This window comes from Arachis ipaensis, chromosome B8 (assembly GCF_059453495.1).
Source record: "Arachis ipaensis isolate K30076 ecotype BB chromosome B8, ASM5945349v1, whole genome shotgun sequence".
In the NCBI taxonomy this organism is placed as follows: domain Eukaryota; kingdom Viridiplantae; phylum Streptophyta; class Magnoliopsida; order Fabales; family Fabaceae; genus Arachis; species Arachis ipaensis.
Window position 1 is genome coordinate 75,022,212 of NC_142443.1, and position 142,866 is coordinate 75,165,077.

The following is a 142,866-nucleotide window of genomic DNA, read 5'->3' on the forward strand; positions in this document are numbered from 1 at the left end:
AAACCGGAAAAAAAACCGTAGGAGCCTGCCGAAGATGAGCCCATTACGGCTCGCCTTTAGGTGTCCACCTCGGGATAGCGTCACTTAAAGAACGAGAGTCAGCACAACGTTAAAAGCAAACCTGAAAAAAAACTAGAGGAGCCTGCCGAAGATGAGGCCATTACGGCTCGCCTATAGGTGTCCTCCTCGGGATAGTATCATTTAAAGAACGAGAGTCAGCACAACGTTAAAAAAAACGAAAAAAATACCGGAGGAGCCTGCTGAAGATGAGGCCATTACGGCTCGCCTTTGGTGTCCTCCTCGGGATAGCGTCATTTAAAGAACGAGAGTCTGCACAATGATAAATAAAAAAAACCGGAAAAAAAACCATAGGAGCCTGCCGAAGATGAGCCCATTACGGCTCGCCTTTAGGTGTCCACCTCGGGATAGCGTCACTTAAAGAACGAGAGTCAGCACAACGTTAAAAGCAAACCTGAAAAAAAACTAGAGGAGCCTGCCGAAGATGAGGCCATTACGGCTCGCCTATAGGTGTCCTCCTCGGGATAGTATCATTTAAAGAACGAGAGTCAGCACAACGTTAAAAAAAACGAAAAAAATACCGGAGGAGCCTGCTGAAGATGAGGCCATTACGGCTCGCCTTTAGGTGTCCTCCTCGGGATAGCGTCATTTAAAGAACGAGGGTCTGCGCAATGTAAAAAAAACTAGAAAAAAATCGGAAAAAAAACCGGAGTACCCTGGCGAAGATGAGGCCGTTATGGCTCGCCTTTAGGTGTCCTCCTCGAGATAGCGTCATTTAAAGAACGAGGGTCAGCACAACGTAAAAAAAAAACTGGAAAAAAAACCGGAGGAGCCTGCCAAAGATGAGGCCATTACGGCTCGACTTTAGGTGCCCTCCTCGGGATAGCGTTATTTAAAGAACGAGAGTCAGCACAACGTTAAAAAAATCGGAAAAAGCAAAAACCGGAGGTGCCTGCTAAAGATGAGGCCATTACGGCTCGCCTTTAGGTGTCCTCCTTGGGATAGCGTCATTTAAAGAACGAGGGCTAGCACAACGTTAAAAAAAACGAAAAAAAACTGGAGGAGCCTGCCGAAGATGAGGCCATTACGGCTCGCCTTTAGGTGTCTTCCTCGGGATAGCGTCATTTAAAGAACGAGGGCCAGCACAACGTAAAAAAAAACTGGAAAAAAAAATCGGAAAAAAACCGGAGTACCCTGGCGAGGATGAGGATGTTACGGCTCGCCTTTAGGTGTCCTTCTCGGGATAGAGTCATTTAAAGAAATAGGGTCAGCACAACATAAAAAAAAAACGAAAAAAACCGGAGGAGCCTGCCCAAGATGAGGCCATTACGGCTCGCCTTTTGGGGTCCTCCTCGGGATAGCGTCATTTAAAGAACGAGAGTCAGCACAACGTTAAAAAAAACCGGAAAAAAAAACTGGAGGAGCCTGCCGAAGATGAGGCCATTACGGCTCGCCTTTAGGTTTCCTCCTCGGGATAGCGTCATTTAAAAAACGAAGGTTAGCACAACATAAAAAAAACTGGAAAAAAAAAACCGGAAAAAAACCGGAGTACCCTGGCGAGGATGAGGCTGTTACGGCTCGCCTTTAGGTGTCCTACTCGGGATAGCGTCATTTAAAGAAATAGGGTCAGTACAACGTAAAAAAAAATCGGAAAAAACCGGAAGAGCCTGCCGAAGTTGAGGCCATTACGGCTCGCCTTTAGGTGTCCTCCTCGGGATAGCGTCATTTAAAGAACAAGGGTCAGCACAATGTTAAAAAAAACGAAAAAAAAAATCGGAGGAACCTGCCGAAGATGAGGCCATTACGGCACGCCTATAGGTGTCCTCCTCGGGATAGCGTGATTTAAAGAACGAGGGTCAGCACAACGTAAAAAAAATAAAAGGAAAAAGAAAACCGGAGGAGCCTGCCGAAGATGAGGCCATTACGGCTCGCCTTTAGGTGTCCTCCTCGGGATAGCGTCATTTAAAAAACGAGGGTCAGCACAACGTAAAAAAAAAACCAGAGGAGCCTGCCGAGGATGAGGCCATTACGGCTCACCTTTAGGTGTCCTCCTCGGGATAGCGTCATTTAAAGAACGAGTGTCAGCACAACATAAAAAAAAATCGTAGTAGCTTGCCGAAGATAAGGCCATTACGGCTCGCCTTTAGTGGACCTCCTCGGGATAGCGTCATTTAAAGAACAAGAGTCAGCACAACGTAAAAAAAAAACTAAAAAAAAATTTGGAGGAGCCTGCCGAAGATGAGGCCATTACGACTCGCCTTTAGGTGTCCACCTCGGGATAGCGTCATTTAAAGAACGAGGGTCAGCACAACGTAAAAAAAAACCGAAAAAAAACCGGAGGAGCCTGCCGAAGATGAGGCCATTACGGCTCGCCTTTAGGTGTCCTCCTTGGGATAGCGTCATTTAAAGAACGAGAGTAAGCACAACGATAAATAAAAAAAACCGGAAAAAAAACCGTAGGAGCCTGCCGAAGATGAGCCCATTACGGCTCGCCTTTAGGTGTCCTCCTCGGTATACGTCATTTAAAGAACGAGTGTCAGCACAACGTAAAAAAAAACCGGAAAAAAAAAATAGGAGGAGCCTGCCGAAGATGAGGCCATTACGGCTCACCTTTAGGTGTCCTCCTCGGGATAGCGTCATTTAAAGAACGAGAGTCAGCACAACGTTAAAAGAAAATCGGAAAAAAACTGGAGGAGCCTGCCGAAGATGAGGCCATTATGGCTCGCCTTTAGGTGTCCTCCTCGGGATAGTGTCGTTTAAAGAACGAGGGTCAGCCCAACGTTAAAAAAAAATGAAAAAAGAAACCGGAGGAGCCTGCCGAAGATGAGGCCATTACGGCTCGCCTTTAGGTGTCCTCTTCGGGATAGCGTGATTTAAAGAACGAGGGTCAACACAACGTAAAAAAAAGGAAAAAGAAAACCGGAGGAGCCTGCCAAAGATGAGGCCATTACGGCTCGCCTTTAGGTGTCCTGCTCGGGATAGCGTCATTTAAAAAACGAGGGTCAGCACAACGTAAAAAAAAAACCAGAGGATCCTGCCGAGGATGTGGCCATTACGGCTCACCTTTAGGTGTCCTCCTCGGGATAGCGTCATTTAAAGAACGAGTGTCAGCACAACATAAAAAAATATCGTAGTAGCCTGCCGAAGATGAGGCCATTACGGCTCGCCTTTAGGGGACCTCCTCGGGATAGCGTCATTTAAAGAACAAGAGTCAGCACAACGTAAAAAAAAAACTAAAAAAAAATTTGGAGGAGCCTGCCGAAGATGAGGCCATTACGACTCGCCTTTAGGTGTCCACCTCGGGATAGCGTCATTTAAAGAACGAGGGTCAGCACAACGTAAAAAAAAACCGAAAAAAAACCGGAGGAGCCTGCCGAAGATGATGCCATTACGGCTCGCCTTTAGGTGTCCTCCTTGGGATAGCGTCATTTAAAGAACGAGAGTAAGCACAACGATAAATAAAAAAAACCGGAAAAAAACCGTAGGAGCCTGCCGAAGATGAGCCCATTACGGCTCGCCTTTAGGTGTCCTCCTCGGTATACGTCATTTAAAGAACGAGTGTCAGCACAACGTAAAAAAAAACCGGAAAAAAAAATAGGAGGAGCCTGCCGAAGATGAGGCCATTACGGCTCACCTTTAGGTGTCCTCCTCGGGATAGCGTCATTTAAAGAACGAGAGTCAGCACAACGTTAAAAGAAAACCGGAAAAAAACTGGAGGAGCCTGCCGAAGATGAGGCCATTATGGCTCGCCTTTAGGTGTCCTCCTCGGGATAGTGTCGTTTAAAGAACGAGGGTCAGCCCAACGTTAAAAAAAAACGAAAAAAGAAACCGGAGGAGCCTGCCGAAGATGAGGCCATTACGGCTCGCCTTTAGGTGTCCTCTTCGGGATAGCGTGATTTAAAGAACGAGGGTCAACACAACGTAAAAAAAAGGAAAAAGAAAACCGGAGGAGCCTGCCAAAGATGAGGCCATTACGGCTCGCCTTTAGGTGTCCTGCTCGGGATAGCGTCATTTAAAAAACGAGGGTCAGCACAACGTAAAAAAAAAACCAGAGGATCCTGCCGAGGATGTGGCCATTACGGCTCACCTTTAGGTGTCCTCCTCGGGATAGCGTCATTTAAAGAACGAGTGTCAGCACAACATAAAAAAATATCGTAGTAGCCTGCCGAAGATGAGGCCATTACGGCTCGCCTTTAGGGGACCTCCTCGGGATAGCGTCATTTAAAGAACAAGAGTCAGCACAACGTAAAAAAAAAACTAAAAAAAAATTCGGAGGAGCCTGCCGAAGATGAGGCCATTACGGCTCGCCTTTAGGTGTCCACCTCGGGATAGCGTCATTTAAAGAACGAGGGTCAGCACAACGTAAAAAAAAACAGAAAAAAAACCGGAGGAGCCTGCCGAAGATGAGGCCATTACGGCTCGCCTTTAGGTGTCCTCCTCGGGATAGCGTCATTTAAAGAATGAGAGTCAGCACAACATTAAAAAAAATCGGAAAAGGCAAAAACCGTAGTAGCCTGCCGAAGATGAGGCCATTACAGCTTGCCTTTAGGTGTCCTCCTCGGTATACGTCATTTAAAGAACGAGTGTCAGCACAACGTAAAAAAGAAAACCGGAGGAGCCTGCCGAAGATGAGGCCATTACGGCTCGCCTTTAGGTGTCCACCTCGGGATAGCGTCATTTAAAGAACGAGAGTCAGCACAACGTAAAAAAAAACTGAAAAAAAATCGGAGGAGCCTGCCGAAGATGAGGCCATTACGGCTCGCCTTTAGGTGTCCTCCTCGGGATAGCGTCATTCAAAGAACGAGAGTCAGCACAACGTTAAAAAAAATTGGAAAAAGCAAAAACCGGAAGAGCCTGCGGAAGATGAGGCCATTAATGCTCGCCTTTAGGTGTCCTCCTCAGGATAGCGTCATTTAAAGAACGAGGGTCAGCACAATGTTAAAAAAAACGAAAAAAAAATCGGAGGAACCTGCCGAAGATGAGGCCATTGCGGCACGCCTATAGGTGTCCTCCTCGGGATAGCATGATTTAAAGAACGAGGGTCAGCACAACGTAAAAAAAATAAAAGGAAAAAGAAAACCGGAGGAGCCTGCTGAAGATGAGGCCATTACGGCTCGCCTTTAGGTGTCCTCCTAGGGATAGCGTCATTTAAAAAACGAGGGTCAGCACAACGTAAAAAAAAAACCAGAGGAGCCTGCCGAGGATGAGGCCATTACGGCTCACCTTTAGGTGTCCTCCTCGTGGTAGTGTCATTTAAAGAACGAGGGTCAGCACAACATAAAAAAAATCGTAGTAGCCTGCCTAAGATGAGGCCATTACGTCTCGCCTTTAGGGGACCTCCTCGGGATAACGTCATTTAAAGAACGAGGGTCAGCACAACGTAAAAAAAAAACTGGAAAAAAAACGGAAAAAAAACCGGAGTACCCTACCGAAGATGAGGCCGTTACGAGTCGCCTTTAGGTGTCCTCCTCGGGATAGCGTCATTTAAAGAACGAGGATCAGCACAACGTAAAAAAAAATACTGAAAAAAAAATCGGAGGAGCCTGCCGAAGATGAGGCCATTACGGCTCGCCTTTAGGTGTCCACCTCGGGATAGCGTCATTTAAAGAACGAGGGTCAGCACAATGTAAAAAAAAAAACCGAAAAAAAAACCGGTGGAGCCTGCCGAAGATGAGGCCATTACGGCTCACCTTTAGGTGTCCTCCTCAGGATGGCGTCATTTAAAGAACGAGAGTCAGCACAACGATAAATAAAAAAACCGGAAAAAAACCGTAGGAGCCTGCCGAAGATGAGCCCATTACGGCTCGCCTTTAGGTGTCCTCCTCGGGATACGTCATTTAAAGAACGAGGGTCAGCACAACGTAAAAAAAAACCGGAAAAAAAATACGAGGAGCCTGCCGAAGATGAGGCAATTACAGCTCGCCTTTAGGTGTCCTCCTCGGGATAGCGTCATTTAAAGAACGAGAGTCAGCACAACGTTAAAAGAAAACCAGAAAAAAACAGGAGGAGCCTGCCGAAGATGAGTCCATTACGGCTCGCCTTTAGGTGTCCTTCTCGGGATAGTGTCATTTAAAAAACGAGGGTCAGCTCAACGTTAAAAAAAATGAAAAAAAAACGGAGGAGCCTGCCGAAGATGAGGCCATTACGGCTCGCCTTTAGGTGTCCTCCTCGGGATAGCTTCATTTAAAAAACGAGGGTATGCACAACGTAAAAAAAAACTAGAAAAAAATCGAAAAAAAAACCGGAGTACCCTGGCAAAGATGAGGCCATTATGGCTCGCCTTTAGGTGTCCTCCTCGGGATAGTGTCATTTAAAGAACGAGGTCAGCACAACGTTGAAAAAAAACGAAAAAAAAAAAAACCGGAGGAGCCTGCCGAAGATGAGGCCATTACGGCTCGCCTTTAGGTGTCCTCCTCGGGATAGCGTCATTTAAAGAACGAGGGTCTGCACAACGTAAAAAAAACTAGAAAAAATCGAAAAAAAAAACCGGAGTACCCTGGCGAAAATGAGGCCGTTATGGCTCGCCTTTAGGTGTCCTCCTCGGGATAGCGTCAGTTAAAGAACGAGGGTTAGCACAAAGTTAAAAAAAAACGAAAAAAAAAACTGGAGGAGCCTGCCGAAGATGAGGCCATTACAGCTCGCCTTTAGGTGTCCTCCTCGGGATAGCGTCATTTAAAGAACGAGGGTCTGCACAACGTAAAAATAACTAGAAAAAAATCGAAAAAAAAAAACCGGAGTACCTTGGCGAAGATGAGGCCGTTATGGCTAGCCTTTAGGTGTCCTCCTCGGGATAGCGTCATTTAAAAAACGAGGGTCAGCACAACGTAAAAAAAAAACCAGAGGAGCCTGCCGAGGATGAGGCCATTACGGCTCACCTTTAGGTGTCCTCCTCGGGATGGCGTCATTTAAAGAACGAGAGTCAGCACAACGATAAATAAAAAAACCGGAAAAAAACCGTAGGAGCCTGCCGAAGATGAGCCCATTACGGCTCGCCTTTAGGTGTCCTCCTCGGGATACGTCATTTAAAGAACGAGGGTCAGCACAACGTAAAAAAAAACCGGAAAAAAAATAGGAGGAGCCTGCCGAAGATGAGGCAATTACAGCCCGCCTTTAGGTGTCCTCCTCGGGATAGCGTCATTAAAAGAACGAGAGTCAGCACAACGTTAAAAGAAAACCGGAAAAAAACAGGAGGAGCCTGCCGAAGATGAGTCCATTACGGCTCGCCTTTAGGTGTCCTAATCGGGATAGTGTCATTTAAAAAACGAGGGTCAGCTCAACGTTAAAAAAAATGAAAAAAAAAACCGGAGGAGCCTGCCGAAGATGAGGCCATTACGGCTCGCCTTTAGGTGTCCTCCTCGGGATAGCTTCATTTAAAAAACGAGGGTATGCACAACGTAAAAAAAAACTAGAAAAAAATCGAAAAAAAACCGGAGTACCCTGGCAAAGATGAGGCCGTTATGGCTCGCCTTTAGGTGTCCTCCTCGGGATAGTGTCATTTAAAGAACGAGGTCAGCACAACGTTGAAAAAAAACGAAAAAAAAAACCGGAGGAGCTTGCCGAAGATGAGTCCATTACGGCTCGCCTTTAGGTGTCCTCCTCGGGATAGCATCATTTAAAGAACGAGGGTCTGCATAACGTAAAAATAACTAGAAAAAAATCGAAAAAAAAACCGGAGTACCCTGGCGAAGATGAGGCCGTTATGGCTAGCCTTTAGGTGTCCTCCTCGGGATAGCGTCATTTAAAAAATGAGGGTCAGCACAACGTAAAAAAAAAACCAGAGGAGCCTGCCGAGGATGAGGCCATTACGGCTCACCTTTAGGTGTCCTCCTCGTGGTAGTGTCATTTAAAGAACGAGGGTCAGCACAACATAAAAAAAATCGTACTAGCCTGCCGAAGATGAGGCCATTACGGCTCGCCTTTAGGGGACCTCCTCGGGATAACGTCATTTAAAGAACGAGGGTCAGCACAACGTAAAAAAAAACTGAAAAAAAAAAAAACGGAAAAAAAACCGGAGTACCCTGCCGAAGATGAGGCCGTTACGGGTCGCCTTTAGGTGTCCTCCTCGGGATAGCGTCATTTAAAGAACGAGGATCAGCACAACGTAAAAAAAAATACTGAAAAAAAAATCGGAGGAGCCTGCCGAAGATGAGGCCATTACGGCTCGCCTTTAGGTGTCCACCTCGGGATAATGTCATTTAAAGAATGAGGGTCAACATAATGTAAAAAAAAAACCGAAAAAAAAACCGGTGGAGCCTGCCGAAGATGAGGCCATTACGGCTCGCCTTTAGGTGTCCTCCTCGGGATTGCGTCATTTAAAGAACGAGAGTCAGCACAACTATAAATAAAAAAACTGGAAGAAAACCGTAGGAGCCTGCCGAAGATGAGCCCATTACGGCTCGCCTTTAGGTGTCCTCCTCGTGATACGTCATTTAAAGAACGAGGGTCAGCACAACGTTAAAAGAAAACCGGAAAAAAAACAGGAGGAGCCCGCCGAAGATGAGGCCATTACGGCTCGCCTTTAGATGTCCTCCTCGAGATAGTATCATTTAAAAAACGAGGGTCAGCTCAACGTTAAAAAAAATGAAAAAAAAAAAACCGGAGGAGCCTGCCGAAGATGAGGCCATTACGGCTCGCCTTTAGGTGTCCTCCTCGGGATAGCTTCATTTAAAGAACGAGGGTATGCACAACGTAAAAAAAAACCAGAAAAAAATCGAAAAAAAACCGGAGTACCCAGGCAAAGATGAGGCCGTTATGGCTCGCCTTTAGGTGTCCTCCTCGAGATAGTGTCATTTAAAGAACGAGGGTCAGCACAACGTTAAAAAAACGAAAAAAAAAAAACCGGAGGAGCCTTCCGAAGATGAGGCCATTACGGGTCGCCTTTAGGTGTCCTCCTCGGGATAGCGTCATTTAAAGAACAAGGGTCTGCACAATGTAAAAAAAAACTAGAAAAAAATCGAAAAAAAAACCGGAGTACCCTGGCGAAGATGAGGCCGATATGGCTCGCCTTTAGGTGTCCTCCTCGGGATAGCGTCATTTAAAGAACGAGGGTCAGCACAACGTTAAAAAAAAAACGAAAAAAAAAACCGGAAGAGCCTGCCGAAGATGAGGCCATTACGGCTCGCCTTTAGGCCCCTCCTCGGGATAGCGTCATTTAAAGAACGAGGGTCTGCACAACGTAAAAAAAACTAGAAAAAAATCGAAAAAAAAAACCGGAGTACCCTGGCGAAGATGAGGCCGTTATGGCTCGCCTTTAGGTGTCCTCCTCGGGATAGCGTCATTTCAAGAACGAGGGTCTGCACAACGTAAAAAAAACTAGAAAGAAATCGAAAAAAAAAAACCGGAGTACCCTGGCGAAGATGAGGCCATTACGGCTCGCCTTTAGGTGTCCTCCTCGGGATAGCGTCAGTTAAAGAACGAGGGTCTGCACAATGTAAAAAAAAAATAGAAATAAATCGAAAAAAAACCGGAGTACCCTGTTGAAGATGAGGCCGTTATGGCTCACCTTTAGGTGTCCTCCTCGGGATAGCGTCATTTAAAGAACAAGAGTCAGCACAACGTTAAAAAAAAACCGGAAAAAGCAAAAACCGGAGGAGCCTGCCGAAGATGAGGCCATTACGGCTCGCCTTTAGGTGTCCTCCTCGGGATAGCGTCATATAAAGAACGAGGGTCAGGACAACGTTAAAAAAAAACGAAAAAAAACTGGAGGAGCCTGCCGAAGATGAGGCCATTACGGCTCGCCTTTAGGTGTCTTCCTCGGGATAGCGTCATTTAAAGAACGAGGGTCAGCACAACGTAAAAAAAAACTTGAAAAAAATATCGGAAAAAAACCGGAGTTCCTTGGCGAAAATGAGGCCGTTACGGCTCGTCTTTAGGTGTCCTCCTCGGGATAGCGTCATTTAATGAACGAGGGTCAACACAACGTAAAAAAAAAGCCGGAAAAAAACCGGAGGAACCTGCCGAAGATGAGGCCATTACGGCTCGCCTTTAGGTGTCCTCCTCGGGATAGCGTCATTTAAAGAACGAGAGTCAGCACAACGTTAAAAAAAACCGGAAAAAGCAAAATTCGGAGGAGCCTGCTAGGGGTGTGCAAAAAAACAGGTTTGACTGAACTGAATTGAAACTGAATTGAAACTGTTTTAAATAAACCAGTTTTTTTAAATAAAAAACTAAACTGAAACGATAGTTTTTTATAAAAACCAGTTTATTAAAAACCAGTTTTTATGGTTCAGTTTAGTTTTAAACCAAATAAAAACTGGTTTATTCACATCACTAACTTCAATTCAATCTTCCAAACTCAAAAATTGAAAATGTGAAAACTGAAAACGCAAAAACCCTAATCGCGTTTCAACATCCTCTCGTCTCTCCTCTTCTGCCGCCGCAACCAACCCACCTTCCCCACCAACCATCCACCCCAGCGCCGCCGGCGACAACCACACTGCCGTCGCTCGCTCCTCCATTTCTCTCTTTATTTTTCGCTCTTCTCTCTGTTCTACATTTCCTTCTTCTTCTCTTCCCAGTCACCGAGCCAGCCCTAGCCGCATCTCCTTCCGTTCCGGCGAGCAGCACCCTGCAGTGATGGACCCCTGTGCCGTTGCGGCCCTCCCCACGTCGCCCTCACTTCTTTTCGTCTTCTCCTCTCTTCAACAACGCAGGTTTCCCTTTCATCCCTGTCCCTGCCCTGCTTCCTTTACTTTATGTTTCATTTTTACTACTGCTTTTTAATTCTACCTTTTGATTTTGCTTTACTAACTAGGTGGTTATAGGCTAGATGACTTTTGTTTTGAGGATTGAATGCTGATTAATGATGGCTGATTGTTTAGATTTTTCTGAAACTGGGAATGTTGCTGTGTATAACCTGTACCTACTGTGTCTGTTAATACTGCCATGAATACTGAACTATATTCTGCACATAATCTGCATATCTCATGCTTGTTAAAATGCTTGAATGACGTTTTTTATCTAATTTCTTTGTTTGATCAGCATAAGAGCTTGGATTTTGCCTTCATTTGGCATTCTATTTTCATATGGTGCAATTTTATGTTCATTCTAAATGCTGCCTGAAATGAGCTAGCCTATGGATTTGGTATTTAGACCTGGACACCACTTTGAACCTGCAATTTAATCTTGTTTTTAATTAATCAGGCCAACAGTTCTGAACCATTAAGAGTGAATCTGGCGGTTTTAGACCAAAAATTGGTTGATCCAGCAAAGAGATTAAAGGGTCTTCTCCCGGACTGGGTGGACGCTGTTGCTTATTCTAGTTTTATGTCCAGTTATACCTTTTAACTTTTTGTTAGCATCCTCTGTAGGGTATTCTTGTTCTGTGATTAATTTTGTACAGGATAGCCTTAGGAATTGAGACAATAATTCTAACTAATACCCAATTAATGTGTTGGTATGCAATTTGTAGAAAAACTTTCTGTCAGATCTTATAAACTTTATTTTATAATTCTGGTCTATAGTTTCTTCTGTTTGTTTTCCAGTACTCTTACGTTTGCTTATTGTTGATGTTGTTGTAGACTAGACGAGGTGAAAGCTTAGAGAGCTCTAGAATGCCCTTGCATTGTTGACTTGCAAACTGGTTCCTGCGGCTTTCATTTTTTGGAGGCGTTTCTCAGATTTCTAAAGAGAGCATTGCTGAAGAAAAAGTAAGTTCCAAACTTGGTCTAAGTAACCCTGTTAGTGTTAGCATGTAATGATGTATTTATTACTTCATAGTTTGTGTCATTTTATTTATTTATTTTCCTTTTTAAAGTGTTGTTTAGTTGTTTGCATTGGTCACATGTGTCATTTTTGGATGCTGTTTGGTTCTGACGGGGCAACAAAATCTTGCTCTCCTATGAAATATGATGTTGGCAATCGATCTAAGAGTATATTTTAACTGATTTACGTGAAATTGACAAAAAGGGTCTTCAAATAATTGATGATGAAGAATCACATATTGAGTCTTTGATTAATAGCATCATAAAATTATTATTTTGTGTTCTGTACTTATCTCCCATTTATTAGAAGCATGAATATAACTCAATGAGTCTTGAAGAAGTGAAGAATAAAATAGAAAGAAAAAATATAGCAGACTTGTGTTACAAGAAAACAGAATGGTAGTATGAATTGTGATTGAATTTACTGTATATTGATTACACTGAGTTGGTCGTATATATAAGAGATGTCAACTGAGATTAGCTTAAACATACACTAATCACAGCTGGTAAAACTAATTCTAACTAACTCAAGTTAATGCTAACAGCTTTGGTACTGCTCCTGCTCACTTTATCTTGTTTGTTACTTTTTCAAGACACTAAATTACTCTCCAAATTACTGAGGTGGACGCGTTCACTGAGTCAGCATTCAAAGGAAACCCTGCTGCAGTTTGTTTGTTAGATGAAGAAAGAGATCGCCAATGGAAGCAAGCTGTGGCTGCTGAGTTCAACATCTCCGAGACTTGTTTCTTAAATAAGATCTCTGACTCCCGTTTCACTATCAGATTCTTCACTCCTCTTACTAAGGTCATTCATCTCACAAACTCACTTTCACATTCCAATTTCCTAATTTCTGTGGCTCTTCGATAGTCAACGATACTCTTTCTGGTCAATCTTGTCTAAATGTAATTTTATATTTTGTATCTTAGGTTATTTCAACTTCTCTATCGCTTTCGTAATTTTAGCATCATTTCCCTGAACCAAGTAATGAAGACTGCGTGGCAAGTTCTTGATTAAGGGTTTATTTTATGCAGGTTGATCATTATATTTTAATGTATATTGTACATTGGTAATTAATTTGGTATATATTTTATATTTTACAATTAGGTTTGCTGCTCATATTAAAAATGTCTGAGAGAGAGGAGCATTCAAATCCTGCTGTTCTTCCTACTCATCCCTCATTACCTCCTCAACCTAGTGGATCTTCTGGGCGTAAGAATCGATCAGAGATATGGGAACATTTCATTCCAATCGAAGAGATAGAGAAATATGCGAGATGTAAAAACTGCAATGGTCAAATAAAATATGCGGGGGGAACAAGTGCTATGCGGCAACATTGGAAGCGATGTTTTGACTCGAACAATGAACAGAACAAGATACAAAGGATAGAAGGGGGAACAAGTGGTCCTATATCCTCACCAAGTGTTACAAAGTTTGACCAAGCAGTATCTCGAAGTATCCTCACTGAGATGTTTGTGACTGAAGAGCTAGCTTTCCGATTTGTAGAAAGAAATGTTTCGAAGGCTATTGCATAGCTTGCAACCTAAGTTTAAAATCCCTTCGCGTACTACATTGACCCATGATATACTTTCTTTTTATGAAACAGAGAAAATAAAGTTACAAAGTTATCTCTCTCATCATTGTCAAAAAGTGTGCCTTACAACTGACACTTGGACGACATCGAGTCAAAATTTGACTTATATGTCTCTAACGGCACACTTTATTGACAATGATTGTAAGTTGCAAAAGAGGATATTGAATTTTTGCCGGGTTGAGGGTCATTCAGGAGAAGTACTTGGTAGAGCTATTGAAGGTTGTTTGGATGCTTGGAAATTGCATCAAGTTTTTACTGTAACGGTTGATAACGCAACTTCTAATGATAGTGCAATTTTATACTTGAAAAAGAGATTAAATGCATGGAATAGTCTTGTTTTAAAGGGGGACTATCTTCATATGCGTTGTTGTGTTCATATCCTATATTTGATAGTGAAAGATGGCTTGAAAGAGATTGATGATTCAATTACAAGAATTCGCAATGCAGTAAAATATGTCAAATCATCTCCTATGAGATGTGAAAGCTTCAAAGCGTGCATTGAGCGGGAGAGCATCAATTATAAAGGGCTTGTTTCTTTGGATGTCGAAACTCGGTGGAATTCGACATATTTAATGTTGGAGGCAGCATTGAAGCTTCGAGCAGCGTTTGATTTGCTTGAGTTGCAAAATGATAAATATATTAATGAGCTGAGCAAATCTTATGATGTGCCTACAGATGATGATTGGACTTATGCGGAGTCAATTTTACCATTCTTGAAAATATTCTATGATGCTACATTGCGCATTTCTGGGAGTCTGTATGTCACTAGTAATAAATACATGAAAGAAGTCTTTAGCATCGGAAGAAAAATCAAGTTGCATTGTGAAAATACTGATTTGAGCATAAGGTTAATGGCGTCCAAGATGCAAAGGAAATATGACAAGTATTGGGGAACTCCAAATGTCATTAACATGTTGTTGTTGATTGCAATTGTGCTTGATCCATGTCACAAGTTGGATTTTGTAAATTGGATTTTGGATGAGTCATTTGGTGTTGAAAAGGGAGGAGAACTCAAGTCAAAATTGTCTACTTGCTTGAATTCCCTTTATAATCACTACCAAGGCAAAGAAGATGAATCTCAAAGCAATCAAGATGCAATGATCAATGAAGAGGATGAAGATGATATCCTGAATATTTATTTGCAATCAACTGGATGTGATTCAGATGCTAAATCTGAACTTGACAGATATTTGAAAGAAGATTGTGAGCCTAGAAACAAGTCGGCAGAGTTGGATATTTTGGGTTGGTGGAAGGGAAATTCAACCCGATTTCCTATTCTTGCACGTATGGCTCGAGAAGTTTTAGCCATACCGGTTTCTACAGTTGCTTCTGAGAGTGCGTTTAGTACAGGAGGAAGGATTATTGACCCTTATCGGAGCTCCTTGACACCATATATGGTGGAAGCTCTTGTATGCACTCAAGATTGGGTAATAGATGACCCATTTGGACTAATTGAAAATTTTGAAGAGATTAAAAAAGCTGAACAAGGTAATATATATATTTTTTTATTGTTTGTTTGTTACTAATTGTTAGTTTTCTATAATTAATGAGATATTTTTTTTATGTAGGGAGAAATTCTTCAACAAATGTTGGCACACTTGTTTCTCTTGAAGATGATTAGAATATTGTAATGGGCCAATATTGTGTTAGTCTGTTAGATTTGAATTAGTTTATTTTAACTTCATTTAGGTTAGTATCATATTATATCATATTTTAAATGTTGTCATTGAACAAAAAGTAAGACCATGCTTTAGTTTATTAGTATGTGAATATTTTATGATTCTTTCAACTTTTAATTTAGAGAGAGAGGGGAGAGAGAAAGTAGAAGGGAAAGAGAAAGAAAGAGAAAGGGAGGAGAGAAAAAGCGGAAGAGAGAGAGAAAGGGGGAGAGAGAGAGAGGGAGAGAGAGGGATAGAGAGAGGAAGGGGGAGAGAGAGAGAGAGAGAAAGGAAGGGGGAGAGAGAGTGGGAGAGAGAGAGAGAGGGAGAGAGAGAGTGGGTAGAGAGAGAGAGGGGAGAGAGAAAGTAGAAGGGAAAGAGAGAGAGAAAGAGAAAGGGAGGAGAGAGAAAGCAGAAGAGAGAGAGAAAGGGGGAGAGAGAGAGGGAGAGAGAGGGATAGAGAGAGGAAGGGGGAGAGAGAGAGAAAGGAAGGGGGAGAGAGAGAGGAGAAGGGAGAGAGAGTGGGAAAGGGGGGAGAGAGAGAGAGAGGGAGAGAGAGAGGGGGTAGGAGAGAGAGGAGAGAGAGAGGGGAGAAGGGAGAGAGAGTGGGTAGAGAGAGAGAGGGGGGAAGGGGTAGAGAGAGAGAGGGGAAGGGGGAGAGAGAGAGAGAGAGAGAGAGAGAGAGAGGGTAGGAGAGAGAGAGGGGAAAGAAGAGAAAAGGAGAGAGAGAGAGAGAGAGAGAGAGAGAGGAAGGGAAGAGAGGGAGAGAGAGTGGGAAAAGGGGAAGAGAGAGAAAGAGAGGAAGGGGGAGAAAGAGGTGGAGAGAGAGAGGGGAAGGGGAGAGAAAGAGGAGGGAGAGAGAGGGGGTAGGAGAGAGAGAGAGAGAGGAGGGTAGGAGAGAGAGAGGGGAAGGGAGAGAAAAGGGGAGAGAGAGAGAGAGAGAGAAAGATAGAGGAAGGGAAGAGAGGGAGAGAGAGGGTGTGAAAACTAGTTTTAGGCATAAACCAGTTTAAACTGGTTTTTTTAATTAAAACCAGTTTTATTTTTATGAACAGGTTTAAACTGGTGCACTGTATTATAAACTGGTTTAAAACCAGTTTCTTATATGACAAAGCAGTTTGGTTCAGTTTCTAAACCATTTAAAATGGTTTAGTGCAGTTTCAGTTCAGTTTATGGAAAAACTGAACCATACACACCCCTAGAGCCTGCCGAAGATGAGGCCATTACGGCTCGCCTTTAGGTGTCCTCCTCGGGATAACGTCATTTAAAGAACGAGGGTCAGCACAATGCTAAAAAAAACGAAAAAGAAAATCGGAGGAGCCTGCCGAAGAAGAGGCCATGACGGCTCGCCTATAGGTGTCCTCCTCGGGATAGCGTCATTTAAAGAACGAGGGTCAGCACAATGTAAAAAAAAATAACCGGAAAAAAAAAACCGGAGGAGCCTGCCGAAGATGAGGCCATTACGACTCGCCTTTAGGTGTCCTCCTCGGGATAGCGTCATTTAAAGAACGAGAGTTAGCACAATGTTAAAAAAAATCAGAAAAAGCAAAAACCGGAGGAGCCTGCCAAAGATGAGGCCATTACTGCTCGCCTTTAGGTGTCCTCCTCGGGATAGTGTCATTTAAAGAATGAGGGTCAGCACAATGTTAAAGAAACGAAAAAAAAAATTTGGAAGAGCCTGCCGAAGATTAGGCCATTACGGCTCGCCTTTACGTGTCCTCCTCGGGATAGCGTCATTTAAAAAACGAGGGTCAGCACAACGTAAAAAAAAAAAACCAGAGGAGCCTGCCGAGGATGAGGCCATTATGGCTCACCTTTAGGTGTCCTCCTCGGGATAGCGTCATTTAAAGAACGAGGGTCAGCACAACATAAAAAAAATCGTAGTAGCCTGCCGAAGATGAGGCCATTACGGCTCGCCTTTAGGGGACCTCCTCGGGATAGCGTCATTTAAAGAACGAGGGTCTGCACAACGTAAAAAAAAACTAGAAAAAAATCGAAAAGAAAACCGGAGTACCCTTGCGAAGATGAGGCCATTACGGCTCGCCTTTAGGTGTCCTCCTCGGGATAGCGTCATTTAAAGAACGAGGGTCTGCACAACGTAAAAAAAAACTAGAAAAAAATCGAAAAAAAACTGGAGTACCCTGGCGAAGATGATGCCGTTATGGCTCGCCTTTAGGTGTCCTCCTCGGGATAGCGTCATTTAAAGAACCAGGGTCAGCACAACGTAAAAAGAAAACCGGAAAAAAAACCGGAGGAGCCTGCCAAAGTTGAGGCCATTACGGCTCGCCTTTAGGTGTCCTTCTCGGGATAGCGTCATTTAAAGAACGAGAGTCAGCACAACGTTAAAAAAAACCGGAAAAAGCAAAAATCGGAGGAGCCTGCCGAAGATGAGGCCATTACGGCTCGCCTTTAGGTGTCCTCCTCGGGATAGCGTCATTTAAAGAACGAGGATCAGCACAACGTTAAAAAAAACGAAAAAAACTGGAGGAGCCTGCCGAAAATGAGGCCATTATGGCTCGCCTTTAGGTGTCTTCCTCAGGAAAGCGTCATTTAAAGAACGAGGGTCAGCACAACGTAAAAAAAAAAAAACTGGAAAAAAAATCGGAAAAAAACCGGAGTTCCCTGGCGAAAATGAGGCCGTTACGGCTCGTCTTTAGGTGTCCTCCTCGGGATAGCGTCATTTAATGAACGAGGGTCAGCACAACGTAAAAAAAAAACCTGAAAAAACCGGAGGAGCCTGCCGAATATGAGGCCATTACGGCTCGCCTATAGGTGTCCTCCTCGGGATAGCGTCATTTAAAGAAAGAGAGTCAGCACAACGTTAAAAAAAACCAGAAAAAGCAAAATTTGGAGGAGCCTGCCGAAGATGAGGCCATTACGGCTCGCCTTTAGGTGTCCTCCTCGGGATAGCGTCATTTAAAGAACGAGGATCAGCACAATGCTAAAAAAAACGAAAAAGAAAATCGTAGGAGCCTGCCGAAGATGAGGCCATTAAGGCTAGCCTATAGGTGTCCTCCTCGGGATAGCGTCATTTAAAGAACAAGGGTCAGCACAATGTAAAAAAAAATAACCGGAAAAAAAACCGGAGGAGCCTGCCGAAGATAAGGCGATTACGACTCGCCTTTAGGTGTCCTCCTCGGGATAGCGTCATTTAAAGAACGAGAGTTAGCTCAACGATAAAAAAAATCAGAAAAAGCAAAAACCGGAGGAGCCTGCCGAAGATGAGGCCATTACTGCTCGCCTTTAGGTGTCCTCCTCGGGATAGTGTCATTTAAAGAACGAGGGTCAGCACAATGTTAAAAAAAATGAAAAAAAATGGGAGGAGCCTGCCGAAGATGAGGCCATTACAGCTCGCCTTCAGGTGTCCTCCTCGGGATAGCATCATTTAAAGAACGAGGGTCAGCACAACGTAAAAAAAAAAACCAGAGGAGCCTGCCGAGGATGAGGCCGTTACGGCTCACCTTTAGGTGTCCTCCTCGGGATAGCGTCATTTAAATAACGAGGGTCAGCACAACATTAAGAAAAATCGTAGTAGCCTGCCGAAGATGAGGCCATTACGGTTCGCCTTTAGGGGACCTCCTCGGAATAACGTCATTTAAAGAACGAGGGTCAGCACAACGTAAAAAAAAATCGAAAAAAAAATCGGAGGAGCCTGCCGAAGATGAGGCCATTACGGCTCGCCTTTAGGTGTCCTCCTCGGGATAGCCGTCATTTAAAGAACGAGAGTCAGCACAACATTAAAAAAATCAGATAAAGCAAAAACCGGAGGAGCCTGCCAAAGATGAGGCCATTACGGCTCGACTTTAGGTGTCCACCTCGGGATAGCGTCATTTAAAGAACGAGGGTCAGCACAACGTTAAAAAAAAATGAAAAAAAACTGGAAGAGCCTGCCGAAGATGAGGCCATTACGGCTCGCCTTTAGGTGTCTTCCTCGGAATAGCGTCATTTATAGAACGAGGGTCAGCACAACGTAAAAAAATACTTGAAAAAAACATCGGAAAAAAACCGGAGTTCCCTGGCGAAAAAGAGGCCGTTACGGCTCGCCTTTAGGTGTCCTCGTCGTGATAGCGTCATTTAAAGAACGAGGGTCAGCACAATGCTAAAAAAAACTTAAAAGAAAATCGGAGGAGCCTGCCGAAGATGAGGCCATTACGGCTCGCCTATAGGTGTCTTCCTCGGGATAGCGTCATTTAAAGAACGAGGGTCAGCACAATGTAAAAAAAAAAACCGGAAAAAAAAAACCGGAGGAGCCTGCCGAAGATGAGGCCATTACGACTCGCCTTTAGGTGTCCTCCTCGGGATAGCGTCATTTAAATAACGAGAGTCAGCACAACGTTAAAAAAACCGGAAAAAGCAAAATTCGGAGGAGCTTGCCGAAGATAAGGCCATTACGGCTCGACTTTAGGTGTTCTCCTCGTGATAGCGTCATTTAAAGAACGAGGGTCAGCACAATGCTAAAAAAAATGAAAAAGAAAATCGGAGGAGCCTGCCGAAGATGAGGCCATTACGGCTCGCCTATAGGTGTCTTCCTCGGGATATCGTCATTTAAAGAACGAGGGTCAACACAATGTAAAAAAAATAACCGGAAAAAAAAACCGGAGGAGCCTGCCGAAGATGAGGCCATTACGACTCGCCTTTAGGTGTCTTCCTCGGGATAGCGTCATTTAAAGAACGAGAGTTAGCACAACGTTAAAAAAATCAGAAAAAGCAAAAACCGGAGGAGCCTGCGGAAGATGAGGCCATTACTGCTCGCCTTTAGGTGTCCTCCTCGGGATAGTGTCATTTAAAGAACGAGGGTCAACACAACGTTAAAAAAAACGAAACAAAAACCGGAGGAGCCTGCCGAAGATGAGGCCATTACGGCTCGCCTTTAGGTGTCTACCTCGGGATAGCGTCATTTAAAGAACGAGAGTCAGCACAACGATAAATAAAAAAAAACCAGAAAAAAACTGTAGGAGCCTGCCGAAGATGAGCCCATTACGTCTCGCCTTTAGGTGTCCTCCTCGGGATACGTCATTTAAAGAACGAGGGTCAGCACAACGTAAAAAAAACCGAAAAAAAATAGGAGGAGCCTGCCGAAGATGAGGCCATTATTGCTCGCCTTTAGGTGTCCTCCTCGGGATAGTGTCATTTAAGGAACGAGAGTCAGCACAACATTAAAAGAAAACCGGAAAAAAAACTGGAGGAGCCTGCCGAAGATGAGGCCATTCCGGCTCGCCTTTAGGTGTCCTCCTCGGGATAGTGTCATTTAAAGAACGAGGGTCAGCACAACATTAAAAAAAAAACGAAAAAAAAAACCGGAGGAGCCTGCCGAAGATGAGGCCATTACGGCTCGCCTTTAGGTGTCCTCCTCGGGATAGCGTCATTTAAAAAATGAGGGTCAGCACAACGTAAAAAAAAAAAACCAGAGGAGCCTGCCGAGGATGAGGCCATTATGGCTCTCCTTTAGGTGTCCTCCTCGGGATAGCCGTCATTTAAAGAACGAGAGTCAGCACAACATTAAAAAAATCAGATAAAGCAAAAACCGGAGGAGCCTGCCAAAGATGAGGCCATTACGGCTCGACTTTAGGTGTCCACCTCGGGATAGCGTCATTTAAAGAACGAGGGTCAGCACAACGTTAAAAAAAAATGAAAAAAAACTGGAAGAGCCTGCCGAAGATGAGGCCATTAAGGCTCGCCTTTAGGTGTCTTCCTCGGAATAGCGTCATTTATAGAACGAGGGTCAGCACAACGTAAAAAAATACTTGAAAAAAACATCGGAAAAAAACCGGAGTTCCCTGGCGAAAAAGAGGCCGTTACGGCTCGCCTTTAGGTGTCCTCGTCGTGATAGCGTCATTTAAAGAACGAGGGTCAGCACAATGCTAAAAAAAACTAAAAAGAAAATCGGAGGAGCCTGCCGAAGATGAGGCCATTACGGCTCGCCTATAGGTGTCTTCCTCGGGATAGCGTCATTTAAAGAACGAGGGTAAGCACAATGTAAAAGAAAAAACCGGAAAAAAAAAACCGGAGGAGCCTGCCGAAGATGAGGCCATTACGACCCGCCTTTAGGTGTCCTCCTCGGGATAGCGTCATTTAAATAACGAGAGTCAGCACAACGTTAAAAAAACCGGAAAAAGCAAAATTCGGAGGAGCTTGCCGAAGATAAGGCCATTACGGCTCGACTTTAGGTGTCCTCCTCGTGATAGCGTCATTTAAAGAACGAGGGTCAGCACAATGCTAAAAAAAATGAAAAAGAAAATCGGAGGAGCCTGCCGAAGATGAGGCCATTACGGCTCGCCTATAGGTGTCTTCCTCGGGATATCGTCATTTAAAGAACGAGGGTCAGCACAATGTAAAAAAAATAACCGGAAAAAAAAACCGGAGGAGCCTGCCGAAGATGAGGCCATTACGACTCGCCTTTAGGTGTCTTCCTCGGGATAGCGTCATTTAAAGAACGAGAGTTAGCACAACGTTAAAAAAATCAGAAAAAGCAAAAACCGGAGGAGCCTGCGGAAGATGAGGCCATTACTGCTCGCCTTTAGGTGTCCTCCTCGGGATAGTGTCATTTAAAGAACGAGGGTCAGCACAACGTTAAAAAAAACGAAACAAAAACCGGAGGAGCCTGCCGAAGATGAGGCCATTACGGCTCGCCTTTAGGTGTCTACCTCGGGATAGCGTCATTTAAAGAACGAGAGTCAGCACAACGATAAATAAAAAAAAACCAGAAAAAAACTGTAGGAGCCTGCCGAAGATGAGCCCATTACGTCTCGCCTTTAGGTGTCCTCCTCGGGATACGTCATTTAAAGAACGAGGGTCAGCACAACGTAAAAAAAACCGAAAAAAAAATAGGAGGAGCCTGCCGAAGATGAGGCCATTATTGCTCGCCTTTAGGTGTCCTCCTCGGAATAGTGTCATTTAAAGAACGAGGGTCTGCACAACGTAAAAAAAACTAGAAAAAAAATCGAAAAAAAAACCGGAGTACCATTGCGAAGATGAGGCCGTTACGGCTCGCCTTTAGGTGTCCTCCTCGGGATAGCGTCATTTAAAGAACGAGGGTCAGCACAACGTAAAAAAAAAACCGGAAAAAAAAACCGGAGGAGCCTGCCGATGATGAGGCCATTACGGCTCGCCTTTAGGAGTCCTCCTCGGGATAGCGTCATTTAAAGAACGAGAGTCAGCACAATGTTAAAAAAAGTCAGAAAAAGCAAAAACCGGAGTAGCCTGCCGAAGATGTGGCAATTACGGCTCCCCTTTAGGTGTCCTCCTCGGGATAGCGTCATTTAAAGAACGAGGGTCTGCACAACGTTAAAAAAAACGAAAAAAAAAAACGGAGGAGCCTGCCGAAGATGAGGCCATTACGGCTCGCCTTTAGGTGTCCTCCTCGGGATAGCGTCATTTAAAAAATGAGGGTCAGCACAACGTAAAAAAAAAAAACCAGAGGAGCCTGCCGAGGATGAGGCCATTATGGCTCTCCTTTAGGTGTCCTCCTCGGGATAGCCGTCATTTAAAGAACGAGAGTCAGCACAACATTAAAAAAATCAGATAAAGCAAAAACCGGAGGAGCCTGCCAAAGATGAGGCCATTACGGCTCGACTTTAGGTGTCCACCTCGGGATAGCGTCATTTAAAGAACGAGGGTCAGCACAACGTTAAAAAAAAATGAAAAAAAACTGGAAGAGCCTGCCGAAGATGAGGCCATTAAGGCTCGCCTTTAGGTGTCTTCCTCGGAATAGCGTCATTTATAGAACGAGGGTCAGCACAACGTAAAAAAATACTTGAAAAAAACATCGGAAAAAAACCGGAGTTCCCTGGCGAAAAAGAGGCCGTTACGGCTCGCCTTTAGGTGTCCTCGTCGTGATAGCGTCATTTAAAGAACGAGGGTCAGCACAATGCTAAAAAAAACTAAAAAGAAAATCGGAGGAGCCTGCCGAAGATGAGGCCATTACGGCTCGCCTATAGGTGTCTTCCTCGGGATAGCGTCATTTAAAGAACGAGGGTAAGCACAATGTAAAAGAAAAAACCGGAAAAAAAAAACCGGAGGAGCCTGCCGAAGATGAGGCCATTACGACCCGCCTTTAGGTGTCCTCCTCGGGATAGCGTCATTTAAATAACGAGAGTCAGCACAACGTTAAAAAAACCGGAAAAAGCAAAATTCGGAGGAGCTTGCCGAAGATAAGGCCATTACGGCTCGACTTTAGGTGTCCTCCTCGTGATAGCGTCATTTAAAGAACGAGGGTCAGCACAATGCTAAAAAAAATGAAAAAGAAAATCGGAGGAGCCTGCCGAAGATGAGGCCATTACGGCTCGCCTATAGGTGTCTTCCTCGGGATATCGTCATTTAAAGAACGAGGGTCAGCACAATGTAAAAAAAATAACCGGAAAAAAAAACCGGAGGAGCCTGCCGAAGATGAGGCCATTACGACTCGCCTTTAGGTGTCTTCCTCGGGATAGCGTCATTTAAAGAACGAGAGTTAGCACAACGTTAAAAAAATCAGAAAAAGCAAAAACCGGAGGAGCCTGCGGAAGATGAGGCCATTACTGCTCGCCTTTAGGTGTCCTCCTCGGGATAGTGTCATTTAAAGAACGAGGGTCAGCACAACGTTAAAAAAAACGAAACAAAAACCGGAGGAGCCTGCCGAAGATGAGGCCATTACGGCTCGCCTTTAGGTGTCTACCTCGGGATAGCGTCATTTAAAGAACGAGAGTCAGCACAACGATAAATAAAAAAAAACCAGAAAAAAACTGTAGGAGCCTGCCGAAGATGAGCCCATTACGTCTCGCCTTTAGGTGTCCTCCTCGGGATACGTCATTTAAAGAACGAGGGTCAGCACAACGTAAAAAAAACCGAAAAAAAAATAGGAGGAGCCTGCCGAAGATGAGGCCATTATTGCTCGCCTTTAGGTGTCCTCCTCGGAATAGTGTCATTTAAAGAACGAGGGTCTGCACAACGTAAAAAAAACTAGAAAAAAAATCGAAAAAAAACCGGAGTACCATTGCGAAGATGAGGCCGTTACGGCTCGCCTTTAGGTGTCCTCCTCGGGATAGCGTCATTTAAAGAACGAGGGTCAGCACAACGTAAAAAAAAAACCGGAAAAAAAAACCGGAGGAGCCTGCCGATGATGAGGCCATTACGGCTCGCCTTTAGGAGTCCTCCTCGGGATAGCGTCATTTAAAGAACGAGAGTCAGCACAATGTTAAAAAAAGTCAGAAAAAGCAAAAACCGGAGGAGCCTGCCGAAGATGAGGCCATTACGGCTCGCCTTTAGGTGTCCTCCTCGAGATAGCGTCATTTAAAGAACGAGAGTCAGCACAACGTTAAAAAAAAACAGAAAAAGAAAAAATCGGAGGAGCCTGCCGAAGATAAGGCCATTACGGCTCGCCTTTAGGAGTCCTCCTCGGGATAGTGTCATTTAAAGAACGAGAGTTAGCACAACGTTAAAAAAAATTGGAAAAAGCAAAAACCGTAGGAGCCTGCCGAAGATGAGGCCATTACGGCTCGCCTTTAGTTGTCCTCCTCGGGATAGCGTCATTTAAAGAACGAGGGTCAGCACAATGCTAAAAAAAACGAAAAAGAAAATCGGAGGAGCCTGCCGAAGATGAGGCCATTACGGCTCGCCTATAGGTGTCCTCCTCGGGAGAGCGTCATTTAAAGAACGAGGGTCAGCACAATGTTAAAAAAAAAAATAACTGGAAAAAAAAACTGTAGGAGCCTGCCGAAGATTAGGCCATTACGGCTCGCCTTTAGGTGTCCTCCTCGGGATAGCGTCATTTAAAGAACGAGAGTCAGCACAACGTTAAAAAAAAACAGAAAAAGAAAAAACCGGAGGAGCCTGCCGAAGATAAGGCCATTACGGCTCGCCTATAGGTGTCCTCCTCGGGATAGCATCATTTAAAGAACGAGGGTCAGCACAATGTAAAAAAAATACCCGGAAAGAAAAAACCGGAGGAGCCTGCCGAAGATGAGGCCATTGCGGCTCGCCTTTAGGTGTCCTCCACGGGATAGCATCATTTAAAGAACGAGGGTCAGCACAACGTTAAAAAAAATCAGAAAAAGCAAAAACCGGAGGAGCCTGCCGAAGATGAGGCCATTACGGCTCGCCTTTAGTTGTCCTCCTCGGGATAGCGTCATTTAAAGAACGAGGGTCAGCACAATGCTAAAAAAAACGAAAAAGAAAATCGGAGGAGCCTGCCGAAGATGAGGCCATTACGGCTCGCCTATAGGTGTCCTCCTCGGGATAGCGTCATTTAAAGAACGAGAGTCAGCACAACGTTAAAAAAAATCGGAAAAAGCAAAAACCGGAGGAGCCTGCCGAAGATGAGGCCATTACGGCTCGTGTTTAGGTGTCCTCCTCGGGATACCGTCATTTAAAGAACGAGGGTCAGCACAATGCTAAAAAAAACGAAAAAGAAAATCGGAGGAGCCTGCCGAAGATGAGGCCATTACGGCTCGCCTATAGGTGTCCTCCTCGGGATAGCATCATTTAAAGAACGAGGGTCAGCACAATGTAATAAAAAAAATAACCGGAAAAAAAAACCGGAGGAGCCTGCCGAAGATGAGGCCATTACGGCTCGCCTTTAGGTGTCCTCCTCGGGATAGCGTCATTTAAAGAACGAGAGTCAGCACAACGTTAAAAAAACAGAAAAAGAAAAATCCGAAGGAGCCTGCCGAAGATGAGGCCATTACGGCTCGCCTTTAGGTGTCCTCCTCGGGATAGCGTCATTTAAAGAACGAGAGTTAGCACAACGTTAAAAAAAATCGAAAAAAGCAAAAAACGGAGGAGCCTACCGAAGATGAGGCCATTACAGCTCGCCTATAGGTGTCCTCCTCGGGATAGCGTCATTTAAAGAACGAGGGTCAGCACAATGTAAAAAAAAAATAACCGGAAAAAAAACAACCGGAGGAGCCTGCCGAAGATGAGGCCATTACGGCTCGCCGTTAGGTGTCCTCCTCGGGATAGCGTCATTTAAAGAACGAGAGTCAGCACAACGTTAAAAAAAACAGAAAAAGAAAAATCCGGAGGAGCCTGCCGAAGATGAGGCCATTACGGCTCGCCTTTAGGTGTCCTCCTCGGGATAGCGTCATTTAAAGAACGAGAGTTAGCACAACGTTAAAAAAAATCGAAAAAAGCAAAAAACGGAGGAGCCTACCGAAGATGAGGCCATTACGGCTCGCCTATAGGTGTCCTCCTCGGGATAGCGTCATTTAAAGAACGAGGGTCAGCACAATGTAAAAAAAAAAATAACCGGAAAAAAAAAACCGGAGGAGCCTGCCGAAGATGAGGCCATTACGGCTCGCCTTTAGGTGTCCTCCTCGGGATAGCGTCATTTAAAGAACGAGAGTCAGCACAACGTTAAAAAAAAAACAGAAAAAGAAAAAACCGGAGGAGCCTGCTGAAGATGAGGCCATTACGGCTCGCCTTTAGGTGTCCTCCTCGGGATAGCGTCATTTAAAGAACGAGAGTTAGCACAATGTTAAAAAAAATCGGAAAAAGCAAAAACCAGAGGAGCCTGCCGAAGATGAGGCCATTACGGCTCGCCTTTAGTTGTCCTCCTCGGGATAGCGTCATTTAAAGAACGAGGGTCAGCACAATGCTAAAAAAACGAAAAAGAAAATCGGAGGAGCCTGCCGAAGATGAGGCCATTACGGCTCGCCTATAGGTGTCCTCCTCGGGATAGCGTCATTTAAAGAACGAGGGTCCGCACAATGTAAAAAAAATACCCGGAAAGAAAAAATCGGAGGAGCCTGCCGAAGATGAGGCCATTACGGCTCGCCTTTAGGTGTCCTCCTCCGGATAGCATCATTTAAAGAACGAGGGTCAGCACAATATTAAACAAAATCAGAAAAAGCAAAAACCGGAGGAGCCTGCCGAAGATGAGGCCATTACTACTCGCCTTTAGGTGTCTTCCTCGGGATAGCGTCATTTAAAGAACGAGGGTCAGCACAATGTTAAAAAAAACGAAAAAAAAATCAGAGGAGCCTGCCGAAGATGAGGCCATTACGGCTCACCTTTAGGTGTCCTCCTCGGGATAGTGTCATTTAAAGAACGAGAGTCAGCACAACGTTAAAAAAAATCGGAAAAAGCAAAAACCGGAGGAGCCTGCCGAAGATGAGGCCATTACGGCTCGCCTTTAGGTGTCCTCCTCGGGATAGCGTCATTTAAAGAACGAGAGTTAGCACAACGTTAAAAAAAATCGAAAAAAGCAAAAACCGGAGGAGCCTGCCGAAGATGAGGCCATTACGGCTCGCCTATACGTGTCCTCCTCGGGATAGCGTCATTTAAAGAACGAGGGTCAGCACAATGTAAAAAAAAAAAATAACCGGAGAAAAAAACCGAAGGAGCCTGCCGAAGATGAGGCCATTACGGCTCGCCTTTAGGTGTCCTCCTCGGGAAAGCGTCATTTAAAGAACGAGAGTCTGCACAACGTTAAAAAAAAACAGAAAAAGAAAAAACCGGAGGAGCCTGCCGAAGATGAGGCCATTACGGCTCGCCTTTAGGTGTCCTCCTCGGGATAGCGTCATTTAAAGAACGAGAGTTAGCACAACGTTAAAAAAATCGGAAAAAGCAAAAACCGGAGGAGCCTGCCGAAGATGAGGCCATTACGGCTCGCCTTTAGTTGTCCTCCTCGGGATAGCGTCATTTAAAGAATGAGGGTCAGCACAATGCTAAAAAAAACCAAAAAGAAAATCGGAGGAGCCTGCCGAAGATGAGGCCATTACGGCTCGCCTATAGGTGTCCTCCTCGGGATAGCGTCATTTAAAGAACGAGGGTCAGCACAATGTAAAAAAAATACCCGGAAAGAAAAAACCGGAGGAGCCGGCCGAAGTTGAGGCCATTACGGCTCGCCTTTAGGTGTCCTCCTATGGATAGCATCATTTAAAGAACGAGGGTCAGCACAATGTTAAAAGAAAATAAGAAAAAGCAAAAACCGGAGGAGCCTGCCGAAGATGAGGCCATTACGGCTCGCCTTTAGGTGTCCTCCTCGGGATAGTGTCATTTAAAGAACGAGGGTCAGCACAACGTTAAAAAAAATGAAAAAAAAAAAACCGGAGGAACCTGCCGAAGATGAGGACATTACGGCTCGCCTTTAGGTGTCCTCCTCGGGATAGCGTCATTTAAAGAACGAGGGTCTGCACAACGTAAAAAAAACTAGAAAAAAAATCGAAAAAAAAAACCGGTGTACCCTGGCGAAGATGAGGCCGTTACGGCTCGCCTTTAGGTGTCCTCCTCGGGATAGCGTCATTTAAAGAACGAGGGTCAGCACAACGTAAAAAAAAAAGCCAGAAAAAAAACCGGAGGAGCCTGCCGAAGATGAGGCCATTACGGCTCGCCTTTAGGAGTCCTCCTCGGGATAGCGTCATTTAAAGAACGAGAGTCAGCACAACGTTAAAAAAAGTCGGAAAAAGCAAAAACCGGAGGAGCCTGCCGAAGATGAGGCCATTACGGCTCGCCTTTAGGTGTCCTCCTCGGGATAGCGTCATTTAAAGAACGAGGGTCAGCACAACGTTAAAAAAAACGAAAAAAAACCGGAGGAGCCTGCCGAAGATGAGGCCATTACGGCTCGCCTTTAGGTGTCTTTCTCGAGATAGCGTCATTTAAAGAACGAGGGTCAGTAACTCGTAAAAAAAACTGGAAAAAAAAATCGAAAAAAAAACCAGAGGAGCATACCGAAGATGAGGCCATTATGGCTCGCCTTTAGGTGTCCTCCTCGGGATAGCGTCATTTAAAGAACGAGAGTTAGCACAACGTTAAAAAAAATCGAAAAAAGCAAAAACCGGAGGAGCCTGCCGAAGATGAGGCCATTACGGCTCGCCTATACGTGTCCTCCTCGGGATAGCGTCATTTAAAGAACGAGGGTCAGCACAATGTAAAAAAAAAAAAATAACCGGAGAAAAAAACCGAAGGAGCCTGCCGAAGATGAGGCCATTACGGCTCGCCTTTAGGTGTCCTCCTCGGGATAGCGTCATTTAAAGAACGAGAGTCTGCACAACGTTAAAAAAAAAAACAGAAAAAGAAAAAACCGGAGGAGCCTGCCGAAGATGAGGCCATTACGGCTCGCCTTTAGGTGTCCTCCTCGGGATAGCGTCATTTAAAGAACGAGAGTTAGCACAACGTTAAAAAAAATCGGAAAAAGCAAAAACCGGAGGAGCCTACCGAAGATGAGGCCATTACGGCTCGCCTTTAGTTATCCTCCTCGGGATAGCGTCATTTAAAGAATGAGGGTCAGCACAATGCTAAAAAAAACCAAAAAGAAAATCGGAGGAGCCTGCCGAAGATGAGGCCATTACGGCTCGCCTATAGGTGTCCTCCTCGGGAGAGCGTCATTTAAAGAACGAGGGTCAGCACAATGTAAAAAAAATACCCGGAAAGAAAAAACTGGAGGAGCCGGCCGAAGTTGAGGCCATTACGGCTCGCCTTTAGGTGTCCTCCTCTGGATAGCATCATTTAAAGAACGAGGGTCAGCACAATGTTAAAAGAAAATCAGAAAAAGCAAAAACCGGAGGAGCCTGCCGAAGATGAGGCCATTACGGCTCGCCTTTAGGTGTCCTCCTCGGGATAGTGTCATTTAAAGAACGAGGGTCAGCACAACGTTAAAAAAAATGAAAAAAAAAACCGGAGGAGCCTGCCGAAGATGAGGACATTACGGCTCGCCTTTAGGTGTCCTCCTCGGGATAGCGTCATTTAAAGAACGAGGGTCTGCACAACGTAAAAAAAACTAGAAAAAAAATCGAAAAAAAAAACCGGAGTACCCTGGCGAAGATGAGGCCGTTACGGCTCGCCTTTAGGTGTCCTCCTCGGGATAGCGTCATTTAAAGAACGAGGGTCAGCACAACGTAAAAAAAAAAGCCTGAAAAAAACCGGAGGAGCCTGCCGAAGATGAGGCCATTACGGCTCGCCTTTAGGAGTCCTCCTCGGGATAGCGTCATTTAAAGAACGAGAGTCAGCACAACGTTAAAAAAAGTCGGAAAAAGCAAAAACCGGAGGAGCCTGCCGAAGATGAGGCCATTACGGCTCGCCTTTAGGTGTCCTCCTCGGGATAGCGTCATTTAAAGAACGAGAGTTAGCACAACGTTAAAAAAAATCGAAAAAAGCAAAAACCGGAGGAGCCTGCCGAAGATGAGGCCATTACGGCTCGCCTATACGTGTCCTTCTCGGGATAGCGTCATTTAAAGAACGAGGGTCAGCACAATGTAAAAAAAAAAAATAACCGGAGAAAAAAACCGAAGGAGCCTGCCGAAGATGAGGCCATTACGGCTCGCCTTTAGGTGTCCTCCTCGGGATAGCGTCATTTAAAGAACGAGAGTCTGCACAACGTTAAAAAAAAACAGAAAAAGAAAAAACCGGAGGAGCCTGCCGAAGATGAGGCCATTACGGCTCGCCTTTAGGTGTCCTCCTCGGGATAGCGTCATTTAAAGAACGAGAGTTAGCACAACGTTAAAAAAAATCGGAAAAAGCAAAAACCGGAGGAGCCTGCCGAAGATGAGGCCATTACGGCTCGCCTTTAGTTGTCCTCCTCGGGATAGCGTCATTTAAAGAATGAGGGTCAGCACAATGCTAAAAAAAACCAAAAAGAAAATCGGAGGAGCCTGCCGAAGATGAGGCCATTACGGCTCGCCTATAGGTGTCCTCCTCGGGATAGCGTCATTTAAAGAACGAGGGTCAGCACAATGTAAAAAAAATACCCGGAAAGAAAAAACCGGAGGAGCCGGCCGAAGTTGAGGCCATTACGGCTCGCCTTTAGGTGTCCTCCTCTGGATAGCATCATTTAAAGAACGAGGGTCAGCACAATGTTAAAAGAAAATAAGAAAAAGCAAAAACCGGAGGAGCCTGCCGAAGATGAGACCATTACGGCTCGCCTTTAGGTGTCCTCCTCGGGATAGTGTCATTTAAAGAACGAGGGTCAGCACAACGTTAAAAAAAAATGAAAAAAAAAAACCGGAGGAACCTGCCGAAGATGAGGACATTACGGCTCGCCTTTAGGTGTCCTCCTCGGGATAGCGTCATTTAAAGAACGAGGGTCTGCACAACGTAAAAAAAACTAGAAAAAAAATCGAAAAAAAAAACCGGAGTACCCTGGCGAAGATGAGGCCGTTACGGCTCGCCTTTAGGTGTCCTCCTCGGGATAGCGTCATTTAAAGAACGAGGGTCAGCACAACGTAAAAAAAAAAGCCTGAAAAAAAACCGGAGGAGCCTGCCGAAGATGAGGCCATTACGGCTCGCCTTTAGGAGTCCTCCTCGGGATAGCGTCATTTAAAGAACGAGAGTCAGCACAACGTTAAAAAAAGTCGGAAAAAGCAAAAACCGGAGGAGCCTGCCGAAGATGAGACCATTACGGCTCGCCTTTAGGTGTCCTCCTCGGGATAGCGTCATTTAAAGAACGAGGGTCAGCACAACGTTAAAAAAAACGAAAAAAAACCGGAGGAGCCTGCCGAAGATGAGGCCATTACGGCTCGCCTTTAGGTGTCTTTCTCGAGATAGCGTCATTTAAAGAACGAGGGTCAGTAACTCGTAAAAAAAACTGGAAAAAAAATCGAAAAAAAAACCGGAGTACCCTGGCGAAAATGAGGCCGTTACGGCTCGTCTTTAGGTGTCCTCCTCGTGATAGCGTCATTTAATGAACGAGGGTCAGGACAACGTAAAAAAAAACCGGAAAAAAATCGGAGGAGCATACCGAAGATGAGGCCATTATGGCTCGCCTTTAGGTGTCCTCCTCGGGATAGCGTCATTTAAAGAACGAGAGTTTGCACAACGTTAAAAAAATCGAAAAAAGCAAAAACCGGAGGAGCCTGCCGAAGATGAGGCCATTACGGCTCGCCTATACGTGTCCTCCTCGGGATAGCGTCATTTAAAGAACGAGGGTCAGCACAATGTAAAAAAAAAAAATAACCGGAGAAAAAAACCGAAGGAGCCTGCCGAAGATGAGGCCATTACGGCTCGCCTTTAGGTGTCCTCCTCGGGATAGCGTCATTTAAAGAACGAGAGTCTGCACAACGTTAAAAAAAAAAACAGAAAAAGAAAAAACCGGAGGAGCCTGCCGAAGATGAGGCCATTACGGCTCGCCTTTAGGTGTCCTCCTCGGGATAGCGTCATTTAAAGAACGAGAGTTAGCACAACGTTAAAAAAAATCGGAAAAAGCAAAAACCGGAGGAGCCTACCGAAGATGAGGCCATTACGGCTCGCCTTTAGTTGTCCTCCTCGGGATAGCGTCATTTAAAGAATGAGGGTTAGCACAATGCTAAAAAAAACCAAAAAGAAAATCGGAGGAGCCTGCCGAAGATGAGGCCATTACGGCTCGCCTATAGGTGTCCTCCTCGGGATAGCGTCATTTAAAGAACGAGGGTCAGCACAATGTAAAAAAAATACCCGGAAAGAAAAAACTGGAGGAGCCGGCCGAAGTTGAGGCCATTACGGCTCGCCTTTAGGTGTCCTCCTCTGGATAACATCATTTAAAGAACGAGGGTCAGCACAATGTTAAAAGAAAATCAGAAAAAGCAAAAACCGGAGGAGCCTGCCGAAGATGAGGCCATTACGGCTCGCCTTTAGGTGTCCTCCTCGGGATAGTGTCATTTAAAGAATGAGGGTCAGCACAACGTTAAAAAAAAATGAAAAAAAACCGGAGGAGCCTGCCGAAGATGAGGACATTACGGCTCGCCTTTAGGTGTCCTCCTCGGGATAGCGTCATTTAAAGAACGAGGGTCTGCACAACGTAAAAAAAACTAGAAAAAAAATCGAAAAAAAAAACCGGAGTACCCTGGCGAAGATGAGGCCGTTACGGCTCGCCTTTAGGTGTCCTCCTCGGGATAGCGTCATTTAAAGAACGAGGGTCAGCACAACGTAAAAAAAAAAGCCTGAAAAAAACCGGAGGAGCCTGCCGAAGATGAGGCCATTACGGCTCGCCTTTAGGAGTCCTCCTCGGGATAGCGTCATTTAAAGAACGAGAGTCAGCACAACGTTAAAAAAAGTCGGAAAAAGCAAAAACCGGAGGAGCCTGCCGAAGATGAGGCCATTACGGCTCGCCTTTAGGTGTCCTCCTCGGGATAGCGTCATTTAAAGAACGAGGGTCAGCACAACGTTAAAAAAAACGAAAAAAAACCGGAGGAGCCTGCCGAAGATGAGGCCATTACGACTCGCCTTTAGGTGTCTTTCTCGAGATAGCGTCATTTAAAGAACGAGGGTCAGTAACTCGTAAAAAAAACTGGAAAAAAAAATCGAAAAAAAAACCGGAGTACCCTGGCGAAAATGAGGCCGTTACGGCTCGTCTTTAGGTGTCCTCCTCGTGATAGCGTCATTTAATGAACGAGGGTCAGGACAACGTAAAAAAAAACCGGAAAAAAACCGGAGGAGCATACCGAAGATGAGGCCATTATGGCTCGCCTTTAGGTGTCCTCCTCTGGATAGTGTCATTTAAAAAACGAGAATCAGCACAACGTTAAAAAAAATCGAAAAAAGCAAAAACCGGATGAGCCTGCCGAAGATGAGGCCATTACGGCTCGCCTTCAGGTGTCCTCCTTGGGATAGCGTCATTTAAAGAACGATGGGCAGCACAATGCTAAAAAAACAAAAAAGAAAATTGGAGGAGCCTGCAGAAGATGAGGCCATTACTGCTCGCCTATAGGTGTCCTCCTCGGGATAGCGTCATTTAAAGAACGAGGGTCAGCACAACGTAAAAAAAAATCGGAAAAAAAAATAGGGGAGGAGCCTGCCAAAGATGAGGCCATTACGGCTCGCCTTTAGGTGTCCTCCTCGGGATAACGTCATTTAAAGAACGAGAGTCAGCACAACATTAAAAGAAAACCGGAAAAAAAACTGGAGGAGCCTGCCGAAGATGAGGCCATTACGGCTCGCCTTTAGGTGTCCTCCTCAGGATAGTGTCATTTAAAGAACGAGGGTCAGCACAACGTTAAAAAAAAACGAAAAAAAAAAACGGAGGAGCCTGCCGAAGATGAGGCCATTACGGCTCGCCTTTAGGTGTCCTCCTCGGGATAGCGTCATTTAAAGAACGAGGGTCTGCACAACGTAAAAAAAACTAGAAAAAAAATCGAAAAAAAACCGGAGTACCCTGGCGAAGATGAGGCCATTACGGCTCGCCTTTAGGTGTCCTCCTCGGGATAGCGTCATTTAAAGAACGAGGGTCAGCACAACGTAAAAAAAAAAAAAAACCAGAAAAAAACCGGAGGAGCCTGCCGAAGATGAGGCCATTACGGCTCGCCTTTAGGAGTCCTCCTCAGGATAGCGTCATTTAAAGAACGAGAGTCAGCACAACGTTAAAAAAAGTCGGAAAAAGCAAAAACCGGAGGAGCGTGCCGAAGATGAGGCCATTACGGCTCGCCTTTAGGTGTCCTCCTCGGGATAGCGTCATTTAAAGAACGAGGGTCAGCACAACGTTAAAAAAAATGAAAAAAAAAAACCGGAGGAGCCTGCCGAAGATGAGGCCATTACGGCTCGCCTTTAGGTTTCTTTCTCGGGATAGCGTCATTTAAAGAACGAGGGTCAGTAACTCGTAAAAAAAACTGGAAAAAAAATCGAAAAAAAAACCGGAGTACCCTGGCGATAATGAGGCCGTTACGGCTCGTCTTTAGGTGTCCTCCTCGGGATAGCGTCATTTAATGAACGAGGGTCAGGACAACGTAAAAAAAAACCAGAAAAAAACCGGAGGAGCATACTGAAGATGAGGCCATTACGGCTCGCCTTTAAGTGTCCTCCTTGGGATAGTGTCATTTAAAAAACGAGAGTCAGCACAACGTTAAAAAAAATCGGAAAAAGCAAAATCCGGAGGAGCCTGCCGAAGATGAGGCCATTACGGCTCGCCTTCAGGTGTCCTCCTTGGGATAGCATCATTTAAAGAACGATGGGCAGCACAATGCTAAAAAAACAAAAAAGAAAATTGGAGGAGCCTGCAGAAGATGAGGCCATTACGGCTCGCCTATAGGTGTCCTCCTCGGAATAGCGTCATTTAAAGAACGAGGGTCAGCACAATGTAAAAAAAAATACCCGGAAAGAAAAAACTGGAGGAGCCTGCCGAAGATGAGGCCATTACGGCTCGCCTTTAGGTGTCCTCCTCGGGATAGCGTCATTTAAAGAACGAGGGTCAGCACAATGTTAAAAAAAATCAGAAAAAGCAAAAACCGGAGGAGCCTGCCGAAGATGAGGCCATTACTGCTCGCCTTTAGGTGTCTTCCTCGGGATAGCGTCATTTAAAGAACGAGGGTCAGCACAATGTTAAAAAAAATGAAAAAAAAATCAGAGAAGCCTGTCGAAGATGAGGCCATTACGGCTCGCCTTTAGGTGTCCTCCTCGGGATAGCGTCATTTAAAAAACGAGGGTCAGCACAACGTAAAAAAAAAACCAGAGGAGCCTGCCGAGGATGAGGCCATTACGACTCACCTTTAGGTGTGCTCCTCGGGATAGTGTCATTTAAAGAACGAGGGTCAGCACAACATAAAAAAAATCGTAGTAGCCTGCCGAAGATGAGGCCATTACGGCTCGCCTTTAGGGGACCTCCTCGGGATAATGTCATTTAAAGAACGAGGGTCAGCACAACGTAAAAAAATCGGAGGAGCCTGCCGAAGATGAGGCCATTACGGCTCGCCTTTAGGTGTCCACCTCGGGATAGCGTCATTTAAAGAACGAGAGTCAGCACAACGTAAAAAAAAACTGAAAAAAAATCGGAGGAGCCTGCCGAAGATGAGGCCATTACGGCTCGCCTTTAGGTGTCCTCCTCGGGATAGCGTCATTTAAAGAACGAGAGTCAGCACAACGTTAAAAAAAATCGGAAAAAGCAAAAACCGGAGGAGCCTGCCGAAGATGAGGCCGTTACGGCTCGCCTTTAGGTGTCCTCCTCGGGATAGCGTCATTTAAAAAACGAGGGTCAGCACAACGTAAAAAAAAACCAGAGGGGCCTGCCGAGGATGAGGCCATTACGGCTCACCTTTAGGTGTCCTCCTCGGGATAGCGTCTGATGACAAGTCATCTTAGCCTAGTTTCACTAGCCTTTTTCTTTAATTTTAGTAGGTTTTATGCACTTTCTTGTATTCTAAGTAAGTAATTTGGAGTGGAAATGCATGACTTCTTTGAATCAAACAACCACTAATTATTTGATGCTAAATCATGAGGTTGAAGCCAAATTTAATGGAATTTTAATGATTTATAAACCTTGTGAATTTAGTGATACTTTGATTGGTTGATTTGGTTAATTGTAGGTGAAGAAAGAAGAGAAGAAGAAAAGCGTGGCACAAGAAGTGTGCCCAAAGGGAAGAAAACGTGCCCAAGGAAGCAAGAAGCGTGCCAAAAGGAAAGAAAAAGCATGATCACATTGAGGAAGAATGGGAAGCTAAGTTGAAAAAGCTAACTGAGCTTCATAAGGAATGGAAGGAGAAGGAAGCTACAAAGCTAAGTTAAAATAGTTAACTTAGCACTAAAGAAAGCAAGGAATGGGTGCAAAGCTAAGTTAACTAAGTTAACTTTATCGGGGACCTCTTCAAATTAATTCAAGATGTAATTCCATGAGTGAAGCCACCAAGATTCGAACCAAGGACCAAGGAGAAGGCAAGGAACGCTCCTCACAAAAGAATTCAAGAAGAAATAGCCAAAATGCATCCTCCATGGTTCGAACTTGGAACCACACGCTACTCCTTGCAAGGGAATTTGAGAATAAATAGCTAGAATGCTTCCTCCAGGACTTGAACTTGGGTATTCTTTAAAACATAAGGAAGGAGTGCCACCAAGCTTGCAAGGAAATACAAGGAAAATAGCTTTATTGCTTCCTCCAAGTTTCGAACTTGGGTATTCTTGGAAACATAAGGAGGAGTGCCCACTCATCCAAGGAAATTAGCTCCAAAGATTTCCTCCACTTCCTCCACCAAGTGTTGAACCTGGGACCTTGAAGTCTCAAGCAAAGGCGCTACAAGGAAAGCTAAGTTGGAAATTCCAACTGAGCATTGCCTCTCCCCCAAGCCTCCACACTTTGGCGCACAATCCTAGCACACCAAGGCATCATGACACGGCCCAGCAACAATTGAAGCGCACCAAGCTTGCCATGCACACCACACTTGACACGGATGGAGCATGCTTGAAAGCTAAGTTGGATTTTCCAACTGAGCTTTCCCCTGGAGGTGCAAATTGGGCTAGGAATTGGATTAAAAATCCAATTTAATTCATTTCTTCACCAAATCAAAAGCCCACCCAAATTCCAAAATCCAAGAATAGAAAGTGTATAAATAGGAGTTAGTTTGATGTAATTACGGAGCTACTTTTTACTTTGAATTTTCCTTTTAATTGTCATTTTTCATTTTTGAGCTTTTTAACTTTTGAATTTAGATTTCTGAGAACTTGGAAGGAGAATTGCTCTCTCTTCTTCTTGGTTCTTGTTTGAGCACTCTTTTATTTTCTTGCTTTGGATCTTGGGTGAAGAATTGAAGAACTTCTGTTTCAATCTCACCTTGAGATCTCTTGTTTACTTTCTCTGCATAATTGAATTTCACTTTCTGTTTACTACTTCATCTTTAATTTACTTCTGCAATTTACTTTTCTTTATTTCTTTTGCAATTGTTCTTGTTAGATCAAGGAAGGATTTGAGATCTAGACTTGTTATCTAGTCTCTTCCACCCTGAGATCTTCAACCTCTTTTACATTGCTGCAATTTAAGCACTGCCTTTCTGTCTCTACAATTCTCAAAGCATTTTTACGTTTCTGTTTGAGATCCATTCTAATTCAATTCATCTTCTGCTTTGCTGTTTGATGCAATTTACTTTTGCTTGTTTAATTTCTGCAATTCCAACTCCCAATCCCTTTTACAATTCAAGCAATTTACATTTCTTGCACTTTAAGATTCAGTCATTTACATTTCTTGCAATCTAAGTTTCTGCAATTTACTTTACTTGTTCTTTAAGATTCAGCACATTTACTTTCCTGCTCTTTCATTTACTGCAATTCACCCTTCCCCTTTTACAATTCATGCAATTTAGTTTCTGCAAAGCACAAACCACTCAACCAATACTTGATTCGCTTGACTAAATCAACCACTAAACTAAAATTGCTCAATCCTTCAATCCCAGTGGGATCGACCTCACTCATGTGAGTTATTATCACTTGATGCGACCCGGTACACTTGCCGGTGAGTTTTGTGTTGGATTGTTTTCCACACATCAGCGTCATTTAAAGAACGAGGGTCAGCACAACATAAAAAAAATCGTAGTAGCCTGCCGAAGATGAGGCCATTACGGCTCGCCTATAGGTGTCCTCCTCGGGATAGCGTCATTTAAAGAACGAGGGTCAGCACAATGTAAAAAAAAAATAACCGGAGGAGCCTGCCAAAGATGAGGCCATTACGGCTCGCCTTTAGGTGTCCTCCTCGGGATAGCGTCATTTAAAGAACGAGAGTCAGCACAACGTTAAAAAAAAATAGAAAAAGAAAAAACCGGAGGAGCCTGCCGAAGATGAGGCCATTACGGCTCGCCTTTAGGTGTCCTCCTCGGGATAGCGTCATTTAAAGAACGAGGGTCAGCACAATTTCAAAAAAAAATCAGAAAAAGCAAAAACCGGAGGAGCCTGCCGAAGATGACGCCATTACTGCTCGCCTTTAGGTGTCTTCCTCGGGATAGCGTCATTTAAAGAACGAGGATCAGCACAATGTTAAAAAAACGAAAAAAAAATCAGAGGAGCCTGCCGAAGATGAGGCCATTATGGCTCGCCTTTAGGTGTCTTCCTCGGGATAGCGTCATTTAAAAAACGAGGGTCAGCAAAACGTAAAAAAAAAAACCAGAGGAGCCTGCCGAGGATGAGGCCATTACGGTTCACCTTTAGGAGTCCTCCTCGGGATAGCGTCATTTAAAGAACGAGGGTCAGCACAACGTAAAAAAGATGAGGCCATTACGGCTCGCCTTTAGGGGACCTCCTCGGGATAATGTCATTTAAAGAATGAGGGTAAGCACAACTTAAAAAAATCGGAGGAGCCTGCCGAAGATGAGGCCATTACGGCTCGCCTTTAGGTGTCCACCTCGGGATAGCGTCATTTAAAGAACGAGAGTCAGCACAACGTTAAAAAAAATCGGAAAAAGCAAAAACCGTAGGAACCTGCCGAAGATGAGGCCATTACAGCTCGCCTTTAGGTGTCCTCCTCGGGATAGCGTCATTTAAAGAACGAGGGTCAGCACAATGTTAAAAAAAAATCAGAAAAAGCAAAAACCGGAGGAGCCTGCCGAAGATGAGGCCATTACTGCTCGCCTTTAGCTGTCTTCCTCGGGATAGCGTCATTTAAAGAACGAGGGTCAGCACATTGTTAAAAAAAACGAAAAAAAAATCAGAGGAGCCTGCCGAAGATGAGGCCATTACGGCTCGCCTTTAGGTGTCCTCCTCGGGATAGCGTCATTTAAAATCCGAGGTTCAGCACAACTTAAAAAAAAAACAGAGGAGACTGCCGAGGATGAGGCCATTACGGCTCACCTTTAGGTGTCCTCCTCGGGATAGCGTCATTTAAAGAACGAGGGTCAGCACAACATAAAAAAAAATCATTGTAGCCGACCGAAGATGAGGCCATTACGGCTCGCCTTTAGGGGACATCCTCGGGATAATATCATTTAAAGAACGAGGGTCAGCACAACGTAAAAAAATTGGAGGAGCCTGCCGAAGATGAGGCCATTACGGCTCGCCTTTAGGTGTCCACCTCGGGATAGCGTCATTTAAAGAACGAGGGTCAGCACAACGTAAAAAAAACCGAAAAAAAACCGGAGGAGCCTGCCGAAGATGAGGCCATTACGGCTCGCCTTTAGGTGTCCCCCTCGGGATAGCGTCATTTAAAGAACGAGAGTCAGCACAACGTTAAAAAAAAAATAGAAAAATAAAAAACCGGAGTAGCCTGCCGAAGATGAGGCCATTACGGCTCGCCTTTAGGTGTCCTCCTCGGTATATCGTCATTTAAAGAACCAGGGTCAGCACAATGTTAAAAAAAAAATCAGAAAAAGCAAAAACCGGAGGAGCCTGCCGAAGATGAGGCCATTACTGCTCGCCTTTAGGTGTCTTCCTCGGGATAGCGTCATTTAAAGAACGAGGGTCAGCACAATGTAAAAAAAAAACGAAAAAAAAATCAGAGGAGCTTGCCGAAGATGAGGCCATTACGGCTCGCCTTTAGGTGTCCTCCTCGGGATAGTGTCATTTAAAAAACGAGGGTCAGCACAACGTAAAAAAAAAAAAAACCAGAGGAGCCTGCCGAGGATGAGGCCATTACAGCCCACCTTTAGGTGTCCTCCTCGGGATAGCGTCATTTAAAGAACGAGGGTCAGCACAACATAAAAAAAATCGTAGTAGCCTGCCGAAGATGAGGCCATTACGGCTCGCCTTTAGGTGTCCACCTCGGGATAGCGTCATTTAAAGAACGAGGGTCAGCACAAAGTAAAAAAGAACCGAAAAAAACCGGAGGAGCCTGCCGAAGATGAGGCCAATACGGCTCGCCTTTAGGTGTCCTCCTCGGGATAGCGTCATTTAAAGAACGAGAGTCAGCACAACGTTAAAAAAAATCGGAAAAAGCAAAAACCGTAGGAACCTGCCGAAGATGAGGCCATTACAGCTCGCCTTTAGGTGTCCTCCTCGGGATAGCGTCATTTAAAGAACGAGGGTCAGCACAATGTTAAAAAAAAATCAGAAAAAGCAAAAACCGGAGGAGCCTGCCGAAGATGAGGCCATTACTGCTCGCCTTTAGCTGTCTTCCTCGGGATAGCGTCATTTAAAGAACGAGGGTCAGCACATTGTTAAAAAAAACGAAAAAAAAATCAGAGGAACCTGCCGAAGATGAGGCCATTACGGCTCGCCTTTAGGTGTCCTCCTCGGGATAGCGTCATTTAAAATCCGAGGGTCAGCACAACTTAAAAAAAAAACCAGAGGAGACTGCCGAGGATGAGGCCATTACGGCTCACCTTTAGGTGTCCTCCTCGGGATAGCGTCATTTAAAGAACGAGGGTCAGCACAACATAAAAAAAAAATCATTGTAGCCGGCCGAAGATGAGGCCATTACGGCTCGCCTTTAGGGGACATCCTCGGGATAATATCATTTAAAGAACGAGGGTCAGCACAACGTAAAAAAATTGGAGGAGCCTGCCGAAGATGAGGCCATTACGGCTCGCCTTTAGGTGTCCACCTCGGGATAGCGTCATTTAAAGAACGAGGGTCAGCACAACGTAAAAAAAAGCCAAAAAAAAAACCGGAGGAGCCTGCCGAAGATGAGGCCATTACGGCTCGCCTTTAGGTGTCCCCCTCGGGATAGCGTCATTTAAAGAACGAGAGTCAGCACAACGTTAAAAAAAAATAGAAAAATAAAAAACCGGAGTAGCCTGCCGAAGATGAGGCCATTACGGCTCGCCTTTAGGTGTCCTCCTCGGGATATCGTCATTTAAAGAACCAGGGTCAGCACAATGTTAAAAAAAAATCAGAAAAAGCAAAAACCGGAGGAGCCTGCCGAAGATGAGGCCATTACTGCTCGCCTTTAGGTGTCTTCCTCGGGATAGCGTCATTTAAAGAACGAGGGTCAGCACAATGTAAAAAAAAAACGAAAAAAAAATCAGAGGAGCTTGCCGAAGATGAGGCCATTACGGCTCGCCTTTAGGTGTCCTCCTCGGGATAGTGTCATTTAAAAAACGAGGGTCAGCACAACGTAAAAAAAAAAAACCAGAGGAGCCTGCCGAGGATGAGGCCATTACAGCCCACCTTTAGGTGTCCTCCTCGGGATAGCGTCATTTAAAGAACGAGGGTCAGCACAACATAAAAAAAATCGTAGTAGCCTGCCGAAGATGAGGCCATTACGGCTCGCCTTTAGGGGACCTCCTCGGAATAATGTCATTTAAAGAATGAGGGTCAGCACAACGTAAAAAAATCGGAGGAGCCTGTCAAAGATGAGGCCATTACGGGTCGCCTTTAGGTGTCCACCTCGGGATAGCGTCATTTAAAGAACGAGGGTCAGCACAACGTAAAAAAAAAACCGAAAAAAAACCGGAGGAGCCTGCCGAAGTTGAGGCCATTACGGCTCGCCTTTAGGTGTCCTCCTCGGGATAGCGTCATTTAAAGAACCAGGGTCAGCACAATGTTAAAAAAAAATCAGAAAAAGCAAAAACCGGAGGAGCCTGGCGAGGATGAGGCCATTACTGCTTGCCTTTAGGTGTCTTCCTCGGGAAAGCGTCATTTAAAGAACGAGGGTCAGCACAATGTTAAAAAAAATCAGAAAAAGCAAAAACCGGAGGAGCCTGCCGAAGATGAGGCCATTACTGCTCGCCTTTAGGTGTCTTCCTCGGGATAACGTCATTTAAAGAACGAGGGTCAGCACATTGTTAAAAAAAACGAAAAAAAAATCAGAGGAGCCTGCCGAAGATGAGGCCATTACGGCTCGCCTTTAGGTGTCCTCCTCGGGATAGCGTCATTTAAAATCCGAGGGTCAGCACAACTTAAAAAAAAAACCAGAGGAGACTGCCGAGGAGGAGGCCACTACGGCTCACCTTTAGGTGTCCTCCTCGGGATAGCGTCATTTAAAGAACGAGGGTCAGCACAACATAAAAAAAAATCGTTGTAGCCTGCCGAAGATGAGGCCATTACGGCTCGCCTTTAGGGGACATCCTCGGGATAATATCATTTAAAGAACGAGGGTCAGCACAACGTAAAAAAATTGGAGGAGCCTGCCGAAGATGAGGCCATTACGGCTCGCCTTTAGGTGTCCACCTTGGGATAGCGTCATTTAAAAAACAAGGGTCAGCACAACGTAAAAAAAACCGAAAAAAAACCGGAGGAGCCTGCCGAATATGAGGCCATTACGGCTCGCCTTTAGGTGGCCCCCTCGGGATAGCGTCATTTAAAGAACGAGAGTCAGCACAACGTTAAAAAAAAAACAGAAAAATAAAAAACCGGAGGAGCCTGCCGAAGATGAGGCCATTACGGCTCGCCTTTAGGTGCCCTCCTCGGGATATCGTCATTTAAAGAACCAGGGTCAGCACAATGTTAAAAAAAAATCAGAAAAAGCAAAAACCGGAGGAGCCTGCCGAAGATGAGGCCATTACTGCTCGCCTTTAGGTGTCTTCCTCGGGATAGCGTCATTTAAAGAACGAGGGTCAGCACATTGTTAAAAAAAACGAAAAAAAAATCAGAGGAGCCTGCCGAAGATGAGGCCATTACGGCTCGCCTTTAGGTGTCCTCCTCGGGATAGCGTCATTTAAAATCCGAGGGTCAGCACAACTTAAAAAAAAAACCAGAGGAGACTGCCGAGGATGAGGCCATTACGGCTCACCTTTAGGTGTCCTCCTCGGGATAGCGTCATTTAAAAAACGAGGGTCAGCACAACATAAAAAAAAAACCAGAGGAGCCTGCCGAGGATGAGGCCATTACGGCCCACCTTTAGGTGTCCTCCTCGGGATAGCGTCATTTAAAGAACGAGGGTCAGCACAACATAAAAAAAATCGTAGTAGCCTGCCGAAGATAAGGCCATTACGGCTCGCCTTTAGGGGACATCCTTGGGATAATATCATTTAAAGAACGAGGGTCAGCACAACGTAAAAAAATCGGAGGAGCCTGCCGAAGATGAGGCCATTACGGCTCGCCTTTAGGGGTCGACCTCGGGATAGCGTCATTTAAAGAACGAGGGTCAGCACAAAGTAAAAAAGAACCGAAAAAAACCGGAGGAGCCTGCCGAAGATGAGGCCATTACGGCTCGCCTTTAGGTGTCCTCCTCGGGATAGCGTCATTTAAAGAACGAGAGTCAGCACAACGTTAAAAAAAAATCGGAAAAAGCAAAAACCGTAGGAGCCTGCCGAAGATGAGGCCATTAAAGCTCGCCTTTAGGTGTCCTCCTCGGGATAGCGTCATTTAAAGAACGAGGGTCAGCACAATGTTAAAAAAAAATCAGAAAAAGCAAAAACCGGAGGAGCCTGCCGAAGATGAGGCCATTACTGCTCGCCTTTAGGTGTCTTCCTCGGGATAGCGTCATTTAAAGAACGAGGGTCAGCACATTGTTAAAAAAAACGAAAAAAAAATCAGAGGAGCCTGCCGAAGATGAGGCCATTACGGCTCGCCTTTAGGTGTCCTCCTCGGGATAGCGTCATTTAAAATCCGAGGGTCAGCACAACTTAAAAAAAAAACCAGAGGAGACTGCCGAGGATGAGGCCATTACGGCTCACCTTTAGGTGTCCTCCTCGGGATAGCGTCATTTAAAGAACGAGGGTCAGCACAACATAAAAAAAAATCATTGTAGCCTGCCGAAGATGAGGCCATTACGGCTCGCCTTTAGGGGACATCCTCGGGATAATATCATTTAAAGAACGAGGGTCAGCACAACGTAAAAAAATCGGAGGAGCCTGCCGAAGATGAGGCCATTACGGCTCGCCTTTAGGTGTCCACCTCGGGATAGCGTCATTTAAAGAACGAGGGTCAGCACAACGTAAAAAAAACCGAAAAAAAACCGGAGGAGCCTGCCGAAGATGAGGCCATTACGGCTCGCCTTTAGGTGTCCCCCTCGGGATAGCGTCATTTAAAGAACGAGAGTCAGCACAACGTTAAAAAAAAACAGAAAAATAAAAAACCGGAGTAGCCTGCCGAAGATGAGGCCATTACGGCTCGCCTTTAGGTGTCCTCCTCGGTATATCGTCATTTAAAGAACCAGGGTCAGCACAATGTTAAAAAAAAATCAGAAAAAGCAAAAACCGGAGGAGCCTGCCGAAGATGAGGCCATTACTGCTCGCCTTTAGGTGTCTTCCTCGGGATAGCGTCATTTAAAGAACGAGGGTCAGCACAATGTAAAAAAAAACGAAAAAAAAATCAGAGGAGCTTGCCGAAGATGAGGCCATTACGGCTCGCCTTTAGGTGTCCTCCTCGGGATAGTGTCATTTAAAAAACGAGGGTCAGCACAACGTAAAAAAAAAAAACCAGAGGAGCCTGCCGAGGATGAGGCCATTACGGCCCACCTTTAGGTGTCCTCCTCGGGATAGCGTCATTAAAAGAACGAGGGTCAGCACAACATAAAAAAAATCGTAGTAGCCTGCCGAAGATGAGGCCATTACGGCTCGCCTTTAGGGGACCTCCTCGGAATAATGTCATTTAAAGAATGAGGGTCAGCACAACGTAAAAAAATCGGAGGAGCCTGTCAAAGATGAGGCCATTACGGGTCGCCTTTAGGTGTCCACCTCGGGATAGCGTCATTTAAAGAACGAGGGTCAGCACAACGTAAAAAAAAAACCGAAAAAAAACCGGAGGAGCCTGCCGAAGATGAGGCCATTACTGCTTGCCTTTAGGTGTCTTCCTCGGGAAAGCGTCATTTAAAGAACGAGGGTCAGCACAATGTTAAAAAAAAATCAGAAAAAGCAAAAACCGGAGGAGCCTGCCGAAGATTAGGCCATTACTGCTCGCCTTTAGGTGTCTTCCTCGGGATAGCGTCATTTAAAGAACGAGGGTCAGCACAATGTTAAAAAAAACGAAAAAAAAATCAGAGGAGCCTGCCGAAGATGAGGCCATTACGGCTCGCCTTTAGGTGTCCTCCTCGGGATAGCGTCATTTAAAAAACGAGGGTCATCACAACGTAAAAAAAAAAACCTGAGGAGCCTGCCGAGGATGAGGCCATTACGGCTCACCTTTAGGTGTCCTCCTCGGGATAGCGTCATTTAAAGAATGAGAGTCAGCACAACATTAAAAAAATCAGAAAAAGCAAAAACCATAGTAGCCTGCCGAAGATGAGGCCATTACAGCTCGCCTTTAGGTGTCCTCCTCGGGATAGCGTCATTTAAAGAACGAGGGTCAGCACAATGTTAAAAAAAATCAGAAAAAGCAAAAACCGGAGGAGCCTGCCGAAGATGAGGCCATTACTGCTCGCCTTTAAGTGTCTTCCTCGGGATAGCGTCATTTAAAGAACGAGGGTCAGCACAATGTTAAAAAAAACGAAAAAAAAATCAGAGGAGCCTGCCGAAGATGAGGCCGTTACGGCTCGCCTTTAGGTGTCCTCCTCGGGATAGCGTCATTTAAAATCCGAGGGTCAGCACAACGTAAAAAAAAAAACCAGAGGAGACTGCCGAGGATGAGGCCATTACGGCTCACCTTTAGGTGTCCTCCTCGGGATAGCGTCATTTAAAATTACGAGGGTCAGCACAACGTAAAAAAAAATCGTTGTAGCCTGCCGAAGATGAGGCCATTACGGCTCGCCTTTAGGGGACCTCCTCGGGATAATGTCATTTAAAGAACGAGGGTCAGCACAACGTAAAAAAATCGGAGGAGCCTGCCGAAGATGAGGCCATTACGGCTCGCCTTTAGGTGTCCACCTCGGGATAGCGTCATTTAAAGAACGAGGGTCAGCACAACGTAAAAAAAACTGAAAAAAAAACCGGAGGAGCCTGCCGAAGATGAGGCCATTACGGCTCGCCTTTAGGTGTCCTCTTCGGGATAGCGTCATTTAAAGAATGAGAGTCAGCACAACGTTAAAAAAACAACAGAAAAAGAAAAAACCGGAGGAGCCTGCCGAAGATGAGGCCATTACGGCTCGCCTTTAGGTGTCCACCTCGGGATAGCGTCATTTAAAGAACGAGGGTCAGCACAATGTTAAAAAAAACGAAAAAAAAATCAGAGGAGCCTGCCGAAGATGAGGCCATTACGGCTCGCCTTTAGGTGTCCTCCTCGGGATAGCGTCATTTAAATAACGACTCAGCACAACGTTAAAAAAAAACAGAAAAAGAAAAAACCGGAGGAGCCTGCCGAAGATGAGGCCATTACGGCTCGCCTTTAGGTGTCCTCCTCGGGATAGCGTCATTTAAAAAACCAGGGTCAGCACAATGTTAAAAAAAATCAGAAAAAGCAAAAACCAGAGGAGCCTGCCGAAGATGAGGCCATTACTGCTCGCCATTAGGTGTCTTCCTCGGGATAGCATCATTTAAAGAACGAGGGTCAGTACAATGTTAAAAAAACGAAAAAAAAATCAGAGGAGCCTGCCGAAGATGAGGCCATTACGGCTCGCCTTTAGGTGTCCTCCTCGGGATAGCGTCATTTAAAAAACGAGGGTCAGCACAACGTAAAAAAAAAAAACCAGACGAGCCTGCCGAGGATGAGGCCATTACGGCACACCTTTAGGTGTCCTCCTCGGGATAGCGTCATTTAAAGAACGAGGGTCAGCACAACATAAAAAAAAATCGTAGTAGCCTGCCAAAGATGAGGCCATTACGGCTCGCCTTTAGGGGACCTCCTCGGGATAATGTCATTTAAAGGATGAGGGTCAGCACAACGTAAAAAAATTGATGGAGCCTGCCGAAGATGAGGCCATTACGGCTCGCCTTTAGGTGTCCACCTCGGGATAGCGTCATTTAAAGAACGAGGGTCAGCACAACATAAAAAAAAACCGAAAAAAAACCGGAGGAGCCTGCCGAAGATGAGGCCATTACGGCTCGCCTTTAGGTGTCCTCTTCGGGATAGCGTCATTTAAAGAATGAGAGTCAGCACAACGTTAAAAAAACAACAGAAAAAGAAAAAACCGGAGGAGCCTGCCGAAGATGAGGCCATTACGGCTCGCCTTTAGGTGTCCACCTCGGGATAGCGTCATTTAAAGAACGAGGGTCAGCACAACGTAAAAAAAACCGAAAAAAAACCGGAGGAGCCTGCCGAAGATGAGGCCATTACGGCTCGCCTTTAGGTGTCCTCCTCGGGATAGCGTCATTTAAAGAACGAGAGTCAGCACAACGTTAAAAAAAAAACAGAAAAAGAAAAAACCGGAGGAGCCTGCCGAAGATGAGGCCATTACGGCTCGCCTTTAGGTGTCCTCCTCGGGATAGCGTCATTTAAAAAACCAGGGTCAGCACAATGTTAAAAAAAATCAGAAAAAGCAAAAACCGGAGGAGCCTGCTGAAGATGAGGCCATTACTGCTCGCCTTTAGGTGTCTTCCTCGAGATAGCGTCATTTAAAGAACGAGGGTCAGCACAATGTTAAAAAAAACGAAAAAAAAATCAGAGGAGCCTGCCGAAGATGAGGCCATTACGGCTCGCCTTTAGGTGTCCTCCTCGGGATAGCGTCATTTAAAAAAGGAAGGTCAGCACAACGTAAAAAAAAAAACCAGAGGAGCCTGCCGAGGATGAGGCCATTACGGCTCACCTTTAGGTGTTCTCCTCGGGATAGCGTCAATTAAAGAACGAGGGTCAGCACAACATAAAAAAAATCGGAAAAAGCAAAAACCGTAGTAGCCTGCCGAAGATGAGGCCATTACAGCTCGCCTTTAGGTGTCCTCCTCGGGATAGCGTCATTTAAAGAACGAGGGTCAGCACAATGTTAAAAAAAATCAGAAAAAGCAAAAACCGGAGGAGCCTGCCGAAGATGAGGCCATTACTGCTCGCCTTTAGGTGTCTTCCTCGGGATAGCGTCATTTAAAGAACGAGGGTCAGCACAATGTTAAAAAAAATGAAAAAAAAATCAGAGGAGCCTGCCGAAGATGAGGCCATTACGGCTCGCCTTTAGGTGTCCTCCTCGGGATAGCGTCATTTAAAATCCGAGGGTCAGCACAACGTTAAAAAAAAAACCAGAGGAGACTGCCGAGGATGAGGCCATTACGGCTCACCTTTAGGTGTCCTCCTCGGGATAGCGTCATTTAAAATTACGAGGGTCAGCACAACGTAAAAAAAAAATCGTTGTAGCCTGCCGAAGATGAGGCCATTACGGCTCGCCTTTAGGGGTCCTCCTCGGGATAATGTCATTTAAAGAACGAGGGTCAGCACAACGTAAAAAAATCGGAGGAGCCTGCCGAAGATGAGGCCATTACGGCTCGCCTTTAGGTGTCCACCTCGGGATAGCGTCATTTAAAGAACGAGGGTCAGCACAACGTAAAAAAAACCGAAAAAAAACCGGAGGAGCCTGCCGAAGATGAGGCCATTACGGCTCGCCTTTAGGTGTCCTCCTCGGGATAGCGTCATTTAAATAACGAGTCAGCACAACGTTAAAAAAAAACAGAAAAAGAAAAAACCGGAGGAGCCTGCCGAAGATGAGGCCATTACGGCTCGCCTTTAGGTGTCCTCCTCGGGATAGCGTCATTTAAAAAACCAGGGTCAGCACAATGTTAAAAAAAATCAGAAAAAGCAAAAACCGGAGGAGCCTGCCGAAGATGAGGCCATTACTGCTCGCCATTAGGTGTCTTCCTCGGGATAGCGTCATTTAAAGAACGAGGGTCAGCACAATGTTAAAAAAAACGAAAAAAAAATCAGAGGAGCCTGCCGAAGATGAGGCCATTACGGCTCGCCTTTAGGTGTCCTCCTCGGGATAGCGTCATTTAAAAAACGAAGGTCAGCACAATGTAAAAAAAAAAACCAGAGGAGCCTGCCGAGGATGAGGCCATTACGGCTCACCTTTAGGTGTCCTCCTCGGGATAGCGTCATTTAAAGAACGAGGGTCAGCACAACATAAAAAAAATCAGAAAAAGCAAAAACCGTAGTAGCCTGATGAAAATGAGGCCATTACAGCTCGCCTTTAGGTGTCCTCCTCGCGATAGCGTCATTTAAAGAACGAGGGTCAGCACAATGTTGAAAAAAATCAGAAAAAGCAAAAACCGGAGGAGCCTGCCGAAGATGAGGCCATTACTGCTCGCCTTTAGGTGTCTTCCTCGGGATAGCGTCATTTAAAGAACGAGGGTCAGCCCAATGTTAAAAAAAACGAAAAAAAAATCAGAGGAGCCTGCCGAAGATGAGGCCATTACGGCTCGCCTTTAGGTGTCCTCCTCGGGATAGCGTCATTTAAAATCCGAGGGTCAGCACAAGGTTAAAAAAAAACCAGAGGAGACTGCCGAGGATGAGGCCATTACGGCTCACCTTTAGGTGTCCTCCTCGGGATAGCGTCATTTAAAGAACGAGGGTCAGCACAACATAAAAAAAAATCGTTGTAACTTGCCGAAGATGAGGCCATTACGGCTCGCCTTTAGGGGACCTCCTCGGGATAATGTCATTTAAAGAACGAGGGTCAGCACAACGTAAAAAAATCGGAGGAGCCTGCCGAAGATGAGGCCATTACGGCTCGCCTTTAGGTGTCCACCTCGGGATAGCGTCATTTAAAGAACGAGGGTCAGCACAACGTAAAAAAAACCGAAAAAAAACCGTAGGAGCCTGCCGAAGATGAGGCCATTACGGCTCGCCTTTAGGTGTCCTCCTCGGGATAGCGTCCTTTAAAGAACGAGAGTCAGGACAACGTTAAAAAAACAACAGAAAAAGAAAAAACCGGAGGAGCCTGCCGAAGATGAGGCCATTACAGCTCGCCTTTAGGTGTCAACCTCGGGATAGCGTCATTTAAAGAACGAGGGTCAGCACAACGTAAAAAAAACCGAAAAAAAACCGGAGGAGCCTGCCGAAGATGAGGCCATTACGGCTCGCCTTTAGGTGTCCTCCTCGGGATAGCGTCATTTAAAGAACGAGAGTCAGCACAACGTTAAAAAAAAAAAACAGAAAAAGAAAAAACCGTAGGAGCCTGCCGAAGATGAGGCCATTACGGCTCGCCTTTAGGTGTCCTCCTCGGGATAACGTCATTTAAAAAACCAGGGTCAGCACAATGTTAAAAAAAATCAGAAAAAGCAAAAACCGGAGGAGCCTGCTGAAGATGAGGCCATTACTGCTCGCCTTTAGGTGTCTTCCTCGAGATAGCGTCATTTAAAGAACGAGGGTCAGCACAATGTTAAAAAAAACGAAAAAAAAAATCAGAGGAGCCTGCCGAAGATGAGGCCATTACGGCTCGCCTTTAGGTGTCCTCCTCGGGATAGCGTCATTTAAAAAACGAAGGTCAGCACAACGTAAAAAAAAAAACCAGAGGAGCCTGCCGAGGATGAGGCCATTACGGCTCACCTTTAGGTGTCCTCCTCGGGATAGCGTCATTTAAAGAACGAGGGTCAGCACAACATAAAAAAAAATCGGAAAAAGCAAAAACCGTAGTAGCCTGCCGAAAATGAGGCCATTACAGCTCGCCTTTAGGTGTCCTCCTCGCGATAGCGTCATTTAAAGAACGAGGGTCAGCACAATGTTAAAAAAAATCAGAAAAAGCAAAAACCGGAGGAGCCTGCCGAAGATGAGGCCATTACTGCTCGCCTTTAGGTGTCTTCCTCGGGATAGCGTCATTTAAAGAACGAGGGTCAGCACAATGTTAAAAAAAACGAAAAAAAAATCAGAGGAGCCTGCCGAAGATGAGGCCATTACGGCTCGCCTTTAGGTGTCCTCCTCGGGATAGCGTCATTTAAAATCCGAGGGTCAGCACAAGGTTAAAAAAAAACCAGAGGAGACTGCCGAGGATGAGGCCATTACGGCTCACCTTTAGGTGTCCTCCTCGGGATAGCGTCATTTAAAATCCGAGGGTCAGCACAAGGTTAAAAAAAAACCAGAGGAGACTGCCGAGGATGAGGCCATTACGGCTCACCTTTAGGAGTCCTCCTCGGGATAGCGTCATTTAAAGAACGAGGGTCAGCACAACATAAAAAAAAATCGTTGTAACCTGCCGAAGATGAGGCCATTACGGCTCGCCTTTAGGGGACCTCCTCGGGATAATGTCATTTAAAGAACGAGGGTCAGCACAACGTAAAAAAATCGGAGGAGCCTGCCGAAGATGAGGCCATTACGGCTCGCCTTTAGGTGTCCACCTCGGGATAGCGTCATTTAAAGAACGAGGGTCAGCACAACGTAAAAAAAACCGAAAAAAAACCGTAGGAGCCTGCCGAAGATGAGGCCATTACGGCTCGCCTTTAGGTGGCCTCCTCGGGATAGCGTCCTTTAAAGAACGAGAGTCAGGACAACGTTAAAAAAAAAAACAGAAAAAGAAAAAACAGGAGGAGCCTGCCGAAGATGAGGCCATTACGGCTCGCCTTTAGGTGTCCTCCTCGGGATAGCATCATTTAAAAAACCAGGGTCAGCACAATGTTAAAAAAAATCAGAAAAAGCAAAAACCGGAGGAGCCTGCTGAAGATGAGGCCATTACTGCTCGCCTTTAGGTGTCTTCCTCGAGATAGCGTCATTTAAAGAACGAGGGTCAGCACAATGTTAAAAAAAACGAAAAAAAAATCAGAGGAGCCTGCCGAAGATGAGGCCATTACGGCTCGCCTTTAGGTGTCCTCCTCGGGATAGCGTCATTTAAAAAAGGAAGGTCAGCACAACGTAAAAAAAAAAACCAGAGGAGCCTGCCGAGGATGAGGCCATTACGGCTCACCTTTAGGTGTTCTCCTCGGGATAGCGTCAATTAAAGAACGAGGGTCAGCACAACATAAAAAAAATCGGAAAAAGCAAAAACCGTAGTAGCCTGCCGAAGATGAGGCCATTACAGCTCGCCTTTAGGTGTCCTCCTCGGGATAGCGTCATTTAAAGAACGAGGGTCAGCACAATGTTAAAAAAAAATCAGAAAAAGCAAAAACCGGAGGAGCCTGCCGAAGATGAGGCCATTACTGCTCGCCTTTAGGTGTCTTCCTCGGGATAGCGTCATTTAAAGAACGAGGGTCAGCACAATGTTAAAAAAAATGAAAAAAAAATCAGAGGAGCCTGCCGAAGATGAGGCCATTACGGCTCGCCTTTAGGTGTCCTCCTCGGGATAGCGTCATTTAAAATCCGAGGGTCAGCACAACGTTAAAAAAAAACCAGAGGAGACTGCCGAGGATGAGGCCATTACGGCTCACCTTTAGGTGTCCTCCTCGGGATAGCGTCATTTAAAGAACGAGGGTCAGCACAACATAAAAAAAAATCGTTGTAGCCTGCTGAAGATGAGGCCATTACGGCTCGCCTTTAGGGGACCTCCTCGGGATAATGTCATTTAAAGAACGAGGTTCAGCACAACGTAAAAAAATCGGAGGAGCCTGCCGAAGATGAGGCCATTACGGCTCGCCTTTAGGTGTCCACCTCGGGATAGCGTCATTTAAAGAACGAGGGTCAGCACAACGTAAAAAAAAACCGAAAAAAAACCGGAGGAGCCTGCCGAAGATGAGGCCATTACGGTTCGCCTTTAGGTGTCCTCCTCGGGATAGCGTCATTTAAAGAATGAGAGTCAGCACAACGTTAAAAAAAATCGGAAAAAGCAAAAACCGTAGTAGCCTGCCGAAGATGAGGCCATTACAGCTCGCCTTTAAGTGTCCTCCTCGGGATAGCGTCATTTAAAGAACGAGGGCCAGCACAATGTTAAAAAAAATCAGAAAAAGCAAAAACCGGAGGAGCCTGCCGAAGATGAGGCCGTTACTGCTCGCCTTTAGGTGTCTTCCTCGGGATAGCGTCATTTAAAGAACGAGGGTCAGCACAATGTTAAAAAAAATGAAAAAAAAAATCAGAGGAGCCTGCCGAAGATGAGGCCATTACGGCTCGCCTTTAGGTGTCCTCCTCGGGATAGCGTCATTTAAAATCCGAGGGTCAGCACAACGTAAAGAAAAAACCAGAGGAGACTGCCGAGGATGAGGCCATTACGGCTCACCTTTAGGTGTCCTCCTCGGGATAGCGTCATTTAAAGAACGAGGGTCAGCACAACATAAAAAAAAATCGTTGTAACCTGCCGAAAATGAGGCCATTACGGCTCGCCTTTAGGGGACCTCCTCGGGATAATGTCATTTAAAGAACGAGGGTCAGCACAACGTAAAAAAATCGGAGGAGCCTGCAGAAGATGAGGCCATTACGGCTCGCCTTTAGGTGTCCACCTCGGGATAGCGTCATTTAAAGAACGAGGGTCAGCACAATGTTAAAAAAAAAAATCAGAAAAAGCAAAAACCGGAGGAGCCTGCCGAAGATGAGGCCATTACTGCTCGCCTTTAGGTGTCTTCCTCGGGATATCGTCATTTAAAGAACAAGGGTCAGCACAATGTTAAAAAAAAAACGAAAAAAAATCAGAGGAACCTGCCGAAGATGAGGCCATTACGGCTCGCCTTTAGGTGTCCTCCTCGGGATAGCGTCATTTAAAATCCGAGGGTCAGTACAACGTAAAAAAAAAAACCAGAGGAGCCTGCCGAGGATGAGGCCATTACGGCTCACCTTTAGGTGTCCTCCTCGGGATAGCGTCATTTAAAGAACGAGGGTCAGCACAACATAAAAAAAACTCGTAGTAGCCTGCCGAAGATGAGGCCATTACGGCTCGCCTTTAGGGGACCTCCTCGGGATAATGTCATTTAAAGAACGAGGGTCAGCACAACGTAAAAAAATCGGAGGAGCCTGCCGAAGATGAGGCCATTACGGCTCGCCTTTAGGTGTCCACCTCGGGATAGCGTAATTTAAAGAACGAGGGTCAGCACAACGTAAAAAAAAAACCGAAAAAAAACCGGAAGAGCCTGCCGAAGATGAGGCCATTACGGCTCGCCTTTAGGTGTCCTCCTCGGGATAGTGTCATTTAAAGAATGAGAGTCAGCACAACGTTAAAAAAAATCGGAAAAAGCAAAAACCGGAGGAGCCTGCCGAAGATGAGGCCATTACGGCTTGCCTTTAGGTGTCCTCCTCGGGATAGCGTCATTTAAAGAACGAGGGTCAGCACAATGCTAAAAAAATGAAAAAGAAAATCGGAGGAGCCTGCCGAAGATGAGGCCATTACGGCTCGCCTTTAGGTGTCCTCCTCGGGATAGCGTCATTTAAAGAACGAGGGTCAGCACAATGTAAAAAAAAAATAACCGGAGGAGCCTGCCGAAGATGAGGCCATTACGGCTCGCCTTTAGGTGTCCTCCTCGTGATAGCGTCATTTAAAGAACGAGAGTCAGCACAACGTTAAAAAAAAAACAGAAAAAGAAAAAACCGGAGGATCCTGCCGAAGATGAGGCCATTACGGCTCGCCTTTAGGTGTCCTACTCGGGATAGCGTCATTTAAAGAACGAGGGTCAGCACAATGTTAAAAAAAAAAATCAGAAAAAGCAAAAACTGGAGGAGCCTGCCGAAGATGAGGCCATTACTGCTCGCCTTTAGGTGTCTTCCTCGGGATATCGTCATTTAAAGAACAAGGGTCAGCACAATGTTAAAAAAAACGAAAAAAAATCAGAGGAGCCTGCCGAAGATGAGGCTATTACGGCTCGCCTTTAGGTGTCCTCCTCGGGATAGCGTTATTTAAAATCCGAGGGTCAGCACAACGTTAAAAAAAAACCAGAGGAGACTGCCGAGGATGAGGCCATTACGGCTCACCTTTAGGTGTCCTCCTCGGGATAGCGTCATTTAAAGAACGAGGGTCAGCACAACATAAAAAAAAATCGTTGTAACCTGCCGAAGATGAGGCCATTACGGCTCGCCTTTAGGGGACCTCCTCGGGATAATGTCATTTAAAGAACGAGGGTCAGCACAACGTAAAAAAATCGGAGGAGCCTGCCGAAGATGAGGCCATTACGGCTCGCCTTTAGGTGTCCACCTCGGGATAGCGTCATTTAAAGAACGAGGGTCAGCACAACATAAAAAAAACCGAAAAAAACCGGAGGAGCCTGCCGAAGATGAGGCCATTATGGCTCGCCTTTAGGTGTCCTCCTCGGGATAGCGTCATTTAAAGAACGAGAGTCAGCACAACGTTAAAAAAACAACAGAAAAAGGAAAAACCGGAGGAGCCTGCCGAAGATGAGGCCATTACGGCTCGCCTTTAGGTGTCCTCCTCGGGATAGCGTCATTTAAAGAACCAGGATCAGCACAATGTTAAAAAAAAATTAGAAAAAGCAAAAACCGGAGGAGCCTGCCGAAGATGAGGCCATTACTGCTCGCCTTTAGGTGTCTTCCTCGGGATAGCGTCATTTAAAGAACGAGGGTCAGCACAACGTTAAAAAAAAATGAAAAAGAAAATCGGAGGAGCCTGCCGAAGATGAGGCCATTACGGCTCACCTTTAGGTGTCCTCCTCGGGATAGCGTCATTTAAAGAACGAGAGTCAGCACAACGTTAAAAAAAAACAGAAAAAGAAAAAACCGGAGGAGCCTGCCGAAGATGAGGCCATTACGGCTCGCCTTTAGGTGTCCTCCCCGGGATAGCGTCATTTAAAAAACCAGGGTCAGCACAATGTTAAAAAAAATCAGAAAAAGCAAAAACCGGAGGTGCCTGCCGAAGATGAGGCCATTACTGCTCGCCTTTAGGTGTCTTCCTCGGGATAGCGTCATTTAAAGAACGAGGGTCAGCACAATGTTAAAAAAAACGAAAAAAAATCAGAGGAGCCTGCCGAAGATGAGGCCATTACGGCTCGCCTTTAGGTGTCCTCCTCGGGATAGAGTCATTTAAAAAACGAGGGTCAGCACAACGTAAAAAAAAAACCAGAGGAGCCTGCCGAGGATGAGGCCATTACGGCTCACCTTTAGGTGTCCTCCTCGGGATAGCGTCAATTAAAGAACGAGGGTCAGCACAACATAAAAAAAATCGGAAAAAGCAAAAAACGTAGTAGCCTGCCGAAGATGAGGCCATTACAGCTCGCCTTTAGGTGTCCTCCTCGGGATAGCGTCATTTAAAGAACGAGGGTCAGCACAATGTTAAAAAAAAATCAGAAAAAGCAAAAACCGGAGGAGCCTGCCGAAGATGAGGCCATTACTGCTCGCCTTTAGGTGTCTTCCTCGGGATAGCGTCATTTAAAGAACGAGGGTCAGCACAATGTTAAAAAAAACGAAAAAAAAATCAGAGGAGCCTGCCGAAGATGAGGCCATTACGGCTCGCCTTTAGGTGTCCTCCTCGGGATAGCGTCATTTAAAATCCGACGGTCAGCACAACGTTTAAAAAAAAACCAGAGGAGACTGCCGAGGATGAGGCCATTACGGCTCACCTTTAGGTGTCCTCCTCGGGATAGCGTCATTTAAAGAACGAGGGTCAGCACAACATAAAAAAAAAATCGTTGTAGCCTGCCGAAGATGAGGCCATTACGGCTTGCCTTTAGGGGACCTCCTCGGGATAATGTCATTTAAAGAACGAGGGTCAGCACAACGTAAAAAAATCGGAGGAGCCTGCCGAAGATGAGGCCATTACGGCTCGCCTTTAGGTGTCCACCTCGGGATAACGTCATTTAAAGAACGAGGGTCAGCACAACGTAAAAAAAAACCGAAAAAAAAACCGGAGGAGCCTGCCGAAGATGAGGCCATTACGGTTCGCCTTTAGGTGTCCTCCTCGGGATAGCGTCATTTAAAGAATGAGAGTCAGCACAACGTTAAAAAAAATCGGAAAAAGCAAAAACCGTAGTAGCCTGCCGAAGATGAGGCCATTACAGCTCGCCTTTAAGTGTCCTCCTCGGGATAGCGTCATTTAAAGAACGAGGGTCAGCACAATGTTAAAAAAAATCAGAAAAAGCAAAAACCGGAGGAGCCTGCCGAAGATGAGGCCATTACTGCTCGCCTTTAGGTGTCTTCCTCGGGATAGCGTAATTTAAAGAACGAGGGTCAGCACAATGTTAAAAAAAATGAAAAAAAAAATCAGAGGAGCCTGCCGAAGATGAGGCCATTACGGCTCGCCTTTAGGTGTCCTCCTCGGGATAGTGTCATTTAAAATCCGAGGGTCAGCACAACGTAAAAAAAAAACCAGAGGAGACTGCCGAGGATGAGGCCATTACGGCTCACCTTTAGGTGTCCTCCTCGGGATAGCGTCATTTAAAGAACGAGGGTCAGCACAACATAAGAAAAAAATCGTTGTAGCCTGCCAAAGATGAGGCCATTACGGCTCGCCTTTAGGGGACCTCCTCGGGATAATGTCATTTAAAGAACGAGGGTCAGCACAACGTAAAAAAATCGGAGGAGCCTGCCGAAGATGAGGCCATTACGGCTCGCCTTTAGGTGTCCACCTCGGGATAGCGTCATTTAAAGAACGAGGGTCAGCACAACGTAAAAAAATCGGAGGAGCCTGCCGAAGATGAGGCCATTACGGCTCGCCTTTAGGTGTCCACCTCGGGATAGCGTCATTTAAAGAACGAGGGTCAGCACAACGTAAAAAAAACCGAAAAAAACCGGAGGAGCCTGCCGAAGATGAGGCCATTACGGCTCGCCTTTAGGTGTCCTCCTCGGGATAGCGTCATTTAAAGAACGAGAGTCAGCACAACGTTAAAAAAAAAAACAGAAAAAGAAAAAACCGGAGGAGCCTGCCGAAGATGAGGCCATTACGGCTCGCCTTTAGGTGTCCTCCTCGGGATAGCGTCATTTAAAGAACCAGGGTCAGCACAATGTTAAAAAAAAATAAGAAAAAGCAAAAACCGGAGGAGCCTGCCGAAGATGAGGCCATTACTGCTCGCCTTTAGGTGTCTTCCTCGGGATAGCGTCATTTAAAGAACGAGGGTCAGCACAATGTTAAAAAAAACGAAAAAAAATCAGAGGAGCCTGCCGAAGATGAGGCCATTACGGCTCGCCTTTAGGTGTCCTCCTCGGGATAGCGTCATTTAAAAAACGAGGGTCAGCACAACGTAAAAAAAAAAAAACCAGAGGAGCCTTCCGAGGATGAGGCCATTACGGCTCACCTTTAGGTGTCCTCCTCGGGATAGCGTCATTTAAAGAACGAGGGTCAGCACAACATAAAAAAAATCGTAGTAGCTTGCCAAAGATGAGGCCATTACGGCTCGCCTTTAGGGGACCTCCTCGGGATAATGTCATTTAAAGAACGAGGGTCAGCACAACGTAAAAAAATCGGAGGAGCCTGCCGAAGATGAGGCCATTACGGCTCGCCTTTAGGTGTCCACCTCGGGATAGCGTCATTTAAAGAACGAGGGTCAGCACAACGTAAAAAAATCGGAGGAGCCTGCCGAAGATGAGGCCATTACGGCTCGCCTTTAGGTGTCCACCTCGGGATAGCGTCATTTAAAGAACGAGGGTCAGCACAACGTAAAAAAAACCGAAAAAAACCGGAGGAGCCTGCCGAAGATGAGGCCATTACGGCTCGCCTTTAGGTGTCCTCCTCGGGATAGCGTCATTTAAAGAACGAGAGTCAGCACAACGTTAAAAAAAAAAACAGAAAAAGAAAAAACCGGAGGAGCCTGCCGAAGATGAGGCCATTACGGCTCGCCTTTAGGTGTCCTCCTCGGGATAGCGTCATTTAAAGAACCAGGGTCAGCACAATGTTAAAAAAAAATAAGAAAAAGCAAAAACCGGAGGAGCCTGCCGAAGATGAGGCCATTACTGCTCGCCTTTAGGTGTCTTCCTCGGGATAGCGTCATTTAAAGAACGAGGGTCAGCACAATGTTAAAAAAAACGAAAAAAAATCAGAGGAGCCTGCCGAAGATGAGGCCATTACGGCTCGCCTTTAGGTGTCCTCCTCGGGATAGCGTCATTTAAAAAACGAGGGTCAGCACAACGTAAAAAAAAAAAAACCAGAGGAGCCTTCCGAGGATGAGGCCATTACGGCTCACCTTTAGGTGTCCTCCTCGGGATAGCGTCATTTAAAGAACGAGGGTCAGCACAACATAAAAAAAATCGTAGTAGCTTGCCAAAGATGAGGCCATTACGGCTCGCCTTTAGGGGACCTCCTCGGGATAATGTCATTTAAAGAACGAGGGTCAGCACAACGTAAAAAAATCGGAGGAGCCTGCCGAAGATGAGGCCATTACGGCTCGCCTTTAGGTGTCCACCTCGGGATAGCGTCATTTAAAGAACGAGGGTCAGCACAACGTAAAAAAATCGGAGGAGCCTGCCGAAGATGAGGCCATTACGGCTCGCCTTTAGGTGTCCACCTCGGGATAGCGTCATTTAAAGAACGAGGGTCAGCACAACGTAAAAAAAACCGAAAAAAACCGGAGGAGCCTGCCGAAGATGAGGCCATTACGGCTCGCCTTTAGGTGTCCTCCTTGGGATAGCGTCATTTAAAGAACGAGAGTCAGCACAACGTTAAAAAAAAAAAAAAAGAAAAAGAAAAAACCGGAGCAGCCTGCCGAAGATGAGGCCAATACAGCTCGCCTTTAGGTGTCCTACTCGGGATAGCGTCATTTAAAGAACGAGGGTCAGCACAATGTTAAAAAAAAATCAGAAAAAGCAAAAACCGGAGGAGCCTGCCGAAGATGAGGCCATTACTGCTCGCCTTTAGGTGTCTTCCTCGGGATATCGTCATTTAAAGAACAAGGGTCAGCACAATGTTAAAAAAAAACGAGAAAAAATCAGAGGAGCCTGCCGAAGATGAGGCCATTACGGCTCGCCTTTAGGTGTCCTCCTCGGGATAGCGTCATTTAAAATGCGAGGGTCAGCACAACGTAAAAAAAAAAACCAGAGGAGCCTGCCGAGGATGAGGCCATTACGGCTCAGCTTTAGGTGTCCTCCTCGGGATAAAGTCATTTAAAGAACGAGGGTCAGCACAACATAAAAAAAACTCGTAGTAGCCTGCCGAAGATGAGGCCATTACGGCTCGCCTTTATGGGACCTCCTCGGGATAATGTCATTTAAAGAACGAGGGTCAGCACAACATAAAAAAATCGGAGGAGCCTGCCGAAGATGAGGCCATTACGGCTCGCCTTTAGGTGTCCACCTCGGGATAGCGTAATTTAAAGAACGAGGGTCAGCACAACGTAAAAAAAAACCGAAAAAAACCGGAAGAGCCTGCCGAAGATGGGGCCATTACGGCTCGCCTTTAGGTGTCCTCCTCGGAATAGTGTCATTTAAAGAACGAGAGTCAGCACAACGTTAAAAAAAATCGGAAAAAGCAAAAACCGGAGGAGCCTGCCGAAGATGAGGCCATTACGGCTTACCTTTAGGTGTCCTCCTCGGGATAGCGTCATTTAAAGAACAAGGGTCAGCACAATGCTAAAAAAACGAAAAAGAAAATCGGAGGAGCCTGCCGAAGATGAGGCCATTACGGCTCGCCTATAGGTGTCCTCCTCGGGATAGCGTCATTTAAAGAACGAGGGTCAGCACAATGTAAAAAAAAAATTAACCGGAGGAGCCTGCCGAAGATGAGGCCATTACGGCTCGCCTTTAGGTGTCCTCCTCGGGATAGCGTCATTTAAAGAACGAGAGTCAGCACAACGTTAAAAAAAACAGAAAAAGAAAAAACCGGAGGATTCTGCCGAAGATGAGGCCATTACGGCTCGCCTTTAGGTGTCCTACTCGGGATAGCGTCATTTAAAGAACGAGGGTCAGCACAATGTTAAAAAAAAAAAATCAGAAAACGCAAAAACCTGAGGAGCCTGCCGAAGATGAGGCCATTACTGCTCGCCTTTAGGTGTCTTCCTCGGGATATCGTCATTTAAAGAACAAGGGTCAGCACAATGTTAAAAAAAACGAAAAAAATTCAGAGGAGCCTGCCGAAGATGAGGCCATTACGGCTCGCCTTTAGGTGTCCTCCTCGGGATAGCGTCATTTAAAATCCGAGGGTCAGCACAACGTAAAAAAAAAACCAGAGGAGCCTGCCGAGGATGAGGCCATTACGGCTCACCTTTAGGTGTCCTCCTCGGGATAGCGTCATTTAAAGAACGAGGGTCAGCACAACATAAAAAAAAACTCGTAGTAGCCTGCCGAAGATGAGGCCATTACGGCTCGCCTTTAGGGGACCTCCTCGGGATAATGTCATTTAAAGAACGAGGGTAAGCACAACGTAAAAAAATCGGAGGAGCCTGCCGAAGATGAGGCCATTACGGCTCGCCTTTAGGTGTCCACCTCGGGATAGCGTAATTTAAAGAACGAGGGTCAGCACAACGTAAAAAAAAACCGAAAAAAAACTGGAAGAGCCTGCCGAAGATGAGGCCATTACGGCTCGCCCTTAGGTGTCCTCCTCGGGATAGTGTCATTTAAAGAACGAGAGTCAGCACAACGTTAAAAAAAATCGGAAAAAGCAAAAACCGGAGGAGCTTGCCGAAGATGAGGCCATTACGGCTCGCCTTTAGGTGTCCTCCTCGGGATAGCGTCATTTAAAGAACGAGGGTCAGCACAATGCTAAAAAAACGAAAAAGAAAATCGGAGGAGCCTGCCGAAGATGAGGCCATTACGGCTCGCCTATAGGTGTCCTCCTCGGGATAGCGTCATTTAAAGAACGAGGGTCAGCACAATGTAAAAAAAAAAATAACCGGAGGAGCCTGCCGAAGATGAGGCCATTACGGCTCGCCTTTAGGTGTCCTCCTCGGGATAGCGTCATTTAAAGAACGAGAGTCAGCAGAACGTTAAAAAAAAACAGAAAAAGAAAAAATCGGAGGAGCCTGCCGAAGATGAGGCCATTACGGCTCGCCTTTAGGTGTCCTCCTCGGGATAGCGTCATTTAAAGAACGAGGGTCAGCACAATGTAAAAAAAAAAATAACCGGAGGAGCCTGCCGAAGATGAGGCCATTACGGCTCGCCTTTAGGTGTCCTCCTCGGGATAGCGTCATTTAAAGAACGAGAGTCAGCACAACGTTAAAAAAAATCGGAAAAAGCAAAAACCGGAGGAGCCTGCCGAAGATGAGGCCATTACGGCTCGCCTTTAGGTGTCCTCCTCGGGATAGCGTCATTTAAAGAACGAGCGTCAGCACAATGCTAAAAAAAAAAATAACCGGAGGAGCCTGCCGAAGATGAGGCCATTACGGCTCGCCTATAGGTGTCCACCTCGGAATAGCGTCATTTAAAGAACGAGGGTCAGCACAATGTAAAAAAAAAAATAACCGAGGAGCCTGCCGAAGATGAGGCCATTACGGCTCGCCTTTAGGTGTCCTCCTCCGGATAGCGTCATTTAAAGAACGAGGGTCCGCACAATGTAAAAAAAAAATTAACCGGAGGAACCTGCCGAAGATGAGGCCATTACGGCTCGCCTTTAGGTGTCCTCCTCGGGATAGCGTCATTTAAAGAACGAGAGTCAGCACAACGTTAAAAAAAACAGAAAAAGAAAAAACCGGAGGATCCTGCCGAAGATGAGGCCATTAAGGCTCGCCTTTAGGTGTCCTACTCGGGATAGCGTCATTTAAAGAACGAGGGTCAGCACAATGTTAAAAAAAAAAATCAGAAAAAGTAAAAACCTGAGGAGCCTGCCGAAGATGAGGCCATTACTGCTCGCCTTTAGGTGTCTTCCTCGGGATATCGTCATTTAAAGAACAAGGGTCAGTACAATGTTAAAAAAAACGAAAAAAATTCAGAGGAGCCTGCCGAAGATGAGGCCATTACGGCTCGGCTTTAGGTGTCCTCCTCGGGATAGCGTCATTTAAAATCCGAGGGTCAGCACAACGTAAAAAAAAACCAGAGGAGCCTGCCGAGGATGAGGCCATTACGGCTCACCTTTAGGTGTCCTCCTCGGGATAGCGTCATTTAAAGAACGAGGGTCAGCACAACATAAAAAAAAACTCGTAGTAGCCTGCCGAAGATGAGGCCATTACGGCTCGCCTTTAGGGGACCCCCTCGGGATAATGTCATTTAAAGAACGAGGGTAAGCACAACGTAAAAAAATCGGAGGAGCCTGCCGAAGATGAGGCCATTACGGCTCGCCTTTAGGTGTCCACCTCGGGATAGCGTAATTTAAAGAACGAGGGTCAGCACAACGTAAAAAAAAACCGAAAAAAACTGGAAGAGCCTGCCGAAGATGAGGCCATTACGGCTCGCCCTTAGGTGTCCTCCTCGGGATAGTGTCATTTAAAGAACGAGAGTCAGCACAACGTTAAAAAAAATCGGAAAAAGCAAAAACCGGAGGAGCTTGCCGAAGATGAGGCCATTACGGCTCGCCTTTAGGTGTCCTCCTCGGGATAGCGTCATTTAAAGAACGAGGGTCAGCACAATGCTAAAAAAACGAAAAAGAAAATCGGAGGAGCCTGCCGAAGATGAGGCCATTACGGCTCGCCTATAGGTGTCCTCCTCGGGATAGCGTCATTTAAAGAAAGAGGGTCAGCACAATGTAAAAAAAAAATAACCGGAGGAGCCTGCCGAAGATGAGGCCATTACGGCTCGCCTTTAGGTGTCCTCCTCGGGATAGCGTCATTTAAAGAACGAGAGTCAGCAGAACGTTAAAAAAAACAGAAAAAGAAAAAAACGGAGGAGCCTGCCGAAGATGAGGCCATTACGGCTCGCCTTTAGGTGTCCTCCTCGGGATAGCGTCATTTAAAGAACGAGGGTCAGCACAATGTAAAAAAAAAAAATAACCGGAGGAGCCTGCCGAAGATGAGGCCATTACGGCTCGCCTTTAGGTGTCCCCCTCGGGATAGCGTCATTTAAAGAACGAGAGTCAGCACAACGTTAAAAAAAATCGGAAAAAGCAAAAACCGGGGGAGCCTGCCGAAGATGAGGCCATTACGGCTCGCCTTTAGGTGTCCTCCTCGGGATAGCGTCATTTAAAGAACGAGCGTCAGCACAATGCTAAAAAAAAAAAAATAACCGGAGGAGCCTGCCGAAGATGAGGCCATTACGGCTCGCCTATAGGTGTCCTCCTCGGAATAGCGTCATTTAAAGAACGAGGGTCAGCACAATGTAAAAAAAAAAATAACCGGAGGAGCCTGCCGAAGATGAGGCCATTACGGCTCGCCTTTAGGTGTCCTCCTCCGGATAGCGTCATTTAAAGAACGAGGGTCAGCACAATGTAAAAAAAAAAAATAACCGGAGGAGCCTGCCGAAGATGAGGCCATTACGGCTCGCCTTTAGGTGTCCTCCTCGGGATAGCATCATTTAAAGAACGAGAGTCAGCACAACGTTAAAAAAAAATAGAAAAAGAAAAAACCGGAGGAGCCTGCCGAAGATGAGGCCATTACGGCTCGCCTTTAGGTGTCCTCCTCGGGATAGCGTCATTTAAAATCCGAGGGTCAGCACAACGTAAAAAAAAAAAAACCAGAAGAGACTGCCGAGGATGAGGCCATTACGGCTCACCTTTAGGTGTCCTCCTCGGGATAGCGTCATTTAAAGAACGAGGGTCAGCACAACATAAAAAAAAAATCGTAGTAGCCTGCCGAAGATGAGGCCATTACGGCTCGCCTTTAGGGGACCTCCTCGGGATAATGTCATTTAAAGAACGAGGGTCAGCACAACGTAAAAAAATCGGAGGAGCCTGCCGAAGATGAGGCCATTACGGCTTGCCTTTAGGTGTCCACCTCGGGATAGCGTAATTTAAAGAACGAGGGTCAGCACAACGTAAAAAAAAACCGAAAAAAAACTGGAAGAGCCTGCCGAAGATGAGGGCATTACGGCTCGCCTTTATGTGTCCTCCTCGGGATAGCGTCATTTATAGAACGAGAGTCAACACAACGTTAAAAAAAATCGGAAAAAGCAAAAACCGGAGGAGCCTGCCGAAGATGAGGCCATTACGGCTCGCCTTTAGGTGTCCTCCTCGGGATAGCGTCATTTAAAGAACGAGGGTCAACACAATGTTAAAAAAAACGTAAAAGAAAATCGGAGGAGCCTGCCGAAGATGAGGCCATTACGGCTCGCCTATAAGTGTCCTCCTCGGGATAGCGTCATTTAAAGAACGAGGGTCAGCACAATGTAAAAAAAAAATAACCGGAGGAGCCTGCCGAAGATGAGGCCATTACGGCTCGCCTTTAGGTGTCCTCCTCGGGATAGCGTCATTTAAAGAACGAGAGTCAGCAGAACGTTAAAAAAAAACAGAAAAAGAAAAAAACGGAGGAGCCTGCCGAAGGTGAGGCCATTACGGCTCGCCTTTAGGTGTCCTCCTCGGGATAGCGTCATTTAAAGAACGAGGGTCAGCACAATGTAAAAAAAAAAATAACCGGAGGAGCCTGCCGAAGATGAGGCCATTACGGCTCGCCTTTAGGTGTCCTCCTCGGGATAGCGTCATTTAAAGAACGAGAGTCAGCACAACGTTAAAAAAAATCGGAAAAAGCAAAAACCGGAGGAGCCTGCCGAAGATGAGGCCATTACGGCTCGCCTTTAGGTGTCCTCCTCGGGATAGCGTCATTTAAAGAACGAGCGTCAGCACAATGCTAAAAAAAAAAATAACCGGAGGAGCCTGCCGAAGATGAGGCCATTACGGCTCGCCTATAGGTGTCCTCCTCGGAATAGCGTCATTTAAAGAACGAGGGTCAGCACAATGTAAAAAAAAAAATAACCGGAGGAGCCTGCCGAAGATGAGGCCATTACGGCTCGCCTTTAGGTGTCCTCCTCCGGATAGCGTCATTTAAAGAACGAGGGTCAGCACAATGTAAAAAAAAAATAACCGGAGGAGCCTGCCGAAGATAAGGCCATTACGGCTCGCCTTTAGGTGTCCTCCTCGGGATAGCATCATTTAAAGAACGAGAGTCAGCACAACGTTAAAAAAAAAATAGAAAAAGAAAAAACTGGAGGAGCCTGTCGAAGATGAGGCCATTACGGCTCGCCTTTAGGTGTCCTCCTCGGGATAGCGTCATTTAAAGAACGAGGGTCAGCACAATGTTAAAAAAAATCAGAAAAAGCAAAAACCGGAGGAGCCTGCCGAAGATGAGGCCATTACTGCTCGCCTTTAGGTGTCTTCCTCGGGATAGCGTCATTTAAAGAACGAGGGTCAGCACAATGTTAAAAAAAAATGAAAAAAAAATCAGAGGAGCTTGCCGAAGATGAGGCCATTACGGCTCGCCTTTAGGTGTCCTCCTCGGGATAGTGTCATTTAAAAAACGAGGGTCAGCGCAACGTAAAAAAAAAAACCAGAGGAGCCTGCCGAGGATGAGGCCATTACGGCTCACCTTTAGGTGTCCTCCTCGGGATAGCGTCATTTAAAGAACGAGGGTCAGCACAACATAAAAAAAAACTCGTAGTAGCCTGCCGAAGATGAGGCCATTACGGCTCGCCTTTAGGGGACCTCCTCGGGATAATGTCATTTAAAGAACGAGGGTAAGCACAACGTAAAAAAATTGGAGGAGCCTGCCGAAGATGAGGCCATTACGGCTCGCCTTTAGGTGTCCACCTCGGGATAGCGTAATTTAAAGAACGAGGGTCAGCACAACGTAAAAAAAAACCGAAAAAAAACTGGAAGAGCCTGCCGAAGATGAGGCCATTACGGCTCGCCCTTAGGTGTCCTCCTCGGGATAGTGTCATTTAAAGAACGAGAGTCAGCACAACGTTAAAAAAAATCGGAAAAAGCAAAAACCGGAGGAGCTTGCCGAAGATGAGGCCATTACGGCTCGCCTTTAGGTGTCCTCCTCGGGATAGCGTCATTTAAAGAACGAGGGTCAGCACAATGCTAAAAAAACGAAAAAGAAAATCGGAGGAGCCTGCCGAAGATGAGGCCATTACGGCTCGCCTATAGGTGTCCTCCTCGGGATAGCGTCATTTAAAGAACGAGGGTCAGCACAATGTAAAAAAAAAATAACCGGAGGAGCCTGCCGAAGATGAGGCCATTACGGCTCGCCTTTAGGTGTCCTCCTCGGGATAGCGTCATTTAAAGAACGAGAGTCAGCACAACGTTAAAAAAAAAACAGAAAAAGAAAAAACCGGAGGAGCCTGCCGAAGATGAGGCCATTACGGCTCGACTTTAGGTGTCCTACTCGGGATAGCGTCATCTAAAGAACGAGGGTCAGCACAATGTTAAAAAAAAAAATCAGAAAAAGCAAAAACCGGAGGAGCCTGCCGAAGATGAGGCCATTACTGCACGCCTTTAGGTGTCTTCCTCGGGATATCGTCATTTAAAGAACAAGGGTCAGCACAATGTTAAAAAAAACGAAAAAAAATCAGAGGAGCCTGCCGAAGATGAGGCCATTACGGCTCGCCTTTAGGTGTCCTCCTCGGGATAGCGTCATTTAAAATCCGAGGGTCAGCACAACGTAAAAAAAAAAAAACCAGAAGAGACTGCCGAGGATGAGGCCATTACGGCTCACCTTTAGGTGTCCTCCTCGGGATAGCGTCCTTTAAAGAACGAGGGTCAGCACAACATAAAAAAAAAATCGTAGTAGCCTGCCGAAGATGAGGCCATTACGGCTCGCCTTTAGGGGACCTCCTCGGGATAATGTCATTTAAAGAACGAGGGTCAGCACAACGTAAAAAAATCGGAGGAGCCTGCCGAAGATGAGGCCATTACGGCTCGCCTTTAGGTGTCCACCTCGGGATAGCGTAATTTAAAGAACGAGGGTCAGCACAACGTAAAAAAAAACCGAAAAAAAACTGGAAGAGCCTGCCGAAGATGAGGCCATTACGGCTCGCCTTTATGTGTCCTCCTCGGGATAGCGTCATTTATAGAACGAGAGTCAACACAACATTAAAAAAAATCGGAAAAAGCAAAAACCGGAGGAGCCTGCCGAAGATGTGGCCATTACGGCTCGCCTTTAGGTGTCCTCCTCGGGATAGCGTCATTTAAAGAACGAGGGTCAACACAATGCTAAAAAAAACGTAAAAGAAAATCGGAGGAGCCTGCCGAAGATGAGGCCATTACGGCTCGCCTATAGGTGTCCTCCTCGGGATAGCGTCATTTAAAGAACGAGGGTCAGCACAATGTAAAAAAAAAATAACCGGAGGAGCCTGCCGAAGATGAGGCCATTACGGCTCGCCTTTAGGTGTCCTCCTCGGGATAGCGTCATTTAAAGAACGAGAGTCAGCAGAACGTTAAAAAAAAACAGAAAAAGAAAAAAACGGAGGAGCCTGCCGAAGATGAGGCAATTACGGCTCGCCTTTAGGTGTCCTCCTCGGGATAGCGTCATTTAAAGAACGAGGGTCAGCACAATGTAAAAAAAAAAATAACCGGAGGAGCCTGCCGAAGATGAGGCCATTACGGCTCGCCTTTAGGTGTCCTCCTCGGGATAGCGTCATTTAAAGAACGAGAGTCAGCACAACGTTAAAAAAAATCGGAAAAAGCAAAAACCGGAGGAGCCTGCCGAAGATGAGGCCATTACGGCTCGCCTTTAGGTGTCCTCCTCGGGATAGCGTCATTTAAAGAACGAGGGTCAGCACAATGCTAAAAAAAAAAATAACCGGAGGAGCCTGCCGAAGATGAGGCCATTACGGCTCGCCTATAGGTGTCCTCCTCGGAATAGCGTCATTTAAAGAACGAGGGTCAGCACAATGTAAAAAAAAAATAACCGGAGGAGCCTGCCGAAGATGAGGCCATTACGGCTCGCCTTTAGGTGTCCTCCTACGGATAGCGTCATTTAAAGAACGAGGGTCAGCACAATGTAAAAAAAAAAAATAACCGGAGGAGCCTGCCGAAGATGAGGCCATTACGGCTCGCCTTTAGGTGTCCTCCTCGGGATAGCGTCATTTAAAGAACGAGAGTCAGCACAACGTTAAAAAAAAATAGAAAAAGAAAAAACCGGAGGAGCCTGTCGAAGATGAGGCCATTACGGCTCGCCTTTAGGTGTCCTCCTCGGGATAGCGTCATTTAAAGAACGAGGGTCAGCACAATGTTAAAAAAAATCAGAAAAAGCAAAAACCGGAGGAGCCTGCTGAAGATGAGGCCATTACTGCTCGCCTTTAGGTGTCTTCCTCGGGATAGCGTCATTTAAAGAACGAGGGTCAACACAATGTTAAAAAAAAATGAAAAAAAAATCAGAGGAGCCTGCCGAAGATGAGGCCATTACGGCTCGCCTTTAGGTGTCCTCCTCGGGATAGTGTCATTTAAAAAACGAGGGTCAGCGCAACGTAAAAAAAAAAACCAGAGGAGCCTGCCGAGGATGAGGCCATTACGGCTCTCCTTTAGGTGTCCTCCTCGGGATAGCGTCATTTAAAGAACGAGGGTCAGCACAACATAAAAAAAAAATCGTAGTAGCCTGCCGAAGATGAGGCCATTACGGCTCGCCTTTAGGGGACCTCCTCGGGATAATGTCATTTAAAGAACGAGGGTCAGCACAATGCTAAAAAAATGAAAAAGAAAATCGGAGGAGCCTGCCGAAGATGAGGCCATTACGGCTCGCCTATAGGTGTCCTCCTCGGGATAGCGTCATTTAAAGAACGAGGGTCAGCACAATGTAAAAAAAAAATAACCGGAGGAGCCTGCCGAAGATGAGGCCATTACGGCTCGCCTTTAGGTGTCCTCCTCGGGATAGCGTCATTGAAAGAACGAGAGTCAGCACAACGTTAAAAAAAAAAAACAGAAAAAGAAAAAACTGGAGGAGCCTGCCGAAGATGAGGCCATTACGGCTCGCCTTTAGGTGTCTTCCTCGGGATAGCGTCATTTAAAGAACGAGAGTCAGCACAACGTTAAAAAAAAAACAGAAAAAGAAAAAACCGGAGGAGCCTGCCGAAGATGAGGCCATTACGGCTCGCCTTTAGGTGTCCTACTCGGGATAGCGTCATTTAAAGAACGAGGGTCAGCACAATGTTAAAAAAAAAAATCAGAAAAAGCAAAAACCGGAGGAGCCTGCTGAAGATGAGGCCATTACTGCACGCCTTTAGATGTCTTCCTCGGGATATCGTCATTTAAAGAACAAGGGTCAGCACAATGTTAAAAAAAATGAAAAAAAATCGGAGGAGCCTGCCGAAGATGAGGCCATTAAGGCTCGCCTTTAGGTGTCCTCCTCGGGATAGCGTCATTTAAAATCCGAGGGTCAGCACAACGTAAAAAAAAAAAAACCAGAAGAGACTGCCGAGGATGAGGCCATTACGGCTCACCTTTAGGTGTCCTCCTCGGGATAGCGTCATTTAAAGAACGAGGGTCAGCACAACATAAAAAAAAAATCGTAGTAGCCTGCCGAAGATGAGGCCATTACGGCTCGCCTTTAGGGGACCTCCTCGGGATAATGTCATTTAAAGAACGAGGGTCAGCACAACGTAAAAAAATCGGAGGAGCCTGCCGAAGATGAGGCCATTACGGCTCGCCTTTAGGTGTCCACCTCGGGATAGCGTAATTTAAAGAACGAGGGTCAGCACAACGTAAAAAAAAACCGAAAAAAAATTGGAATAGCCTGCCGAAGATGAGGCCATTACGGCTCGCCTTTATGTGTCCGCCTCAGGATAGCGTCATTTATAGAACGAGAGTCAACACAACGTTAAAAAAAATCGGAAAAAGCAAAAACCGGAGGAGCCTGCCGAAGATGAGGCCATTACGGCTCGCCTTTAGGTGTCCTCCTCGGGATAGCGTCATTTAAAGAACGAGGGTCAACACAATGCTAAAAAAAACGTAAAAGAAAATCGGAGGAGCCTGCCGAAGATGAGGCCATTACGGCTCGCATATAGGTGTCCTCCTCGGGATAGCGTCATTTAAAGAACGAGGGTCAGCACAATGTAAAAAAAAAAATAAGCGGAGGAGCCTGCCGAAGATGAGGCCATTACGGCTCGCCTTTAGGTGTCCTCCTCGGGATAGCGTCATTTAAAGAACGAGAGTCAGCAGAACGTTAAAAAAAACAGAAAAAGAAAAAAACGGAGGAGCCTGCCGAAGATGAGGCCATTACGGCTCGCCTTTAGGTGTCCTCCTCGGGATAGCGTCATTGAAAGAACGAGAGTCAGCACAACGTTAAAAAAAAAAAACAGAAAAAGAAAAAACTGGAGGAGCCTGCCGAAGATGAGGCCATTACGGCTCGCCTTTAGGTGTCCTCCTCGGGATAGCGTCATTTAAAGAACGAGAGTCAGCACAACGTTAAAAAAAAAAACAGAAAAAGAAAAAACCGGAGGAGCCTGCCGACGATGAGGCCATTACGGCTCGCCTTTAGGTGTCCTACTCGGGATAGCGTCATTTAAAGAACGAGGGTCAGCACAATGTTAAAAAAAAAAATCAGAAAAAGCAAAAACCGGAGGAGCCTGCTGAAGATGAGGCCATTACTGCACGCCTTTAGGTGTCTTCCTCGGGATATCGTCATTTAAAGAACAAGGGTCAGCACAATGTTAAAAAAAATGAAAAAAAATCGGAGGAGCCTGCCGAAGATGAGGCCATTACGGCTCGCCTTTAGGTGTCCTCCTCGGGATAGCGTCATTTAAAATCCGAGGGTCAGCACAACGTAAAAAAAAAAAACTAGAAGAGACTGCCGAGGATGAGGCCATTACGGCTCATCTTTAGGTGTCCTCCTCGGGATAGCGTCATTTAAAGAACGAGGGTCAGCACAACATAAAAAAAAATCGTAGTAGCCTGCCGAAGATGAGGCCATTACGGCTCGCCTTTAGGGGACCTCCTCGGGATAATGTCATTTAAAGAACGAGGGTCAGCACAACGTAAAAAAATCGGAGGAGCCTGCCGAAGATGAGGCCATTACGGCTCGCCTTTAGGTGTCCACCTCGGGATAGCGTAATTTAAAGAACGAGGGTCAGCACAACGTAAAAAAAAACCGAAAAAAAACTGGAAGAGCCTGCCGAAGATGAGGCCATTACGGCTCGCCTTTATGTGTCCGCCTCGGGATAGCGTCATTTATAGAACGAGAGTCAACACAACGTTAAAAAAAATCGGAAAAAGCAAAAACCAGAGGAGCCTGCCGAAGATGAGGCCATTACGGCTCGCCTTTAGGTGTCCTCCTCGGGATAGCGTCATTTAAAGAACGAGGGTCAACACAATGCTAAAAAAAACGTAAAAGAAAATCGAAGGAGCCTGCCGAAGATGAGGCCATTACGGCTCGCCTATAGGTGTCCTCCTCGGGATAGCGCCATTTAAAGAACGAGGGTCAGCACAATGTAAAAAAAAAAATAACCGGAGGAGCCTGCCGAAGATGAGGCCATTACGGCTCGCCTTTAGGTGTCCTCCTCGGGATAGCGTCATTTAAAGAACGAGAGTCAGTAGAACGTTAAAAAAAACAAAAAAAGAAAAAAACGGAGGAGCCTGCCGAAGATGAGGCCATTACGGCTCGCCTTTAGGTGTCCTCCTCGGGATAGCGTCATTGAAAGAACGAGAGTCAGCACAACGTTAAAAAAAAAAACAGAAAAAGAAAAAACTGGAGGAGCCTGCCGAAGATGAGGCCATTACGGCTCACCTTTAGGTGTCCTCCTCGGGATAGCGTCATTTAAAGAACGAGAGTCAGCACAACGTTAAAAAAAAAAAACAGAAAAAGAAAAAACCGGAGGAGCCTGCCGAAGATGAGGCCATTACGGCTCGCCTTTAGGTGTCCTACTCGGGATAGCGTCATTAAAAGAACGAGGGTCAGCACAATGTTAAAAAAAAAATCAGAAAAAGCAAAAACCGGAGGAGCCTGCTGAAGATGAGGCCATTACTGCACGCCTTTAGGTGTCTTCCTCGGGATATCGTCATTTAAAGAACAAGGGTCAGCACAATGTTAAAAAAAATGAAAAAAAATCGGAGGAGCCTGCCGAAGATGAGGCCATTACGGCTCGCCTTTAGGTGTCCTCCTCGGGATAGCGTCATTTAAAATCCGAGGGTCAGCACAACGTAAAAAAAAAAAACCAGATGAGACTGCCGAGGATGAGGCCATTACGGCTCACCTTTAGGTGTCCTCCTCGGGATAGCGTCATTTAAAGAACGAGGGTCAGCACAACATAAAAAAAAAATCGTAGTAGCCTGCCGAAGATGAGGCCATTACGGCTCGCCTTTAGGGGACCTCCTCGGGATAATGTCATTTAAAGAACGAGGGTCAGCACAATGCTAAAAAAATGAAAAAGAAAATCGGAGGAGCCTGCCGAAGATGAGGCCATTACGGCTCGCCTATAGGTGTCCTCCTCGGGATAGCGTCATTTAAAGAACGAGGGTCAGCACAATGTAAAAAAAAAATAACCGGAGGAGCCTGCCGAAGATGAGGCCATTACGGCTCGCCTTTAGGTGTCCTACTCGGGATAGCGTCATTTAAAGAACGAGGGTCAGCACAATGTTAAAAAAAAAAATCAGAAAAAGCAAAAACCGGAGGAGCCTGCTGAAGATGAGGCCATTACTGCACGCCTTTAGATGTCTTCCTCGGGATATCGTCATTTAAAGAACAAGGGTCAGCACAATGTTAAAAAAAATGAAAAAAAATCGGAGGAGCCTGCCGAAGATGAGGCCATTACGGCTCGCCTTTAGGTGTCCTCCTCGGGATAGCGTCATTTAAAATCCGAGGGTCAGCACAACGTAAAAAAAAAAAACCAGAAGAGACTGCCGAGGATGAGGACATTACGGCTCACCTTTAGGTGTCCTCCTCGGGATAGCGTCATTTAAAGAACGAGGGTCAGCACAACATAAAAAAAAAATCGTAGTAGCCTGCCGAAGATGAGGCCATTACGGCTCGCCTTTAGGGGACCTCCTCGGGATAATGTCATTTAAAGAACGAGGGTCAGCACAACGTAAAAAAATCGGAGGAGCCTGCCGAAGATGAGGCCATTACGGCTCGCCTTTAGGTGTCCACCTCGGGATAGCGTAATTTAAAGAACGAGGGTCAGCACAACGTAAAAAAAAACCGAAAAAAAATTGGAATAGCCTGCCGAAGATGAGGCCATTACGGCTCGCCTTTATGTGTCCGCCTCGGGATAGCGTCATTTATAGAACGAGAGTCAACACAACGTTAAAAAAAATCGGAAAAAGCAAAAACCGGAGGAGCCTGCCGAAGATGAGGCCATTACGGCTCGCCTTTAGGTGTCCTCCTCGGGATAGCGTCATTTAAAGAACGAGGGTCAACACAATGCTAAAAAAAACGTAAAAGAAAATCGGAGGAGCCTGCCGAAGATGAGGCCATTACGGCTCGCATATAGGTGTCCTCCTCGGGATAGCGTCATTTAAAGAACGAGGGTCAGCACAATGTAAAAAAAAAAATAAGCGGAGGAGCCTGCCGAAGATGAGGCCATTACGGCTCGCCTTTAGGTGTCCTCCTCGGGATAGCGTCATTTAAAGAACGAGAGTCAGCAGAACGTTAAAAAAAACAGAAAAAGAAAAAAACGGAGGAGCCTGCCGAAGATGAGGCCATTACGGCTCGCCTTTAGGTGTCCTCCTCGGGATAGCGTCATTGAAAGAACGAGAGTCAGCACAACGTTAAAAAAAAAAAACAGAAAAAGAAAAAACTGGAGGAGCCTGCCGAAGATGAGGCCATTACGGCTCGCCTTTAGGTGTCCTCCTCGGGATAGCGTCATTTAAAGAACGAGAGTCAGCACAACGTTAAAAAAAAAAACAGAAAAAGAAAAAACCGGAGGAGCCTGCCGACGATGAGGCCATTACGGCTCGCCTTTAGGTGTCATACTCGGGATAGCGTCATTTAAAGAACGAGGGTCAGCACAATGTTAAAAAAAAAAATCAGAAAAAGCAAAAACCGGAGGAGCCTGCTGAAGATGAGGCCATTACTGCACGCCTTTAGGTGTCTTCCTCGGGATATCGTCATTTAAAGAACAAGGGTCAGCACAATGTTAAAAAAAATGAAAAAAAATCGGAGGAGCCTGCCGAAGATGAGGCCATTACGGCTCGCCTTTAGGTGTCCTCCTCGGGATAGCGTCATTTAAAATCCGAGGGTCAGCACAACGTAAAAAAAAAAAACTAGAAGAGACTGCCGAGGATGAGGCCATTACGGCTCATCTTTAGGTGTCCTCCTCGGGATAGCGTCATTTAAAGAACGAGGGTCAGCACAACATAAAAAAAAATCGTAGTAGCCTGCCGAAGATGAGGCCATTACGGCTCGCCTTTAGGGGACCTCCTCGGGATAATGTCATTTAAAGAACGAGGGTCAGCACAACGTAAAAAAATCGGAGGAGCCTGCCGAAGATGAGGCCATTACGGCTCGCCTTTAGGTGTCCACCTCGGGATAGCGTAATTTAAAGAACGAGGGTCAGCACAACGTAAAAAAAAACCGAAAAAAAACTGGAAGAGCCTGCCGAAGATGAGGCCATTACGGCTCGCCTTTATGTGTCCGCCTCGGGATAGCGTCATTTATAGAACGAGAGTCAACACAACGTTAAAAAAAATCGGAAAAAGCAAAAACCAGAGGAGCCTGCCGAAGATGAGGCCATTACGGCTCGCCTTTAGGTGTCCTCCTCGGGATAGCGTCATTTAAAGAACGAGGGTCAACACAATGCTAAAAAAAACGTAAAAGAAAATCGAAGGAGCCTGCCGAAGATGAGGCCATTACGGCTCGCCTATAGGTGTCCTCCTCGGGATAGCGCCATTTAAAGAACGAGGGTCAGCACAATGTAAAAAAAAAAATAACCGGAGGAGCCTGCCGAAGATGAGGCCATTACGGCTCGCCTTTAGGTGTCCTCCTCGGGATAGCGTCATTTAAAGAACGAGAGTCAGTAGAACGTTAAAAAAAACAAAAAAAGAAAAAAACGGAGGAGCCTGCCGAAGATGAGGCCATTACGGCTCGCCTTTAGGTGTCCTCCTCGGGATAGCGTCATTGAAAGAACGAGAGTCAGCACAACGTTAAAAAAAAAAACAGAAAAAGAAAAAACTGGAGGAGCCTGCCGAAGATGAGGCCATTACGGCTCACCTTTAGGTGTCCTCCTCGGGATAGCGTCATTTAAAGAACGAGAGTCAGCACAACGTTAAAAAAAAAAATAGAAAAAGAAAAAACCGGAGGAGCCTGCCGAAGATGAGGCCATTACGGCTCGCCTTTAGGTGTCCTACTCGGGATAGCGTCATTAAAAGAACGAGGGTCAGCACAATGTTAAAAAAAAAATCAGAAAAAGCAAAAACCGGAGGAGCCTGCTGAAGATGAGGCCATTACTGCACGCCTTTAGGTGTCTTCCTCGGGATATCGTCATTTAAAGAACAAGGGTCAGCACAATGTTAAAAAAAATGAAAAAAAATCGGAGGAGCCTGCCGAAGATGAGGCCATTACGGCTCGCCTTTAGGTGTCCTCCTCGGGATAGCGTCATTTAAAATCCGAGGGTCAGCACAACGTAAAAAAAAAAAACCAGATGAGACTGCCGAGGATGAGGCCATTACGGCTCACCTTTAGGTGTCCTCCTCGGGATAGCGTCATTTAAAGAACGAGGGTCAGCACAACATAAAAAAAAAATCGTAGTAGCCTGCCGAAGATGAGGCCATTACGGCTCGCCTTTAGGGGACCTCCTCGGGATAATGTCATTTAAAGAACGAGGGTCAGCACAATGCTAAAAAAATGAAAAAGAAAATCGGAGGAGCCTGCCGAAGATGAGGCCATTACGGCTCGCCTATAGGTGTCCTCCTCGGGATAGCGTCATTTAAAGAACGAGGGTCAGCACAATGTAAAAAAAAAATAACCGGAGGAGCCTGCCGAAGATGAGGCCATTACGGCTCGCCTTTAGGTGTCCTCCTCGGGATAGCGTCATTGAAAGAACGAGAGTCAGCACAACGTTAAAAAAAAAACAGAAAAAGAAAAAACTGGAGGAGCCTGCCGAAGATGAGGCCATTACGGCTCGCCTTTAGGTGTCCTCCTCGGGATAGCGTCATTTAAAGAACGAGAGTCAGCACAACGTTAAAAAAAAAAAAAAACAGAAAAAGAAAAAACCGGAGGAGCCTGCCGAAGATGAGGCCATTACGGCTCGCCTTTAGGTGTCCTACTCGGGATAGCGTCATTTAAAGAACGAGGGTCAGCACAATGTTAAAAAAAAAATCAGAAAAAGCAAAAACCGGAGGAGCCTGCTGAAGATGAGGCCATTACTGCACGCCTTTAGGTGTCTTCCTCGGGATATCGTCATTTAAAGAACAAGGGTCAGCACAATGTTAAAAAAAATGAAAAAAAATCGGAGGAGCCTGCCGAAGATGAGGCCATTACGGCTCGCCTTTAGGTGTCCTCCTCGGGATAGCGTCATTTAAAATCCGAGGGTCAGCACAACGTAAAAAAAAAAAACCAGAAGAGACTGCCGAGGATGAGGCCATTACGGCTCACCTTTAGGTGTCCTCCTCGGGACAGCGTCATTTAAAGAACGAGGGTCAGCACAACATAAAAAAAAATCGTAGTAGCCTGCCGAAGATGAGGCCATTACGGCTCGCCTTTAGGGGACCTCCTCGGGATAATGTCATTTAAAGAACGAGGGTCAGCACAACGTAAAAAAATCGGAGGAGCCTGCCGAAGATGAGGCCATTACGGCTCGCCTTTAGGTGTCCACCTCGGGATAGCGTAATTTAAAGAACGAGGGTCAGCACAACGTAAAAAAAAACAAAAAAAAACTGGAAGAGCCTGCCGAAGATGAGGCCATTACGGCTCGCCTTTATGTGTCCGCCTCGGGATAGCATCATTTATAGAACGAGAGTCAACACAACGTTAAAAAAAATCGGAAAAAGCAAAAACCGGAGGAGCCTGCCGAAGATGAGGCCATTACGGCTCGCCTTTAGGTGTCCTCCTCGGGATAGCGTCATTTAAAGAACGAGGGTCAACACAATGCTAAAAAAAACGTAAAAGAAAATCGGAGGAGCCTGCCGAAGATGAGGCCATTACGGCTCGCCTATAGGTGTCCTCCTTGGGATAGCGTCATTTAAAGAACGAGGGTCAGCACAATGTAAAAAAAAGAATAACCGGAGGAGCCTGCCGAAGATGAGGCCATTACGGCTCGCCTTTAGGTGTCCTCCTCGGGATAGCGTCATTTAAAGAACGAGAGTCAGCAGAACGTTAAAAAAAACAGAAAAAGAAAAAAACGGAGGAGCCTGCCGAAGATGAGGCCATTACGGCTCGCCATTAGGTGTCCTCCTCGGGATAGCGTCATTGAAAGAACGAGAGTCAGCACAACGTTAAAAAAAAAAAACAGAAAAAGAAAAAACTGGAGGAGCCTGCCGAAGATGAGGCCATTACGGCTCGCCTTTAGGTGTCCTCCTCGGGATAGCGTCATTTAAAGAACGAGAGTCAGCACAACGTTAAAAAAAAAAACAGAAAAAGAAAAATCCGGAGGAGCCTGCCGAAGATGAGGCCATTACGGCTCGCCTTTAGGTGTCCTACTCGGGATAGCGTCATTTAAAGAACGAGGGTCAGCACAATGTTAAAAAAAAATCAGAAAAAGCAAAAACCGGAGGAGTCTGCTGAAGATGAGGCCATTACTGCACGCCTTTAGGTGTCTTCCTCGGGATATCGTCATTTAAAGAACAAGGGTCAGCACAATGTTAAAAAAAATGAAAAAAAATCGGAGGAGCCTGCCGAAGATGAGGCCATTACGGCTCGCCTTTAGGTGTCCTACTCGGGATAGCGTCATTTAAAATCCGAGGGTCAGCACAACGTAAAAAAAAAAAACCAGAAGAGACTGCCGAGGATGAGGCCATTACGGCTCACCTTTAGGTGTCCTCCTCGGGATAGCGTCATTTAAAGAACGAGGGTCAGCACAACATAAAAAAAAAATCGTAGTAGCCTGCCGAAGATGAGGCCATTACGGCTCACCTTTAGGGGACCTCCTCGGGATAATGTCATTTAAAGAACGAGGGTCAGCACAACGTAAAAAAATCGGAGGAGCCTGCCGAAGATGAGGCCATTACGGCTCGCCTTTAGGTGTCCACCTCGGGATAGCGTAATTTAAAGAACGAGGGTCAGCACAACGTAAAAAAAAACCGAAAAAAAACTAGAAGAGCCTGCCGAAGATGAGGCCATTACGGCTCGCCTTTATGTGTCCGCCTCGGGATAGCGTCATTTATAGAACGAGAGTCAACACAACGTTAAAAAAAATCGGAAAAAGCAAAAACCGGAGGAGCCTGCCGAAGATGAGGCCATTACGGCTCGCCTTTAGGTGTCCTCCTCAGGATAGCGTCATTCAAAGAACGAGGGTCAACACAATGCTAAAAAAAACGTAAAAGAAAATCGGAGGAGCCTGCCGAAGATGAGGCCATTACGGCTCGCCTTTAGGTGTCCTCCTCGGGATAGCGTCATTTAAAGAACGAGGGTCAGCACAATGTAAAAAAAAAAATAACCGGAGGAGCCTGCCGAAGATGAGGCCATTACGGCTCGCCTTTAGGTGTCCTCCTCGGGATAGCGTCATTTAAAGAACGAGAGTCAGCACAACGTTAAAAAAAATCGGAAAAAGCAAAAACCGGAGGAGCCTGCCGAAGATGAGGCCATTACGGCTCGCCTTTAGGTGTCCTCCTCGGGATAGCGTCATTTAAAGAACGAGGGTCAGCACAATGCTAAAAAAAAAAATAACCGGAGGAGCCTGCCGAAGATGAGGCCATTACGGCTCGCCTATAGGTGTCCTCCTCGGAATAGCGTCATTTAAAGAACGAGGGTCAGCACAATGTAAAAAAAAAATAACCGGAGGAGCCTGCCGAAGATGAGGCCATTACGGCTCGCCTTTAGGTGTCCTCCTCCGGATAGCGTCATTTAAAGAACGAGGGTCAGAACAATGTAAAAAAAAAAAATAACCGGAGGAGCCTGCCGAAGATGAGGCCATTACGGCTCGCCTTTAGGTGTCCTCCTCGGGATAGCGTCATTTAAAGAACGAGAGTCAGCACAACGTTAAAAAAAAATAGAAAAAGAAAAAACCGGAGGAGCCTGTCGAAGATGAGGCCATTACGGCTCGCCTTTAGGTGTCCTCCTCGGGATAGCGTCATTTAAAGAACGAGGGTCAACACAATGTTAAAAAAAATCAGAAAAAGCAAAAACCGGAGGAGCCTGCCGAAGATGAGGCCATTACTGCTCGCCTTTAGGTGTCTTCCTCGGGATAGCGTCATTTAAAGAACGAGGGTCAGCACAATGTTAAAAAAAAATGAAAAAAAAATCAGAGGAGCCTGCCGAAGATGAGGCCATTACGGCTCGCCTTTAGGTGTCCTCCTCGGGATAGTGTCATTTAAAAAACGAGGGTCAGCACAACGTAAAAAAAAAACCAGAGGAGCCTGCCGAGGATGAGGCCATTACGGCTCACCTTTAGGTGTCCTCCTCGGGATAGCGTCATTTAAAGAACGAGGGTCAGCACAACATAAAAAAAAAATCGTAGTAGCCTGCCGAAGATGAGGCCATTACGGCTCGCCTTTAGGGGACCTCCTCGGGATAATGTCATTTAAAGAACGAGGGTCAGCACAATGTTAAAAAAAAAATCAGAAAAAGCAAAAACCGGAGGAGTCTGCTGAAGATGAGGCTATTACTGCACGCCTTTAGGTGTCTTCCTCGGGATATCGTCATTTAAAGAACAAGGGTCAGCACAATGTTAAAAAAAATGAAAAAAAATCGGAGGAGCCTGCCGAAGATGAGGCCATTACGGCTCGCCTTTAGGTGTCCTCCTCGGGATAGCGTCATTTAAAATCCGAGGGTCAGCACAACGTAAAAAAAAAAAACCAGAAGAGACTGCCGAGGATGAGGCCATTACGGCTCACCTTTAGGTGTCCTCCTCGGGATAGCGTCATTTAAAGAACGAGGGTCAGCACAACATAAAAAAAAAATCGTAGTAGCCTGCCGAAGATGAGGCCATTACGGCTCGCCTTTAGGGGACCTCCTCGGGATAATGTCATTTAAAGAACGAGGGTCAGCACAACGTAAAAAAATCGGAGGAGCCTGCCGAAGATGAGGCCATTACGGCTCGCCTTTAGGTTTCCACCTCGGGATAGCGTAATTTAAAGAACGAGGGTCAGCACAACGTAAAAAAAAACCGAAAAAAAACTGGAGGAGCCTGCCGAAGATGAGGCCATTACGGCTCGCCTTTATGTGTCCGCCTCGGGATAGCGTCATTTATAGAACGAGAGTCAACACAACGTTAAAAAAAATCGGAAAAAGCAAAAACCGGAGGAGCCTGCCGAAGATGAGGCCATTACGGCTCGCCTTTAGGTGTCCTCCTCGGGATAGCGTCATTTAAAGAACGAGGGTCAACACAATGCTAAAAAAAACGTAAAAGAAAATCGGAGGAGCCTGCCGAAGATGAGGCCATTACGGCTCGCCTATAGGTGTCCTCCTCGGGATAGCGTCATTTAAAGAACGAGGGTCAGCACAATGTAAAAAAAAAATAACCTGAGGAGCCTGCCGAAGATGAGGCCATTATGGCTCGCCTTTAGGTGTCCTCCTCGGGATTGCGTCATTTAAAGAACGAGAGTCAGCAGAACGTTAAAAAAAACAGAAAAAGAAAAAAACGGAGGAGCCTGCCGAAGATGAGGCCATTACGGCTCGCCTTTAGGTGTCCTCCTCGGGATAGCGTCATTTAAAGAACGAGGGTCAGCACAATGTAAAAAAAAAAATAACCGGAGGAGCCTGCCGAAGATGAGGCCATTACGGCTCGCCTTTAGGTGTCCTCCTCGGGATAGCGTCATTTAAAGAACGAGAGTCAGCACAACGTTAAAAAAAATCGGAAAAAGCAAAAACCGGAGGAGCCTGCCGAAGATGAGGCCATTACGGCTCGCCTTTAGGTGTCCTCCTCGGGATAGCGTCATTTAAAGAACGAGGGTCAGCACAATGCTAAAAAAAAAAATAACCGGAGGAGCCTGCCGAAGATGAGGCCATTACGGCTCGCCTTTAGGTGTCCTCCTCCGGATAGCGTCATTTAAAGAACGAGGGTCAGCACAATGTAAAAAAAAAAAATAACCGGAGGAGCCTGCCGAAGATGAGGCCATTACGGCTCGCCTTTAGGTGTCCTCCTCGGGATAGCGTCATTTAAAGAACGAGAGTCAGCACAATGTTAAAAAAAAATAGAAAAAGAAAAAACCGGAGGAGCCTGTCGAAGATGAGGCCATTACGGCTCGCCTTTAGGTGTCCTCCTCGGGATAGCGTCATTTAAAGAACGAGGGTCAACACAATGTTAAAAAAAATCAGAAAAAGCAAAAACCGGAGGAGCCTGCCGAAGATGAGGCCATTACTGCTCGACTTTAGGTGTCTTCCTCGGGATAGCGTCATTTAAAGAACGAGGGTCAGCACAATGTTAAAAAAAATGAAAAAAAAATCAGAGGAGCCTGCCGAAGATGAGGCCATTACGGCTCGCCTTTAGGTGTCCTCCTCGGGATAGTGTCATTTAAAAAACGAGGGTCAGCACAACGTAAAAAAAAAACCAGAGGAGCCTGCCGAGGATGAGGCCATTACGGCTCACCTTTAGGTGTCCTCCTCGGGATAGCGTCATTTAAAGAACGAGGGTCAGCACAACATAAAAAAAAATCGTAGTAGCCTGCCGCAGATGAGGCCATTACGGCTCGCCTTTAGGGGACCTCCTCGGGATAATGTCATTTAAAGAACGAGGGTCAGCACAACGTAAAAAAATCGGAGGAGCCTGCCGAAGATGAGGCCATTACGGCTCGCCTTTAGGTGTCCACCTCGGGATAGCGTAATTTAAAGAACGAGGGTCAGCACAACGTAAAAAAAAACCGAAAAAAAACTGGAAGAGCCTGCCGAAGATGAGGCCATTACGGCTCGCCTTTAGGTGTCCTCCTCGGGATAGCGTCATTTAAAGAACGAGAGTCAACACAACGTTAAAAAAAATCGGAAAAAGCAAAAACCGGAGGAGCCTGCCGAAGATGAGGCCATTACGGCTCGCCTTTAGGTGTCCTCCTCGGGATAGCGTCATTTAAAGAACGAGGGTCAACACAATGCTAAAAAAAACGTAAAAGAAAATCGGAGGAGCCTGCCGAAGATGAGGCCATTACGGCTCGCCTATAGGTGTCCCCCTCGGGATAGCGTCATTTAAAGAACGAGGTTCAGCACAATGTTAAAAAAAAACGAAAAAAAATCAGAGGAGCCTGCCGAAGATGAGGCCATTACGGCTCACCTTTAGGTGTCCTCCTCGGGATAGCGTCATTTAAAAAATGAGGGTCAGCACAACGTAAAAAAAAAAAAACCAGAGGAGCCTGCCGAGGACGAGGCCATTACGGCTCACCTTTAGGTATCCTCCTCGGGATAGCGTCATTTAAAGAACGAGGGTCAGCACAACATAAAAAAAAAAATCGTAGTAGCCTGCCGAAGATGAGGCCATTACGGCTCGCCTTTAGGTGTCCTCCTCGGGATAGCGTCATTTAAAGAACGAGGGTCAGCACAATACTAAAAAAAACGAAAAAGAAAATCGGAGGAGCCTGCCGAAGATGAGGCCATTACAGCTCGCCTATAGGTGTCATCCTCGGAATAGCGTCATTTAAAGAACGAGGGTCAGCACAATGTAAAAAAAAAATAACCGGAGGAGCCTGCCGAAGATGAGGCCATTACGGCTCGCCTTTAGGTGTCCTCCTCGGGATAGCGTCATTTAAAGAACGAGGGTCAGCACAATGTAAAAAAAAAAAATAACCGGAGGAGCCTGCCGAAGATGAGGCCATTACGGGTCGCCTTTAGGTGTCCTCCTCGGGATAGCGTCATTTAAAGAACGAGAGTCAGCACAACGTTAAAAAAAATCGGAAAAAGCAAAAACCGTAGGAGCCTGCCGAAGATGAGGCCATTACGGCTCGCCTTTAGGTGTCCTCCTCGGGATTGCGTCATTTAAAGAACGAGGGTCAGCACAATGCTAAAAAAAAAAATAACCGGAGGAGCCTGCCGAAGATGAGGCCATTACGGCTCGCCTATAGGTGTCCTCCTCGGAATAGCGTCATTTAAAGAACGAGGGTCAGCACAATGTAAAAAAAAAAATAACCGGAGGAGCCTGCCGAAGATGAGGCCATTACGGCTCGCCTTTAGGTGTCCTCCTCGGGATAGCGTCATTTAAAGAACGAGGGTCAGCACAATGTAAAAAAAAAAATAACCGGAGGAGCCTGCCGAAGATGAGGCCATTACGGCTCGCCTTTAGGTGTCCTCCTCGGGATAGTGTCATTTAAAGAACGAGAGTCAGCACAACGTTAAAAAAAAACAGAAAAAGAAAGAACCGGAGGAGCCTGCCGAAGATGAGGCCATTACGGCTCGCCTTTAGGTGTCCTCCTCGGGATAGCGTCATTTAAAGAACGAGGGTCAGCACAATGTTAAAAAAAATCAGAAAAAGCAAAAACCGGAGGAGCCTGCCGAAGATGAGGCCATTACTGCTCGCCTTTAGGTGTCTTCCTCGGGATAGCGTCATTTAAAGAACGAGGGTCAGCACAATGTTAAAAAAAATGAAAAAAAAATCAGAGGAGCCTGCCGAAGATGAGGCCATTACGGCTCGCCTTTAGGTGTCCTCCTCGGGATAGCGTCATTTAAAAAACGAGGGTCAGCACAACGTAAAAAAAAAAACCAGAGGAGCCTGCCGAGGATGAGGCCATTACGGCTCACCTTTAAGTGTCCTCCTCGGGATAGCGTCATTTAAAGAACGAGGGTCAGCACAACATAAAAAAAAAATAGTAGTAGCCTGCCGAAGATGAGGCCATTACGGCTCGCCTTTAGGGGACCTCCTCGTAATAATGTCATTTAAAGAACGAGGGTCAGCACAACGTAAAAAAATCGGAGGAGCCTGCCGAAGATGAGGCCATTACGGCTCGCCTTTCGGTGTCCTCCTCGGGATAGCGTCATTTAAAGAACGAGAGTCAGCACAACGTAAAAAAAAATCGGAAAAAGCAAAAACCGGAGGAGCCTGCCGAAGATGAGGCCATCACGGCTCGCCTTTAGGTGTCCTCCTCGGGATAGCGTCATTTAAAGAACGAGGGTCAGCACAATGCTAAAAAAACGAAAAAGAAAATCGGAGGAGCCTGCCAAAGATGAGGCCATTACGGCTCGCTTTTAGGTGTCCTCCTCGGGATAGCGTCATTTAAAGAACGAGGGTCAGCACAATGTAAAAAAAAAATAACCGGAGGAGCCTGCCGAAGATGAGGCCATTACGGCTCGCCTTTAGGTGTCCTCCTCGGGATAGCGTCATTTAAAGAACGAAAGTCAGCACAACGTTAAAAAAAAAACAGAAAAAGAAAAAACCGGAGGAGCCTGCCAAAGATGAGGCCATTGCGGCTCGTCTTTAGGTATCCACCTCGGGATAGCGTAATTTAAAGAACGAGGGTCAGCACAACGTAAAAAAAACCGAAAAAAAACCGGAGGAACCTGCCGAAGATGAGGCCATTACGGCTCACCTTTAGGTGTCCTCCTCGGGATAGCGTCATTTAAAGAACGAGAGTCAGCACAACGTTAAAAAAAATCAGAAAAAGCAAAAACCGGAGGAGCCTGCCGAAGATGAGGCCATTACGGATCGCCTTTAGGTGTCCTCCTCGGGATAGTGTCATTTAAAGAACGAGGGTCAGCACAATGCTAAAAAAAACAAAAAAGAAAATCGGAGGAGCCTGCCGAAGATGAGGCCATTACGGCTCGCCTATAGGTGTCCTGCTCGGAATAGCGTCATTTAAAGAACGAGGGTCAACACAATGTAAAAAAAAAAATAAACGGAGGAGCCTGCCGAAGATGAGGCCATTACGGCTCGCCTATAGGTGTCCTCCTCGGGATAGCGTCATTTAAAGAACGAGGGTCAGCTCAATGTAAAAAAAAAATAACCGGAAAAAAAAACCGGAGGAGCCTGCCGAAGATGAGGCCATTACGGCTCGCCTTTAGGTGTCCACCTCGGGATAGCGTCATTTAAAGAACGAGGGTCAGCACAACGTAAAAAAAAACCGAAAAAAACCGGAGGAGCCTGCCGAAGATGAGGCCATTACGGCTCGGCTTTAGGTGTCCTCCTCGGGATAGCGTCATTTAAAGAACGAGGGTCAGCACAATGCGAAAAAAACGAAAAAGAAAATCGGAGGAGCTTGCCGAAGATGAGGCCATTACGGCTCGCCTATACGTGTCCTCCTCAGGATAGTGTCATTTAAAGAACGAGGGTTAGCACAATGTAAAAAAAATAACCGGAGGAGCCTGCCGAAGATGAGGCCATTACGGCTCGCCTTTAGGTGTCCACCTCGGGATAGCGTCATTTAAAGAACGAGAGTCAGCACAACGTTAAAAAAAAAAAACAGAAAAAGAAAAAACCGGAGGATCCTGCCGAAGATGAGGCCATTACGGCTCGCCTTTAGGTGTCCTCCTCGGGATAGCGTCATTTAAAGAACGAGGGTCAGGACAATGTTAAAAAAAATCAGAAAAAGCAAAAACCGGAGGAGCCTGCTGAAGATGAGGCCATTACTGCTCGCCTTTAGGTGTCTTCCTCGGGATAGCGTCATTTAAAGAACGTGGGTCAGCACAATGTTAAAAAATACGAAAAAAAATCAGAGGATCCTGCCGAAGATGAGGCCATTACGGCTCGCCTTTAGGTGTCCTCCTCGGGATAGCGTCATTTAAAAAATGAGAGTTAGCACAATGTAAAAAAAAAAAAACCAGAGGAGCCTGCCGAGGATGAGGCCATTACGGCTCACCTTTAGGTGTCCTCCTCGGGATAGCGTCATTTAAAGAACGAGGGTCAGCACAACATAAAAAAAAAATCGTAGTAGCCTGCCGAAGATGAGGCCATTACGGCTCGCCTTTAGGAGACCTCCTCGGGATAATGTCATTTAAAGAACGAGGGTCAGCACAACGTAAAAAAATTGGAGGAGCCTGCCGAAGATGAGGCCATTACGGCTCGCCTTTAGGTGTCCACCTCGGGATAGCGTCATTTAAAGAACGAGGGTCAGCACAACGTAAAAAAAAACCGAAAAAAAACCGGAGGAGCCGGCCGAAGATGAGGCCATTACGGCTCGCCTTTAGGTGTCCTCCTCGGGATAGCGTCATTTAAAGAACGAGGGTCAGCACAACGAAAAAAAAAACCGAAAAAAATCGGAGGAGCCTGCCGAAGATGAGGCCATTACGGCTCGGCTTTAGGTGTCCTCCTCGGGATAGCGTCATTTAAAGAAGGAGAGTCAGCACAACGTTAAAAAAAATCGGAAAAAGCAAAAACCGGAGGAGCCTGTCGAAGATGAGGCCATTACGGCTCGCCTTTAGGTGTCCTCCTCGGGATAGCGTCATTTAAAGAACGAGGGTCAGCACAATGCTAAAAAAACGAAAAAGAAAATCGGAGGAGCTTGCCGAAGATGAGGCCATTACGGCTCGCCTATAGGTGTCCTCCTCGGGATAGCGTCATTTAAAGAACGAGGGTCAGCACAATGTAAAAAAAAAATAACCGGAGGAGCCTGCCGAAGATGAGGCCATTACGGCTCGCCTTTAGGTGTCCTCCTCGGGATAGCGTCATTTAAAGAACGAGGGTCAGCACAATGCTAAAAAAAAGGAAAAAGAAAATCGGAGGAGCCTGCCGAAGATGAGGCCATTACGGATCGCCTATAGGTGTCCTCCTCGGGATCGCGTCATTTAAAGAACGAGGGTCAGCACAATGTAAAAAAAACAACCGGAAAAAAAAACCGGAGGAGCCTGCCGAAGATGAGGCCATTACGGCTCGCCTTTAGGTGTCCACCTCGGGATAGCGTCACTTAAAGAATGAGGGTCAGCACAACGTAAAAAAAAACCGAAAAAAACCAGAGGAGCCTGCCGAAGATGAGGCCATTACGGCTCGGCTTTAGGTGTCCTCCTCGGAATAGCATCATTTAAAGACCGAGAGTCAGCACAACGTTAAAAAAAATCGGAAAAAGCAAAAACCGGAGGAGCCTGTCGAAGATGAGGCCATTACGGCTCGCCTTTAGGTGTCCTCCTCGGGATAGCGTCATTTAAAGAACGAGGGTCAGCACAATGCTAAAAAAACGAAAAAGAAAATCGGAGGAGCTTGCCGAAGATGCGGCCATTACGGCTCGCCTATAGGTGTCCTCCTCGGGATAGCGTCATTTAAAGAACGAGGGTCAGCACAATGTAAAAAAAAAATAACCGGAGGAGCCTGCCGAAGATGAGGCCATTACGGCTCGCCTATAGGTGTCCTCCTCGGGATAGCGTCATTTAAAGAACGAGGGTCAGCACAATGTTAAAAAAAAATCAGAAAAAGCAAAAACCGGAGGAGCCTGCCGAAGATGAGGCCATTACGGCTCGCCTTTAGGTGTCTTCCTCGGGATATCGTCATTTAAAGAACGAGGGTCAGCACAATGTTAAAAAAAACGAAAAAAAAAATCAGAGGAGCCTGCCGAAGATGAGGCCATTACGGCTCGCCTATAGGTGTCCTCCTCGGGATAGCGTCATTTAAAGAACGAGGGTCAGCACAATGTAAAAAAAAAAATAACCGGAGGAGCCTGCCGAAGATGAGGCCATTACGGCTCGCCTATAGGTGTCCTCCTCGGGATAACGTCATTTAAAGAACGAGGGTCAGCACAATGTTAAAAAAAAATCAGAAAAAGCAAAAACCGGAGGAGCCTGCCGAAGATGAGGCCATTACGGCTTGCCTTTAGGTGTCTTCCTCGGGATATCGTCATTTAAAGAACGAGGGTCAGCACAATGTTAAAAAAAACGAAAAAAAAAATCAGAGGAGCCTGCCGAAGATGAGGCCATTACGGCTTGCCTTTTGGTGTCCTCCTCGGGATAGCGTCATTTAAAAACGAGGGTCAGCACAACGTAAAAAAAAAACCAGAGGAGCCTGCCAAGGATGAGGCCGTTACGGCTCACCTTTAGGTGTCCTCCTCGGGATAGCGTTATTTAAAGAACGAGGGTCAGCATAACTTAAAAAAAAATCGTAGTAGCCTGCCGAAGATGAGGCCATTACGGCTCGCCTTTAGGGGACCTCCTCGGGATAATGTCATTTAAAGAACGAGGGTCAGCACAACGTAAAAAAATCGGAGGAGTCTGCCGAAGATGAGGCCATTACGGCTCGCCTTTAGGTGTCCACCTCTGGATAGCGTCATTTAAAGAACGAGGGTCAGCACAACGTAAAAAAAAACCGAAAAAAAACCGGAGGAGCCGGCCGAAGATGAGGCCATTGCGGCTCGGCTTTAGGTGTCCTCCTCGGGATAGCGTCATTTAAAGAAGGAGAGTCAGCACAACGTTAAAAAAAATCGGAAAAAGCAAAAACCGGAGGAGCCTGCCGAAGATGAGGCCATTACGGCTCGCCTTTAGGTGTCCTCCTCGGGATAGCGTCATTTAAAGAATGAGGGTCAGCACAATGCTAAAAAAAACGGAAAAGAAAATCGGAGGAGCCTGCCGAAGATGAGGCCATTACGGATCGCCTATAGGTGTCCTCCTCGGGATAGCGTCATTTAAAGAACGAGGGTCAGCACAATGTAAAAAAAAATAACCGGAAAAAAAAACCGGAGGAGCCTGCCGAAGATGAGGCAATTACGGCTCGCCTTTAGGTGTCCACCTCGGGATAGCGTCATTTAAAGAATGAGGGTCAGCACAACGTAAAAAAAAAACCGAAAAAAACCGGAGGAGCCTGCCGAAGATGAGGCCATTACGGCTCGGCTTTAGGTGTCCTCCTCGGGATAGCGTCATTTAAAGAACGAGAGTCAGGACAACGTTAAAAAAAATCGGAAAAAGCAAAAACCGGAGGAGCCTGCCGAAGATGAGGCCATTATGGCTCGCCTTTAGGTGTCCTCCTCGGGATAGCGTCATTTAAAGAACGAGGGTCAGCACAATGCTAAAAAAACGAAAAAGAAAATCGGAGGAGCTTGCCGAAGATGAGGCCATTACGGCTCGCCTTTAGGTGTCCTCCTCGGGATAGCGTCATTTAAAGAACGAGAGTCAGCACAACGTTAAAAAAAACAGAAAAAGAAAAAACCGGAGGAGCCTGCCGAAGATGAGGCCATTACGGCTCGCCTTTAGGTGTCCTCCTCGGGATAGCGTCATTTAAAGAACGAGGGTCAGCACAATGTTAAAAAAAAAATCAGAAAAAGCAAAAACCGGAGGAGCCTGCCGAAGATGAGGCCATTACTGCTCCCCTTTAGGTGTCTTCCTCGGGATATCGTCATTTAAAGAACGAGGGTCAGCACAATGTTAAAAAAAACGAAAAAAAAATCAGAGGAGCCTGCCGAAGATGAGGCCATTACGGCTCGCCTTTAGGTGTCCTCCTCGGGATAGCGTCATTTAAAAACGAGGGTCAGCACAACGTAAAAAAAAAAAACCAGAGGAGCCTGCCGAGGATGAGGCCATTACGGTTCACCTTTAGGTGTCCTCCTCGGGATAGCGTTATTTAAAGAACGAGGGTCAGCATAACTTAAAAAAAAATCGTAGTAGCCTGCCGAAGATGAGGCCATTACGGCTCGCCTTTAGGGGACCTCCTCGGGATAATGTCATTTAAAGAACGAGGGTCAGCACAACGTAAAAAAATCGGAGGAGTCTGCCGAAGATGAGGCCATTACGGCTCGCCTTTAGGTGTCCACCTCTGGATAGCGTCATTTAAAGAACGAGGGTCAGCACAACGTAAAAAAAAACCGAAAAAAAAAACCGGAGGAGCCTGCCGAAGATGAGGCCATTACGGCTCGCCTTTAGGTGTCCTCCTTGGGATAGCGTCATTTAAAGAACGAGAGTTAGCACAACGTTAAAAAAAATTGGAAAAAGCAAAAACCGGAGGAGCCTGCCGAAGATGAGGCCATTACGGCTCGCCTTTAGGTGTCCTCCTCGGGATAGCGTCATTTAAGGAACGAGGGTCAGCACAATGCTAAAAAAACGAAAAAGAAAATCGGAGGAGCTTGCCGAAGATGAGGCCATTACGGCTCGCCTATAGGTGTCCTCCTCGGGATAGCGTCATTTAAAGAACGAGGGTCAGCACAATGTAAAAAAAAAATAACCGGAGGAGCCTGCCGAAGATGAGGCCATTACGGCTCGCCTAAAGGTGTCCTCCTCGGGATAGCGTCATTTAAAGAACGAGGGTCAGCACAATGTTAAAAAAAAATCAGAAAAAGCAAAAACCGGAGGAGCCTGCCGAAGATGAGGCCATTACGGCTCGCCTTTAGGTGTCTTCCTCGGGATATCGTCATTTAAAGAACGAGGGTCAGCACAATGTTAAAAAAAACGAAAAAAAAAATTAGAGGAGCCTGCCGAAGATGAGGCCATTACGGCTTGCCTTTTGGTGTCCTCCTCGGGATAGCGTCATTTAAAAACGAGGGTCAGCACAACGTAAAAAAAAAACCAGAGGAGCCTGCCAAGGATGAGGCCATTACGGCTCACCTTTAGGTGTCCTCCTCGGGATAGCGTTACTTAAAGAACGAGGGTCAGCATAACTTAAAAAAAAATCGTAGTAGCCTGCCGAAGATGAGGCCATTACGGCTCGCCTTTAGGTGTCCACCTCTGGATAGCGTCATTTAAAGAACGAGGGTCAGCACAACGTAAAAAAAAACCGAAAAAAAACCGGAGGAGCCGGCCGAAGATGAGGCCATTATGGCTCTCCTTTAGGTGTCCACCTCGGGATAGCGTCATTTAAAGAACGAGAGTCAGCACAACGTTAAAAAAATCAGAAAAAGCAAAAACCGGAGGAGCCTGCCGAGGATGAGGCCATTACGGCTCGCTTTTAGGTGTCCTCCTCGGGATAGCGTCATTTAAAGAACGAGGGTCAGCACAATGCTAAAAAAACGAAAAAGAAAATCGGAGGAGCCTGCCGAAGATGAGGCCATTACGGCTCGCCTTTAGGTGTCCACCTCGGGATAGCGTCATTTAAAGAACGAGGGTCAGCACAACGTAAAAAAAAACCGAAAAAAATCGGAGGAGCCTACCGAAGATGAGGCCATTACGGCTCGGCTTTAGGTGTCCTCCTCGGGATAGCGTCATTTAAAGAAGGAGAGTCAGCACAACGTTAAAAAAATCGGAAAAAGCAAAAACCGGAGGAGCCTGCCGAAGATGAGGCCATTACGGCTCGCCTTTAGGTGTCCTCCTCGGGATAGCGTCATTTAAAGAACGAGGGTCAGCACAATGATAAAAAAAATGGAAAAGAAAATCGGAGGAGCCTGCCGAAGATGAGGCCATTACGGATCGCCTATAGGTGTCCTCCTCGGGATAGCGTCATTTAAAGAACGAGGGTCAGCACAATGTAAAAAAAAATAACCGGAAAAAAAAACCGGAGGAGCCTGCCGAAGATGAGGCAATTACGGCTCGCCTTTAGGTGTCCACCTCGGGATAGCGTCATTTAAAGAATGAGGGTCAGCACAACGTAAAAAAAAAAACCGAAAAAAACCGGAGGAGCCTGCCGAAGATGAGGCCATTACGGCTCGGCTCTAGGTGTCCTCCTCGGGATAGCGTCATTTAAAGAACGAGAGTCAGGACAACGTTAAAAAAAATCAGAAAAAGCAAAAACCGGAGGAGCCTGCCGAAGATGAGGCCAATATGGCTCGCCTTTAGGTGTCCTCCTCGGGATAGCGTCATTTAAAGAACGAGGGTCAGCACAATGCTAAAAAAACGAAAAAGAAAATCGGAGGAGCTTGCCGAAGATGAGGCCATTACGGCTCGCCTTTAGGTGTCCTCCTCGGGATAGCGTCATTTAAAGAACGAGAGTCAGCACAACGTTAAAAAAAACAGAAAAAGAAAAAACCGGAGGAGCCTGCCGAAGATGAGGCCATTACGGCTCGCCTTTAGGTGTCCTCCTCGGGATAGCGTCATTTAAAAACGAGGGTCAGCACAACGTAAAAAAAAAACCAGAGGAGCCTGCCGAGGATGAGGCCATTACGGCTCACCTTTAGGTGTCCTCCTCGGGATAGCGTTATTTAAAGAACGAGGGTCAGCATAACTTAAAAAAAAATCGTAGTAGCCTACCGAAGATGAGGCCATTACGGCTCGCCTTTAGGGGACCTCCTCGGGATAATGTCATTTAAAGAACGAGGGTCAGCACAACGTAAAAAAATCGGAGGAGTCTGCCGAAGATGAGGCCATTACGGCTCGCCTTTAGGTGTCCACCTCTGGATAGCGTCATTTAAAGAACGAGGGTCAGCACAACGTAAAAAAAAACCGAAAAAAAAAAACCGGAGGAGCCTGCCGAAGATGAGGCCATTACGGCTCGCCTTTAGGTGTCCTCCTTGGGATAGCGTCATTTAAAGAACGAGAGTTAGCACAACGTTAAAAAAATTGGAAAAAGCAAAAACCGGAGGAGCCTGCCGAAGATGAGGCTATTACGGCTCTCCTTTAGGTGTCCTCCTCGGGATAGCGTCATTTAAAGAACGAGGGTCAGTACAATGCTAAAAAAAACGAAAAAGAAAATCGGAGGAGCCTGCCGAAGATGAGGCCATTACGGCTCGTCTATAGGTGTCCTCCTCGGAAAAGCGTCATTTAAAGAACGAGGGTCAGCACAATGTAAAAAAAAATAACCGGAGGAGCCTGCCGAAGATGAGGCCATTACGGCTCGCCTTTAGGTGTCCTCCTCGGGATAGCGTCATTTAAAGAACGAGAGTCAGCACAACGTTAAAAAAAACAGAAAAAGAAAAAACCGGAGGAGCCTGCCGAAGATGAGGCCATTACGGCTCGCCTTTAGGTGTCCTCCTCGGGATAGCGTCATTTAAAGAACGAGGGTCAGCACAATGTTAAAAAAAATTAGAAAAAGCAAAAACCGGAGGAGCCTTCCGAAGATGAGGCCATTACTGCTCGCCTTTAGGTGTCTTCCTCGGGATAGCGTCATTTAAAGAACGAGGGTCAGCACAATGATAAAAAATACGAAAAAAAAATCAGAGGAGCCTGCCGAAGATAAGGCCATTACGGCTCGCCTTTAGGTGTCCTCCTCGGGATAGCGTCATTTAAAAAACAAGGGTCAGCACAATGTAAAAAAAAAAAAAAACCAGAGGAGCCTGCCGAGGATGAGGCCATTACGGCTCACCTTTAGGTGTCCTCCTCGGGATAGCGTCATTTAAAGAACGAGGGTCAGCACAACATAAAAAGAAAATCGTAGTAGCCTGCCGAAGATGAGGCCATTACGGCTCGCCTTTTGGGGACCTCCTCGGGATAATGTCATTTAAAGAACGAGGGTCAGCACAACGTAAAAAAATTGGAGGAGCCTACCGAAGATGAGGCCATTACGGCTCGCCTTTAGGTGTCCACCTCGGGATAGCGTCATTTAAAGAACGAGGGTCAGCACAACGTAAAAAAAAACCGAAAAAAAATCGGAGGAGCCTGCCGAAGATGAGGCCATTACGGCTCGCCTTTAGGTGTCCTCCTCGGGATAGCGTCATTTAAAAAACGAGGGTCAGCACAACGTAAAAAGAAAAACCAGAGGAGCCTGCCGAGGATGAGGCCATTACGGCTCACCTTTAGGTATCCTCCTCGGGATAGCGTCATTTAAAGAACGAGGGTCAGCACAACATAAAAAAAAAATCGTAGTAGCCTGCCGAAGATGAGGCCATTACGGCTCGCCTTTAGGTGTCCTCCTCGGGATAGCGTCATTTAAAGAACGAGGGTCAGCACAATACTAAAAAAAACGAAAATGAAAATCGGAGGAGCCTGCCGAAGATGAGGCCATTACGGCTCGCCTATAGGTGTCCTCCTCGGAATAGCGTCATTTAAAGAACGAGGGTCAGCACAATGTAAAAAAAAAATAACCGGAGGAGCCTGCCGAAGATGAGGCCATTACGGCTCGCCTTTAGGTGTCCTCCTCGGGATAGCGTCATTTAAAGAACGAGGGTCAGCACAATGTAAAAAAAAAAATAATCGGAGGAGCCTGCCGAAGATGAGGCCATTACGGCTCGCCTTTAGGTGTCCTCCTCGGGATAGCGTCATTTAAAGAACGAGGGTCAGCACAATGCTAAAAAAAAAAATAACCGGAGGAGCCTGCCGAAGATGAGGCCATTACGGCTCGCCTATAGGTGTCCTCCTCGGAATAGCGTCATTTAAAGAACGAGGGTCAGCACAATGTAAAAAAAAATAACCGGAGAAGCCTGCCGAAGATGAGGCCATTACGGCTCGCCTTTAGGTGTCCTCCTCGGGATAGCGTCATTTAAAGAATGAGGGTCAGCACAATGTAAAAAAAAAAATAACCGGAGGAGCCTGCCGAAGATGAGGCCATTACGGCTCGCCTTTAGGTGTCCTCCTCGGGATAGTGTCATTTAAAGAACGAGAGTCAGCACAACGTTAAAAAAAAACAGAAAAAGAAAAAACCGGAGGAGCCTGCCGAAGATGAGGCCATTACGGCCCGCCTTTAGGTGTCCTCCTCGGGATAGCGTCATTTAAAGAACGAGGGTCAGCACAATGTTAAAAAAAATCAGAAAAAGCAAAAACCGGAGGAGCCTGCCGAAGATGAGGCCATTACTGCTCGCCTTTAGGTGTCTTCCTCGGGATAGCGTCATTTAAAGAACGAGGGTCAGCACAATGTTAAAAAAAAATGAAAAATAAATCAGAGGAGCCTGCCGAAGATGAGGCCATTACGGCTCGCCTTTAGGTGTCCTCCTCGGGATAGCGTCATTTAAAAAACGAGGGTCAGCACAACGTAAAAAAAAAACCAGAGGAGCCTGCCGAGGATGAGGCCATTACGGCTCACCTTTAGGTGTCCTCCTCGGGATAGCGTCATTTAAAGAACGAGGGTCAGCACAACATAAAAAAAAAATCGTAGTAGCCTGCCGAAGATGAGGCCATTACGGCTCGCCTTTAGGGGACCTCCTCGGGATAATGTCATTTAAAGAACGAGGGTCAGCACAACGTAAAAAAATCGGAGGAGCCTGCCGAAGATGAGGCCATTACGGCTCGCCTTTCGGTGTCCTCCTCGGGATAGCGTCATTTAAAGAACGAGAGTCAGCACAACGTAAAAAAAAATCGGAAAAAGCAAAAACCGGAGGAGCCTGCCGAAGATGAGGCCATTACGGCTCGCCTTTAGGTGTCCTCCTCGGGATAGCGTCATTTAAAGAACGATGGTCAGCACAATGTTAAAAAATACGAAAAAAAAATCAGAGGAGCCTGCCGAAGATAAGGCCATTACGGCTCGCCCTTAGGTGTCCTCCTCGGGATAGCGTCATTTAAAAAACAAGGGTCAGCATAATGTAAAAAAAAAAAAACCAGAGGAGCCTGCCGAGGATGAGGCCATTACGGCTCACCTTTAGGTGTCCTCCTCGGGATAGCGTCATTTAAAGAACGAGGGTCAGCACAACATAAAAAGAAAATCGTAGTAGCCTGCCGAAGATGAGGCCATTACGGCTCGCCTTTTGGGGACCTCCTCGGGATAATGTCATTTAAAGAACGAGGGTCAGCACAACGTAAAAAAATTGGAGGAGCCTGCCGAAGATGAGGCCATTACAGCTCGCCTTTAGGTGTCCACCTCGGGATAGCGTCATTTAAAGAACGAGGGTCAGCACAACGTAAAAAAAAACCGAAAAAAAACCGGAGGAGCCTGCCGAAGATGAGGCCATTACGGCTCGCCTTTAGGTGTCCTCCTCGGGATAGCGCCATTTAAAAAACGAGGGTCAGCACAACGTAAAAAAAAAAACCAGAGGAGCCTGCCAAGGATGAGGCCATTACGGCTCACCTTTAGGTATCCTCCTCGGGATAGCGTCATTTAAAGAACGAGGGTCAGCACAACATAAAAAAAAATCGTAGTAGCCTGCCGAAGATGAGGCCATTACGGCTCGCCTTTAGGTGTCCTCCTCGGGATAGCGTCATTTAAAGAACGAGGGTCAGCACAATACTAAAAAAAACGAAAAAGAAAATTGGAGGAGCCTGCCGAAGATGAGGCCATTACGGCTCGCCTATAGGTGTCCTCCTCGGAATAGCGTCATTTAAAGAACGAGGGTCAGCACAATGTAAAAAAAAAATAACCAGAGGAGCCTGCCGAAGATGAAGCCATTACGGCTCGCCTTTAGGTGTCCTCCTCGGGATAGCGTCATTTAAAGAACGAGGGTCAGCACAATGTAAAAAAAAAAATAATCGGAGGAGCCTGCCGAAGATGAGGCCATTACGGCTCGGCTTTAGGTGTCCTCCTCGGGATAGCGTCATTTAAAGAACGAGAGTCAGCACAACGTTAAAAAAAATCGGAAAAAGCAAAAACCGGAGGAGCCTGCCGAAGATGAGGCCATTACGGCTCGCCTTTAGGTGTCCTCCTCGGGATAGCGTCATTTAAAGAACGAGGGTCAGCACAATGCTAAAAAAAAAAATAACCGGAGGAGCCTGCCGAAGATGAGGCCATTACGGCTCGTCTATAGGTGTCCTCCTCGGAATAGCGTCATTTAAAGAACGAGGGTCAGCACAATGTAAAAAAAAAAATAACCGGAGGAGCCTGCCGAAGATGAGGCCATTACGGCTCGCCTTTAGGTGTCCTCCTCGGGATAGCGTCATTTAAAGAACGAGGGTCAGCACAATGTAAAAAAAAAATAATCGGAGGAGCCTGCCGAAGATGAGGCCATTACGGCTCGCCTTTAGGTGTCCTCCTCGGGATAGTGTCATTTAAAGAACGAGAAAAAACCGGAGGAGCCTGCCGAAGATGAGGCCATTACGGCTCGCCTTTAGGTGTCCTCCTCGCGATAGCGTCATTTAAAGAACGAGGGCCAGCACAATGTTAAAAAAAATCAGAAAAAGCAAAAACCAGAGGAGCCTGCCGAAGATGAGCCCATTACTGCTCGCCTTTAGGTGTCTTCCTCGGGATAGCGTCATTTAAAGAACGAGGGTCAGCACAATGTTAAAAAAAATGAAAAAAAAATCAGAGGAGCCTGCCGAAGATGAGGCCATTACGGCTCGCCTTTAGGTGTCCTCCTCGGGATAGCGTCATTTAAAAAACGAGGGTCAGCACAACGTAAAAAAAAAAACCAGATGAGCCTGCCGAGGATGAGGCCATTACGGCTCACCTTTAGGTGTCCTCCTCGGGATAGCGTCATTTAAAGAACGAGGGTCAGCACAACATAAAAAAAAAATCGTAGTAGCCTGCCGAAGATGAGGCCATTACGGCTCGCCTTTAGGGGACCTCCTCGGGATAATGTCATTTAAAGAACGAGGGTCAGCACAACGTAAAAAAATCGGAGGAGCCTGCCGAAGATGAGGCCATTACGGCTCGCCTTTCGGTGTCCTCCTCGGGATAGCGTCATTTAAAGAACGAGAGTCAGCACAACGTAAAAAAAAATCGGAAAAAGCAAAAACCGGAGGAGCCTGTCGAAGATGAGGCCATTACGGCTCGCCTTTAGGTGTCCTCCTCGGGATAGCGTCATTTAAAGAACGAGGGTCAGCACAATGTTAAAAAATACGAAAAAAAAATCAGAGGAGCCTGCCGAAGATAAGACCATTACGGCTCGCCTTTAGGTGTCCTCCTCGGGATAGCGTCATTTAAAAAACAAGGGTCAGCACAATGTAAAAAAAAAAAAACCAGAGGAGCCTGCCGAGGATGAGGCCATTACGGCTCACCTTTAGGTGTCCTCCTCGGGATAGCGTCATTTAAAGAACGAGGGTCAGCACAACATAAAAAGAAAATCGTAGTAGCCTGCCGAAGATGAGGCCATTACGGCTCGCCTTTTGGGGACCTCCTCGGGATAATGTCATTTAAAGAACGAGGGTCAGCACAACGTAAAAAAATTGGAGGAGCCTGCCGAAGATGAGGCCATTACAGCTCGCCTTTAGGTGTCCACCTCGGGATAGCGTCATTTAAAGAACGAGGGTCAGCACAACGTAAAAAAAAACCGAAAAAAAACCGGAGGAGCCTGCCGAAGATGAGGCCATTACGGCTCGCCTTTAGGTGTCCTCCTCGGGATAGCGTCATTTAAAAAACGAGGGTCAGCACAACGTAAAAAAAAAAACCAGAGGAGCCTGCCGAGGATGAGGCCATTACGGCTCACCTTTAGGTATCCTCCTCGGGATAGCGTCATTTAAAGAACGAGGGTCAGCACAACATAAAAAAAAAATCGTAGTAGCCTGCCGAAGATGAGGCCATTACGGCTCGCCTTTAGGTGTCCTCCTCGGGATAGCGTCATTTAAAGAACGAGGGTCAGCACAATACTAAAAAAAACGAAAAAGAAAATTGGAGGAGCCTGCCGAAGATGAGGCCATTACGGCTCGCCTATAGGTGTCCTCCTCGGAATAGCGTCATTTAAAGAACGAGGGTCAGCACAATGTAAAAAAAAAATAACCAGAGGAGCCTGCCGAAGATGAAGCCATTACGGCTCGCCTTTAGGTGTCCTCCTCGGGATAGCGTCATTTAAAGAACGAGGGTCAGCACAATGTAAAAAAAAAAATAATCGGAGGAGCCTGCCGAAGATGAGGCCATTACGGCTCGCCTTTAGGTGTCCTCCTCGGGATAGCGTCATTTAAAGAACGAGAGTCAGCACAACGTTAAAAAAAATCGGAAAAAGCAAAAACCGGAGGAGCCTGCCGAAGATGAGGCCATTACGGCTCGCCTTTAGGTGTCCTCCTTGGGATAGCGTCATTTAAAGAACGAGGGTCAGCACAATGCTAAAAAAAAAAATAACCGGAGGAGCCGGCCGAAGATGAGGCCATTACGGCTCGCCTATAGGTGTCCTCCTCGGAATAGCGTCATTTAAAGAACGAGGGTCAGCACAATGTAAAAAAAAAAATAACCGGAGGAGCCTGCCGAAGATGAGGCCATTACGGCTCGGCTTTAGGTGTCCTCCTCGGGATAGCGTCATTTAAAGAACGAGGGTTAGCACAATGCGAAAAAAACGAAAAAGAAAATCGGAGGAGCTTGCCGAAGATGAGGCCATTACGGCTCGCCTATAGGTGTCCTCCTCGGGATAGTGTCATTTAAAGAACGAGGGTTAGCACAATGTAAAAAAAATAACCGGAGGAGCCTGCCGAAGATGAGGCCATTACGGCTCGCCTTTAGGTGTCCTCCTCGGGATAGTGTCATTTAAAGAACGAGAGTCAGCACAACGTTAAAAAAAACAGAAAAAGAAAAAACCGGAGGAGCCTGCCGAAGATGAGGCCATTACGGCTCGCCTTTAGGTGTCATCCTCGGGATAGCGTCATTTAAAGAACGAGGGTCAGCACAATGTTAAAAAAAATCAGAAAAAGCAAAAACCGGAGGAGCCTGCCGAAGATGAGGCCATTACTGCTCGCCTTTAGGTGTCTTCCTCGGGATAGCGTCATTTAAAGAACGAGGGTCAGCACAATGTTAAAAAAAATGAAAAAAAAATCAGAGGAGCCTGCCGAAGATGAGGCCATTACGGCTCGCCTTTAGGTGTCCTCCTCGGGATAGCGTCATTTAAAAAACGAGGGTCAGCACAACGTAAAAAAAAAAACCAGAGGAGCCTGCCGAGGATGAGGCCATTACGGCTCACCTTTAGGTGTCCTCCTCGGGATAGCGTCATTTAAAGAACGAGGGTCAGCACAACATAAAAAAAAAATGTAGTAGCCTGCCGAAGATGAGGCCATTACGGCTCGCCTTTAGGGGACCTCCTCGGGATAATGTCATTTAAAGAACGAGGGTCAGCACAATGTAAAAAAATCGGAGGAGCCTGCCGAAGATGAGGCCATTACGGCTCGCCTTTCGGTGTCCTCCTCGGGATAGCGTCATTTAAAGAACGAGAGTCAGCACAACGTAAAAAAAAATCGGAAAAAGCAAAAACCGGAGGAGCCTGCCGAAGATAAGGCCATTACGGCTCGCCTTTAGGTGTCCTCCTCGGGATAGCGTCATTTAAAGAACGAGGGTCAGCACAATGCTAAAAAAAACGAAAAAGAAAATCGGAGGAGCCTGCCGAAGATGAGGCCATTACGGCTCGCTTTTAGGTGTCCTCCTCGGGATAGCGTCATTTAAAGAACGAGGGTCAGCACAATGTAAAAAAAAAATAACCGGAGGAGCCTGCCGAAGATGAGGCCATTACGGCTCGCCTTTAGGTGTCCTCCTCGGGATAGCGTCATTTAAAGAACGAAAGTCAGCACAACGTTAAAAAAAAAAATAGAAAAAGAAAAAACCGGAGGAGCCTGCCGAAGATGAGGCCATAGCGGCTCTCCTTTAGGTGTCCACCTCGGGATAGCGTAATTTAAAGAACGAGGGTCAGCACAACGTAAAAAAAAACCGAAAAAAAACCGGAGGAACCTGCCGAAGATGAGGCCATTACGGCTCACCTTTAGGTGTCCTCCTCGGGATAGCGTCATTTAAAGAACGAGAGTCAGCAGAACGTTAAAAAAAATCAGAAAAAGCAAAAACCGGAGGAGCCTGCCGAAGATGAGGCCATTACGGATCGCCTTTAGGTGTCCTCCTCGGGATAGCGTCATTTAAAGAACGAGGGTCAGCACAATGCTAAAAAAACAAAAAAGAAAATCGGAGGAGCCTGCCGAAGATGAGGCCATTACGGCTCGCCTATAGGTGTCCTCCTCGGAATAGCGTCATTTAAAGAACGAGGTTCAGCACAATGTAAAAAAAAAATAAACGGAGGAGCCTGCCGAAGATGAGGCCATTACGGCTCGCCTATAGGTGTCCTCCTCGGGATAGCGTCATTTAAAGAACGAGGGTCAGCTCAATGTAAAAAAAAAATAACCGGAAAAAAAAACCGGAGGAGCCTGCCGAAGATGAGGCCATTACGGCTCGCCTTTAGGTGTCCACCTCGGGATAGCGTCATTTAAAGAACGAGGGTCAGCACAACGTAAAAAAAAACCGAAAAAAACCGGAGGAGCCTGCCGAAGATGAGGCCATTACGGCTCGGCTTTAGGTGTCCTCCTCGGGATAGCGTCATTTAAAAAACGAGGGTCAGCACAATGCGAAAAAAACGAAAAAGAAAATCGGAGGAGCTTGCCGAAGATGAGGCCATTACGGCTCGCCTATAGGTGTCCTCCTCGGGATAGTGTCATTTAAAGAACGAGGGTTAGCACAATGTAAAAAAAATAACTGGAGGAGCCTGCCGAAGATGAGGCCATTACGGCTCGCCTTTAGGTGTCCTCCTCGGGATAGCGTCATTTAAAGAACGAGAGTCAGCACAACGTTAAAAAAAAAAACAGAAAAAGAAAAAACCGGAGGATCCTGCCGAAGATGAGGCCATTACGGCTCGCCTTTAGGTGTCCTCCTCGGGATAGCGTCATTTAAAGAACGAGGGTCAGGACAATGTTAAAAAAAATCAGAAAAAGCAAAAACCGGAGGAGCCTGCCGAAGATGAGGCCATTACTGCTCGCCTTTAGGTGTCTTCCTCGGGATAGCGTCATTTAAAGAACGTGGGTCAGCACAATGTTAAAAAATACGAAAAAAAATCAGAGGATCCTGCCGAAGATGAGGCCATTACGGCTCGCCTTTAGATGTCCTCCTCGGGATAGCGTCATTTAAAAAATGAGGGTTAGCACAATGTAAAAAAAAAAACCAGAGGAGCCTGCCGAGGATGAGGCCATTACGGCTCCCCTTTAGGTGTCCTCCTCGGGATAGCGTCATTTAAAGAACGAGGGTCAGCACAACATAAAAAAAAAAATCGTAGTAGCCTGCCGAAGATGAGGCCATTACGGCTCGCCTTTAGGGGACCTCCTCGGGATAATGTCATTTAAAGAACGAGGGTCAGCACAACGTAAAAAAATTGGAGGAGCCTGCCGAAGATGAGGCCATTACGGCTCGCCTTTAGGTGTCCACCTCGGGATAGCGTCATTTAAAGAACGAGGGTCAGCACAACGTAAAAAAAAACCCAAAAAAAACCGGAGTAGCCGGCCGAAGATGAGGCCATTACGGCTCGCCTTTAGGTGTCCTCCTCGGGATAGCGTCATTTAAAGAACGAGGGTCAGCACAACGAAAAAAAAAACCGAAAAAAATCGGAGGAGCCTGCCGAAGATGAGGCCATTACGGCTCGGCTTTAGGTGTCCTCCTCGGGATAGCGTCATTTAAAGAAGGAGAGTCAGCACAACGTTAAAAAAAATCGGAAAAAGCAAAAACCGGAGGAGCCTGCCGAATATGAGGCCATTACGGCTCGCCTTTTGGTGTCCTCCTCGGGATAGCGTCATTTAAAGAACGAGGGTCAGCACAATGCTAAAAAAAGGAAAAAGAAAATCGGAGGAGCCTGCCGAAGATGAGGCCATTACGGATCGCCTATAGGTGTCCTCCTCGGGATAGCGTCATTTAAAGAACGAGGGTCAGCACAACGTAAAAAAAATAACCGGAAAAAAAAACCGGAGGAGCCTGCCGAAGATGAGGCCATTACGGCTCGCCTTTAGGTGTCCACCTCGGGATAGCGTCACTTAAAGAATGAGGGTCAGCACAACGTAAAAAAAAAACCGAAAAAAACCGGAGGAGCCTGCCGAAGATGAGGCCATTACGGCTCGGCTTTAGGTGTCCTCCTCGGAATAGCGTCATTTAAAGACCGAGAGTCAGCACAACGTTAAAAAAAATCGGAAAAAGCAAAAACCGGAGGAGCCTGCCGAAGATGAGGCCATTACGGCTCGCCTTTAGGTGTCCTCCTCGGGATAGCGTCATTTAAAGAACGAGGGTCAGCACAATGCTAAAAAAACGAAAAAGAAAATCGGAGGAGCTTGCCGAAGATGAGGCCATTACGGCTCGCCTATAGGTGTCCTCCTCGGCATAGCGTCATTTAAAGAACGAGGGTCAGCACAATGTAAAAAAAAAAATAACCGGAGGAGCCTGCCGAAGATGAGGCCATTACGGCTCGCCCTTAGGTGTCCTCCTCGGGATAGCGTCATTTAAAGAACGAGAGTTAGCACAACGTTAAAAAAAAACAGAAAAAGAAAAAACCGGAAGAGCCTGCCAAAGATGAGGCCATTACGGCTCGCCTTTAGGTGTCCTCCTCGGGATAGCGTCATTTAAAGAACGAGGGTCAGCACAATGTTAAAAAAAAATCAGAAAAAGCAAAAACCGGAGGAGCCTGCTGAAGATGAGGCCATTACTGCTCCCCTTTAGGTGTCTTCCTCGGGATATCGTCATTTAAAGAACGAGGGTCAGCACAATGTTAAAAAAAATGAAAAAAAAACTCAGAGGAGCCTGCCGAAGATGAGGCCATTACGGCTCGCCATTAGGTGTCCTCCTCGGGATAGCGTCATTTAAAAACGAGGGTCAGCACAACGTAAAAAAAAAACCAGAGGAGCCTGCCGAGGATGAGGCCATTACGGCTCACCTTTAGGTGTCCTCCTCGGGATAGCGTTATTTAAAGAACGAGGGTCAGCATAACTTAAAAAAAAATCGTAGTAGCCTGCCGAAGATGAGGCCATTACGGCTCGCCTTTAGGGGACCTCCTCGGGATAATGTCATTTAAAGAACGAGGGTCAGCACAACGTAAAAAAATCGGAGGAGTCTGCCGAAGATGAGGCCATTACGGCTCGCCTTTAGGTGTCCACCTCTGGATAGCGTCATTTAAAGAACGTGGGTCATCACAACGTAAAAAAAAACCGAAAAAAAACCGGAGGAGCCGGCCGAAGATGAGGCCATTACGGCTCGCCTTTAGGTGTCCACCTCGGGATAGCGTCATTTAAAGAACGAGAGTCAGCACAACGTTAAAAAATCAGAAAAAGCAAAAATCGGAGGAGCCTGCCGAAGATGAGGCCATTACGGCTCGCTTTTAGGTGTCCTCCTCGGGATAGCATCATTTAAAGAACGAGGGTCAGCACAATGCTAAAAAAACGAAAAAGAAAATCGGAGGAGCCTGCCGAAGATGAGGCCATTACGGCTCGCCTATAGGTGTCCTCCTCGGGATAGCGTCATTTAAAGAACGAGGGTCAGCACAATGTAAAAAAAAATAACCGAAAAAAAAAGCCGGAGGAGCCTGCCGAAGATGAGGCCATTACGGCTCGCCTTTAGGTGTCCACCTCGGGATAGCGTCATTTAAAGAACGAGGGTCAGCACAACGTAAAAAAAAACCGAAAAAAATCGGAGGAGCCTGCCGAAGATGAGGCCATTACGGCTCGGCTTTAGGTGTCCTCCTCGGGATAGCGTCATTTAAAGAAGGAGAGTCAGCACAACGTTAAAAAAAATCGGAAAAAGCAAAAACCGGAGGAGCCTGCCGAAGATGAGGCCATTACGGCTCGCCTTTAGGTGTCCTCCTCGGGATAGCGTCATTTAAAGAACGAGGGTCAGCACAATGCTAAAAAAAAAACGAAAAAGAAAATCGGAGGAGCCTGCCGAAGATGAGGCCATTACGGATCGCCTATAGGTGTCCTCCTCCGGATAGCGTCATTTAAAGAACGAGGGTCAGCACAATGTAAAAAAAAATAACCGGAAAAAAAAACCGGAGGAGCCTGCCGAAGATGAGGCCATTACGGCTCGCCTTTAGGTGTCCACGTTGGGATAGCGTCATTTAAAGAATGAGGGTCAGCACAACGTAAAAAAAAAACCGAAAAAAACCGGAGGAGCCTGCCGAAGATGAGGCTATTACGGCTCGGCTTTAGGTGTCCTCCTCGGGATAGCGTCATTTAAAGAACGAGAGTCAGGACAACGTTAAAAAAAATCGGAAAAAGCAAAAACCGGAGGAGCCTGCCGAAGATGAGGCCATTACGGCTCGCCTTTAGGTGTCCTCCTCGGGATAGCGTCATTTAAAGAACGATGGTCAGCACAATGCTAAAAAAACGAAAAAGAAAATCGGAGGAGCTTGCCGAAGATGAGGCCATTACGGCTCGCCTTTAGGTGTCCTCCTCGGGATAGCGTCATTTAAAGAACGAGAGTCAGCACAACGTTAAAAAAAACAGAAAAAGAAAAAACCGGAGGAGCCTGCCGAAGATGAGGCCATTACGGCTCGCCTTTAGGTGTCCTCCTCGGGATAGCGTCATTTAAAGAACGAGGGTCAGCACAATGTTAAAAAAAAATCAGAAAAAGCAAAAACCGGAGGAGCCTGCCGAAGATGAGCCCATTACTGCTCCCCTTTAGGTGTCTTCCTCGGGATATCGTCATTTAAAGAACGAGGGTCAGCACAATGTTAAAAAAAACGAAAAAAAAATCAGAGGAGCCTGCCGAAGATGAGGCCATTACGGCTCGCCTTTAGGTGTCCTCCTCGGGATAGCGTCATTTAAAAACGAGGGTCAGCACAACGTAAAAAAAAACCAGAGGAGCTTGCCGAGGATGAGGCCATTACGGCTCACCTTTAGGTGTCCTCCTCGGGATAGCGTTATTTAAAGAACGAGGGTCAGCATAACTTAAAAATAAATCGTAGTAGCTTGCCGAAGATGAGGCCATTACGGCTCGCCTTTAGGGGACCTCCTCGGGATAATGTCATTTAAAGAACGAGGGTCAGCACAACGTAAAAAAATCGGAGGAGTCTGCCGAAGATGAGGCCATTACGGCTCGCCTTTAGGTGTCCACCTCTGGATAGCGTCATTTAAAGAACGTGGGTCAGCACAACGTAAAAAAAAACCGAAAAAAAACCGGAGGAGCCGGCCGAAGATGAGGCCATTACGGCTCGCCTTTAGGTGTCCACCTCGGGATAGCGTCATTTAAAGAACGAGAGTCAGCACAACGTTAAAAAAATCAGAAAAAGCAAAAACCGGAGGAGCCTGCCGAAGATGAGGCCATTACGGCTCGCTTTTAGGTGTCCTCCTCGGGATAGCGTCATTTAAAGAACGAGGGTCAGCACAATGTAAAAAAAAATAACCGAAAAAAAAAGCCGGAGGAGCCTGCCGAAGATGAGGCCATTACGGCTCGCCTTTAGGTGTCCACCTCGGGATAGCGTCATTTAAAGAACGAGGGTCAGCACAACGTAAAAAAAAACCGAAAAAAATCGGAGGAGCCTGCCGAAGATGAGGCCATTACGGCTCGGCTTTAGGTGTCCTCCTCGGGATAGCGTCATTTAAAGAAGGAGAGTCAGCACAACGTTAAAAAAAATCGGAAAAAGCAAAAACCGGAGGAGCCTGCCGAAGATGAGGCCATTACGGCTCGCCTTTAGGTGTCCTCCTCGGGATAGCGTCATTTAAAGAACGAGGGTCAGCACAATGCTAAAAAAAAAACGAAAAAGAAAATCGGAGGAGCCTGCCGAAGATGAGGCCATTACGGATCGCCTATAGGTGTCCTCCTCCGGATAGCGTCATTTAAAGAACGAGGGTCAGCACAATGTAAAAAAAAATAACCGGAAAAAAAAACCGGAGGAGCCTGCCGAAGATGAGGCCATTACGGCTCGCCTTTAGGTGTCCACGTTGGGATAGCGTCATTTAAAGAATGAGGGTCAGCACAACGTAAAAAAAAAACCGAAAAAAACCGGAGGAGCCTGCCGAAGATGAGGCTATTACGGCTCGGCTTTAGGTGTCCTCCTCGGGATAGCGTCATTTAAAGAACGAGAGTCAGGACAACGTTAAAAAAAATCGGAAAAAGCAAAAACCGGAGGAGCCTGCCGAAGATGAGGCCATTACGGCTCGCCTTTAGGTGTCCTCCTCGGGATAGCGTCATTTAAAGAACGATGGTCAGCACAATGCTAAAAAAACGAAAAAGAAAATCGGAGGAGCTTGCCGAAGATGAGGCCATTACGGCTCGCCTTTAGGTGTCCTCCTCGGGATAGCGTCATTTAAAGAACGAGAGTCAGCACAACGTTAAAAAAAACAGAAAAAGAAAAAACCGGAGGAGCCTGCCGAAGATGAGGCCATTACGGCTCGCCTTTAGGTGTCCTCCTCGGGATAGCGTCATTTAAAGAACGAGGGTCAGCACAATGTTAAAAAAAAATCAGAAAAAGCAAAAACCGGAGGAGCCTGCCGAAGATGAGCCCATTACTGCTCCCCTTTAGGTGTCTTCCTCGGGATATCGTCATTTAAAGAACGAGGGTCAGCACAATGTTAAAAAAAACGAAAAAAAAATCAGAGGAGCCTGCCGAAGATGAGGCCATTACGGCTCGCCTTTAGGTGTCCTCCTCGGGATAGCGTCATTTAAAAACGAGGGTCAGCACAACGTAAAAAAAAAACCAGAGGAGCTTGCCGAGGATGAGGCCATTACGGCTCACCTTTAGGTGTCCTCCTCGGGATAGCGTTATTTAAAGAACGAGGGTCAGCATAACTTAAAAATAAATCGTAGTAGCTTGCCGAAGATGAGGCCATTACGGCTCGCCTTTAGGGGACCTCCTCGGGATAATGTCATTTAAAGAACGAGGGTCAGCACAACGTAAAAAAATCGGAGGAGTCTGCCGAAGATGAGGCCATTACGGCTCGCCTTTAGGTGTCCACCTCTGGATAGCGTCATTTAAAGAACGTGGGTCAGCACAACGTAAAAAAAAACCGAAAAAAAACCGGAGGAGCCGGCCGAAGATGAGGCCATTACGGCTCGCCTTTAGGTGTCCACCTCGGGATAGCGTCATTTAAAGAACGAGAGTCAGCACAACGTTAAAAAAATCAGAAAAAGCAAAAACCGGAGGAGCCTGCCGAAGATGAGGCCATTACGGCTCGCTTTTAGGTGTCCTCCTCGGGATAGCGTCATTTAAAGAACGAGGGTCAGCACAATGCTAAAAAAACGAAAAAGAAAATCGGAGGAGCCTGCCGAAGATGAGGCCATTACGGCTCGCCTATAGGTGTCCTCCTCGGGATAGCGTCATTTAAAGAACGAGGGTCAGCACAATGTAAAAAAAAATAACCCAAAAAAAAAGCCGGAGGAGCCTGCCGAAGATGAGGCCATTACGGCTCGCCTTTAGGTGTCCACCTCGGGATAGCGTCATTTAAAGAACGAGGGTCAGCACAACGTAAAAAAAAACCGAAAAAAAATCGGAGGAACCTGCCGAAGATGAGGCCATTACGGCTCGGCTTTAGGTGTCCTCCTCGGGATAGCGTCATTTAAAGAAGGAGAGTCAGCACAACGTTAAAAAAAATCGGAAAAAGTAAAAACCGGAGGAGCCTGCCGAAGATGAGGCCATTACGGCTCGCCTTTAGGTGTCCTCCTCGGGATAGCGTCATTTAAAGAACGAGGGTCAGCACAATGCTAAAAAAAACGAAAAAGAAAATCGGAGGAGCCTGCCGATGATGAGGCCATTACGGATCGCCTATAGGTGTCCTCCTCGGGATAGCGTCATTTAAAGAACGAGGGTCAGCACAATGTAAAAAAAAAAAACCGGAAAAAAAAACCGGAGGAGCCTGCCGAAGATGAGGCCATTACGGCTCGCCTTTAGGTGTCCACCTCGGGATAGCGTCATTTAAAGAATGAGGGTCAGCACAACGTAAAAAAAAAACCGAAAAAAACCGGAGGAGCCTGCCGAAGATGTGGCCATTACGGCTCGGCTTTAGGTGTCCTGCTCGGGATAGCGTCATTTAAAGAACGAGAGTCAGGACAACGTTAAAAAAAATCGGAAAAAGCAAAAACCGGAGGAGCCTGCCGAAGATGAGGCCATTACGGCTCGCCTTTAGGTGTCCTCCTCGGGATAGCGTCATTTAAAGAACGAGGGTCAGCACAATGCTAAAAAAACGAAAAAGAAAATCGGAGGAGCTTGCCAAAGATGAGGCCATTACGGCTCGCCTTTAGGTGTCCTCCTCGGGATAGCGTCATTTAAAGAACGAGAGTCATCACAACGTTAAAAAAAACAGAAAAAGAAAAAACCGGAGGAGCCTGCCGAAGATGAGGCCATTACGTCTCGCCTTTAGGTGTCCTCCTCGGGAAAGCGTCATTTAAAGAACGAGGGTCAGCACAATGTTAAAAAAAAATCAGAAAAAGCAAAAACCGGAGGAGCCTACCGAAGATGAGGCCATTACTGCTCCCCTTTAGGTGTCTTCCTCGGGATATCGTCATTTAAAGAACGAGGGTCAGCACAATGTTAAAAAAAACGAAAAAAAAAATCAGAGGAGCCTGCCGAAGATGAGGCCATTACGGCTCGCCTTTAGGTGTCCTCCTCGGGATAGCGTCATTTAAAAACGAGGGTCAGCACAACGTAAAAAAAAGACCAGAGGAGCCTGCCGAGGATGAGGCCATTACGGCTCACCTTTAGGTGTCCTCCTCGGGATAGCGTTATTTAAAGAACGAGGGTCAGCATAACTTAAAAAAAAAATTGTAGTAGCCTGCCGAAGATGAGGCCATTACGGCTCGCCTTTAGGGGACCTCCTCGGGATAATGTCATTTAAAGAACGAGGGTCAGCACAACGTAAAAAAATCGGAGGAGTCTGCCGAAGATGAGGCCATTACGGTTCGCCTTTAGGTGTCCACCTCTGGATAGCGTCATTTAAAGAACGAGGGTCAGCACAACGTAAAAAAAAACCGAAAAAAAAACCGGAGGAGCCTACCGAAGATGAGGTTATTACGGCTCGCCTTTAGGTGTCCTCCTCGGGATAGCGTCATTTAAAGAACGAGAGTTAGCACAACGTTAAAAAAAATTGGAAAAAGCAAAAACCGGAGGAGCCTGCCGAAGATGAGGCTATTACGGCTCGCCTTTAGGTGTCCTCCTCGGGATAGCGTCATTTAAAGAACGAGGGTCAGTACAATGCTAAAAAAAACGAAAAAGAAAATCGGAGGAGCCTGCCGAAGATGAGGCCATTACGGCTCGCCTATAGGTGTCCTCCTCGGAATAGCGTCATTTAAAGAAAGAGGGTCAGCACAATGTATAAAAAAAATAACCGGAGGAGCCTGCCGAAGATGAGGCCATTACGGCTCGCCTTTAGGTTTCCTCCTCGGGATAGCGTCATTTAAAGAACGAGAGTCAGCACAACGTTAAAAAAAATAGAAAAAGAAAAAACCGGAGGAGCCTGCCGAAGATGAGGCCATTACGGCTCGCCTTTAGGTGTCCTCCTCGGGATAGCGTCATTTAAAGAACGAGGGTCAGCACAATGTTAAAAAAAATTAGAAAAAGCAAAAACCGGAGGAGCCTGCCGAAGATGAGGCCATTACTGCTCGCCTTTAGGTGTCTTCCTCGGGATAGCGTCATTTAAAGAACGAGGGTCAGCACAATGTTAAAAAATACGAAAAAAAAATCAGAGGAGCCTGCCGAAGATAAGGCCATTACGGCTCGCCTTTAGGTGTCCTCCTCGGGATAGCGTCATTTAAAAAACAAGGGTCAGCACAATGTAAAAAAAAAAAAACCAGAGGAGCCTGCCGAGGATGAGGCCATTACGGCTCACCTTTAGGTGTCCTCCTCGGGATAGCTTCATTTAAAGAACGAGGGTCAGCACAACATAAAACGAAAATCGTAGTAGCCTGCCGAAGATGAGGCCATTATGGCTCGCCTTTAGGGGACGTCCTCGGGGTAATGTCTTTTAAATAACGAGGGTCAGCACAACGTAAAAAAATTGGAGGAGCCTGCCGAAGATGAGGCCATTACGGCTCGCCTTTAGGTGTCCACCTCGGGATAGCGTCATTTAAAGAACGAGGGTCAGCACAACGTAAAAAAAAACCGAAAAAAACCGGAGGAGCCGGCCGAAGATGAGGCCATTACGGCTCGCCTTTAGGTGTCCTCCTCGGGATAACGTCATTTAAAGAACGAGAGTCAGCACAACGTTAAAAAAATCGGAAAAAGCAAAAACCGGAGGAGCCTGCCGAAGATGAGGCCATTACGGCTCGCCTTTAGGTGTCCTCCTCGGGATAGCGTCATTTAAAGAACGAGGGTCAGCACAATGCTAAAAAAAATGAAAAAGAAAATCGGAGGAGCCTGCCGAAGATGAGGCCATTACGGCTCGCCTATAGGTGTCCTCCTCGGGATAGCGTCATTTAAAGAACGAGGGTCAGCACAATGTAAAAAAAAAATAACCGGAAAAAAAAACTAGAGGAGCCTGCCGAAGATGAGGCCATTACGGCTCGCCTTTAGGTGTCATCCTCGGGAAAGCGTCATTTAAAGAACGAGAGTCAGCACAACGTTAACAGAAAACCGAATAAAAATTGGAGGAGCCTGCCGAGGATGAGGCCATTATTACGGCTCGCCTTTAGGTGTCCTCCTCGGGATAGTGTCATTTAAAGAACGAGGCTCAGCACAACGTTAAAAAAAACAGAAAAAAACTGGAGGGGCTTGCCGAAGATGAGGCCATTATGGCTCGCCTTTAGGTGTCCTCCTCGGGATAGCGTCATTTAAAAAACGAGGGTCTGCACAACGTAAAAAAAAAAACAAAAAAAAAACCGGAGGAGCCTGCCGAAGATAAGGCCATTACGGCTCGGCTTTAGGTGTCCTCCTCAGGATAGCGTCATTTAAAGAACGAGAGTCAGCACAACGTTAAAAAAATCGGAAAAAGCAAAAATCGGAGGAGCCTGCCGAAGATGAGGCCATTACGGCTTGCCTTTAGGTGTCCTGCTCGGGATGGCGTCATTTAAAGAACGAGGGTCAGCACAATGCTAAAAAAAACGAAAAAGAAAATCGGAGGAGCCTGCCGTAGATGATGCCATTACGGCTCGCCTATAGGTGTCCTCCTCGGGATAGCGTCATTTAAAGAACGAGGGTCAGCACAATGTAAAAAAAATAACCGAAAAAAAAATCGGAGGAGCCATCCGAAGATGAGGCCATTACGGCTCGCCTTTAGGTGTCCTCCTCAGGATAGCGTCATTTAAAGAACGAGAGTCAGCACAACGTTAAAAAAAATCCGAAAAAGCAAAAACCGGAGGAGCCTGCCGAAGAAGAGGCCATTACGGCTCGCCTATAGGTGTCCTCCTCGGGATAGCGTCATTTAAAGAACGAGGGTCAGCACAATGTAAAAAAAATAACCGAAAAAAAAAACCGGAGGAGCCTTCCGAAGATGAGGCCATTACGGCTCGCCTTTAGGTGTCCTCCTCAGGATAGCGTCATTTAAAGAACGAGAGTCAGCACAATGTTAAAAAAAACAGAAAAAGAAAAAACCGGAGGAGCCTGCCGAAGATGAGGCCATTACGGCTCGCCTTTATGTGTCCTCCTCGGGATAGCGTCATTTAAAGAACGAGAGTTAGCTCAACGTTAAAAAAAATCGGAAAAAGCAAAAACCGGAGGAGCCTGCCGAAGATGAGGCCATTACGGCTCGCCTTTAGTTGTCCTCCTCGGGATAGCGTCATTTAAAGAACGAGGGTCAGCACAATGCTAAAAAAACGAAAAAGAAAATCGGAGGAGCCTGCCGAAGATGAGGCCATTACGGCTCGCCTATAGGTGTCCTCCTCGGGATTGCGTCATTTAAAGAACGAGGGTCAGCACAATGTAAAAAAAACCGGAAAAAAAAACAGGAGGATCCTGCCGAAGATGAGGCCATTACGGCTCGCCTTTAGGTGTCCTCCTCAGGATAGCGTCATTTAAAGAATGAGAGTCAGCACAACGTTAACAGAAAACCGAAAAAAACTGGAGGAGCCTGCCGAGGATGAGGCCATTACGGCTCGCCTTTAGGTGTCCTCCTCGGGATAGTGTCATTTAAAGAACGAGGGTCAGCACAACGTTAAAAAAACAGAAAAAAAACTGGAGGAGCCTGCTGAAGATGAGGCCATTACGGCTCGCCTTTAGGTGTCCTCCTCGGGATAGCGTCATTTAAAAAACGAGGGTCACACAACGTAAAAAAAAAAAACCAAAAAAAAACCAGAGGAGCCTGCCGAAGATGAGGCCATTACGGCTCGCCTTTAGGTGTCCTCCTCGGGATAGCGTCATTTAAAAAACGAGGTTCTGCACAACGTAAAAAAAAAACAAAAAAAAAACCGGAGGAGCCTGCCGAAGATAAGGCCATTACGGCTCGGCTTTAGGTGTCCTCCTCAGGATAGCGTCATTTAAAGAACGAGAGTCAGCACAACGTTAAAAAAATCGGAAAAAGCAAAAATCGGAGGAGCCTGCCGAAGATGAGGCCATTACGGCTTGCCTTTAGGTGTCCTGCTCGGGATGGCGTCATTTAAAGAACGAGGGTCAGCACAATGCTAAAAAAAACGAAAAAGAAAATCGGAGGATCCTGCCGTAGATGATGCCATTACGGCTCGCCTATAGGTGTCCTCCTCGGGATAGCGTCATTTAAAGAACGAGGGTCAGCACAATGTTAAAAAAATAACCAAAAAAAAACCGGAGGAGCCTTCCGAAGATGAGGCCATTACGGCTCGCCTTTAGGTGTCCTCCTCAGGATAGCGTCATTTAAAGAACGAGAGTCAGCACAACGTTAAAAAAAATCGGAAAAAGCAAAAACCGGAGGAGCCTGCCGAAGAAGAGGCCATTACGGCTCGCCTATAGGTGTCCTCCTCGGGATAGCGTCTTTTAAAGAACGAGGGTCAGCACAATGTAAAAAAAATAACCGAAAAAAAAAACCGGAGGAGTCTTCCGAAGATGAGGCCATTACGGCTCGCCTTTAGGTGTCCTCCTCAGGATAGCGTCATTTAAAGAACGAGAGTCAGCACAACGTTAAAAAAAATCGGAAAAAGCAAAAACCGGAGGAGCCTGCCGAAGATGAGGCCATTACGGCTCGCCTATAGGTGTCCTCCTCGGGATAGCGTCATTTAAAGAACGAGGGTCAGCACAATGTAAAAGAAAAATAACCGGAAAAAAAAACCGGAGGAGCCTGCCGAAGATGAGGCCATTACGGCTCGCCTTTAGGTGTCATCCTCGGGATAGCGTCATTTAAAGAACGAGAGTCAGCACAACGTTAAAAAAAAACAGAAAAAGAAAAAACCGGAGGAGCATGCCGAAGATGAGGCCATTACGGCTCGCCTTTATGTGTCCTCCTCGGGATAGCGTCATTTAAAGAACGAGAGTTAGCTCAACGTTAAAAAAAATCGGAAAAAGCAAAAACCGGAGGAGCCTGCCGAAGATGAGGCCATTACGGCTCGCCTTTAGTTGTCCTCCTCGGGATAGCGTCATTTAAAGAACGAGGGTCAGCACAATGCTAAAAAAACGAAAAAGTAAATCGGAGGAGCCTGCCGAAGATGAGGCCATTACGGCTCGCCTATAGGTGTCCTCCTCGGGATTGCGTCATTTAAAGAACGAGGGTCAGCACAATGTAAAAAAAACCGGAAAAAAAAACAGGAGGATCCTGCCGAAGATGAGGCCATTACGGCACGCCTTTAGGTGTCCTCCTCAGGATAGCGTCATTTAAAGAATGAGAGTCAGCACAACGTTAACAGAAAACCGAAAAAAACTGGAGAAGCCTGGCGAGGATGAGGCCATTACGGCTCGCCTTTAGGTGTCCTCCTCGGGATAGTGTCATTTAAAGAACGAGGGTCAGCACAACGTTAAAAAAACAGAAAAAAAAACTGGAGGAGCCTGCTGAAGATGAGGCCATTACGGCTCGCCTTTAGGTGTCCTCCTCGGGATAGCGTCATTTAAAAAACGAGGGTCACACAACGTAAAAAAAAAAAACCAAAAAAAAACTAGAGGAGCCTGCCGAAGATGAGGCCATTACGGCTCGCCATTAGGTGTCCGCCTCAGGATAGCGTCATTTAAAGAACGAGAGTCAGCACAACGTTAAAAAAATCGGAAAAAGCAAAAACCGGAGGAGCCTGCCGAAGATGAGGCCATTACGGCTTGCCTTTAGGTGTCCTCCTCGGGATGGCGTCATTTAAAGAACGAGGGTCAGCACAATGCTAAAAAAACGAAAAAGAAAATCGGAGGAGCCTGCCGAAGATGAGGCCATTACGGCTCGCCTATAGGTGTCCTCCTCGGGATAGCGTCATTTAAAGAACGAGGGTCAGCATAATGTAAAAAAAATAACCGAAAAAAAAAACCGGAGGAGCCTTCCGAAGATGAGGCCATTACGGCTCGCCTTTAGGTGTCCTCCTCAGGATAGCGTCATTTAAAGAACGAGAGTCAGCACAACGTTAAAAAAAATCGGAAAAAGCAAAAACCGGAGGAGCCTGCCGAAGATGAGGCCATTACGGCTCGCCTATAGGAGTCCTCCTCGGGATAGCGTCATTTAAAGAACGAGGGTCAGCACAATGTAAAAAAAATATAACCGGAAAAAAAAACCGGAGGAGCCTGCCGAAGATGAGGCCATTACGGCTCGCCTTTAGGTGTCATCCTCGGGATAGCGTCATTTAAAGAACGAGAGTCAGCACAACGTTAAAAAAAACAAAAAACGAAAAAACCGGAGGAGCCTGCCGAAGATGAGGCCATTACGGCTCGCCTTTATGTGTCCTCCTCGGGATAGCGTCATTTAAAGAACGAGAGTTAGCTCAACGTTAAAAAAAATCGGAAAAAGCAAAAACCGGAGGAGCCTGCCAAAGATGAGGCCATTACGGCTCGCCTTTAGTTGTCCTCCTCGGGATAGCGTCATTTAAAGAACGAGGGTCAGCACAATGCTAAAAAAAACGAAAAAGAAAATCGGAGGAGCCTGCCGAAGATGAGGCCATTACGGCTAGCCTATAGGTGTCCTCCTCGGGATTGCGTCATTTAAAGAACGAGGGTCAGCACAATGTAAAAAAAAAACCGGAAAAAAAACAGGAGGATCCTGCCGAAGATGAGGCCATTACGGCACGCCTTTAGGTGTCCTCCTCAGGATAGCGTCATTTAAAGAATGAGAGTCAGCACAATGTTAACAGAAAACCGAAAAAAACTGGAGGAGCCTGGCGAGGATGAGGCCATTACGGCTCGCCTTTAGGTGTCCTCCTCGGGATAGTGTCATTTAAAGAACGAGGGTCAGCACAACGTTAAAAAAACAGAAAAAAAACTGGAGGAGCCTGCTGAAGATGAGGCCATTACGGCTCGCCTTTAGGTGTCCTCCTCGGGATAGCGTCATTTAAAAAACGAGGGTCACACAACGTAAAAAAAAAAAACAAAAAAAAACCAGAGGAGCCTGCCGAAGATGAGGCCATTACGGCTCGCCTTTAGGTGTCCTCCTCAGGATAGCGTCATTTAAAGAACGAGAGTCAGCACAACGTTAAAAAAATCGGAAAAAGCAAAAACCGGAGGAGCCTGCCGAAGATGAGGCCATTACGGCTTGCCTTTAGGTGTCCTCCTCGGGATGGCGTCATTTAAAGAACGAGGGTCAGCACAATGCTAAAAAAAACGAAAAAGAAAATCGGAGGAGCCTGCCGAAGATGAGGCTATTACGGCCCGCCTATAGGTGTCCTCCTCGGGATAGCGTCATTTAAAGAACGAGGGTCAGCACAATGTAAAAAAAATAACCGAAAAAAAAAACCGGAGGAGCCTTCCGAAGATGAGGCCATTACGGCTCGCCTTTAGGTGTCCTCCTCAGGATAGCGTCATTTAAAGAACCAGAGTCAGCACAACGTTAAAAAAAATCGGAAAAAGCAAAAACCGGAGGAGCCTGCCGAAGATGAGGCCATTACGGCTCGCCTATAGGTGTCCTCCTCGGGATAGCGTCATTTAAAGAACGAGGGTCAGCACAATGTAAAAAAAAAATAACCGGAAAAAAAAACCGGAGGAGCCTGTCGAAGATGAGGCCATTACGGCTCGCCTTTAGGTGTCATCCTCGGGATAGCGTCATTTAAAGAACGAGAGTCAGCACAACGTTAAAAAAAAATAGAAAAAGAAAAAACCGGAGGAGCCTGCCGAAGATGAGGCCATTACGGCTCGCCTTTATGTGTCCTCCTCGGGATAGCGTCATTTAAAGAACGAGAGTTAGCTCAACGTTAAAAAAAATCGGAAAAAGCAAAAACCGGAGGAGCCTGCCGAAGATGAGGCCATTACGGCTCGCCTTTATTTGTCCTCCTCGGGATAGCGTCATTTAAAGAACGAGGGTCAGCACAATGCTAAAAAAAACGAAAAAAAAATCGGAGGAGCCTGCCGAAGATGAGGCCATTACGGCTCGCCTATAGGTGTCCTCCTCGGGATTGCGTCATTTAAAGAACGAGGGTCAGCACAATGTAAAAAAAACCGGAAAAAAAACAGGAAGATCCTGCCGAAGATGAGGCCATTACGGCTCGCCTTTAGGTGTCCTCCTCAGGATAGCGTCATTTAAAGAATGAGAGTCAGCACAACGTTAACAGAAAACCGAAAAAAACTGGAGGAGCCTACCGAGGATGAGGCCATTACGGCTCGCCTTTAGGTGTCCTCCTCGGGATAGTGTCATTTAAAGAACGAGGGTCAGCACAACGTTAAAAAAACAGAAAAAAAACTGGAGGAGCCTGCTGAAGATGAGGCCATTACGGCTCGCCTTTAGGTGTCCTCCTCGGGATAGCGTCATTTAAAAAACGAGGGTCTGCACAACGTAAAAAAAAACCAAAAAAAAATCGGAGGAGCCTGCCGAAGATAAGGCCATTACGGCTCGGCTTTAGGTGTCCTCCTCAGGATAGCGTCATTTAAAGAACGAGAGTCAGCACAACGTTAAAAAAATCGGAAAAAGCAAAAACCGGAGGAGCCTGCCGAAGATGAGGCCATTACGGCTTGCCTTTAGGTGTCCTGCTCGGGATGGCGTCATTTAAAGAACGAGGGTCAGCACAATGCTAAAAAAAACGAAAAAGAAAATCGGAGGAGCCTGCCGAAGATGAGGCCATTACGGCTCGCCTATAGGTGTCCTCCTCGGGATAGCGTGATTTAAAGAACGAGGGTCAGCACAATGTAAAAAAAATAACCGAAAAAAAAAACCGGAGGAGCCTTCCGAAGATGAGGCCATTACGGCTCGACTTTAGGTGTCCTCCTCAGGATAGCGTCATTTAAAGAACGAGAGTCAGCACAACGTTAAAAAAAATTGGAAAAAGCAAAAACCGGAGGAGCCTGCCGAAGATGAGGCCATTACGGCTCGCCTTTAGGTGTCCTCCTCGGGATAGCGTCATTTAAAGAACGAGGGTCAGCACAATGCTAAAAAAAGCGAAAAATAAAATCGGAGGAGCCTGCCGAAGATGAGGCCATTACGGCTCGCCTATAGGTGTCCTCCTCGGGATAGCGTCATTTAAAGAACGAGGGTCAGCACAATGTAAAAAAAATAACCGAAAAAAAAAACCGGAGGAGCCTTCCGAAGATGAGGCCATTACGGCTCGCCTTTAGGTGTCCACCTCAGGATAGCGTCATTTAAAGAACGAGAGTCAGCACAATGTTAAAAAAAATGAAAAAAAAAATCGGAGGAGCCTGCCGAAGATGAGGCCATTACGGCTCGCCTATAGGTGTCCTCCTCGGGATAGCGTCATTTAAAGAACGAGGGTCAGCACAATGTAAAAAAAATAACCGAAAAAAAAAAACGGAGGAGCCTTCCGAAGATGAGGCCATTACGGCTCGCCTTTAGGTGTCCACCTCAGGATAGCGTCATTTAAAGAACGAGAGTCAGCACAATGTTAAAAAAAATGAAAAAAAAAATCGGAGGAGCCTGCCGAAGATGAGGCCATTACGGCTCGCCTTTAGGTGTCCTCCTCGGGATAGCGTCATTTAAAGAACGAGGGTCAGCACAATGCTAAAAAAAACGAAAAAGAAAATCGGAGGAGCCTGCCGAAGATGAGGCCATTACGGCTCGCCTAAAGGTGTCCTCTTCGGAATAGCGTCATTTAAAGAACTAGGGTCAGCACAATGAAAAAAAATAACCGAAAAAAAAAACCGGAGGAGCCTGCCGAAGATGAGGCCATTACGGCTCGCCATTAGGTGTCCTCCTCGGGATAGCGTCATTTAAAGAACGAGAGTCAGCACAACGTTAAAAAAAACAGAAAAAGAAAAAATAGGAGGAGCCTGCCGAAGATGAGGCCATTACGGCTCGCCTTTAGGTGTCATCCTCGGGATAGCGTCATTTAAAAAACGAGGGTCTGCACAACGTAAAAAAAAACCGAAAAAAAAAACGGAGGAGCCTGCCGAAGATGAGGCCATTACGGCTCGCCTATAGGTGTCCTCCTCGGGATAGCGTCATTTAAAGAACGAGGGTCAGCACAATGTAAAAAAAATAACCGAAAAAAAAAACCGGAGGAGCCTTCCGAAGATGAGGCCATTACGGCTCGCCTTTAGGTGTCCACCTCAGGATAGCGTCATTTAAAGAACGAGAGTCAGCACAATGTTAAAAAAAATGAAAAAAAAAATCGGAGGAGCCTGCCGAAGATGAGGCCATTACGGCTCGCCTATAGGTGTCCTCCTCGGGATAGCGTCATTTAAAGAACGAGGGTCAGCACAATGTAAAAAAAATAACCGAAAAAAAAAACCGGAGGAGCCTTCCGAAGATGAGGCCATTACGGCTCGCCTTTAGGTGTCCACCTCAGGATAGCGTCATTTAAAGAACGAGAGTCAGCACAATGTTAAAAAAAATGAAAAAAAAAATCGGAGGAGCCTGCCGAAGATGAGGCCATTACGGCTCGCCTTTAGGTGTCCTCCTCGGGATAGCGTCATTTAAAGAACGAGGGTCAGCACAATGCTAAAAAAAACGAAAAAGAAAATCGGAGGAGCCTGCCGAAGATGAGGCCATTACGGCTCGCCTAAAGGTGTCCTCTTCGGAATAGCGTCATTTAAAGAACTAGGGTCAGCACAATGAAAAAAAATAACCGAAAAAAAAAACCGGAGGAGCCTGCCGAAGATGAGGCCATTACGGCTCGCCATTAGGTGTCCTCCTCGGGATAGCGTCATTTAAAGAACGAGAGTCAGCACAACGTTAAAAAAAACAGAAAAAGAAAAAATAGGAGGAGCCTGCCGAAGATGAGGCCATTACGGCTCGCCTTTAGGTGTCCACCTCAGGATAGCGTCATTCAAAGAACGAGAGTCAGCACAATGTTAAAAAAAATGAAAAAAAAAATCGGAGGAGCCTGCCGAAGATGAGGCCATTACGGCTCGCCTATAGGTGTCCTCCTCGGTATAGCGTCATTTAAAGAACGAGTGTCAGCACAATGTAAAAAAAATAACCGAAAAAAAAACCGGAGGAGCCTTCCGAAGATGAGGCCATTACGGCTCGCCTTTAGGTGTCCACCTCAGGATAGCGTCATTTAAAGAACGAGAGTCAGCACAATGTTAAAAAAAATGAAAAAAAAAAATCGGAGGAGCCTGCCGAAGATGAGGCCATTACGGCTCGCCTTTAGGTGTCCTCCTCGGGATAGCGTCATTTAAAGAACGAGAGTCAGCACAACGTTAAAAAAAACAGAAAAAGAAAAAACCGGAGGAACCTGTCGAAGATGAGGCCATTACGGCTCGCCTATAGGTGTCATCCTCGGGATAGCGTCATTTAAAGAACGAGGGTCAGCACAATGTTAAAAAAAATCAGAAAAAGCAAAAACCGGAGGAGCCTGCCGAAGATGAGGCCATTACTGCTCGCCTTTAGGTGTCTTCCTCGGGATAGCGTCATTTAAAGAACGAGAGTTAGCACAACGTTAAAAAAAATCGGAAAAAGCTAAAACTGGAGGAGCCTGCCGAAGATTAGGCCATTACGGCTTGCCTTTAGGTGTCCTCCTCGGGATGGCGTCATTTAAAGAACGAGGGTCAGCACAATGCTAAAAAAAACGAAAAAGAAAATCGGAGGAGCCTGCCGAAGATGAGGCCATTACGGCTCACCTATAGGTGTCCTCCTCGGGATAGCGTCATTTAAAGAACGAGGGTCAGCACAATGTAAAAAAAATAACCGAAGAAAAAAACCGGAGGAGCCTTCCGAAGATGAGGCCATTACGGCTCGCCTTTAGGTGTCCACCTCAGGATAGCGTCATTTAAAGAACGAGAGTCAGCACAATGTTAAAAAAATGAAAAAAAAAATCGGAGGAGCCTGCCGAAGATGAGGCCATTACGGCTCGCCTTTAGGTGTCCTCCTCGGGATAGCGTCATTTAAAGAACGAGAGTTAGCACAACGTTAAAAAAAATCGGAAAAAGCTAAAACTGGAGGAGCCTGCCGAAGATTAGGCCATTACGGCTCGCCTTTAGTTGTTCTCCTCGGGATAGCGTCATTTAAAGAACGAGGGTCAGCACAATGTAAAAAAAACCGGAAAAAAACAGGAGGAGCCTGCCGAAGATGAGGCCATTACGGCTCGCCTTTAGGTGTCCTCCTCGGGATAGCGTCATTTAAAGAACGAGAGTCAGCACAACGTTAAAAAAATCGGAAAAAGCAAAAACCGGAGGAGCCTGCCGAAGATGAGGCCATTACGGCTTGCCTTTAGGTGTCCTCCTCGGGATGGCGTCATTTAAAGAACGAGGGTCAGCACAATGCTAAAAAAAACGAAAAAGAAAATCGGAGGAGCCTGCCGAAGATGAGGCCATTACGGCTCGCCTATAGGTGTCCTCCTCGGGATAGCGTCATTTAAAGAACGAGGGTCAGCACAATGTAAAAAAAATAACCGAAAAAAAAAACCGGAGGAGCCTTCCGAAGATGAGGCCATTACGGCTCGCCTTTAGGTGTCCACCTCAGGATAGCGTCATTTAAAGAACGAGAGTCAGCACAATGTTTAAAAAATGAAAAAAAAAAATCGGAGGAGCCTGCCGAAGATGAGGCCATTACGGCTCGCCTATAGGTGTCCTCCTCGGGATAGCGTCATTTAAAGAACGAGGGTCAGCACAATGTAAAAAAAATAACCGAAAAAAAAAACCGGAGGAGCCTTCCGAAGATGAGGCCATTACGGCTCGCCATTAGGTGTCCTCCTCGGGATAGCGTCATTTAAAGAACGAGAGTCAGCACAACGTTAAAAAAAAATAGAAAAAGAAAAAACCGGAGGAGCCTGCCGAGGATGAGGCCATTACGGCTCGCCTTTATGTGTCCTCCTCGGGATAGCGTCATTTAAAGAACGAGAGTTAGCTCAACGTTAAAAAAAATCGGAAAAAGCAAAAACCGGAGGAGCCTGCCGAAGATGAGGCCATTACGGCTCGCCTTTATTTGTCCTCCTCGGGATAGCGTCATTTAAAGAACGAGGGTCAGCACAATGCTAAAAAAAACGAAAAAAAAATCGGAGGAGCCTGCCGAAGATGAGGCCATTACGGCTCGCCTATAGGTGTCCTCCTCGGGATTGCGTCATTTAAAGAACGAGGGTCAGCACAATGTAAAAAAAACCGGAAAAAAAACAGGAAGATCCTGCCGAAGATGAGGCCATTACGGCTCGCCTTTAGGTGTCCTCCTCAGGATAGCGTCATTTAAAGAATGAGAGTCAGCACAACGTTAACAGAAAACCGAAAAAAACTGGAGGAGCCTACCGAGGATGAGGCCATTACGGCTCGCCTTTAGGTGTCCTCCTCGGGATAGTGTCATTTAAAGAACGAGGGTCAGCACAACGTTAAAAAAACAGAAAAAAAACTGGAGGAGCCTGCTGAAGATGAGGCCATTACGGCTCGCCTTTAGGTGTCCTCCTCGGGATAGCGTCATTTAAAAAACGAGGGTCTGCACAACGTAAAAAAAAACCAAAAAAAAATCGGAGGAGCCTGCCGAAGATAAGGCCATTACGGCTCGGCTTTAGGTGTCCTCCTCAGGATAGCGTCATTTAAAGAACGAGAGTCAGCACAACGTTAAAAAAATCGGAAAAAGCAAAAACCGGAGGAGCCTGCCGAAGATGAGGCCATTACGGCTTGCCTTTAGGTGTCCTGCTCGGGATGGCGTCATTTAAAGAACGAGGGTCAGCACAATGCTAAAAAAAACGAAAAAGAAAATCGGAGGAGCCTGCCGAAGATGAGGCCATTACGGCTCGCCTATAGGTGTCCTCCTCGGGATAGCGTGATTTAAAGAACGAGGGTCAGCACAATGTAAAAAAAATAACCGAAAAAAAAAACCGGAGGAGCCTTCCGAAGATGAGGCCATTACGGCTCGACTTTAGGTGTCCTCCTCAGGATAGCGTCATTTAAAGAACGAGAGTCAGCACAACGTTAAAAAAAATTGGAAAAAGCAAAAACCGGAGGAGCCTGCCGAAGATGAGGCCATTACGGCTCGCCTTTAGGTGTCCTCCTCGGGATAGCGTCATTTAAAGAACGAGGGTCAGCACAATGCTAAAAAAAGCGAAAAATAAAATCGGAGGAGCCTGCCGAAGATGAGGCCATTACGGCTCGCCTATAGGTGTCCTCCTCGGGATAGCGTCATTTAAAGAACGAGGGTCAGCACAATGTAAAAAAAATAACCGAAAAAAAAAACCGGAGGAGCCTTCCGAAGATGAGGCCATTACGGCTCGCCTTTAGGTGTCCACCTCAGGATAGCGTCATTTAAAGAACGAGAGTCAGCACAATGTTAAAAAAAATGAAAAAAAAAATCGGAGGAGCCTGCCGAAGATGAGGCCATTACGGCTCGCCTATAGGTGTCCTCCTCGGGATAGCGTCATTTAAAGAACGAGGGTCAGCACAATGTAAAAAAAATAACCGAAAAAAAAAACCGGAGGAGCCTTCCGAAGATGAGGCCATTACGGCTCGCCTTTAGGTGTCCACCTCAGGATAGCGTCATTTAAAGAACGAGAGTCAGCACAATGTTAAAAAAAATGAAAAAAAAAATCGGAGGAGCCTGCCGAAGATGAGGCCATTACGGCTCGCCTTTAGGTGTCCTCCTCGGGATAGCGTCATTTAAAGAACGAGGGTCAGCACAATGCTAAAAAAAACGAAAAAGAAAATCGGAGGAGCCTGCCGAAGATGAGGCCATTACGGCTCGCCTAAAGGTGTCCTCTTCGGAATAGCGTCATTTAAAGAACTAGGGTCAGCACAATGAAAAAAAATAACCGAAAAAAAAAACCGGAGGAGCCTGCCGAAGATGAGGCCATTACGGCTCGCCATTAGGTGTCCTCCTCGGGATAGCGTCATTTAAAGAACGAGAGTCAGCACAACGTTAAAAAAAACAGAAAAAGAAAAAATAGGAGGAGCCTGCCGAAGATGAGGCCATTACGGCTCGCCTTTAGGTGTCCACCTCAGGATAGCGTCATTCAAAGAACGAGAGTCAGCACAATGTTAAAAAAAATGAAAAAAAAAATCGGAGGAGCCTGCCGAAGATGAGGCCATTACGGCTCGCCTATAGGTGTCCTCCTCGGTATAGCGTCATTTAAAGAACGAGTGTCAGCACAATGTAAAAAAAATAACCGAAAAAAAAACCGGAGGAGCCTTCCGAAGATGAGGCCATTACGGCTCGCCTTTAGGTGTCCACCTCAGGATAGCGTCATTTAAAGAACGAGAGTCAGCACAATGTTAAAAAAAATGAAAAAAAAAAATCGGAGGAGCCTGCCGAAGATGAGGCCATTACGGCTCGCCTTTAGGTGTCCTCCTCGGGATAGCGTCATTTAAAGAACGAGAGTCAGCACAACGTTAAAAAAAACAGAAAAAGAAAAAACCGGAGGAACCTGTCGAAGATGAGGCCATTACGGCTCGCCTATAGGTGTCATCCTCGGGATAGCGTCATTTAAAGAACGAGGGTCAGCACAATGTTAAAAAAAATCAGAAAAAGCAAAAACCGGAGGAGCCTGCCGAAGATGAGGCCATTACTGCTCGCCTTTAGGTGTCTTCCTCGGGATAGCGTCATTTAAAGAACGAGAGTTAGCACAACGTTAAAAAAAATCGGAAAAAGCTAAAACTGGAGGAGCCTGCCGAAGATTAGGCCATTACGGCTTGCCTTTAGGTGTCCTCCTCGGGATGGCGTCATTTAAAGAACGAGGGTCAGCACAATGCTAAAAAAAACGAAAAAGAAAATCGGAGGAGCCTGCCGAAGATGAGGCCATTACGGCTCACCTATAGGTGTCCTCCTCGGGATAGCGTCATTTAAAGAACGAGGGTCAGCACAATGTAAAAAAAATAACCGAAGAAAAAAACCGGAGGAGCCTTCCGAAGATGAGGCCATTACGGCTCGCCTTTAGGTGTCCACCTCAGGATAGCGTCATTTAAAGAACGAGAGTCAGCACAATGTTAAAAAAAATGAAAAAAAAAATCGGAGGAGCCTGCCGAAGATGAGGCCATTACGGCTCGCCTTTAGGTGTCCTCCTCGGGATAGCGTCATTTAAAGAACGAGAGTTAGCACAACGTTAAAAAAAATCGGAAAAAGCTAAAACTGGAGGAGCCTGCCGAAGATTAGGCCATTACGGCTCGCCTTTAGTTGTTCTCCTCGGGATAGCGTCATTTAAAGAACGAGGGTCAGCACAATGTAAAAAAAACCGGAAAAAAACAGGAGGAGCCTGCCGAAGATGAGGCCATTACGGCTCGCCTTTAGGTGTCCTCCTCGGGATAGCGTCATTTAAAGAACGAGAGTCAGCACAACGTTAAAAAAATCGGAAAAAGCAAAAACCGGAGGAGCCTGCCGAAGATGAGGCCATTACGGCTTGCCTTTAGGTGTCCTCCTCGGGATGGCGTCATTTAAAGAACGAGGGTCAGCACAATGCTAAAAAAAACGAAAAAGAAAATCGGAGGAGCCTGCCGAAGATGAGGCCATTACGGCTCGCCTATAGGTGTCCTCCTCGGGATAGCGTCATTTAAAGAACGAGGGTCAGCACAATGTAAAAAAAATAACCGAAAAAAAAAACCGGAGGAGCCTTCCGAAGATGAGGCCATTACGGCTCGCCTTTAGGTGTCCACCTCAGGATAGCGTCATTTAAAGAACGAGAGTCAGCACAATGTTAAAAAAATGAAAAAAAAAATCGGAGGAGCCTGCCGAAGATGAGGCCATTACGGCTCGCCTATAGGTGTCCTCCTCGGGATAGCGTCATTTAAAGAACGAGGGTCAGCACAATGTAAAAAAAATAACCGAAAAAAAAAACCGGAGGAGCCTTCCGAAGATGAGGCCATTACGGCTCGCCTTTAGGTGTCCACCTCAGGATAGCGTCATTTAAAGAACGAGAGTCAGCACAATGTTAAAAAAAATGAAAAAAAAAATCGGAGGAGCCTGCCGAAGATGAGGCCATTACGGCTCGCCTTTAGGTGTCCTCCTCGGGATAGCGTCATTTAAAGAACGAGGGTCAGCACAATGCTAAAAAAAACGAAAAAGAAAATCGGAGGAGCCTGCCGAAGATGAGGCCATTACGGCTCGCCTAAAGGTGTCCTCTTCGGAATAGCGTCATTTAAAGAACTAGGGTCAGCACAATGAAAAAAAATAACCGAAAAAAAAAACCGGAGGAGCCTGCCGAAGATAAGGCCATTACGGCTCGCCATTAGGTGTCCTCCTCGGGATAGCGTCATTTAAAGAACGAGAGTCAGCACAACGTTAAAAAAAAAACGGAAAAAGAAAAAATAGGAGGAGCCTGCCGAAGATGAGGCCATTACGGCTCGCCTTTAGGTGTCCACCTCAGGATAGCGTCATTTAAAGAACGAGAGTCAGCACAATGTTAAAAAAAATGAAAAAAAAAATCGGAGGATCCTGCCGAAGATGAGGCCATTACGGCTCGCCTATAGGTGTCCTCCTCGGGATAGCGTCATTTAAAGAACGAGGGTCAGCACAATGTAAAAAAAATAACCGAAAAAAAAACCGGAGGAGCCTTCCGAAGATGAGGCCATTACGGCTCGCCTTTAGGTGTCCACCTCAGGATAGCGTCATTTAAAGAACGAGAGTCAGCACAATGTTAAAAAAAATGAAAAAAAAAATCGGAGGAGCCTGCCGAAGATGAGGCCATTACGGCTCGCCTTTAGGTGTCCTCCTCGGGATAGCGTCATTTAAAGAACGAGGGTCAGCACAATGCTAAAAAAAACGAAAAAGAAAATCGGAGGAGCCTGCCGAAGATGAGGCCATTACGGCTCGCCTAAAGGTGTCCTCTTCGGAATAGCGTCATTTAAAGAACTAGGGTCAGCACAATGAAAAAAAATAACCGAAAAAAAAAACCGGAGGAGCCTGCCGAAGATGAGGCCATTACGGCTCACCATTAGGTGTCCTCCTCTGGATAGCGTCATTTAAAGAACGAGGGTCAGCACAATGCTAAAAAAAACGAAAAAGAAAATCAGAGGAGCCTGCCGAAGATGAGGCCATTACGGCTCGCCTATAGGTGTCCACCTCGTGATAGCGTCATTTAAAGAACGAGGGTCAGCACAATGTAAAAAAAAATAACCGGAAAAAAAACCGGAGGAACCTGCCGAAGATGAGGCCATTACGGCTCGCCTTTAGGTGTCCTCCTCGGGATAGCGTCATTTAAAGAACGAGAGTCAGCACAACGTTAAAAAAAAAACAGAAAAAGAAAAAATAGGAGGAGCCTGCCGAAGATGAGGCCATTACGGCTCGCCTTTAGGTGTCCTCCTCGGGATAGCGTCATTTAAAGAACGAGAGTCAGCACAACGTTAAAAAAATCAGAAAAAGCAAAAACCGGAGGAGCCTGCCGAAGATGAGGCCATTACGGCTTGCCTTTAGGTGTCCTCCTCGGGATGGCGTCATTTAAAGAACGAGGGTCAGCACAATGCTAAAAAAAACGAAAAAGAAAATCGGAGGAGCCTGCCGAAGATGAGGCCATTACGGCTCGCCTATAGGTGTCCTCCTCGGGATAGCGTCATTTAAAGAACGAGGGTCAGCACAATGTAAAAAAAATAACCGAAAAAAAAAAAACCGGAGGAGCCTTCCGAAGATGAGGCCATTACGGCTCGCCTTTAGGTGTCCACCTCAGGATAGCGTCATTTAAAGAACGAGAGTCAGCACAATGTTAAAAAAAATGAAAAAAAAAATCGGAGGAGCCTGCCGAAGATGAGGCCATTACGGCTCGCCTATAGGTGTCCTCCTCGGGATAGCGTCATTTAAAGAACGAGGGTCAGCACAATGTAAAAAAAATAACCGAAAAAAAAAACCGGAGGAGCCTTCCGAAGATGAGGCCATTACGGCTCGCCTTTAGGTGTCCACCTCAGGATAGCGTCATTTAAAGAACGAGAGTCAGCACAATGTTAAAAAAAATGAAAAAAAAAAAATCGGAGGAGCCTGCGGAAGATGAGGCCATTACGGCTCGCCTTTAGGTGTCCTCCTCGGGATAGCGTCATTTAAAGAACGAGGGTCAGCACAATGCTAAAAAAACGAAAAAGAAAATCGGAGGAGCCTGCCGAAGATGAGGCCATTACGGCTCGCCTAAAGGTGTCCTCTTCGGAATAGCGTCATTTAAAGAACTAGGGTCAGCACAATGAAAAAAAATAACCGAAAAAAAAACCGGAGGAGCCTGCCGAAGATGAGGCCATTACGGCTCGCCATTAGGTGTCCTCCTCGGGATAGCGTAATTTAAAGAACGAGGGTCAGCACAATGCTAAAAAAAACGAAAAAGAAAATCAGAGGAGCCTGCCGAAGATGAGGCCATTACGGCTCGCCTATAGGTGTCCACCTCGTGATAGCGTCATTTAAAGAACGAGGGTCAGCACAATGTAAAAAAAAATAACCGGAAAAAAAACCGGAGGAACCTGCCGAAGATGAGGCCATTACGGCTCGCCTTTAGGTGTCCTCCTCGGGATAGCGTCATTTAAAGAACGAGAGTCAGCACAACGTTAAAAAAAAACAGAAAAAGAAAAAATAGGAGGAGCCTGCCGAAGATGAGGCCATTACGGCTCGCCTTTAGGTGTCCTCCTCGGGATAGCGTCATTTAAAGAACGAGAGTTAGCACAACGTTAAAAAAAATCGGAAAAAGCAAAAACTGGAGGAGCCTGCCGAAGATTAGGCCATTACGGCTCGCCTTTAGTTGTTCTCCTCGGGATAGCGTCATTTAAAGAACGAGGGTCAGCACAATGTAAAAAAAACCGGAAAAAAACAGGAGGAGCCTGCCGAAGATGAGGCCATTACGGCTCGCCTTTAGGTGTCCTCCTCGGGATAGCGTCATTTTAAGAACGAGAGTCAGCACAACGTTAAAAAAATCGGAAAAAGCAAAAACCGGAGGAGCCTGCCGAAGATGAGGCCATTACTGCTCGCCTTTGGGTGTCCTCCTCGGGATAGCGTCATTTAAAGAACGAGGGTCAGCACAATGTTAAAAAAACGAAAAAAAAATAGGAGGAGCCTGCCGAAGATGAGGCCATTACGGCTCGCCTTTAGGTGTCCTCCTCGGGATAGCGTCATTTAAAAAACGAGGGTCAGCACATCGTAAAAAAAAAACCAGAGGAGCATGCCGAGGATGAGGCCATTACGGCTCACCTTTAGGTCTCCTCCTCGGGATAGCGTCATTTAAAAGAACGAGGGTCAGCACAAGATAAAAAAAAATCGTAGTAGCCTGCCAAAGATGAGGCCATTACGGCTCGCCTTTTGGGGACCACCTCGGGATAGCGTCATTTAAAGAACGAGGGTCAGCACAACGTAAAAAAAAAACCGAAAAAAAAACCGGAGGAGCCTGCCGAAGTTGAGGCCATTACGGCTCACCTTTAGGTGTCCTCCTCGGGATAACGTCATTTAAAGAACGAGAGTCAGCACAACGATAAATAAAAAAAAACCGAAAAAAAAACCGTAGGAGCCTGCCGAAGATGAGGCCATTACGGCTAACCTTTAGGTGTCCTCCTCGGGATACATCATTTAAAGAACGAGGGTCAGCACAACGTAAAAAAAAACCGAAAAAAAAACAGGAGGAGCCTGCTGAAGATGAGGCCATTACGGCTCGCCTTTAGGTGTCCTCCTCGAGATAGTGTCATTTAAAGAACGAGGGTCAGCACAACGTTAAAAAAAACAAAAAAAAAAACTGGAGGAGCCTGCCGAAGATGAGGTCATTACGGCTCGCCTTTAGGTGTCATCCTCGGGATAGCGTCATTTAAAAAACGAGGGTCTGCACAACGTAAAAAAAAAACCGAAAAAAAAAACGGAGGAGCCTGCCGAAGATGAGGCCATTACGGCTCGCCTTTAGGTGTCCTCCTCGTGATAGCGTCATTTAAAGAACGAGAGTCAGCACAACGTTAAAAAAAACCGGAAAAAGCAAAAACAGGAGGACCTGCCGAAGATGAGGCCATTACGGCTCGCCTTTAGGTGTCCTCCTCGGGATAGCGTCATTTAAAGAACGAGGGTCTGCACAACGTAAAAAAAACTGGAAAAAAATTGGAAAAAAACCGGAGTTCCCTGGCGAAAATGAGGTCGTTACAGCTCGTCTTTAGGTGTCCTCCTCGGGATAGCGTCATTTAAAGAACGAGGGTCAGCACAACGTAAAAAAAAACCAGAAAAAAACGGAGGAGCCTGCCGAAGACGAGGCCATTACGGCTCGCCTTTAGGTGTCCACCTCGGGATAGCGTCATTTAAAGAACGAGGGTCAGCACAACGTAAAAAAAAACCGAAAAAAAAAACTGGAGGAGCCTGCCGAGGATGAGGCCAGTACGGCTCGCCTTTAGATGTCCTCCTCGGGATAGCGTCATTTAAAGAACGAGAGTCAGCACAACGATAAATTAAAAAAAAACGAAAAAAAATACCGTAGGAGCCTGCTGAAGATGAGGCCATTACGGCTCGCCTTTAGGTGTCCTCCTCGGGATACGTCATTTAAAGAACGAGGGTCAGCACAACGTAAAAAAAAACCGAAAAAAAACCGGAAGAGCCTGCCGAAGATGAGGCCATTACGGCTCGCCTTTAGGTGTCCTCCTCGGGATAGCGTCATTTAAAGAACGAGAGTCAGCACAACGTTAAAAAAAACCGGAAAAAGCAAAAACAGGAGGACCTGCCGAAGATGAGGCCATTACGGCTCGCCTTTAGGTGTCTTCCTCAAGATAGCATCATTTAAAGAACGAGGGTCAGCGCAACGTAAAAAAAACTAGAAAAAAATCGGAAAAAAACCCGAGTATCCTGGCGAAAATGAGGCCGTTACGGTTCGTCTTTAGGTGTCCTCCTTGGGATAGCGTCATTAAAAGAACGAGGGTCAGCACAACGTAAAAAAAAACCCGAAAAAGCAAAAACCGGAGGAGCCTACCGAATATGAGGCCATTACGGCTCGCCTTTAGGTGTCCTCCTAGGGATAGCATCATTTAAAGAACGAGGGTCAGCACAACGTTAAAAAAAATGAAAAAAAAAATGGAGCAGCCTGCCGAAGATGAGGCCATTACGGCTCGCCTTTAGGTGTCCTCCTCGGGATATCGTCATTTAAAGAACGAGGGTCTGCACAACGTAAAAAAAACTGGAAAAAAATTGGAAAAAAACCGGAGTTCCCTGGCGAAAATGAGGTCGTTACAACTCGTCTTTAGGTTTCCTCCTCGGGATAGCGTCATTTAAAGAACGAGGGTCAGCACAACGTAAAAAAAAACCAGAAAAAACTGGAGGAGCCTGCCGAAGACGAGGCCATTACGGCTCGCCTTTAGGTGTCCACCTCGGGATAGCGTCATTTAAAGAACGAGGGTCAGCACAACGTAAAAAAAAACCGAAAAAAAAAACTGGAGGAGCCTGCCGAAGATGAGGCCATTACGGCTCGCCTTTAGGTGTCCTCCTCGGGATAGCGTCATTTAAAGAACGAGAGTCAGCACAACGATAAATTAAAAAAAAAACGAAAAAAAATACCGTAGGAGCCTGCTGAAGATGAGGCCATTACGGCTCGCCTTTAGGTGCCCTCATCGGGATACGTCATTTAAAGAACAAGGGTCAGCACAACGTAAAAAAAACCGAAAAAAAAACGGAAGAGCCTGCCGAAGATGAGGCCATTACGGCTCGCCTTTAGTTGTCCTCCTCGGGATAGCGTCATTTAAAGAACGAGAGTCAGCACAACGTTAAAAAAAATCGGAAAAAGCAAAAACAGGACGATCCTGCCGAAGATGAGGCCATTACGGCTCGCCTTTAGGTGTCCACCTCGGGATAGCGTCATTTAAAGAACGAGGGTCAGCACAACGTAAAAAAAAAAACTGGAAAAAAAAAAGCAGGAGGAGCCTGCCGAAGATGAGGCCATTATGGCTCACCTTTAGGTGTCCTCCTCGAGATAGTGTCATTTAAAGAACGAGGGTCAGCACAATGTAAAAAAAAACAAAAAAAAAAAAAAACTGGAGGAGCCTGCCGAAGTTGAGGCCATTACGGCTCACCTTTAGGTGTCCTCCTCGGGATACATCATTTAAAGAACGAGGGTCAGCACAACGTAAAAAAAAACCGAAAAAAAAACATGAGGAGCCTGCTGAAGATGAGGCCATTACGGCTCGCCTTTAGGTGTCCTCCTCGGGATAGTGTCATTTAAAGAACGAGGGTCAGCACAACGTTAAAAAAAACAAAAAAAAAACTGGAGGAGCCTGCCGAAGATGAGGCCATTCCGGCTCGCCTTTAGGTGTCATCCTCGGGATAGCGTCATTTAAAAAACGAGGGTCTGCACAACGTAAAAAAAAAACCGAAAAAAAAAACGGAGGAACCTGCCGAAGATGAGGCCATTACGGCTCGCCTTTAGGTGTCCTCCTCGGGATAGCGTCATTTAAAGAACGAGAGTCAGCACAACGTTAAAAAAAACCGGAAAAATCAAAAACAGGAGGACCTGCCGAAGATGAGGCCATTACGGCTCGCCTTTAGGCGTCTTCCTCAAGATAGCATCATTTAAAGAACGAGGGTCAGCGCAACATAAAAAAAACTGGAAAAAAATCGGAAAAAAACCCGAGTACCCTGGCGAAAATGAGGCCGTTACGGTTCGTCTTTAGGTGTCCTCCTTGGGATAGCGTCATTTAAAGAACGAGGGTCAGCACAACGTAAAAAAAAACCCGAAAAAGCAAAAACCGGAGGAGCCTACCGAATATGAGGCCATTACGGCTCGCCTTTAGGTGTCCTCCTCGGGATAGCATCATTTAAAGAACGAGGGTCAGCACAACGTTAAAAAAAATGAAAAAAAAAAACGGAGCAGCCTGCCGAAGATGAGGCCATTACGGCTCGCCTTTAGGTGTCCTCCTTGGGATAGCGTCATTTAAAGAACGAGGGTCTGCACAACGTAAAAAAAACTGGAAAAAAAAATTGGAAAAAAACCGGAGTTCCCTGGCGAAAATGAGGTCGTTACGGCTCGTCTTTAGGTGTCCTCCTCGGGATAGCGTCATTTAAAGAACGAGGGTCAGCACAACGTAAAAAAAAACCAGAAAAAACCGGAGGAGCCTGCCGAAGATGAGGCCATTATGGCTCGCCTTTAGGTGTCCTCCTAGGGATAGCATCATTTAAAGAACGAGGGTCAGCACAACGTTAAAAAAAATGAAAAAAAAAACGGAGCAGCCTGCCGAAGATGAGGCCATTACGGCTCGCCTTTAGGTGTCCTCCTCGGGATAGCGTCATTTAAAGAACGAGGGTCTGCACAACGTAAAAAAAACTGGAAAAAAATTGGAAAAAAACCGGAGTCCCTGGCGAAAATGAGGTCGTTACGGCTCGTCTTTAGGTTTCCTCCTCGGGATAGCGTCATTTAAAGAACGAGGGTCAGCACAACGTAAAAAAAAACCAGAAAAAACCGGAGGAGCCTGCCGAAGATGAGGCCATTACGGCTCGCCTTTAGGTGTCCACCTCGGGATAGCGTCATTTAAAGAACGAGGGTCAGCACAACGTAAAAAAAAAACCGAAAAAAAAAATTGGAGGAGCCTGCCGAAGATGAGGCCATTACGGCTCGCCTTTAGGTGTCCTCCTCGGGATACGTCATTTAAAGAACGAGGGTCAGCACAACGTAAAAAAAAACCAAAAAAAACCGGAGGAGCCTGCCGAAGATGAGGCCATTACGGCTCGCCTTTAGGTGTCCTCCTCGGGATAGCGTCATTTAAAGAACGAGAGTCAGCACAACGTTAAAAAAAATCGGAAAAAGCAAAAACAGGACGATCCTGCCGAAGATGAGGCCATTACGGCTCGCCTTTAGGTGTCCACCTCGGGATAGCGTCATTTAAAGAACGAGGGTCAGCACAACGTAAAAAAAAAACTGGAAAAAAAAACAGGAGGAGCCTGCCGAAGATGAGGCCATTATGGCTCACCTTTAGGTGTCCTCCTCGAGATAGTGTCATTTAAAGAACGAGGGTCAGCACAATGTAAAAAAAAACAAAAAAAAAAACTGGAGGAGCCTGCCGAAGATGAGGCCATTACGGCTCACCTTTAGGTGTCCTCCTCGGGATACATCATTTAAAGAACGAGGGTCAGCACAACGTAAAAAAAAACCGAAAAAAAAACAGGAGGAGCCTGCTGAAGATGAGGCCATGACGGCTCGCCTTCAGGTGTCCTCCTCGGGATAGTGTCATTTAAAGAACGAGGGTCAGCACAATGTTAAAAAAAACAAAAAAAAATCTGGAGGAGCCTGCCGAAGATGAGGCCATTACGGCTCGCCTTTAGGTGTCATCCTCGGGATAGCGTCATTTAAAAAACGAGGGTCTGCACAACGTAAAAAAAAACCGAAAAAAAAAACGGAGGAGCCTGCCGAAGATGAGGCCATTACGGCTCGCCTTTAGGTGTCCTCCTCGGGATAGCGTCATTTAAAGAACGAGAGTCAGCACAACGTTAAAAAAAACCGGAAAAAGCAAAAACAGGAGGACCTGCCGAAGATGAGGCCATTACGGCTCGCCTTTAGGTGTCTTCTTCAAGAAAGCATCATTTAAAGAACGAGGGTCAGCGCAACGTAAAAAAAAAAACTGGAAAAAAAATCGGAAAAAAACCCGAGTACCCTGGCGAAAATGAGGCCGTTACGGTTCGTCTTTAGGTGTCCTCCTTGGGATAGCGTCATTTAAAGAACGAGGGTCAGCACAACGTAAAAAAAAAACCCGAAAAAGCAAAAACCGGAGGAGCCTACCGAATATGAGGCCATTACGGCTCGCCTTTAGGTGTCCTCCTCGGGATAGCGTCATTTAAAGAACGAGGGTCAGCACAACGTAAAAAAAAACCAGAAAAAACCGGAGGAGCCTGCCGAAGATGAGGCCATTACGGCTCGCCTTTAGGTGTCCACCTCGGGATAGCGTCATTTAAAGAACGAGGGTCAGCACAACGTAAAAAAAAACCGAAAAAAAAAACTGGAGGAGCCTGCCGAAGATGAGGCCATTACGGCTCGCCTTTAGGTGTCCTCCTCGGGATAGCGTCATTTAAAGAACGAGAGTCAGCACAACGATAAATTAAAAAAAAAAACGAAAAAAAAAACCGTAGGAGCCTGCTGAAGATGAGGCCATTACGGCTCGCCTTTAGGTGTCCTCCTCAGGATACGTCATTTAAAGAACGAGGGTCAGCACAACGTAAAAAAAAACCGAAAAAAAAAGGAAGAGCCTGCCGAAGATGAGGCCATTACGGCTCGCCTTTAGGTGTCCTCCTCGGGATAGCGTCATTTAAAGAACGAGAGTCAGCACAACGTTAAAAAAAATCGGAAAAAGCAAAAACAGGACGATCCTGCCGAAGATGAGGCCATTACGGCTCGCTTTAGGTGTCCACCTCGGGATAGCATCATTTAAAGAACGAGGGTCAGCACAACGTAAAAAAAATGAAAAAAAAAACGGAGGAGCCTGCCGAAGATGAGGCCATTACGGCTCGCCTTTAGGTGTCCTCCTCGGCATATGTCATTTAAAGAACGAGGGTCAGCACAACGTAAAAAAAAAACCAGAAAAAACCGGAGGAGCCTGCCGAAGATGAGGCCATTACGGCTCGCCTTTAGGTGTCCTCCTCGGGATAGCGTCATTTAAAGAATGATTGTCAGCACAACGTTAAAAAAAACCGGAAAAAGCAAAATTCGGAGGAACCTGCCGAAAATGAGGCCATTATGGCTCGCCTTTAGGTGTCCTCCTCGGGATAGCGTCATTTAAAGAACGAGAGTCAGCACAACGATAAATTAAAAAAAAAAACGAAAAAAAAAACCGTAGGAGCCTGCTGAAGATGAGGCCATTACGGCTCGCCTTTAGGTGTCCTCCTTGGGATAGCGTCATTTAAAGAACGAGGGTCAGCACAACGTAAAAAAAAATCGGAAAAAAATCGGGGGAGCCTGCCGAAGATGAGGCCATTACGGCTCGCCTTTCGGTGTCCTCCTCGGGATAGCGTCATTTAAAGAACGAGAGTCAGCACAACGTTAAAAAAAAACCCGAAAAAGCAAAAACCGGAGGAGCCTACCGAAGATGAGGCCATTATGGCTCGCCTTTAGGTGTCCTCCTCGGGATAGCATCATTTAAAGAACGAGGGTCAGCACAACGGTAAAAAAAATGAAAAAAAAAACGGAGGAGCCTGCCGAAGATGAGGCCATTACGGCTCGCCTTTAGGTGTCCTCCTCGGGATATGTCATTTAAAGAATGAGGGTCAACACAACGTAAAAAAAAAAGCAGAAAAAACCGGAGGAGCCTGCCGAAGATGAGGCCATTACGGCTCGCCTTTAGGTGTCCTCCTCGAGATAGCGTCATTTAAAGAATGATTGTCAGCACAACGTTAAAAAAAACCGGAAAAAGCAAAATTCGGAGGAACCTGCCGAAGATGAGGCCATTACGGCTCGCCTTTAGGTGTCCTCCTCGGGATAGCGTCATTTAAAGAACGAGGGTCAGCACAACATAAAAAAAATTGTAGTAGCCTGCCGAAGATGAGGCCATTACGGCTCGCCTTTAGGGGACCTCCTCGGGATAACGTCATTTAAAGAACGAGGGTCAGCACAACGTGAAAAAAATACTGAAAAAAAAAATCGGAGGAGCCTGCCGAAGATGAGGCCATTACGGCTCGCCTTTAGGTGTCCACCTCAGGATAGCGTCATTTAAAGAACGAGGGTCAGCACAACGTAAAAAAAAATGAAAAAAGCAAAAACAGGAGGACCTGCCGAAGATGAGGCCATTACGGCTCGCCTTTAGGTGTATTCCTCAGGATAGCATCATTTAAAGAACGAGGGTCAGCGCAACGTAAAAAAACCTGGAAAAAAAATCGGAAAAAAAAAACCTGAGTACCCTGGCGAAAATGAGGCCGTTACGGCTCGTCTTTAGGTGTCCTCCTTGGGATAGCGTCATTTAAAGAACGAGGGTCAGCACAACGTAAAAAAAAATCGGAAAAAAATCGGAGGAGCCTGCCGAAGATGAGGCCATTACGGCTCGCCTTTCGGTGTCCTCCTCGGGATAGCGTCATTTAAAGAACGAGAGTCAGCACAACGTTAAAAAAAAACCCGAAAAAGCAAAAACCGGAGGAGCCTACCGAAGATGAGGCCATTATGGCTCGCCTTTAGGTGTCCTCCTCGGGATAGCATCATTTAAAGAACGAGGGTCAGCACAACGGTAAAAAAAATGAAAAAAAAAACGGAGCAGCCTGCCGAAGATGAGGCCATTACGGCTCGCCTTTAGGTGTCCTCCTCGGGATAGCGTCATTTAAAGAACGTGGGTCTGCACAACGTAAAAAAAAACTGGAAAAAAAAATCGGAAAAAACCGGAGTTCCCTGGCGAAAATGAGGCCGTTACGGTTCGTCTTTAGGTGTCCTCCTCGGGATAGCGTCATTTAATGAACGAGGGTCAGCACAACGATAAATAAAAAAAACCAGAAAAAACCGGAGGAGCCTGCTGAAGATGAGGCCATTACGGCTCGCCTTTAGGTGTCCTCCTCGGGATAGCGTCATTTAAAGAACGAGAGTCAGCACAACGTTAAAAAAAACCGGAAAAAGCAAAATTCGGAGGAGCCTGCCGAAGATGAGGCCATTACGGCTCGCCTTTAGGTGTCCTCCTCGGGATAGCGTCATTTAAAGTACGAGGGTCAGCACACCATAAAAAAAATCGTAGTAGCCTGCCAAAGATGAGGCCATTACGACTCGCCTTTAGGGGACCTCCTCGAAATAACGTCATTTAAAGAACGAGGGTCAGCACAACGTAAAAAAAAAATACTGAAAAAAATCGGAGGAGCCTGCCGACGATGAGGCCATTACGGCTCGCCTTTAGGTGTCCACCTCGGGATAGCGTCATTTAAAGAACGAGGGTCAGCACAACGTAAAAAAAAACCAAAAAAAAAAAACCGGAGGAGCCTGCCGAAGATGAGGCCATTACGGCTCGCCTTTAGGTGTCCTCCTCGGGATAGCGTCATTTAAAGAACGAGAGTCAGCACAACGATAAATAAAAAAAAAGGGGAAAAAAAACCGTAGGAGCCTGCCGAAGATGAGGCCATTACGGCTCGCCTTTAGGTGTCCTCCTAGGGATAGTGTCATTTAAAGAACGAGGGTCAGCACAACGTTAAAAAAAACAAAAAAAAAACTGGAGGAGCCTGCCGAAGATGTGGCCATTACGGCTCGCCTTTAGGTGTCCTCCTCGGGATAGCGTCATTTAAAGAAGGAGAGTCAGCACAACGTTAAAAAAAACCCGAAAAAGCAAAAACCGAAGGAGCCTACCGAAGATGAGGCCATTACGGCTCGCCTTTAGGTGTCCTCCTCGGGATAGCATCATTTAAAGAACGAGGGTCAGCGCAACGTAAAAAAAACTGTAAAAAAAATCGGAAAAAAAACCTGAGTACCCTGGCGAAAATGAGGCCGTTACGGCTCGTCTTTAGGTGTCCTCCTTGGGATAGCGTCATTTAAAGAACGAGGGTCTGCACAACGTAAAAAAAACTGGAAAAAAAATCGGAAAAAAACCGGGGTTCCCTGGCGAAAATGAGGCTGTTACGGCTCGTCTTTAGGTGTCCTCCTCGGGATAGCGTCATTTAATGAACGAGGTTCAGCACAACGTAAAAAAAAAAACCAGAAAAAACCGGAGGAGCCTGCCGAAGATGAGGCAATTACGGCTCGCCTTTAGGTGTCCTCCTCGGGATAGCGTCATTTAAAGAACGAGAGTCAGCACAACGTTAAAAAAACCGGAAAAAGCAAAATTCGGAGGAGCCTGCCGAAGATGAGGCCATTACGGCTCGCCTTTAGGTGTCCTCCTCGGGATAGCGTCATTTAAAGAACGAGGGTCAGCACAATGCTAAAAAAAACGAAAAAGAAAATCGGAGGAGCCTGCCGAAGATGAGGCCATTACGGCTCGCCTTTAGGTGTCCTCCTCGGGATAGCGTCATTTAAAGAACGAGGGTCAGCACAACATAAAAAAAATAGTAGTAGCCTGCCGAAGATGAGGCCATTACGGCTCGCCTTTAGGGGACCTCCTCGGGATAGCGTCATTTAAAGAACGATGGTCTGCACAACGTAAAAAAAAACTAGAAAAAAATCGAAAAAAAAACCGGAGTACCCTTGCGAAGATGAGGCCATTACGGCTCGCCCTTAGGTGTCCTCCTCGGGATAGCGTCATTTAATGAACGAGGGTCAGCACAACGTTAAAAAAACGAAAAAAAACTAGAGGAGCCTGCCGAAGATGAGGCCATTACGGCTCGCCTTTAGGTGTCTTCCCCGGGATAGCGTCATTTAAAGAACGAGGGTCAGCACAACGTAAAAAAAAACTGGAAAAAAAATTGGAAAAAAACCGGAGTTCCCTGGCGAAAATGAGGCCGTTACGGCTCGTCTTTAGGTGTCCTCCTCGGGATAGCGTCATTTAATGAACGAGGGTCAGCACAACGTAAAAAAAAACCAGAAAAAACCGGAAGAGCCTACCAAAGATGAGGCCATTACGGCTCGCCCTTAGGTGTCCTCCTCGGGATAGCGTCATTTAAAGAAAGAGAGTCAGCACAACGTTAAAAAAAACCAGAAAAAGCAAAATTCGGAGGAGCCTACCGAAGATGAGGCCATTACGGCTCGCCTTTAGGTGTCCTCCTCGTGATAGCGTCATTTAAAGAACGAGGGTCAGCACAATGCTAAAAAAAACGAAAAAGAAAATCGGAGGAGCCTGCCGAAGATGAGGCCATTACGGCTCGCCTTTAGGTGTCCTCCTCGGGATAGCGTCATTTAAAGAACGAGGGTCAGCACAACATAAAAAAAATAGTAGTAGCCTGCCGAAGATGAGGCCATTACGGCTCGCCTTTAGGGGACCTCCTCGGGATAGCGTCATTTAAAGAACGATGGTCTGCACAACGTAAAAAAAAACTAGAAAAAAATCGAAAAAAAAACCGGAGTACCCTTGCGAAGATGAGGCCATTACGGCTCGCCCTTAGGTGTCCTCCTCGGGATAGCGTCATTTAAAGAACGAGGGTCAGCACAACGTTAAAAAAACGAAAAAAAACTAGAGGAGCCTGCCGAAGATGAGGCCATTACGGCTCGCCTTTAGGTGTCTTCCCCGGGATAGCGTCATTTAAAGAACGAGGGTCAGCACAACGTAAAAAAAAACTGGAAAAAAAATTGGAAAAAAACCGGAGTTCCCTGGCGAAAATGAGGCCGTTACGGCTCGTCTTTAGGTGTCCTCCTCGGGATAGCGTCATTTAATGAACGAGGGTCAGCACAACGTAAAAAAAAACCAGAAAAAACCGGAAGAGCCTGCCGAAGATGAGGCCATTACGGCTCGCCCTTAGGTGTCCTCCTCGGGATAGCGTCATTTAAAGAAAGAGAGTCAGCACAACGTTAAAAAAAACCAGAAAAAGAAAAATTCGGAGGAGCCTACCGAAGATGAGGCCATTACGGCTCGCCTTTAGGTGTCCTCCTCGTGATAGCGTCATTTAAAGAACGAGGGTCAGCACAATGCTAAAAAAACGAAAAAGAAAATCGGAGGAGCCTGCCGAAGATGAGGCCATTACGGCTCGCCTATAGGTGTCCTCCTCGGGATAGCGTCATTTAAAGAACGAGGGTCAGCACAATGTAAAAAAAATAATCGGAAAAAAACACCGGAGGAGCCTGCCGAAGATGAGGCCATTACAACTCGCCTTTAGGTGTCCTCCTCGGGATAGCGTCATTTAAAGAACGAGAGTCAGCACAACGTTAAAAAAATCAAAAAAAGCAAAAACCGGAGGAGCATGCCGAAGATGAGGCCATTACTGCTCGCCTTTAGGTGTCCTCCTCGGGATAGCGTCATTTAAAAAACGAGGGTCAGCACAACGTAAAAAAAAAAACCAGAGGAGCCTGCCGAGGATGAGGCCATTACGGCTCACCTTTAGGTGTCCTCCTCGGGATAGCGTCATTTAAAGAACGAGGGTCAGCACAACATAAAAAAAATCGTAGTAGCCTGCCGAAGATGAGGCCATTACGGCTCGCCTTTAGGGGACCTCCTCGGGATAACGTCATTTAAAGAACGACGGTCAGCACAACGTAAAAAAAATACTGAAAAAAAATCGGAGGAGCCTGCCGAAGATGAGGCCATTACGGCTCGCCTTTAGGTGTCCACCTCGGGATAGCGTCATTTAAAGAACGAGGGTCAGCAGAACGTAAAAAAAGAACAAAAAAAAAACCGGAGGAGCCTGCCGAAGATGAGGCCATTATGGCTCGCCTTTAGGTGTCTTCCTCGGGATAGCGTCATTTAAAGAACGAGAGTCAGCACAACGTTAAAAAAAATCAGAGAAAGCAAAAACCGGAGGAGCCTGCCGAAGATGAGGCCATTACAGCTCGCCTTTAGGTGTCTACCTCGGGATAGCGTCATTTAAAGAACGAGGGTCAGCACAACGTAAAAAAAACCAAAAAAAAACCGGAGGAGCCTGCCTAAGATGAGGCCATTACGGCTCGCCTTTAGGTGTCCTCCTCGGGATAGCGTCATTTAAAGAACGAGAGTCAGCACAACGATAAATAAAAAAAATCGGAAAAAAAACTGTAGGAGCCTGCCGAAGATGAGCCCATTACGGCTCGCCTTTAGGTGTCCTCCTCGGGATACGTCATTTGAAGAACGAAGGTCAGCACAACGTAAAAAAAAAACCAGACAAAAAAATAGGAGGAGCCTGCCGAAGATGAGGCCATTACGGCTCGCCTTTAGGAGTCCTCCTCGGGATAGTGTCATTTAAACAACGAGGGTCAGCACAACGTTAAAAAAAACGAAAAAAAAACCGGAGGAGCCTGCCGAAGATGAGGCCATTACGGCTCGCCTTTATGTGTCCTCCTCGGGATAGCGTCATTTAAAGAATGAGGGTCTGCACAACGTAAAAAAAACTAGAAAAAAAATCGAAAAAAAAAAGCGGAGTACCCTGACGAAGATGAGGCCGTTACGGCTCGCCTTTCGGTGTCCTCCTCGGGATAGCATCATTTAAAGAACGAGGGTCAGCACAACGTAAAAAAAAACCGGAAAAAAAACCGGAGGAGCCTGCCGAAGATGAGGCCATTACGGCTCGCCTTTAGGTGTCCACCTCGGGATAGCGTCATTTAAAGAACGAGGGTCAGCAGAACGTAAAAAAAGAACAAAAAAAAAAACCGGAGGAGCCTGCCGAAGATGAGGCCATTACGGCTCGCCTTTAGGTGTCCTCCTCCGGATAGCGTCATTTAAAGAACGAGAGTCAGCACAACGTTAAAAAAAATCAGAGAAAGCAAAAACCGGAGGAGCCTGCCGAAGATGAGGCCATTACGGCTCGCCTTTAGGTGTCTACCTCGGGATAGCGTCATTTAAAGAACGAGGGTCAGCACAACGTAAAAAAAAACCAAAAAAAAACCGGAGGAGCCTGCCTAAGATGAGGCCATTACGGCTCGCCTTTAGGTGTCCTCCTCGGGATAGCGTCATTTAAAGAACGAGAGTCAGCACAACGATAAATAAAAAAAATCGGAAAAAAAACTGTAGGAGCCTGCCGAAGATGAGCCCATTACGGCTCGCCTTTAGGTGTCCTCCTCGAGATACGTCATTTGAAGAACGAAGGTCAGCACA